General features: G+C 37.9%; 2 protein-coding genes across 2 annotated transcripts in view; both read left to right on the top strand.

The window, feature by feature from the left end:
- The first annotated feature begins 47,983 nt into the window (after nt 1-47,983).
- On the top strand, nt 47,984-129,292 carry LOC150088372 (phospholipid-transporting ATPase ABCA3-like). The gene is made up of 5 exons (XM_090370139.1): nt 47,984-48,200; nt 72,198-72,298; nt 91,396-91,554; nt 100,960-101,197; nt 129,243-129,292. Exons 1-5 carry the CDS (start codon nt 47,984-47,986, stop codon nt 129,290-129,292), a joined length of 765 nt encoding a protein of 254 aa, XP_090226265.1.
- Nucleotides 129,293-133,212: 3,920 nt separating this feature from the next.
- LOC150088371 (phospholipid-transporting ATPase ABCA3-like) overlaps nt 133,213-144,179 on the top strand; it is a 335,787-nt gene continuing 324,820 nt past the window's right edge. The window contains exons 1-2 of the mRNA XM_090370138.1: nt 133,213-133,222; nt 133,960-134,148. Of these exons, the coding sequence (XP_090226264.1) occupies nt 133,213-133,222; nt 133,960-134,148 (199 nt within the window). The remainder of the gene's footprint in view (nt 133,223-133,959; nt 134,149-144,179) is intronic.

Raw genomic sequence — 144,179 nt, 5'->3', positions numbered from 1 at the left:
GGCGGAGTACGCAAACGTCAGGTCCCATCAGGGGCCTGGCGGCTAACAAGCCAGATGAACAAGGGGCATAACATATTACAAAACACATGACCCACACACTTTTAAACCTTTGGCCTTGACAGCGTACTGTCCTCGACACAAAGAACATACGCGGAGATGTGGTAAATCCCTAGTGCCGTTAGACCCGAAAACACTCTGTACTCTACATATAACAGAAAAGTATTTGGCAACTTGGACTTCATTCACTGTCAGTTTTGTGAGCTCAGCTGCCAGAGCGAGTATCCAATCATTTTGTATATTGGACTCAAATATGTTTCGTTTCGTTCACTTTGTAACATATACTGACTACGTGATGTGTCATGTTTAGCAAGTAGCTTGATTAGAAATTCCCCTTGTTTGCACTCGGGCCACCTAAGCCTCTGTATTCGCGATGACCACGAAATGCTTAGCCTTGTTATCCCAGAAACAGAACTACATTAATGATACTTGTTAAAATCAGTCTGTTTTTTCTCATTTCTTTCTTCTCTGCTGTTACGAGATTGGCGAAGACAGCTTGATCACGGAATAAGCGAAATTTTGTTAGAAAGAAATCCTTTTCTGCTTTCTGTGTGTTTCATTTTGTTCATGTTTTTTAATTTTGTGTACAAAATATTGTCTTGGCAATATTTTAACAACCTACTTTTGAATTACCCCAAGGATCCAACCCATTTGAGGAGTTTGTAAACAACCATCAATAAAAGCAAAACGTAGCATTGGCTCTTGATGAATAGATAAGTCACTGCCTGACACTTCGACGGCCACTTTTCTATTGCTTTTTTTGATATCAGTGTTTTACGAAATGGCGACCAGCTGCATCCTTTGAAAAATTTGAAAATTGTCCTTGAGACCTCGCTTTCAAGGACCTGCATTCAAAAGTACTCGCGCAAGGGACATATGATTGGTTTATCACAAAACAAATGAGGGTCTGTCGGATAACTTCAATATTAATAAGTTCAGAAAAGACTGAAGTTTCTGCTTGATGCTCTGCATGAGAAATGTCAATGTCGGCTATTGATAGTGGTACATCTCTTTCATTTTTTTCCATCACTTCTTACCAGTGTATGACCCTGAATGTCGACACTGTTATTGTCATTTTTATCACTATAATTTGTTAAAATGCTTTCATCAATGTGATTGGTTTCTTCTGCAGTTTGTATATTTCTCTCCTCTTCATTCCTATTGATTTCTTCTTCCGTGACTTTAGCAGGACGAAAAAAGGTGTCTAAGCGCATTTAGCTGCTTCGTTATAAATTTTTTCCTATCCTTTAGCTTTATTCTATCCCATCCAGATAGCTTTTTTTTTATTACTCATCTTGTAAATTCTTGTTTAAAATATTATCCCATAAAAATTAAAATTTCGATAGCTGAAAAACTTTATTTGGACAGTCTCACACGAGATGCAATTGCAACGGCTCCCTGCCGACAACTAATTTTTTAACAACATTCAAGCTCAAGTTTGTTTCGAAAAAACTTTCACCGATTTTCGAAGTTAAATCAGTGCCATCTATTTGAATATTTTTAAACAAAAGTTTAAATCAATTTTTGTGTGAATTTCGAAGAGTAGTGTTTATAAATTAGAGGAATGCACGGACCTAAATTTTTTATTTTTTCTGGGCTGGGCTCGAATTCTAGACGACCCGACTCGACCCGATCCTAAGTCTAGACCGCCCGGCCCAACTCGAATTTTTTTTTCAAAGAACCGATTTTTATCCCACCCCGATTGAAACTTTTTATATAAATAAAATCGCTAGCATTACTTTGAAGTTTCATAATAATAAAAAAAATAAACTTTCAGATTCAAAATTCAATATTAATAATTATATAACAATATTAATTATCCAAAATAATTATCAATATTAATGATATAAAAAAGAAAATGTAATAAATTTTCAATTTACCATATTTAATATAATTCCAAAAGGAATATCATATCCTCTACTTAAATTAAAAAATTAGAAGTGACTGTCACTTCAGTCACTGGCAATTCTCACTGTATGTAAGTATTTCCCTTACATATACTGTATTTCTAAATTATTGGTCAGTATTGGATACAGCAAGGAAGCGGTTAGAAAGTGTTACAAGTGAATGATATCAGTGTTTCTTAGAATTGAAAGTAGGTCTCGGATGAAGTAGAACTAGGGATTAATGGTATAGCACTTTTAATAAATACTGTACACATACAGCTAAAAAGGAACCCATTGCCGGGGGATATAATAACTCATATACCCTTGATGTAATATAAATTGTAACTATCAGGGCCGTGCCGTGCTATGATACAGAGAGGTGGCCGCATCAGGCGGCACCGTAAGGGGGCGGCATAAGCAGCGAAATCAAAATACGGGAAATCAAAATAGGGGCGGCATTTCGAAGACTTCCATCATACTGAGAAAATCTACCGCACGGCCCTGGTAACTATTATTATTATTATTATTAGCCATACAGTGGCAAGGAAGCCTGAGGCTTATGCCGCACAAGCCAAAAAAAAAAAAATTTCCAAGTTACCCAGAGAGAGAGAGAGAGAGAGAGAGAGAGAGGAATCACAAAGAAAGAGAAGAATAATGATATCCAGCTCAGGACCCTGGGTGTGCCAAGCCCATACTAACCAGATCTGAACCCCCGAGGTTATGCCCACTTAAGGGTAAAGGCTACTTTACTGAGCAAAAATACAGACCATGCCATTTCCACGAAAGAGTACAAATTTCGGTGAATTTTGGAGATGTTGGCGAAGTGCGCCTTATTGGTCAATTAAAAGTATCAACAGACATCTAATACACATTTTTTTCTGAAAAACCTTTAAGAATTTAAACGTATAACAAAATAATAAAAAATATATATATGTAGGAAATAGTCCGAAATGTTTGGAAATAATAATTCATTACGATTATTTGTACTTGAGCCGAGCCCGAACATCGTTCGTGTTACTCGGTCCGAGCCCGAACATCCTTCTTGTTACCCAGCCCGAGGGCCAAACCCGGGCCAGTGCAGCCCACTATTATAAATACAGGCAGTGGAGGATCCAGAAAAAAAATTGACGGGGTCACTATTTGTGACGGTGGTCATTATTTTGCGCCTTGTTTGTGCACAAACAAGGCGCAAAATAATGCACAGAACAAAAGTAATTTTCAAAGTATTTTATTAAATGTTTGCGGGCTCCAGGGTTTCCCCTATCCGCCTGCACAGAACAAAAGAAATACGACACTCAAACGTAACGTGACTGGCAGACAAAGGCACACAGCTAAACACTGAATTACTTTGAAGAAAACATTACGCACGTCAAACTGCGTGACGCCTCGAACTAGAATGGCGATCACGTTTGCACCAGTGTTGCCAACTGTAGTCAGTTGAAAATAGCTGAGCCACAATGCAAAAATAGGTAAAATCCTATGTTAACAATGAAAAAAAAAATTTTTTTTTTGTAGCTAAAGGGAATTAAAGATTGGTGATTAATTATTCTCCGAAAAATGACAGGGGGCACGTTCCCCGGTGCCCCTACTGAATCCGCCACTGAATACAGACAGTCCTCTCCTTACGAACTTTCGAGTTACCAACTTTAATAGATACTAACTTTTTAGGGTTCAATTCAAAGCTCGTGAAGGGACCTTCCTAGTTGTTTGTTATTTGGTTTTTAGGAGCATTAGCAACTAAGGCCATATTGCTCCGGAATATGCGGTGGTCATTCCCTGACCTTTCCGCATCCTCCGTATTTGGTGGTCACGGGCTTGAACCCCGGTTTAATCAAGAAGCGTGTGCTACGCACTGCTGCTTCTGCTCACCTGGCTACGGAGGCGTGGACCTTCCTGGACTGCTGCCCTAGGCGAACAGTGAAATCGACGCACTAGTGTTCCCCCGAACCCCAGGGTGAGATGTAGGTTAAGGATTTTTATAAACTTCTAAACATTTTTGCTCTGTGGTTGAGTTGTTGATGATCAAAATTGGGAGTAGGTCACTTTGACTTCCCGTTGCAAATTACAAAAGAATTTCTAAAATATTACTTATCAATAAATAAGTTTGAAACATAGTGACGCGTTCGATTATGAAATGAAGGCGCGCACAAGAGAGATGGGTCCTGAAGAATATTCTAAATTCTAAAAAGCCCTAAATTTTGAAAATGATAGGAGCTGTGAATAATGTGGAATCCTAGAATAAGGTGTAAGGTGTATTTAGTGTCAGACGGCACCAGGGGTTTCCCCCATTTCCGCATAGTTTTCATTGTGGGTGTACCAGTTCACTGGAAATGCCAGAGATTTAAAAGTGTATGGATATTGTATATGTGTAGTGCCGTGTACCGTTGTTCATCTGGTCGTTTAGCCGCTGGACCCCTGCTGAGGCCCAACGTTGCCCCACCTTTGCCCCGTGGAGGCAGACCAGGAACTCAGTAGGCTTAAGTTACTCTAGCAGGTCCTGCCACCTAATTTCCTAAGATTTCAGTGGCTAGGACCTAAAAAAAAAAAAATTTTTATTGTATTTATATTGCATGCATATATGCGTCCATACAGGCACATATATACACACATGCACATATGTACAGCATACATGTGCCAACGTCAATCGTGGGGTTGACGTCACTTGAGTTGGGTGCATATATGCGTGCATACACATACCAACGTCAATCGTGGGGTTGACGTCGATTGAGTTGGGCCAGAACGTGGGTGAAGATATTTTGGATGTATTTAAAATTTAGGTGTGTGGGGCTTCGCTAGCGTGAAGATAGAGAGGGGGGGAGGCTGAAGACTGGGAGGAGAAAGACAGAAGTATGGAGCCAATAGGGAAGACAGCCCCAAGTTTCAGTGTGGCATGCCCATGCCCCACCAGAGTAGAAATGAGGGGGGGGCGACGAGAGAATCGTCTCCCCGGGGGAATAGGGTTTAAAGGTGAAGGGGGCTAGGGTGCCCTCTTCAGGCTGCCGTGAGGCTTTGGGAGCTAGGCTGCAGTTTGTTGTTTGTTGTCTCTATTCTTGTCCACTTGATTCAGATTGGGACACTCATGAGGCAGTCCCTGTCCTTTTTTTTTTTTCCCCGTTGATTCTCTTTTCTTCTTCTTTTCTTTATTCCTTTCTTTTCCATTCATTTTCTTTTCTTCCACAGTTTTCTTTTCTTCCACAGTTTTCTTTTCCAGGAGTTGTCTCTGTCTTATGCGATTTATGTTACTGTACTATCAGTCTCGGTGTATGGCAATTAACACCCTTCTCCTTGTGAAGAGGTCCTGTGCATACTGGGAGAGTGCGTGGTACTCCTCTTCCTAGAATAATGTGGAATACTTTTATAGGCCCTAAAAATAAAGTCGCTGGGAACCCGTGACTAAGAGTAACTGCCCTGGTTCGGCCATCCCCTCGCCATTTTGAGGCCCAGGAGAACAGCGCCATTCGGGGTTGGATCTACCAGGAATGAAAAGTATCTAGAATCTACGAGCACCGCTTCTGGTTTCCTATAACGTAACGCTCATTACGTTATAGGAAATCTATTAAAATACTCTTTGCGTTAAATGTTATTTTTTGGTTTTTAGAGAAATTCGAAAGCGTTCCTATTAATTAATTTTCATGACACTTATTCCAGCTCTAACTTTACTCACAATACAACTTTCTCGTTTGGTAGGATCACCGTCCTACCCACACCTTGTAGAAAACACTAGAGTTCGAATCCCGTCGATGACGTGAGCAGTGGCGGCTCGTGACTCTGATGTACACGTATTATGAGGGTGCTGCTTCTTAAAGTTATTATTATCATTAGCCATATGGTGCAAGGAAGCCTGAGGCTTTTGCTGCACCAGCCAAAAAAAAAAAAAAAAAAAAAATTGAGTTTCCCTGAGAGAGAGAAGGGAATCACCAAGGCAGAGAAGAATGATGATATCCAACTCAGGACCAGTACCAAGCCCATGCTTACCAGATGTGAGCCCCTGGGGTTTACATTAAATTGCCTTCGTTATAAGACATGTAGACATAGATATTGTATTCTGTCTATCTTGTGAACTCCTCTGACCGTTTGGTCGTCTCGGAGTATAAACAGAAAATTTATTTATTTATTTATTTATTTATAATAATAATAAGCAAGTTAAAAATACTACAAAACATTAACTGGACACTTACCATTAACAGATTTGGGTAATCTCGAAATTTTATTTAAAAATAAAATTCATTCTTTGGTTTTTATTTGTTGAAAATAGATTAATAACTTTTTCATTCAAGTTTGGTGCACTGTTCAAATCGGCAACGCTCGCTCCGCAGTTCCTTTGACTCGTTTTATCACCTCTAAAAAATGCGTATTGGCAATCTGCCAACTTGGCATTGACTCAATCACTGGGGCCAAAATGTGAAACTGTGTAGTTAGTCATTTGGTTTTTAGGAGCATTAGCAACTAAGGCCATGTTGCTCCGGGATATGCGGTGGTCATTCCCTGAACTTTCCATATCCTCCGTATTTGGTGGTGACGGGCTCGAACCCCTGTCTAATCAAAAAGCGTGTGCTACGCACTGCTGCTCCTTCCTACCTAAGGTTAAACTTCAAAGTTAAAAAAGATTACGTGTTTTTATTCGTTTATTATTGAAATGATTATTGGAAATAGAGGATGAGTATACTATATGCGGGACCTGTTAATAAAAATATTCATTGCATTGCATTGTTATTCACAACATCTCATATTACTCTGTTGACTGTATATTTAGATTTAAAAAGCTGGGGTGCTGTAGTTCCGCAATGCCTACCAACGAGCCGCCCCTGGACGTGGGGAATTTTTATGGGCCTCTTTCACACCGTGGTTGAGTTAGTCTCATACGAGGGTAGCATGTTTTTATCTCCCAGGAACTCCGATTTTTCGTTCAGCAAACAGGCAGATCGCTACAAAACACATAATTTACAGATATAATATACAGTGGTGTACAAAAAAACTGCATCACCTTAAAAAAAGTAGCGAAACTTTTTTTAAGAAAAAACGTATAAGATATTGTTTGATTTCAGTCGTTTTGTTTGCCGCAAAGCAAAGGTATTGCGTCAGATAAAGCTTCTGTTGCATCAGACAGTAATTGCAAGGTATTCGATCAGCCGTTTCTATAAATACAGCGTTGGATGGGTATACACGCTCCTCATTAGTATCCTGTTTTGCGGAGGTGTAAGCATGGCTCCATTTGTTCAATTGACACCAAGAAAAAAAAAAAAAGTGTAGCTGTTGCTCTGTCCAGGGCTGCTGCAACCCTAAGCGAAATCAAATTTGCCGCCACAAAATATTTCGATTAAAAACTAAAATAAATAAATAATTATTAATACTTATTTATCAATCATGATTGATATTGTCAATCGTAAATGATTAATTTTAATTTTGAAAAATTCTGTTCACCTGAGGCATCTGAAACTGATAAAGTTAGAAAAAGTGGCATTAGCATTAGCAGCGGCATATGGTGCAAGAAAGCAAGGTTATACAGCATCAGCCAAAAAAAAAAAAAAAAAAGGAAAAAATTCATTTCCCATTAACCTCTCCATCCTGTCCAATAGTTTGTCCAGTTCTTCCTTGAATTTATTTAAGCCATCAACTTCCACAACGACAGATGGAAGTTTGTTCCAGCATACAACAACTCGCTAGCTAATTGCAAATTTCTGAACATGTATTCTACAACTGTCTTTCCGCAATTTGAATGTACGTTCCCCTCAGGTTGCAGGAGAGCATTGTAAGGGTGTGGTACCACGAAACTGGGTAACCGTATATCCAGAAGTTGATTAACTCTATGCCAGATCGTTGCAAGGCTGGAACTGCTATCGAGGTAGTGTTAGGTGGGTCGGAAAACTGATAGCTTGGGGGATACAAGGACTAATAGTTTAACAGTAGCCGTAGGCAGAGGTGAAGGTGATTCTTGCACAACTTCTATTAGAATAAGTAGCGACCTGGAGCGTGGGGTGTTGGGGGTTTCAGGGACGGATGTCAGTCATCGTGAAACAGGTGGGTATATGGGATGTGTTAGAGTGGCTGGGAATAGGAATAGGTGCATGTATACTTGCATGTATACCAATGCTAGAAGTATAGTAAATAAATTTGATGAATTTGAAGTGTTGGTCAAGACATCAAAGGCGGATATTGTTGGGATATCAGAGACGTGGTGTCACCAGATATAAGGAATGCCGAACTGGAATTTGGGGAGTACAATGTGTACAGAAAGGATAGACAGGATAGGAAGGGAGGAGGTGTTATGTGTTAATAAAGAAAAACATAAAATCAAAAGAAGTGCATCCAGTTGATATAGATGAACAGTGCACTGTTGAGTCAGTTTGGTGTGACATAAGCACTGCGAAAGCAAAAATTAGAGTAGGAGTGTGTTATAGGCCTCATGACTCGAATGAGTACAATGAACAATTGTACAGAGAAATAGAGTGGGCTAGTAAATCGGAATGTCTTATAATGGGGGATTTTAACTTCCCAGATATTGACTGGAACTTGTGGGTTGGGCACTCACACACTAGTCAGACTTTTGTGGATTTATTGGATGATTGTTTTCTGCAGCAGCATGTTCGAGAGGCAACCAGAGAAAGTAATACTCTTGATCTGGTTATCAGCAGTGATCATTCATGTATTAGGAATTTGCAGATAAAAGAACCACTAGGTGGCAGTGATCACAGTGTACTGACGTGGGATTTACTTAAAGATTTAATTACCATCAGGGGTAAAGGAAAGGGTTTTTGCTTCCGTAAAAGGGAGTACAGTGGTCTCCGACAGTTTTTAAATTCTGTACAGTGGGATCAACTGACGATGTTACCAACAGTAAATTCTAAGTGGGAAGCATTCAAGGAATTAATCGTGGAAGCTACTAAAAGTTTCATACCTATTAAGAAATATTGTTCAAGGTTTAGGCCTAAATGGTTGTCAAATGAACTAATGAGACTCGTAACAGAGAAGAAAAATGCATGGGATGCATATAAATTATCAAGCGACTCAGAAGCCCATGGCAGATATAAGTTAATCTGTAATCAGGTCACAAAGGAGGTTTGGCAGGCGAAGGCAGATTACGAGAAATCCTTGGCAAAAGATGCTAAGAAAAACAGCAAGGATTTCTTTACTTATATAAACTCTAAAAGGAAGGGGATGAATCTGATTGGTCCACTTGACATCGATGGTTCGACTGTTGATGATCCTGCTCAGATAGCAAACAAACTGAATGAGTATTTTGCATCTACATTCACACGCGAGGAATTATTAAGGTTTGAAAATGGCAGAAGGTTATCAAATTGTAGCAGGGTGCTTAATGATCTTGTAATAACTGAGATCAAAGTGGAAGAGAAATTGTTGAAGTTAAACGTAAGAAAAGCACCTGGGGTGGATGGGATCTATCCAGTTATATTAAAGGAGGCGGCAAAGCAACTAAGCAAACCCTTAGCCATAATTATGAGAGCATCCTTGGACTCAGGGGAGGTTCCCACGGACTGGAGATGTGCAAATGTATCCCCAATTCACAAAGGGGGATCGAAGTGTGACACGAGTAATTACAGACCAGTTAGTTTAACTTCTGTTCCGGGTAAAATAATGGAGTCGCTGGTTAAAGATGCATTGCAAGATCATCTAGACTAGACTGCAGCAATAATTCGGACACAGCATGGGTTTGTTAAGGGAAAGTCTTGTCTGACAAATTTGATAGGATATTATGATGTGGTTACAAAGGAACTGGATGCAAAAAACAATTTTGATATCATATATTTGGATTTCAGGAAAGCTTTTGACACTGTTCCGCATGGAAGACTATTGTACAAATTGGAGCAGAATGGTATTAAGGGTAAGTTGCTACAATGGATAAAAGGATGGTTAAGTGCGAGAAGACAGAGGGTGGTAATCAATGGGTGCTGCTCTTCTTGGACTAATGTTATTAGTGGAGTCTCACAGGGTTCGGTGTTAGGTCCACTGTTGTTTTGTATATTTATCAATGATATTGATGAAGGTATATCAGGCTTAATGTCGAAGTTTGCAGATGATACAAAAGTTGGCAGGGTTGTTAATGACAGTAATCGCAGTCTGCTACTGCAACAGGATCTAGATAATTTGGGCAGATGGGCTAAGAAGTGGCAACTGAAGTTTAACCTTGACAAATGCAAAGTACTGCATATGGGTAGAAATAACCCCAGAGAAACGTACCAACTGTGTGGTACTACACTTAAGGTGGTAGAAAATGAAAAAGACCTGGGAGTAATTGTGCAGTCAGATATGAAGTTCTCTGAGCAATGCAGACAGGCTGCCAGGGCAGGTCATGGGGTTTTGTCAATGATATATAGGAATTTTGCTAGCAGGGAAAAGATGATTATCCCTCTGTATAAGGCAATGGTCAGGCCACGCCTTGAGTACTGCGTACAGGTCTGGAGACCTCATTTTAGGAAGGACGTAGATTTACTTGAGCGGGTACAGAGAAGGGCAACAAGATTGGTGAGGGGAATGAAGGGATCCTCTTACCAAGAGAGGCTTAAGTTCTGCAAATTGCAGTGGCTGGAGACTAGGCACCTGCGGTGATCTGATTGAGGTATATGAGGCCTTGAATGGATTGAGCACGCTGAATTCTGATCGGATCCTTCCACTTGTTCAGATTACGAACCTAAGGGGGCATAAATTCAAATTAAGAAAAGACAGATGTAGAATAGATGTGCGGAAATTTGCCTTTAGCCAGCGAGTGGTTAATTGCTGGAACAAACTTCCATCTGTCGTTGTGGAAGTTGATAGGTTGAATAAATTTAAGGAGGAACTGGACAGGCATTTGGAGGGAATGGTGTGATTTTTTTTTTTGGTTGATGCTGCATAAGCTCATACATTTGCTTTCTTGCATCACATGCCACTACTACTACTACTACTACTACTGGAGCTCGAGGAGGAAAACATAATATTGAGGACTTATTTTGCTGATTTACAGTACATAATACTGTTACGTTAACTTGTCATTTCAGATTGTACACGTAAATGCAATAAAATTATGTTTGGTTGTCATGATTGCCATTTGCACGATTTTTCATATTTCCATTAATTTTGCATTTTACCCTTTGGGAAGATATTTGTGGCAATTAGGTATATCAAGTGGAGTCTTTTTTATTGGATTTCATTCAGAGAGATATCCCATCTCACAAATGCATTTCGAACATTTCTGCAACCCACAATGCAGCGCAAAAGACATTTGAAAAATTCACAAGTGATGCAGTTTTTTTTGTCCGCGCTGTATATGTGGTGCAATATAACTAAAGCCGATGATGGCTAACGCCGCTAAAGTTGAAACTCTACAACAGACAAACAAACAAACAAAGAGTACTCGAAATGCAGTCTTTACGTTGAATTTGTTAACAGAAAAGCCGAATGAAGAATTTATCTTCGAAATTTGTAATTAAAGTTAACTCTTTACATGGATACTTACAGAGAGGGGATTTCGATTTCTTTATTATTGCAAGCTTTACAGTGTGTGTGTGTGTGTGTGTGTGTATATTGTGTATATATACAGTATATATATATATATATATATATATATATATATATATATATATATATATATATATATATATATATAAGCCTCCTTTTTGAGTACGCGTGTGCGTGAGTACAGTATATAGAAAGGTAGGTTAAGCCCTATCGTGTGCCTGTATATAACGTTTTTTCGCGTGTATACTATTTGTGCACGCGTCTATATAACCTTTTTGTTCTCGAGTGTGTATATAATCACTATTTTAGCGTGAGTATATGTGTTTTTAACTGTTTGCTCTCTTTTATGTTTATCCATTTAAAACTGGATTTGCCACCTTTCCCGACCTTCATTATGTGTACTCACTTAAAACTGGATACACATAAGGAACGTTATGCACTGCAAGAAAAGTTACACTGGTGTAACTGTTCTTGCAGTATGACACTACCCCCCCCCCCTCCCCCAAGTTGCAGGAAATGTAGCAGAAGACAGGCAGCTTTACCAGGAGTAATAAGGCAGTTGCCCTGTGAATGTCGCATGGCCACTTTTCCAGGAAATCTCAACATTTCCTGGAAAAGTGGTAGGAGATATTTATATATTGTAATTACATATACAGTATTTATACATTGTATATACAGTATTTATATACAGTATTTTTACAGTATTTATATACAGTATTTTTACAGTATTTATATACTTACGTGACGTTTTACACGAAAGTCGCTCGTTGTAACTATTGGCTTCAGCTTGTTCTCATATTAATATTTTATAAATGACAATCTGGGTCGAGGTGGTGCACTTCTTCCTTGAGCAAATTTTAATTACATGTTTTAACAATTCAGTATTTATTTTAACTTATTTTAAACTTCATTTTCACTTCAATACCATGTAACTAAGCAGATCAATTGAGGTGAGTACCGTCAATTAAGCTCTTATTGCTATTTTCATTATTAAATCGATTAAGGCCTTGAATGGGTTGAGCACGCTGAATTCTGATGGGATCTTTCCACTTGTTCAGATTACGAACCTAAGGGGGCATAAATTGAAATTAAGAAAGGACAGATGTAGAATAGATGTGCGGAAATTTGCCTTTAGCCAGCGGGTGGTTAATTGCTGAAACAAACTTCCATCTGTCGTTGTGGAAGTTGATAGGTTGAATAAATTTAAGGAGGAACTGGACAGGCATTTGGAGGGCTTGGTGTGATTTTTTTTTTTTTTTTTTTTGGCTGATGCTGCATAAGCTCATACACTTGCTTTCTTGCATGGACATGGTAGTCCCAACGCAGTGTCAATTATTAAGGTAAAAATAAGGATCAAGTTTGAATAAAATATAGTTAGGTGTTTTCAGAATGGGAAAAGGTGTTCTTAATAAAAATATGTAGGATTTAAATGTAGTAATTATGTGGAAATTAGATAATTTGGAACAAGCACATGGTCAGGAGCGGATTAAGGTCGGTTGAGGCTCCGGGCGCAGAAGAAAATATTGGGCCCCTTAAAAAAAAGAGAGAGACAGGGAAAATAAAAATACATGTTAACCATTTTTTTAAATAAATAAAAAATATTATGTACTATTAATGTTTTATTTCCAATAAAATTTGAATATAATATATGTATAATATAATTAATAATAGCATAATAATAATCACAAAGTTTTGAACTAATATGTTCAACTAATCTGTTGGGGTTTGCGTGGGCCCTTCAGAAGTCGGGGCCCAGGGCGCGCGCCCGGTGTGCCCGCCGTTAAATCCGCCTCTGCACATGGTATAAGGTGAGGTATTAGATTGAGGATAGGGAAGGGAAAAAGGAATAGTTAAGTAAATAAAGACGAAAATAGCGATAGAAGCAGGATAGTAGGAATGTTCGTATCACCCTCGTACACACTAATAGTTTTACGAACGGGAAGAAAGGGAAAAATAGATAATTGAAAGATAAAAAGCAAAGAAAAAGTTGTTAAATTGCACTGAGCTAGCTGGTTGGGGTTACGAAGCCCAACCGTATAGTAAAGTTGGGCTTCAAAACAGTAAGGGCTCTGACTTTATAAGCGTTTGTATAAAATGGAGCTAATACCAAATGCTTGTATAGCGAGGGGTGCCTCGTACCAGGTTGGCAGGAGCAGCAGTGTGTAGCGGACGCTTCTCGATTAGACCGGGGTTCGAGCCTGTGACCACCAAATACGGAGGATGCGGAAGGGTCAGGGAATTACCATCGCATACCCCCCCCCCCCCCCAGGAGCAATATGGCCTTAGTTGCTAATGCTCCTAAAAAACAAAATAATAATTGCGAGGAAAAGGCAGGCACAAAAAATATGTTGAAACGTACCAAGAAACGAAACCGAAAATGTAATAAGAAAGTGAACGATGCTTGGAGTTTTCAAGTAATGCGTGGCAGAAGTATAATAATACGGCGGGAAAATAATACGTAGCTGAAGGGGGAAAAAATATAAAATATAATGTAAAATATATTATAAATAATATAAAATATAATGTAAAATGTAATATAAAAATATATAGATAATAATAATATAGACTATGAGTATGGGGTAAAGTATAGTCTAAGGAATCATCTGTGGAACCCATAGTAAAAATGCATGTAAGTACCTGTAATGAAAAGTAGTATCATATAAGCATATCTTAAAGAAAAGTAAAAAGTTAAAAAAAGAAGAGCTTATATAGCATCAGCCAAAAAAAAAAAAAACTACCCACCTCACCTGTCCATTTCATCTGATATGTCTAATTCTTCCTTAAATTTATTCAAAGAATCTCTTCCACAACTTTACCCCATACTCATAGTCTATATTATTATCTACATTCCTTATAGTTGCTGGGTTCTTTTTACTATTAATGTAGTAACCTAGAGCTATAATCCTTTATATATTTCATTCTCTTTACCATTTCTTTAATTTCTTCAGTATATATATATATATATATATATATATATATATATATAATGTATATATAATGTATATAGTTTATTTTTATATATAGTTTATATATATATAGGTTATAGTATAATTTATTTGTTATATATAGTTTATACATATATATCTTTAGTTCATTATTTATATATTTATTTCTGTTATAACTAGTCATTTTGTGTTTGAGTTAGATTTTATCATTTTACTGAGTTTATTTTATAAATCAGTTTAAAGTCAGTGTAATATTTCTTTTGTTATTATTAAAAATTTATTATTTAGGAACTTTTAAAATGGAGTGAGGTACTAGTTAACTTTAAAATTTACTGGAGTTTGTTGCCAGTACCAAGAATATGGCAAAATACCATACAAAATTAGGCAATGAAAGTGGTGCTTTAAACCATGGGTTTAAATGAAGAATAACCAGTAACCCTCCCCCCATGCAACCTGCTCCTTGCAGCCATGTAGGCATCACTAAATGTTATTGTCCCCCTTCCCAATCTTAGAACTAGCACAAAATATGTCACGAAATATCATTTCACATTGCCTTTTGAAAATATCCCTTTTAGTAATATTTAGTTTTTCTCTGTTGATTTCTTATCATGTTTTATATATTTATCTCAGTATTCAACTCTCTTATTACAACCATGTAATATGTTTTATATATTTATCTCAGTATTCAACTCTCTTATTACAACCATGTAATATGAACTTTATTAGTGTCATGTAATCATACGTATTGGATTTCCATATTTAATTACACAACCCGACAAAATTTTTTTTTCTTCATACCTCTGTAACAAAAGTTAGTTATTCTGAACAAAATTAATGTCCTGATTATGAAAATATCAATCTTTTACTTCTGTCACGTTTTCATCAAAAGATATATGCATTTTTTAAATTTCCTTGTTTTTATACAATATCAGCATACATGGTTGTAAATATTACACACAATATATGTTACTTGGACATGTTTCCCCCTCAATGATTTCCTTTTATACACCAGATCGCTTTCCTGTTTAAGGAACCATCAGTAATCTCCCATCATGGCAGAGTCCCAGCGACCTTGGTATCGTTTTTACATTGCAGAGTCCCAGTGACCTTGGTATCATTTTTCCATTGTAGATACGTCCTGGTGGAAGTGCTCTCCTTGTTCATTGCTGACAACTGCTAAGTTTTCAGGAAAGAAATCCAGATGGGAATGAAAGAAATGCATTTTCAATGACATTCAGCACCCCATGTTCTTGTAACATTTCAGCAAGTTTGTCACCAGTTGCTCATAGTTCTCTTCTTTTCTTTTTCCAAGGAATCCGTGAGGAATTCGATCCTTTCTATTTAAGTGTACCCATCCCTGTAGAAGCAGTCTCTCCTGTCAACAAGCACAGACCAGGTTGAAAAAAATTCTATCCCCATGAAACTTTAACAATCTCCCCAGGGTCGAATTGATCGACAAGGCCCTCATCATATACTCCCTCCTATCATATCTGGGCAGAATTGCGGACTCTTTCTCATTCAACCCTAACGCAACGTTTTTTCTTCATTGACCTGTACTTGTTGAGTAAATCTGCAGATCTCTTACTCTTAATGAGTATGAGCTTATGTAGCATCAGCCAAATAGAAAAAAAAAAAAAACAATTTCACACATCCATTCCCTCTAAAAGTTTGTCCACTTCTTCCTTGAATTTATTTAAGTGATCAACTTCCACAACGACAGATGGGAGTGTGTTTCAGCAATCAAATACCTGCAGTCTAAAGGCAAATTTCTGCACATCTGTTTGACAACTGTCTTTCCTCAGTTTCAGTTTATGCCCCCGTATTCAGGTTCGTAATCTGAGCAAGAGGAAGAATCCCATCAGCATTGAGCCTGCTCAATCCATTCAAGGCCTTATACACCTCAATCAGATCACCTTGCAGGTGCCTAGTCTCCAGATGCTGCAGTTTGCAGAACTTAAGCCTTTCTTTGTAAGAGCACCTCTTTGTTCCCCTCACCAGTCGCACCTCTTTGTTCCCCTCACCAGTCTTGTTGCCTTTCCCTGTACTCGTTCTAGCAACTTGACATCCTTCCTAAAATGAGGCTTCCATACATGTATGTAGTACTGAAGGATGGCCTAACCATTGCCTTATACAAGGGGATAATCACCTCCTTATCCCTGCTAGCAAAATTCCTGTATATCATTGACAATGCCCCATGACCTGTTCTGGCAGCCTGTCTGCACAGCTCAGAAAACTTCATATCTGACTGCACAATAACCCCCAGTTCTCTTTCATTCTCCACTACCCTGAGTGTAGTACCACCCAGTTTGTATATTTCTCTGGAGTTACTGCTACCCATATGCAGTACTTTGCATTTGTCAATGTTAAACTTCAGTTGCCACTTCTCAATCCATTTGCCTAACTTTTCTAGATCTTGTTGCAGCAGAATACTGTAATTACTGTTATTAATATAACCCTATTAACCTTTGTATCACTGAAAACTTTGACATTAAGCTTGATATACCTTCATCAATATCATTGATAAATACAGAAAACAACAATGGTCCCAACACAGACCCCTGGAAACTCCAATAATAACATTAGTTCACGAAGAGCAGTGTCCATTGATTACCACTCTGTCTTCTCCCACTCAACCATCCCTTTATCCATTGTAGCAACTTGCTCTTAATGCTATACTGCTCCAATTTGTACAGTAGTCTTCCCTGTGCAACAGTGTCAAAAGCTTTCCTGAAATCCAAGTATATGATATTAAAATTATTTTTTGCACCCAGTTCCTTTGTGTCCATATCATAGTATCCAATCAAATTTGTCAGACAAGACTTTCCCTTAACAAACCCACACTGTGCCTGCACATTAAGCTTGATATTCCTGCAGATGATCCTTGTTTGGATTATCCTGCAATGCATCTTTAACCAGTGACTTCATTATTTTCCCAGAACAGAAGTTAAACTAACAGGTCTGTAATTATTCTTGTCACCCTTAGATCCCCCCCCCCTTTGTGAATTGGGTATACATTTGCACATCTCCAGTCCGTGAGGACTTCCCTAAGTCCAAGGATGCTCTCATAATTATGGCTAAGGGTTTGCTTACTTCCTTTGCCACCTCCTTTAATATAACTGGATAGATTGCATCCACCCCATGTCCTTTCTTATGTTTAATATCAACATTTTCTTCTCCACTTTGCTCTCAGTTATTACAAAATCATTAAGCACTCTACATGTGGCCTTCTCCTCCTTGATAACTCCTCATATGTGAATGTAGATGCAAAATACAGTGGCGTCCCAACATCTGATGGTAATTCGTTCCACAAAACCCATTGTATGTTGAAAATATTGTAAGTCGAAACCAATAATATATTGATTTCCTGTAATTCGTTCCCCAACAACACATAAAATAGATATTTCTTACATGTTATACTTCATTTTTATAAATATTATTTATTAAATAATTTTTAGAAAACACTCATCATTAAAAATGAGTGTTTTTTAAAGATTATTTAATAAATAGTCTTAAAACATTTTAAAATAAAAAACAAACAATAAATTAGCATTTACCTTAGACTTGAAGTGCAGAGCTGATGAAATCAATGGTGCCGTAGTGGTGGTTGGACTATATCAAGCATCAGGTGTCTTTTCAGTCTTTTGTCTTTTGCTGCTACTGGCAAAGAAACTGTCCAAAGTGGACTGACTGTTTTTGATAACTTTTTTTGTAGCTTCCTGAAGTCTAGAAATGACTTTGTTTTCTGTTTTGCCCATCATGAGTTCAGTGTTTTCAGTGTCAAGGTGTTTTTTACCACTTCTGTGAAACGCTCCCAACAAGAAATGACAGTCTTCAGCTGACACTTTTTGGGCGTCTTTTTCTTCCTCTTTCTCTCCCTCTCCAGTGTCACTCTCCATAATTTGCTCCAACTCTTGTAACTCCTCTGTTGTTAGATTCATGCCGATGAACATCAATAAGGTCCTCAACATCCTCTTTACCAACCTCCAGACCCATTAATTTACCAAGAGTGACAATATCATTTGTCAAAGCACCATCATCTTCAAATCCATCAATGTTATGGATAATTAAAGGCCAGATGTTTTTTCAGGCTGAATTTAAGCACCTGGTAGAAACATCATTCCAAGAATTTACAATCAGCTTCACACAGTCCAGCATGTTGAACTTCAACCTCCAAAAATCTTTGAGGTCAACATCATTTTCAGCAGAGGTCGCTGCAAAGCAACTTGCGAACATTTTCGTGGTGTAGATGTTCTTGAAGTTTGCAATCACTTGCTGGTACAATCAGGCACAATTTGAACAAAGTCAAATTGTGCCTGAAGAGATAACCCAGACCTTCTTGTTACTGCACCAAAACACTCCTAGCATGCCTTTGTCGACCTTTTGTTGTTTAAATACTCTGGGAGTGTTAGAATGATGCACAAGCAAAGGCTTCAGCTTAAAATTTCAAGAGGCATTGGCACCTAACAGGAGAGTGAACCTATCTTTCATAGGCTTATGCCCAGGTAAATTAGGGTCATCCCTAATTTACCTGGGCATAAGTTCTGCTGGGCATTCAGTGATATAAGTGATATAGTGATATAAGTTCTGCTGGGCATTCACTTCCTGCTTGGGAAGATAATCCTACTAATCAACAAACTCTTGGAATTTAATTTTAAAAGTCTCAGCTGCTTTTTTACCAGCACTGGATGCCTCCCCATGCCTTTCAACACTTTTGATATTCGCCCTATTTTTGCAGCGCTCGAACCAGCCTCTGCTGGCTTTAAAGTCTTCAGAGTGCACAGCACTACCACTGATTAATGGAGCTTTAAGTTTCAAATCGTCGTAGATCTGAAACAATCATATGAGTGATGTTCCACACACCACACATTGAACAATAACAAAGACACTAGTTGGTTGAGAACAATTGTTCGAGTGATGTTCCGTGCACCACATGCCTGAAAATTTCCACCCACATATCTTTCCAGCTAAATTGGAAAGCCATCAGTACCCACAAATATCATCGGTCATTAAAATAAGAGATCATATGGAAGGTATGTCGGTTCCTGAGAATATCGGCTGTCGATGTCATCGTAAGTCAAGGCTTCACTGTACTCATTTAGTTTAGCAGGTATCTGAGCATGATCATCTATACTCAAACCAATTGATATCAAGTGGACCAATCTGATTCATTCCCTTCCTTTTAGAGTTTATATAAGTAAAGTAGTCTTTGCATCCTTTGCCAAAGATTTCTCATAATCTGCCTTCACTTGCCTAACCTCCTTTGTGACTTGATTACAGACTAGCTTATATCTACCATAGACTTCTGTGTTGCCTGATAATTTACATGCATTCTGTGCATTTTTCTTCTCTGCCATGAGTCTCATTAATTCATCTGACATCCATTTGGGCCTAAACCTAGAACAGTATTTCTTAGTTGGAACAAAAAGCCTAGTAGCTTCCAGGATTATTTCCTTGAATGCTTCCTATTTAGAATTTTCTGTTGGTAACATCATCAGTTGGTTCCACCGTATAGAATTTAAATACTGTCTCAGACCATCGTAGTCACCGTTACGAAAGCAAAACCCTTCCCTTTACCCATGATGGTAGTTAACTCTTTGAGTAAATCCCACTTCAGCACGCTGTGATCACTGCCACCTAGTGGTTCCTTTATCATGCAGATTCTTAATGCATGAAGAATCACTACTGATAATCAGATCAAGAGTATTGCTCCCTCTAGTTGCCTCCCGAACATGCTGCTGTAGAAAACAATCATCCAATAAATACACAAAAGCTTTGCTAGTGTGTGAGTGACCAATCCACAAATTCCAGTCAATTTCTGCGAAATTAAAATCCCCCCATTATAAGACACTCTGATTTACTGGCCCACTCTATTTTTTTGCACAATTGCTCATAATACTCATCAGATTCATTAGGCGTATAACACACACCTACTCTCATTTTTCGTTACCCAGTACTTATGTCACACTAAACAGACTCAGCGTTGCATTGTCCACCAACATCACTTGGATGCACTTCCTTAGATTTTATGTGTTTCTTAACGTAACTAAATTTAAAAGAGCTTTATGGTAAGAAGACTGAGATGAGAAAATACAAATATTGCCCATTGTCACAGTGAGTGAACTGTTGGATAGTTGGACTCTGTCCATTGGCAGTTTCCTTGGATGAAAAGCCCAGTCAAACACGGCTTCCCTCTTGTTAAATTCTAATTAGGATTACTTGTAGAGATGATGTTGAGCTCCCAAACAAACAAAGTAAGCAAACAACTGCACATCATCCAGAACCATCTTATGAAAAACATAACTTAGACATTCAAGTTTTTCATATGAGTTTAAGAAATATTTCATTTCTGATTAACAAAACCTCTGTTTATCCAGAGGTGTTTTTAAATAGAAATTTTCATTTTGCAGTTGTCATTCTGTTACAGCATGAATTTTATAACTAATTTATTAACCACTCAATGATATCTAGTTATTTGGATGTGGCTACAAATAATTCCTTTGCCTAATTCCAGGACCTCTGAAAATTTAAAAGATGTGTGATCCACTTAATACTAACCATAGAACACACACATGCACGTGCACGCACACACACACAAAGAAAACTTTATGTTTCCATCCTCATGGAGGTAAGTACCCAACTGATTTTGAATTTACCTACACTGTTGGCATCAGTGACCTGGAGAGGCAACTTATTCCATGCATTAGCATTAGTTGAGGCATATGTTGCAAGAAAGCAAGCTTATACAGCATCATCCAAAAAGAAAAAAAAAAAACACTCCCCATTTCACCCATCCGATCACTCCAAATGTTTGTCTTCAATTTATTTAAGTTATCAACTTCCACAACAACAGATGGAAGTCTGTTCCAGCAATCAAATACCTGCTGTCTAAAGACAAACTTCCACACATCTATTCTACAACTGTCTTTCCTCAATTTGAATCTATGCCCCCTCAAGTTCTTAGTCTGAGCAAGCAGAAGTTTCCCGTCAGCATTGAGCCTGCTCAAACCATTCAAAGACTTATACACCTCAATCAGACCACCTTGCAGGTGTCTAGGCTCCAGATGCTGCAAATTGCAGAACTTGAACCTTTCTTCATAAGCACACCCCTTTGTTCCTCTCACCAATCTTGTTGCCCTTCTGTGTACTCATTCTAGGAACTCTATATCTTTCCTAAAATGAGGCCGCCAGATCTGTATACAGTACTCAAGATGTGGGCTGACCATTGCCTTATACAAAGGGATAATCACCTCCTTGTCTTTGCTAGCAAAATTCCTATATATCATTGACAAAACTCCATGACCTGCTCTGGCACCCATTTGCACTGCCCAGAGAACTTCATATTTGACTGCACAATTACCCCCAGGTCTCTTTCATTCTCCACCTCTCTGAGTGTATTAGCACAGAGCCGGTACATTTTTCTTGGGTTACTACTACCCATATGCAGTACTTTGCATTTGTCAATGTTAAACTTCAGTTGCCACTTATCTATCCATCTGAATAACTTTTCTAGATCCTGTTGCAGTAGCATACTATCTTTACTGTCATTAACAACCCTGCCAACCTTTGTATCATCTGAAACCTTAGACATTAAGCCTGATATACCTTCATCAGTAATTTCAACACACATTCATAAATACACATAACAACAATGGGCCCCAGCACCGAACCCTGGGGGACTCCGCTTATAACATTAGTCCACGTAGAGCAGTGTCCATTTATTACCACTATCTGCCATCTCCCACTCAACCATCCCTTTATCTATTGCAGTAACTTGCCCTTCATGCCATACCACTCCAATATGTATAGCAGTCTTATATGTGCAACAGTATCAAAAGCTTTCCTGAAATCCAAGTGTATGATATCAAAATTATTTTTTGCATCCAGTTCCTTTGTGACCACATCGTAGTATCCAATCAAATTGGTCAGACAAGACTTCCCCTTAACAAACCCATGCAGTGTCTGAACTATTGCTGCTGTCTTGTCTATGTGATCCTGTATCATCTCTTTAACCAGTGACTCCATTATTTTCCCTGGAACAAAAGTTAAACTAACAGGTCTATAATTATGTATGTCACCCTTTGAACCCACCTTTGTGAATTGAGGGATACATTTGCACATCTTCAGTCCATGGGGATCTCCTCTGACTCTAAGGATGCTCTCATAATTATGGCTAAGGGTTTGCTTACTTCCCTTCCTGCCTCCTTCATTATAACTGGATAGATTCCGTCTGCCCCAGGTGCCTTTTTTATGTTTAACTTCAACAATTTCTCCTCCACTTTGCTCTCAGTTATCACAAAATCACTTAGCTCCCGGTTAGAGTTTGATAAACTTCTGGCATTCTCCTTCTTGAATAACTCCTCATGTCTCATGTGTGAATATAGATGCAAAATACCCATTCAGTTTATTAGCTACTTGAGCAAGATCATCAATAGTCGAATCATCTATGTTAAGTGGACAAATCTGATTCATCTCCTTCCTTCTAGAGTTTACATAAATAAAGAATTCTTTGCTGGTTTTCTTTGCCTCCTTTGCCAAAAATTTCTCATAATCTGCCCCTGCCTGCCTAATCTCCTTTGTGACTTGATTACAGACTAGCTTATATCTGTTGTAGGCCTCTGTGTCGCCTGATAATTTAATGTATCCCATGCATTTTTCTTCTCTGCCACGAGCCTCGTTAATTCATGCTACATCCATTTAGGGTTGAACAGTATTTCTTAGTTGGTATGAAAAGCCTAGTAGCCTCCATGTTTAAGTCCCTGAAGGCTTCCCATTTAGAATTCACCATTGGTAGCATCATCAGTTGATCCCACTCTATAGAATTTAAAAATTCTCTGAAACCTCTGTAGTCACCTTCATGAAAACAAAAACCCTTCCCTTTACCCTTGATCGCAGTTACATCTTTAAGTAAATCCCACATCAGTACACTGTGATCATTGTCACCTAGTGGTTCCTTTATCTGCAAATTCCTATTGTGTGCATCATCACTACTGATAATCAGATCAAGGGTATTACTCCCTCTGGTTGCCCCTTGAACATGTTGCTGTAGAAAACAATCCTCCAATAAATCCACAAAAGTCTTGTTAGCATGCAAGTGACCAAACCTCAAGTTCCAGTCAATGTCTAGAAAGTTAAAATCCCCGTTACAAAACATTCTGATTTACTAGCCCATTCTATTTCTCTGCACAACTGTTCATTGTACTCATCAGCGTCATTAGACCTATAACATACTCCTCTCATTTTCCCTTTCCTAGTGTTTATGTCACACCAAACACACTCAACGTTGCACTGTCCACCCCATGTCAACTGGATGCACTTCCTTAGATTTTATGTGTTTCTCAACTAACAGTATAACCCCTCCTCTCATCCTACCCTGTGTGTCCTTTCTGTACACATTGTACTCCCCAAATTCCAATTCTGCATTTCTTATATCTGTGCGACACCATGTCACATTACTTGCTGCCTAAAAGAAAATTTCTGCAATCTGGCCTAAACGTCTTTTCCTATAATTTGAATTTATGGCCTGTTGTCCTGAAATCATTTATAAGAGTGAAAATTTTGCCTACATTCATTTTACTATTCCCTCTCAGAGCCCTATAGGCCTCAATCAGCCGCCCCTTAATTTCCAACCCACACATTTGAAGTATTTCTTCAATAGGTGCCTTTTTGCAGATTTCACCAAGCAGATTGCCCATCTTTGGACAATTTCAAGAAACTTTGTCTTTTTTTAGGTGTTTCACACAGTGAAACACCTAAAAAACCTTTCCAAGTGCAGTTCTTAAAATTGCCTTATGCAGTGGGAATATGACTCCTCATCTCTAGAAACAAATGTTCGATAAATTGTCACTAGGATACCATAGTCCTCTCTTGCTTGGAGAACTTCATGTTCCTCTGTATTGTAACTCCCAAATCCTTTTCTTCCTCTACTATTTTTAATTCAACTCCACCAAGTGTCTAAGTTATTTTGGGATTGTTATTCCCAAATGTAAGACTGCATTTTCCTGCAAACATAGCTGCCACTTTTCTGACCATCTTTGAAGCCTATCCAAGTTATCTTGAATAAGTACTGCTTAGTACTGATCATTAATCAGCACTAAGCAGTGGAACATTAGACATGACTTCCTTTGGGTGGAGGGACACTGCTTCTTGCCCTGCAGCTATCCTATGATTCATCTTGGAATCTTATCCATGATACTAACCTGTATTGCTTATATAGTAACCTCTCACTAGGGATTGAATTAAATGCTTTGCTAAAATGTTTATTTCTTATTTTTTGAAATATTTTATTTCTTATATCCTGCTCATGAGTGACTATGTCACAATAGATAACCAGGTTAGTTAGCCCCGAGCCTGACACATGGGGTTTCAAGACCTGATGCATCCTTCAGCAATTTATCTTCATTAGCACTATCAGCTGGGTTATCTAAGGCTCATATCCATTACAAGGGTCTGGTCTCATTTGTTCTCTTCTTTGTATTCACATACATAAAAATCTCTTCTCCAATTCTATAATCTCCTAACCATTTCTAGTTACTTCCCATATTCAGCCTTTGCCTGTATAAACTTTTTGCTTTTATACTAGTATAATCAATTTTTTGTAGCTGTTATAGGCTTAAGTACTTTTCATAGCTTGGTATATTTCCTATGTCATATTTTCTGTTCTGTTAGACTGACCAGCTCTGTATTCATCCATATCAGCATCCTACTCATGTTATATTTTCTTAATGGGATATATGCATTCAAGACCTCACTGATTATTGGCTTAAAGATATTCTGTAATTCCAATGTATTCAACCTCCTGTGCTAACCAGCCAGTTGATAGAGAGATTGTGTGGCATCTTAAACTATCATAGCAACCTTTTCTTAAATTAAAACTCATGCCTTTACCCTTAACAGTTTCAACCACTTTCTTCATCTTTCAAGTTAGAACTGTGTGAACACTTCCTGCTAATGGTTTCTGTATAATCAGCCCTTTGATGTTATTCTTGTTCATAGTGATGATCAGGTATAGAATATTCTACCCTAAGTATCTTTAGCATGCTGATACAAATAATAATCACCTAGTGGAGCAGTTCTCAAACTACTGAGATTTACGGACCCCTTCAAAAATCAAAACATGTTTGCGGACCCCTACATATATATATACATAAAATAATAACTTTATTTATTATCAGTTTCCTATACATATAACGAATAATTTGAAATATGTATATAATTATATGTACTAATCATATTGAAAATAAGTAATGTTTTATAATGAAATTCGTGCCAACCGGGTTAGCCTGGTGGGTAAAGTGCCTGCCTGGCAACCCAAAGGTCGCGGGTTTGAATCTCACCTCGGGCTTGGATCAGAGTAGAAAATGCAAAAACCTTGGGAGGTGTAATATGGTCATAGAAGCTGATGTGCCAACAACTAACAAAAAAAAAAAAATAATGAAACTCGCCGTGATTCTATCAGTATATTTTTTAAGAAAATAAACATATATTACTTGATACCTTCTGAAAGTTTCACGGACCCCTGGAACTGGTCTTACAGGCCCCAGTTTGGGAAACGCTGACCTAGTGTATTATGCCTCCTACTTGCCCCAGTTAGTGAGGGGCAAATTGAAATAACCCATATTAAGACATTTACATTTGCTTGTAGAAGCACCTATCATACTCTTCACTGTCTTCTGGTCTGCAGCATATCCCCTCCCCACTCTTGTTTTACTTTTGCATATACCTGCTTCACACCAAACAGATTCTGTGCTGGCTTGTGTAAGCTCCAAATCTGGAAAAGCCTTTGTTGCAGTTGGGCTGCTTTTGATAAGCATTATCACCCCCCCCCTCCTATTTTGTCTTGCCTATTCTGACCAAATATATTATACATACTGCAATGAAACTCATAATTCTGTATTTCTGGGTTGATGCTGATATAACGGCTAATAGAAATGGTGACACCATTTCCATTTCCATAAAAAATGTTTGAGTGGGAGAAGTGAAGAACTGGTTATGAGTGGGCACTTCTTGTAGTCTAATGTTATTAGTGGGGGGGGGCCTTGTTTTCTGTGTTTATTAATGATATTGATGATGGCATAAGTTTGCAGATGATGTAAAGGTTGGCAGGGTTGTTAATGACATTTGCTGCAACAAGATTTAGAAAAATTAGGCAGATGGGCTGAGAAGTGGTAATTGAAGTTTAACCTTGACAAATGCAAGTTACTGCATATGTGTAGCAGTAATCTCAGATTAATGTATCAACTAGGTGGAACCATAGTCAGTGTTGTGGAGAATGAAAGATCTGGAGGTAATTGTGATAATCATCCTGAAGTTTTCTGAGCAGTGGAGACAAGCTGCCAGGACAGCTCATGGTGTTTTGTTAATGCCATCAGAGATAAGGAGGTCATTATTCTGTTGTATAAGGCAATGGTTAAGCAACATCTAGAGGTCTGAAAGCTTCATTTTAGGAAGGATGTGGATCGGTTGGAACAGGTGCAGAGAATAGCAACAAAATTAGTGAAGGGAACAAAAGGGTGCTCTTATCAAGAAAGGCTTCAATTTTGCAAATTGCAATGCCTGGAGATTAGGAACCTGTGAGATCTGATTGAAGTGTTTAAAGCTTTGAATAGAATGAGTAAGCTTGGTATTGATGGAATCCTTCATCTTGCTCACACATGATTACACACATGAATGGGAATAAATTTAAATTGAGGAAGGAATCTTGTAGGATAGATGTGCAGAAATTTGTCTTCAGCCAGTGGGTAATTGTTTTGTTGGAACAAACTTCCATCTGGTGCTTTAGTGGTGTGTAGTTTTAATAAGTTTAGGGAAGAATTAGATGTATTATTAGAGGGGATAGCCAGACAAAATGGGTAGTTTTTCCTCCTTTTTTGGCTGATGCTATATAAGCTTGCTTCCTTGCATCATTTGCTACTACTAATGCTAATACCAAGTGGCAGGGCGTGAACCTGTTCTTTGTATAAGTGTTAATAGGTGTTTATAATGAAATTTGTGAAATTTTAATAAAAATTTAGCTTTTAATATTTTATAATTTTATTATTTATTTTTTAAATAGTATCAGTTAATGATTTTTATTGTTGTTTGCACATATTTTTTATGGCTAAGGTAAAGAAAGCCAACATGGGAACCACGGGAAACTTTTGCCAGTCAAAAGCATTTTCTGGTACCACAGCTTTTTCCTGCATTCTCGGTAACCAGATGGTGCGTGTTATTGGTAGTGGCAGTAGAAGTTGATAATGATGTATTAATTAGTTTTTTCTTATTATTAAAAGCAGATTATCGGAATTCATGAGTGGACTGAAATTTACTTACGGGTACACCCTCCAGACTGCCTCAGTCTTAGGGTGTTTATCCCCCCCTTCCCGCTGTTTTAACCCAATACAAAAATGACTTCTACAGACGGTGCATGTTATTGGTATTTGCATTAAAAGTTGTTTTCTTATCGGGATTTTTAAATCTTGGTGACTTTCTAAATAAAGATGACTGGCTTTATTTAAGAAGCTCCTGCTATTTTGAATGTACATAGTAATGAATTCTTTATTTTGAGTTATAGATTCATTAATCCCTAACAGTAATTAGAATATTTATAGTTGAATTGCAGTTCTTCCAGTACCAGTTTTATTTTAAAATGTTTTTTGAGTGATATGTTTTCTGTCTGTTGAATCTAAAAGTTTGTATGTATAATTCACTGGGAGAGGGGGGAAACTATGTTGAAATTTTATTATATCTAGGTGGTTTTGATCAAAACAGATTTTGAAGGAAGAGTACACTTCTTGATGTAAGGAATTCATTTTTTTGCTTTAATATCAATGTCTATTTTATTTTTGAAAGATTGTACAAAATCAACCTCCTCTATGCTGGGTGCCAGCCTAGAAACAAACCAATAAATCTTTTTGGGTATCACAATTAAATTTACTCTTTCACCCTTTCTAATAAAATTAATATAATTTTTATAGGGCAGATTCTGAGATTCATAATCTGGTTTATCTCCCTCAGGTTTTATTTTCATTTGATAATTCCTGTTACCATTATAGTTAGAATGGGGATTAGGATTACAGGAACCAGTTATTAATCTGTCATACTGAGTACAACCTTTTTTTTTTTAACAATTTCAGCATGTCCCTTGATTTTTAATAGAGGAAATATGCTTTGTGTTCTGCATTGTGATATTATGAGGGTTCTAGCTCTAGAGTTGGAAGTGTTGAATCAGTCAGAGATTTATCATACATGAAATCTTTATCAACAATTCCAACATAAGTCTCTTGGTTTTTACTTGAAGAAATATGCTTTGTATTCTGTGTTAAGATATGAGAATATAAGTCCAGATTTGAGAGTGTTGAGTCAGTCTATCAAACTGAATAGAAGATTTTTTTAAAATATCAGAATAGGATTCTTGGTTTTTTATTTAAAGAAATATGCTTTTCATTCTGTGATGAATTGTTATGAGAGTCTAAACCCAAATCATGCAGTGTAAAATCCTTAATTTTGTAGTTGACTGTTGAGTCAATCTTCTTTTTAAGTTTAGGAATGTCTCCAAAGGTCAGTTCCACTGAGGTGTGGGTTCCTTTGTTAATATGATGACGGAAGGATTGTCTTGGTTGAGATTGAAAGTATATCTATAGGGCTAATCATCATTATTAGTGCTTTGATGATGATGATATTACATCTGATTTATGGAAAGTTCTCCGATTCCAGTACTAGAGTGAGGCATATTCAAGTAATCATTATGAAAAATTGTTAACATTTTTGTTAACAATTTGAGAGATTGCTTCTACAGGGATGGGATACATTTAAATGGTGCAAGAATATTTGCTGAAGCTATCAAGACAGTGTTGGGGGGGTCAGAAAACTGCAAGCTTGGGGAGTCATAGACTAATAGATTAACAGAAGCCGCAGGCAGAGAAGAAAGTGATTTTTGCACTGCTTCTATTGGTAGGAGCAACAGCCTGGAAACAAGGTGCTGGAGATTTTCAGAACTGCTGAGAATCATCATTAGCATTAGTAGAGGCATATGATGCAAGAAAGTAAGCTTATGCAGCATCAGCCAAAAAAAAAAAACCACTCCCATTTCACCCCTCGTTCGTTCGAAATACCTGTCCAGCTGAGCCTTAAATTTATTTAGGCTATAAACTGGCACAACAAGGATAGAAGTCTGTTCCATCAACCAACTACCCACTGGCTAAAGGCAAATTTCCACATATCGATCCTACATCTGCCTTTCCTCAATTTATGCCTCTCAGGTGATTATTCTGAGCAAGAGGAAGAATCCCATCGGCACTGAGCATGCTCAACCATTCAAGGCTTTATACACCTCTATCAGATCACCTCACTGGTGCCTAGTCTCCAGACACTGTAATTTGCAAAACTTAAGCCTTTCTTCGTAAGAGCACCCTTTGTTCCATTCACTAATCTTGTTGCCCTTCTCTGTACTTGTTCCAGCAGCTCTACATCCTTCTTAAAATGAGGCCTTCAGACCTGTATACAGTACTCAAGGTGTGGCATGACCATTGACTTATACAAGGGAATAATCACCTTATCCCTGCTAGAAAAATTCCTGTATATCATTGACAAGACACTATTGAGCTACTCTTGCAGCCCGTCTGCATTGCTCAGAAAACTTCATATCTGCCTGCAAAATATCCCCAGGTCCTTTTCATTCTCTACCACTTTCAGTGTAGTACCACAGAGTTGATATGTTGCTCTGGGGTTACTGTTTTTCCATATGTAGTACTTTACGTTTGTCAATGTTAAACTTCATTTGCCACCTGTCAGCCGATCTGCTCAACCTTTCCAGATCCTGTTGCAGCAGCAGCATAGCGTCAGTAGTGTCCTTAAAAACCCTGCCAACCTTTGTGTCATCTGCAAACTTGGACATTAAGCTTGATATACCATCATCAATATCATTTATAAGTACAGAAAACAATAATGGACGCAACACTGAACCCTGGAAACTCCAATAATAAGATTAGTCCACGAAGAGCAGTGTCCATTGATTACCACTCTGTCTTCTCCCCTTCAACCATCCCTTTATCCATAGCAGCAATTTGCCTCCAATGCCACACTGCTCCAATTTGTGCAGCAGTCTTCCATGTGCAACAGTATCAAAAGCCTTTCTAAGATCCAAATATATAATATCAAAGTTATTCCCCGCATCCAGTTCTTTTGTGACTGCATCATAGTATCCAGTCAAATTGGTCAGGCAAGACTTTCCCTTAACAAAACCATGCTGTGACCGAGCTATAATTGAAGTCTTGTCTAGATGATCTTGCAGTGCTTCTTAACCAGTGCCTCCATTAATTTTCCTGGAACAAGACGTTAAAACTCACAGGTCTATAATTACTTGTCAGTGGGCGCCTCCGTAGCCAGGTGGGCAGGAGCAACAGTGCGTAGCACACGCTTCTTGATTAGACCGGGGTTCGAGCCCGTGACCACCAAATACGGAGGATGCGGAAAGGTCAGGGAATGAGCACTGCATATCCCCGGAGCATTATGGCCTTAGTTGCTAATGCTCCTAAAAACCAAATAACAAACAAACAAACTTGTGTCAGCCTTTGATCCTCCTTTGTGAATTGGGGTCACATTTGCACTTCTCCGCTCTATGGGTACCTCCCCTGAGTCCAAAGAAGCTCTCATAATTATGACTAAGGGTTTGCTTACTTCCTTTGCTGCCTCCTTTAATATAACTGGATAGATCCCATCCACCCCGGAGGCCTTTTTTATGTTTATCCTCAACAATTTCTCCTCCACTTTCCTCTCAGTTATTACAAAATCATCTAGCTCACTGCCAGAGTTTACTTCACCTCTGGCATTCCCCTTCATGAATAAATGAATAATTCCTCATGTGTGAATGTAGATGCAAAATACTTGTTTAGTTTGTTAGCCACCTGAGCAGGATCCTCAACTGTTGAACCATCAATATCAGTGGACCAATCTGATTCATCCTTTCCTTCTGGAGTTTACATAGGTAAAGAACTCTTTCTGTTTTTTCTTTGCATCCCTTGCTAAAGATTTCTCGTAATCTGCCTTTGCCTGCCTATCATGGAACAAGTAAATACATGGGCTGTGTAGGATAACTAAGAGTAAGAACAAGTCCATGTATACTTGCATGTACAGTAATACTAGGAGTTTAGTAAATAAATTTGATGAATTTGAGGTGCTGGTGCATCAGAGTCAGATATTGTTGAATTTTTAGAGACATGGTTTCACTCAGATATAAGGAATGCAGAATTGGAATTTGGAAAGTACAATGTGTGCAGGGAAGGAAGGGAGGAGGGATTATGCTGTTAGTTAAGAAACACATAAATTTGAGGAAGTGCATCCAGTTGACATTAGGGGACAGTGCAATGTCGAGTCAGTTTGGAGTTACATAAGCACAAGGAAAGCAAAATTGAGAGTAGAGGGGTGTTATAGGCCTAATGATTCTGATGAGTACAATGAAAAACTGTACAGAGAAGTAGAGTGGGCCAGTAAATCAGATTGTCTGATAATGGAAATTTTAACTTCCCAGATATTGACTGGAAACCTTGTGGATTGGTTACTCACACACTAGCAAGGCCTTTATGGATTTATTGGATGATACTCTTTATCTGATTATCAATCAGTGATTATTCATGCATTAAGAATCTGCAGATTAAGGAACTATTAGGTTGAAGAGATCACAGTGTGGTCATGTGGAATTTACTTAAAGATGTAATTACAATCAGAGGTAAAAGGAAGGGTTTTTGCTTTTGAAAAGGTGACTAAAGTGGTCTCAGTCAGTTTTTAAATTTCTATACAATGGGACCAACTGATAATGTTATCACCAGCAATTCTAAATGGGAAGCATTTAAGGAAGTAATCTTGGAAGCTACTAGGCTTTTTTTCCAACTAAGAAATGGTGTTCATGATTTAGGCCTAAATGGATGGCAGATGACCTAATGAGACACGTGACAGAGAACAAAAATGCATGGGATACATATAAATTATCAGGTGACACAGAAGCCTGTGGTAGATATAAGCTGGTCTGTAATCAAGTCACAAAGAAGAAAGCAAGTGTATGAGCTTATGCAGCATCAGCCAAAAAAAAAAAAAATCACACCATTCCCTCCATATGCCTGTTCAGTTCCTCCTTAACTTTTTCAACCTATCAACTTTCACAATGACAGATGGAAGTTTGTTCCAGCAATTAACCACCTGCTGGCTAAAGGCAAATTTCCATACATCTATTCTACATCTGTCTTTTCTTAATTTGAATTTATGCCCACTTAGGTTCATAATCTGAACAAGTAGAAGGATCCCCATCAGAATTCAGCGTGCTCAACCCATTCAAGGCCTTATATACCTCAATCAGATCACTGCGCTGGTGCCTAGTCTCCAGCCACGGTAATTTGCAGAACTTAAGCCTCTCTTGGTAAGAGGATTCTTCATTCCCCTCACCAATCTTATTGCCCTTCTAGGTACACGCTCAAGCAAATCAACATCCTTCGTAAAATGAGGCCTCCAGACCTGTACGCAGTACTCAAGGCATGGCCTGCCCATTGCCTTATACAGAGGACAATCACCTCCTTTTCCCTGCTAGCAAAATCCTATATCATTGACAAAACCTCATGACCTGCCCTGGCAGCCTGTCTGCATTGCTCAGAAAACTTCATATCTGACTGCACAATTACTTCCAGGTCTTTTTCATTTTCTACCACCTTAAGTGTAGTACCACACAGTTGGTACTTTTCTCTCGGTTACTTCTACCCATATGCAGTACTTTGCATTTGTCAAGGTTAAACTTCCATTTCCACTTCTTAGCCCATCTGCCCAAATTCTCTAGATCCTGTTTGCAGTAGCACACTGCCATTTCTGTCATTAACAACCCTGCCAACCTTTGTATCATCTGCAAACTTTGACACTAAGCCTGATATACCTTCATCAATATCATTGATAAATATACAAAAGAACAGTGGACCCAACACCGAACCCTGTGGGACCTCCACTAATAACATTAGTCTACGAAGAGCAGCACCCATTAATTACCACCTTCTGTCTTCTCTCACTTAACCATCCTTTTATCCATTGTAGCAACTTACCCATAATACCATTCTGCTCCAATTTGTACAATAGTCTTCAATGCGCAACAGTGTCAAAAGCTTTCCTGAAATCCAAATATATGATATCAAAATATTTTTTGCATCCAGTTCCTTTGTAACCACATCATAATAACCAATCAATTTGTCAGACAAGACTTTCCCTTAACAAACCCATGCTGTGTCCGAATTATTGCTGCAGTCTTGTCTAGATAATCCTCAATGCATCTTTTTACCAGTGACTCCATTATTTTACCCGGAACAGAAGTTAAACTAACTGGTCTGTAATTACTCGTGTCACCCTTCGATCCCCCTTTGTGAATTGGGGATACATTTGCACATCTCCAGCCGTGGGAACCTCCCCTGAGTCCAAGTCCTAGGTTAAAGATGCATAATTATGGCTAAGGGTTTGCTTAGTTGCTTTGCCGCCTCCTTTAATATAACTAGATAGATCCCAACCCCCCAGGTGCTTTTCTTATGTTTAACTTCACAATTTCTCCTCTAATTTGCTCTCAGTTATTACAAAATCATTAATTACCCTGCTACAATTTGATACCTTCTGCATTTTCAAACCTTAATAATTCCTCATGTGTGAATGTAGATGCAAAATAATCATTCAGTTGTTTGCTATCTGAGCAGGATCATCAACAGTCGAACCATCGATGTCAAGTGGGCCAATCAGATTCATCCCCTTCCTTTTAGAGTTTATATAGTAAAGAAATCCTTGCTGTTTTTCTTAGCATCTTTTGCCAAGGATTTCTCGTAATCTACCTTCGCTTGCCTAACTTCCTTTGTGACCTGATTACAGACTAGCTTATATCTGCCATAGGCTTCTGAGTCGCTTGATAATTTATATGCATCCCATGCATTTTTCTTCTCTGTTACGAGTCTCAATAGTTCATTTGATAATCCATTTAGGCCTAAACCTTGAACAATATTTCTTAATAGGTATGAAACTTTTAGTAGCATCCACGATTAATTCCTTGAATGCTTCCCACTTAGAATTTACTGTTGGTAACATCATCAATTGATCCCATTGTACAGAATTTAAAAATTGTCTGAGACCACTGTACTCACCTTTACGGAAGCAAAAGCCCTTTCCTTTATCCCTGATGGTATTTAAACCTTTAACCCCGATGGTAATTAAATCTTTAAGTAAATCCCACATCAGTACACTGTGATCACTGCCACCTAGTGGTTCCTTTATCTGCAAATTCTTAATACATGAATGATCACTTCTGATAACCAGATCAAGAGTATTACCCCTTCTGGTTGCCTTTCGAACATGCTGCTGCAGAAAACAATCATCCAATAAATCCACAAAACTCTGACTAGTGTGTGAGTGACCAACCCACAAGTCCCAGTCAATATCTGGGAAGTTAAAAATCCCCCATTATAAGACATTCTGATTTACTAGTCCACTCTATTTCTCTGTACAATTGTTCATTATACTCATTCGAGTCATTAGGCCTATAACACACTCCTACTCTTATTTTTGCTTTAGCAGTGCTTATGTCACACCAAACTGACTCAACAGTGAACTGTTCATCTATATCAACTGAGTGCACTTCTTTTGATTTTATGTTTTTCTTAATTAACAGCATAACACCTCCCTTTCTATCCTGTCTATCCTTTCTGTACACATTGTACTCCCCAAATTCCAGTTCTGCATTTCTTATATCTGGGTGACACCACGTTTCTGCTATCCCAACAATATCCGCCTTTGATGTCTTTACCAACACTTCAAATTCATCAAATTTATTTACTATAATTCTAGCATTGGTATACATGCACCTATTCCTATTCCTAGTTACCCTAACACATCCCATATACCCACCTATTTCACGATGACTGCCATCCGTCCCCGAAACCCCCAATACCCCTTGCTCCAGGTCTCTACTTATTCTAATAGAAGTTGTGTAAGAATCACCTTCACTTCTGCCTGCGGCTACTGTGAAACTATTAGTCCTTGTATCCCCCCCCAAGCTAGCTGTTTTCCGACCCACCTAACACTGCCTCGATAGCATGAACAAATATTCTTGCACCCTTTCAATTTAAGGGTATCCCATTCCTGTAGAAGTAGTCTCTCCTGTTAACAAGTATAGACCAGGCTGAAAAAAATTCTACCCCTTGAGCCTTGCACAATCTTTCCAGGGCCGAATTGATTGACAAGGCTCTTATCATATACTCCCTCCTATCGTGTCTGGGTAGAATTGCAGACACTTTCAAATTCAACCCTAATTCACGGTTTTTGTTCAACAGTGAGCTGTACTTGTTAAGTAATTCTGCCGGTCTCCTACTCTTAATATCATTAGTGCCAACTGTACAACTATATCACCTTTTGTGCCTTTAAAAGATGATATCCGCTCTACAACGTCATCAACCTTTGCCCCTGGTAGACATACCCTGGTCCTGTTCCACCTATCCTTTTTACAAAGCATGTTCCCCATTTCCCTGACAATAGAGTCACCAACAACTACTAGTTTCTGTGGGACCAGTGCATTCCGCCTTGGGGGTTGCCGTTGTGTTGCGCGATGACCAAGTGCAAGCTCTGGTGTTGATGTGGGCAGCTCAGAGCTTGATGGGCCCCTCAATTTAGAACCATTCGAGGGCATCCACCCTGTCCTTCAAGCTCTCATATAGGCCCATAACAACACTGAGTTGTCACCTGATTTCCTTACACTCCTTACATCGTGCACACACACAAAGACATCCCCCATGGCAATATCATGTTCTGTTCCAGAGAGTTCGGCAAACATTTCACAAGTTGCACATTTTTTTAGGCTGTGATGTGTTGAAGAATCGCCCCCCTCCTCAGTTCTCCTCCGAGTCACAGCACTCCTACCACTTTGTGCCCATTGCTTTGCTGCTCTAGTCTGGGGCATGATATTTTAAATTAATAAGATCAATAAATTTAATTAATTAAATGTCAATACTCCGCTATCTAATAGAAACAATAATGCGTATTACGCTATATAACTATACGTTAGAGCTACCTAGTTAACACAATTAAAAATTTGAATTCCCTTCCACTCTATAAAAAAACAATGGCTGCAAGATTTGAATGAAATAAGTTTTACGTATATTAAGTAGTAATCTACAAAAACTCTTTATCTAAATTAAAAATAAACATAACCAGCGTAACTATAACTATAAGACTACGTATAAAGTACAATATAAAATAACAATTAGGTAAATAAAAAGGCAACACATCACTTTTTCGGAGCCTGTAATTCACAGCTGTAATTTTTAAAGAGAGTCAGCGCCCTCGTATATAGGTATATAGGTTAGGCAGGCAAAGGCAGAGTATGAGAAATCTTTGGCATAGGATGCAAAGAAAAACAGCAAAGAGTTCTTTTCTTATGTAAACTCTAGAAGGAAGGGGATGAATCAGATTGGTTCACTTGACATCAATGGTTTGATTGCTGATGATCCTGCTGAGGTAACTGAGAAACTGAATGAGTATTTTGCATCTACATTCACATGAGGGTCTGTAGACAAGTGGAGGCCAGAAGCTTATCAAATTATAGCAGCGAGCTAAATAATTTTGTAATTACTGAGAGCAAAGTGGAGGAGAAATAGTTGAAGTTGAACATAAGAAAGGCACTTAGGGTTAATGGGATCTATCCAGTTTTTAGGAGGCAGCAAAGGAAGTAAGCAAACCCTTAGCCATAATTATGAAAGTTTCTTTAGACTCAGGGAAGGTCCTTATGGACTGAAGATGTGCAAACTGAAGATGATATTGATGAAGGTATATAAGGGTCAATGTCCAAGTTTTCAGACTATACGAAGGTTGGTAGGATTGTTAATGGAAGTGATGACAATACACCAACAGGATCTAGAAAAGTTGAGTAGATGGGATGAGAGGTGGCAACTGAAGTTTAACATTGACAAATGTAAAGTACTGCATATGGGTAGCAGTAACCCCAGAGCAACATACCAACTGTGCTGTACTAAGCTCAGGTTAGTGGAGAATGAAAAAGACCTGGGGATATTTGTGCAGTCAGATATGAAGTTTTCTGGACACTGCAGACAGGCTGAAAGAGTAGCTCAAGGTGTCTTGTCAATGATATACAGGAATTTTGCTAGCAGGGATAAGGACGTGATTATCCCCTTGTAGAAGGGGAATGGTCAGGCTACACGTTGAGTACTGCATACACGTCTTAGGCCTCATTTTAGGAAGAATGTAAAGTTGCTGGAACGAGTACAGATAAGGGCAACGAGAATGGTGAATGGAACAAAGGGTTGCTGCTACCAAGAAAGGCTTAAGTTCTGCAAATTGCAGTCTCTGGAGATTAGGCACCTGCGAGATGATCTAATTGAGGTGTATAACGTTTTGAATGGTTTGAGCAAGCTCAGTGCTGTTGGGATTCCTCCTCCTGCTCAGAGATGCGAAAATTTGTCTTTAGCCAATGGGTGGTTGATAGTTGGAACAAATTTCCATCTGTTGTAGTGGAGGTCAACAATTGAAATAAGTTCAAGGCAGAACTAGACAAGCAGAATTGGAAGTGAAAGGTTGGGTAAAATGGGAAGGTTTTTTTTTTAGCTAATGCTATATAAGCTTGCTTTCTTGCATCATATGCCTCTGCTAATGCTAAAAAGAGGAAACTGATTCACTTTTGTTAGCCAAAAGGTTATGATTACGTAAAAGAAAATTTTGTTTTTTATGTAGAGCTTCACGTAACAAATCTTTCATTGTATGAATTTGTATACACTGATTATGTAGATTTCTTGGTTCTTCAGTAACATACTTTAACTTATCATCCAGTAATTCTTTAATTTGTTGTAGTTCGAAGTGAAAGTTAGCAAAGGTAGAATTAACTTTCTCAATGTTTGCAAATACAAAATCTTAGTTTGCAAAGAATTTTTCTGGCTTCTCAAAGCAAGAAAAAAGTTGGTTTTTGAGAAAGTCCTTATCAATAAACCTTTTCATGAGAGTAACGAGAGTAATGGCTCGCTTTGTTAAAAAGCAATTTCAAGTGGAGCCAATTTTTTATCCACATCAATCTTTGATTTCTAGGCTTTAGATACAAAATAACTGGTCTAAGTTAAAATTAAACTTTCAAAACAAGAAGTTTGTCATTTTCTTTTATTATGATTTTCTTAGGATAGTCTTTCATCCTCAAGGCCAAAGGATAATGAAGAGGAAATATTTTTACTTCTTGCATTCAGTAATGGCTCCATTTGCCTGAAATTACCATCGATGGAAGTAAAATTGTGACCATCAAGAATATTAGTACCATCACAAGCTACAGAAATGGTTATTATTTTTTATGCATTATACACAAAAATTATTGTTACAAACCAACCAACAATTAAATTGATTTTAGAATTTAAACAGTAAAAACATGTACCTGTCATAGGAAGAAACATAGGGTTATTATAACATTCCTCGTTAGTGTTAACACTTCCACATGTACTGCCTAGAACTTTCATCAAGGAAAAAAAATTTAATCAGGAACAAAGAAAAGAATCATCTGTTGAGCTATGATTAAGCAGAACGCCCTTTGAATACATGCCACAGGCTATATAGGAATAGCATGCAGCCATTTTTTTTGTCATGATATGCTCTGATAAAGTATTTGACGTGGATGCTGTGACAACCATTATTAAGGTAAGAATTTGCCTAACAAACTATTACAAAATTAACTTTACAGGATTTAAATCAACAGAATATACTAGTAATTAAGCAGGACCAAACCATTATCAAGTACTGAACTTAATTTTAAGTTCAGTAGTTGATATAAGCTTACAAGTTACCAACCAAAAAGAATGTAATGCAACTTTAAGTAGCTTTAGAAAAGGTAAGAATTAAATTAATAAAAATTAAAGAAATTGAATTTACAAGATATTTAAGCAAATTAAGGAGAAACAAAATGTCTACCAGATTCTTAATGGATTTTTCCTTTAATATTCTTGAACTAATGCCGACCGGGCTAGCCGGGTGGGTAAAGCGCCTGCCTGGCAACCCAAAGGTCGCGGGTTCGAATCCCGCCTCGGGCTTGGATCAAAGTACTGCAAAAAACCTTGGGAGGTGCACTATGGCCACAGAAGCCGATGCGCCAATAACTACCAAAAAAAAAAAAAAAAAAAAAAAATCTTGAACTAACTGATATACATCTGCCCTTTGTAATTGCCAAGTGCACAACTATATTCAAACATTTATAATTTGCTTTAAAGTATTTGTCACCAAGGTAAGCTATTAATATTTCTGAGTTTAGAAAACATGTGATTTTTCAATTTAATCAGTTATTCCTGAAATTTACTCTGTGTTAATGCATTATCTCCAATGGATAGGTTTAAATTACTGTGTAATTTAAACATAACCATGTGTAATGCTCCAGCAATTAACAAGCATTACAATAACTAATTATTGTTAGTAATACTTTTTAATTAATTTTTTTCATCTTTAAGATGATTATAATCTTTGGTATATCCAAGTGGATTACAAAATTTAACTATGTATTACGTTCTGTCCTCAGATAAATGTTTTGGGAGTTGACATTGGCCTTAGTTCCAGACGGAGTGTAGGGATGTTTTTCTATAATACTAGGGAAGCTACTCATAATTAGAGCAGATGGCTTAACTTTAGTAAATCTTTGTTTGATTTTCCAGATATAGTCACAGTAATCATCCATCTGTAATGCAAAAGAGGCATGCAGGGATCCTTGAGTACCCTTAAACCTTAACCAGCTAAGAAATCTTTGGCATATATTTCCAGCAAATTGCATTTGTTATTTTACACGTTTGTTATAAACTGTGATTTGTTGTGCTCCAACAGAGCACACTGAAGTTGCATTTTCACACGAAACGTAGAAAATACACTCTGCTTTTTAAACTTTGAAAGGAGCTATTTACAAATTATGTAACACTATTGTTAACATTTTGAATTGTCTCTAACAATAATTTTGACCTTTCTATTATTACTTAGTATTAGTAGTGGTGAATGAAGTAAGCTTATACAGCATCATAAATAAACAAAAAAAAAAATAATAATAATAATAAAAAAAGAAAAGTCCACATCACTGTCCATTGGCTCTAATAATTTGTCTACTTCTTTCTTAAATTTATTCAAACTACCCACTACCACAACACCAGATGGAAGTTTGTTTCAACAATAAAACTACCTGCTGGTTGATAGCAAATTTCTCCGCATCTGTTCTGCAATCATCCTCCATTTAAATTTATGCTCCCTTGTGTATTGTCTGACCAAAAATAAGGATGCCATCAGCATTTACTGTATTCAGTCTATTCAAAGGCTTAAACACCTCAGTCAGGTATCATCATAGGTACCTGGTTTCCAGATGCTGCAATTTATTATTATTATTATTATTATTATTATTATTAGCCAAATTTGTTGAGCTGAAGTCTTCCTTGGTAAGAATAACCTTTTGTTCCCCCTCCCCACTAATCTTGTTGCTGTTCTCTGCACCTATTTCAACAGATCCACATTCTTCTTAAAACGAGGCTTCCAAACCTTATGCAGTATTCAAGATGTGACCTAATCATCACCTTATACAATGGGATAATCACCTTTTTATTACTACTGGCAAAATTCCTGTATATCATTGACAAACCGCAATGAGCTGTCCTAGCAGCCAATTTGCACTGCTCGGACAACTGCTTGTCTGACCGTACAATTATCACTAGGTCTTTTTTGTTCCCCTTATCCTCAGGGTAATACTGCAAAGCTGATATGTTATTATGGGATTGCTGCTACCATATGTATTACTTTGCATTTATCAGTGTTAAACATTAATTGCCTTTGTCAGTGTTAAACATTAATTGCCTTTGTCAGTGTTTAAACTCCTCAGCCCATCTCCCTAAATTTTATAGATCTTGTTACAATAGCTTACCCTGATTACTGTCATTATCCACCCTGCCAGGTCTTTTTACCATCTGCAAACTTAGATATTAAGCCTGATATGCTTTCATCACTAACATTAGTAAACATTAAAAACAACAATAGGCTCAGCACTCAAGCTTGGTGACTCCACTAATAACATTAATCCAAGAAGAGCATTGATAACCCCCTCTCTGTCTGTAGCAGTAACTTGCCCCCTGACACCACACTGTTCCAATTTGCACAATAGTTTTTTGTATGGAATAGTATCAAAAGCTTTTCTGAAATTTAAGTATATGATGTCAGAATTATTTTTTGCATCCAATTATTTTCTTACTACATCACAGTATCCAATGAAGCTCACTACCCCTTAATGAATCCATATTATGATTGTCATATAACTTCATTCCTTTCTAGATTTGCCTGCATTACTTCATTAACCAATGGCTCCATTATTTTCCTTGGAACATAAGTCAAGATTACAGGTCTGTAATTACTCTCTTCACCCTTTGATTACACTTTTTGAATTATCTCCAATTACTTCATTTGGGGAAAATTTTGTAATTATCCCCAATTCCTTATGGACTGCCGATGTGTGAATGCATCTCCAATTGGGTTTACATTCACATTTTTTCAGTCCATAGGGACCTTCCCTGAATTCAAGGGTGCTCTCATCATTGTGGATAAAGGTTTGTTCTTACCTCTTTTGCTGCCTCTCTTAATATAATTGGATAGATCCCATCTGCTCTGGGTGCCTTATTCATGTTTAGCCTCAATAACTTTCCTTCTGTTTGCTTCTAAGTTTTCACAAAATCATTTAATCCTCCATTAGAATATTATATAATTTTGATATCCCCACCACTAAAAAAATTCTCATATGTGAACATAGATGCAAAATATCTATTCAGTTTGTCAGAAACTTGAGCAGGATTATCAACAGTTGCTCCATTCATATCTAGCAGACCCTGTGATTCGTCCTTTTCCTTTCAGTGTTTACATAAATAAAGCAGTCTTTGCTACTTTTCTCTGTATCTTTTGCCAAAAAGTTCTTGTAACTGCCTTTTTTTTACATGGTCCTCTTTGTGATTTGATTGCGGATTAGTTATACATCTTGCAGGTTTCTGTATCCCCTGATAATTTTTATGCATTCCATGTATTTTTCTTCTGTATAACTAGTGTTATCGGTTCATTTGACATCTGTTTGGGTCTCAGCCTTGAATAGCATCTCTTCTTACTTTTATGTAGCTTTTATGATTACTTCCCTGAATGCTTCCCATTTAGAATTTGCTGTTGGTAACATCATCAGTTGGGCCCATTGCATAGAATTTAAAAACTATCTGAGACTCCTGTTGTCACCTTTATGAAAGTGAAAGCCCTTCCCTTTGCCCTTGACAGTAGTTACATCTTTAAGTATATCCCATATCAGCAGTGATCATACACTACGATCACTGCCACCTAGTGGTTCTTTCATTTGCAGATTCTTAATGCAGGAAGAGCCACTGCTGATAATCAGATCAAGAGTATTTGTCTTTCATTGCCTCTCTAAACCTGATGTAGAAAACAGTCATCCAATAAATCCAGTAAAGCCCATTAATTCTTGTGTGAGTGCTATGCTAATTCATTCAGTGTCAGAGTCCCATGCCATGCTAACTCACTTTGAGGGCATGGCATGGGATTCTGACACTGGTGCCAGCTGGTCTGGTCAGCGTTGGTCTATTCACTGATAGCCTAATTGTGACCACTCCCCCACATAGGGCACCCTGGCCCTATGACTTATATTCTCCCATTCTCTCATTCAAGTTACTTAATGTTAAGTCTCCCCTGTGGAGGGTGAGTTGCATCTGCAGCGGTGTCCCCTCTATCCCCTATTCTTCTATTTCCTGGTGGAAAGCTCCCTATCATCTGCCCCTTAATGTCCTCCTTTTCCTCCAAAACTTAAACTGCCACCCCCATGTTTGTTTCCAATAAAAGATTCTTCCCTTTTCTTCTTTTTTTTCCCTCTTTTTTTACTTTCTTTTCTTCTTTTTTGGCAATGTGGCCAAATGAACAACAGACCAACACATCCCAACACTTATACTATGAAAGACCATTAAAATCTACACTTTTCTGGTCTTCACTGAGTCTGTATTGCATCACAAAAGATCATCACGGAGTTGGGGGAAAAGACTTATGCTGCAGAACCTATATCACTGTGCACTATACACTATCTGTTCTGTATGCATATACTCCCTATATTCAAATTTTGCCTCTGAGTGTCTGATCTGTTATTGTCCCATATCTCTGATATTCCTACAATTTCTGTGTTTGATAACTCAACCAGTACTTCAAATTCATCAAATTTATTTTCTGTACTACTAGTATTAGTGTACATATGCAAGCATATATGCACTTATTTTTACTCTTAGTAAACCTAATACAGCCCATGTAATTGCTTGTTCCACGAGGATTTCCCAGCAAGGCTTGTAATCCCTGACATCTTGCTTAACAGACTGCTTCATGTTCCTGTAGAAGCATTGCAAGAATCACTTACACCTCTGCCTGTGGCTACTATTAATCCATTAATTTGGCATTAATCTATTAATCTGGCATTTATCCTGTATTCCTAGAATTGCCTATGATGGAACATGCCGAAATTACTGTATAATTCTCTACTGTGCCTTTTAAAAAAACCATACTTACAAATTAAGTAGTGCTGGCATTAAAATTTTGAATTCTCTATAATAACATAGTTCATAATGCCTTTTTTCATCTTTAAGTTGGCTGTAATACTTCGGATACAAGTAGATCACAGAATCGAACTATGGAACATGTACTGTTCTTAGATAAACATCCTTTTTTTCTGGTTTGACACTGGCCTCAGTTGCAGCCTGAATATAGGGGTGTTTATCTATAATAGTTGGAAGCTAATTATAATTAGAGTGGATGGCTTAACTTTGGTAAAACATAGCATGATTTGCCAGACAAAGTCACAGTCATCATCCATCTGCAAAGCAAATGAGGCATGCAGGGATTGTTGATCGTACTACTTAGTTTTATATCTTAATTAGCAAAAAATCTTAGTTATGTGTTTCTAACAAGTTGGATTTGTTATAAATTCTGTTCTGCTGACTGTGCTCTGACAAACATACTGGAGTAGCATTTTCCATGTGACTTAAGAAATACACTCTGCCTTTAAAAGGAAGAAATTTACAAATTATGTAGCACTGGTTTTAAAATTCTTAATTCTCTATAATAACAGACTTGACTCACCCATTATTTCTTTAGCAGAATACTAATTTATGTTATTTTATTTTTAATGAAGAAGTCTGTAGCATAACATTTTTGTGACCTTCTCTGCCACTTGTAATGAATTATAATTATACCTGGCTACCTTTGTCTTTGAATTATGTAATTTGTGGATGGCTCTTAAATTCATACTTTTGTAAATTACCAATTGAATGAATAAAAAATAAAATTCATAATAGTTATATTTTTGCAGTTGAATGTTAATGCTTTTTTTATTATTTGACAATAATTATCCATATTTATACTTTGGTAATAAAATAACTAAAAAGTCAGTTATATATTGGTAAATATTGAGATTAATACTATATTATACACTGAGTGGACAGAAATCATGGGATTCTTATCTAGTAACTGGTAGGCCCACCTTTCACCTGGATAAGGCAGTCACACGGCAAGGCATTGAGTCCACTAGTTCATGAAAGCTTTCCACAGGTATTTCCATCCATGCTTGCTGCACAGCTGTCCATAATTCCATTGCATTCCTGGGTGGAAGATCCAAAACTCAAATGGACCTTTCCATAGCATCCCAAAGATGCTCCACAGGTTTCATGTCCGGTGAATGGGGAGGCCATGCCATGGTGGTAAAATCTGTGGAATGCTCTTCGAACCATGTTAACCCCAGGGGCTCACATCTGGTGAGTATGGGCTTGGCACACCTAGAGTCCTGAGCTGGATATTATCATTCTTCTCCTTTTTGGTGATTCCCTTCTACTTTTGAGTCTCTCTCAGGGTAACCCGGGGAATTTTTTTTTTTTTTTTTTGGCTGGTGCAGCATAAGCCTCAGCTTCCTTGCACCATGTAGCTAATAATAATAATAGTCACCACAGCTCTGTGGGGAGGTGCACTGTCCTATTGGATTGCCCTGTGGGTGCATGAAGACAATGAAGGGATGCAGATGGTCTGCAAGGATGGTATGTGTAACCTGGACTATTCAGAGATATGTCTAGATGTACCAGAGGTCTCAACGTATGCCAGTTGAACACGCCTCAGAACATTACCGACCATCCACCTGCCTGAACAGTTCCTTGTTGATATGACGGATGCATAGTTTCATGTGGTTTCTGCACCCTTCTGTCCGCTTGAAATAACTGGAAATGGGACTCATCAGACCGGGTGACTTATCTCCAATCATCCAAGGTCCAGTGCTGATGTTCTTTAACCCAGTTTAGGTGTAGAGTCCTGTGTTGTGGTGGTAGCAATGGGATTCTGGTGGGTCGGTGGCTCCCATAACCTATTACGGCTAATGATTGCCTGATGGCCTTGGTGTAGATGTTTCTGGCACCTCCCTTGTTGATGTTGGTGGTAATTTGTGCTGCTGTCACTCTCGTTTGCTGAAACAATGCGAGACAGATGTCGACGGCCCCGTTCATCTACCACCTTTCTCTGCCCACAGTGCTGTCCAAATGGTGTATTCCCGATACACTCTTGATACTGTTGAATGGGGATAGTGCAATTTCTGTACCAACTCAGTGATAGAGTGACCCATGCGTCGGGCACCCACTATCATCCCTCTTTCAAAGTCTGTTAAACAACGTTTATCCATACTGACATCAAATTACCATCTATATGAATGCAGTGTACCTATATACCTGCCAAGTGGTAGGTTTGTCCACTAGTAAGAGGAGTGACAGCGTCGCATTGCCCAGGAACCAGGTATCCAATGAATTCTGTCCTTTCAGTGTTTGTTCTTTGACATGCATATGCAAGATTTGAGTCCTCTGTCTGACTTGACTGTAACACTGGCATATGGGGTAGTGCAGTTTTATATGTAGCAAACTACCAAAGTAGCTAAATTGGCATTGTTTTAATTATATCTCATATTGCGAAACCTTCACAATGAGTTACCATGATATTGCACTACCTCGAATAAGTAACGCTTCACCAATGGAGAAGACTAATGTTGCTTATTCTCGGGTATCCTGGTGTTGCAATATTGACAACCCAGTTATGAAGTATAAATCCACAATATGAGAGATGCCTGATGATGTGCAATAGATTAGACTAAAAGCATTATTGAGCTAGAGCCTCAAGCTACATTGGAGTTTACTGACGTATAGTGGCTAGTGCAATCGCATCATTTTTATGTGTAGAAAACTACCAAAGTAGGTAAATTGGCATCGTTTTAATTATATCTTATATTGTGAAAACCTTCACAATTAGTTACCATGATATTGCACTACCTCGAATAAGTAATGCTTCACCAATAGAAAAGACTAATGATTACTTATTCTTGGCAGTAGTTTAAACTATACCATCAGGCATCTCTTATATTATGGAGTTATACTTCATAACTAGGTTGTCATTATTGCAACACCACTGTACCTGCCCACTCATTGAAGAGAGGCCAATTAGCCTTAAAATGGTGCCATCTGGGTGGCTAACTTAACTTAACTCACAAAGCCAACTTTTCTTCTTCCTCATTTATCCCTTCTGTTTTCTGGAACAAACCTTCACATGTATTTTCTGAAAATTACAATGTACAGAAATTCAAGTCTAATGTCAATAGGTATCGTCTCAATCTCCAACAGATGCATGGTACTAAGTACTACAGGTTTTTTACCTTTCATGTTTTGGGTTTTCATTAAAAAAACCTTGGTATACTTTTTTAATCCCACATTTGTCTTTACTGATGTTATTAATAGTTCTGTCGTCTTCAGATAAACACTGAAATGAGTTTTTGTCAGTGGCTCTTTTGTTCCTTATTGATGTTCCCATGTATGCATGCATTCCAGACTTCTCTATGATTTTCATACTTCCAGAACTACTTTAAAATATTCTTATTCTGCTCAAATGTTGCTTGCTTATTCTCCATCTTGATTAGACATTGGTTTACTAGAAGCACATAGGGATATGTTTCAGATAAACCCGTACATCTTTTAGCTATATGTAGAAAGAAAACATTTTTATACAAATTGAGGTCTGTTGTAGTTGAGTGGTCAGTGCCCAAGTACAATAGTAGGCATGTTTGAATTTGTGATGATTAAAATCCATATGACTATAGAATATAGTTAATGATAATATTTTTGTCAGATGACTGGTTATATGCTCCTCTGCTCTGTGCGGTCATGCCAGAGTATAAACACTGATATATTTTTTTTTCTTTTTTAAACACAGCATCTAAAGATTTTAAGTATCTGACCATACAACTACATTCTCAGACTCTCCTGTCACCTTTTTTTTATGACAGTACAACTTGGAGAATTGTGTATGTTGACCTAGATCATCATCATGAAGTGAATGCTTGGTGTCAGATGGGGGAGGACAAAGGACATGCAACAGCCAGTGTTATGTAGCCACTTTATTGCCTTTTAAAATTCTATGTTTTTGTATAATTTTGAATTACTCTGTATGTTAAAATTTAATATATAACCATGTGTGCGTGTGTGAATGTTACGAAATTACCATACAGAATTGATTTTGTTTGTAATGCAGATATTTTTTGTTTTCAATAAAGAAATAATGGAAATGAGAGCAGAAGAAGAGATGGAAGCATATTCAGTGAAGTCTTTTATACATCATTTTGAAGCTCCTGTAGTTGGAATTGTATTTAAAAATTTTGATAACCATGACTCAGAACTCCCAGAAAATTTTGAATATAAGCTGCGATGTGCTTCATACCATAGTTTTGGTACCAGATACAGATACTATTTCAAAATCATCGTAGGACCTCGATCTTATGATAGTAAGTGCTAATAATTTTTAGTACAATGCTATTTATCAACAAGTCAGTTTTTAGTATTATGATAGTAACTAAAATGAAAAAGAAAAAAAAAAAAGGCTTTGATTATTGGTACCTGATTTTTGGAATTTACATTTGAGTTTATCACATACAGTGTCATCAAGGAAAGATGCCTCAGCTTGAATGATTTTATTTTTTAATGCTTTTGAGCTGGCATTGGTAAGTTTGGTGTCATTAAATGAAAGACAATAAGTTTTACTTTACCAGTTAGTAATGCACCCGAAAATTCTGCAAGCAGGATGGCGTGCACAACTGAGCAGTGTGTTTTCTTTTGTGTGAAAAGGTTTTATAAACTAACAGTTTTGTTGCAATGCCATGTTAGTTTAAAGTGAGATTTTGTTCGAGAAGAGTTCAAAAATACCAACAATTTTGAGTTTAGTAAAGAAGTTTGAAGAACTCTGATTCTGTGTTAGACAATAAGAAGTGTGTGGCTCACATCTGGTGAGTATGGGCTTGGCACACTCAAGGTCTTGAGCTGGATATCATCATTCTTCTCTTTCTTGGTGATTCCCTTCTACTTCTCTCTCTCTCTCTCTCTCTCTCTCTCTCTCTCTCTCTCTCTCTCTCAGGGTATCTCGGAAAATTTTTTTTTAGCTGGTGTAGCATAAGCCTCAGGCTTCCTTTCACTCTATGGCTAGTAATAATAAAAAATAATAATAATAAAGAAGTCCAAGGATGCTAGAAAATATTGCCCATGTACAGTAAGTAATTATTCATAGCCCAAGAAAATCTGTGAAATGATTGTTGCAACAGCTGAGTTTAAGATAAACATCCACTTTAAGCATTGTTTGACAAGACTTTGAACTGTTTCCCTATAAAATGCATTTGTAACTATCCCCAACTAATTTCCCTTTTTTGATTCATTTGTCAGTATTTGGAAATTAGTGCAACAGCTGTTCTTCATGTGTGGCTCACTGACGAAACATTACACTTTAGGGGCTGCATTAATAAAAAGATCAATGAAGGTGTATAGAGCAGTGAGAATTCTCACACGCCTTTACATCCTGAAAATTGTACATTATGGTTCACAATTTCATTAACTGGAATCATTAATTGGAACTTTCATTAATTGGATCTGTTAATTGGAACTTTCATTAATTGGATCTGTTAATTGGAACTTTCATTAATTGGATCTGTTAATTGGAACTTTCATTAATTGAATCTGTCTTTCTGTAGGATGCACTTTATGGTAAATGCTGCCTTAAACTCCTTCAAGACCACTTTATTCTAGTTCTTCAGGTCATGGGAGTGAAAACGAAAGAAATATTTTCCCAGCCAGATGGGACAAGCGTGCAAACACAACATTGTGGTATAAGTAAATGCAAATCTTTTAATTGCTGAAGGAACATTTAATGATAGGGTTATCTCTAATTGATATCATGAACCATATGGGATCAGATGGTATTAACTACCGTATTCACTGTATCTGAATCCCTGTGATTATTTTGTGTTGAGATTCTTAACTTCAATTGATATCTGTAAATGGCCTTGGTTACACGAGGATCACACAGAATTTTACTATTCAAGAAAAAATATTAGTATTTGCAATGTTATGAAAGGAAACAGTCTTGTATAGCATCAGCTAACACACACACACACACACACACACACACACACACACACACACACACACACACACACACACACACACACACACACACACACACACACACACACACAAGCAAATTTCTAGCTATCCTTTTCCAATTTAAATTTGTATCTCCTTGTGTGTTTCATCTAAGAAAGTAAAGATGCCATCAGCTTTTATTCTCCTCAACCTAATTTAAGACTTTGATTGGATTGTTGTCACCTTGCAGATGCATAGTTTCCAGACACTATCATAAATAAAAAAATATATATAATAAAAAAATTTAATCTTTCTTGGTAAGACTATCCTTTTGCACCCCTGACTAATCTTGTTTTTGCTTGAATGATGAAGTCTTATGGATTTAATGGCACCAGTGACAGTGCAATATATATAAAATAAATAGGCATTCAAAACTTGCATCTTTTCTTGATCTCTCTGTCACTGTATATGACAGTGCTTTTTCTTATTGACTAATGTAGGGTAGATTTGGTGCTCTCATCTTCTTTCATTTGATCATCATCATCAGCCATTTTCAATCCACTGCAGGATGAAGGCCTCTCCAGCAACTTTCCAGTTTCCTTCTGTTTTGTGCAATGGCCATCCAATTACTACCCACAAACTCATGAATTTCATCTGTCCATCTCTGTTGTTGTCTTCCAGGTTTTCTCTTAGCTCCTCTTGGGTACCATTCTGTTATTTTCTTAGTCCATCTGTCATCATGTCTTCAAGCTATGTGTCCTGCCCATGACTATTTTAGTTCTTTAGTTTTGATAAGAATGTCCTTTACTTGAGTTTGCTGCCTAATCCACGTGTTTCTCTTCTTATTACATTGGCACATTGTAATAAAAAGTACATTGTAAGAATACATTGGTTCATTATTTTATGTTTCAGACAAATTGGGATATTACTCCTCAGTATGTGACTATATTTCCCGAATTCTATCAATCCAAAATTTATTCTTCTCTTGACTTCCATCCATTTATTACAGCATTATTACAGCTAATGGCGTGTCCCAGATAAGTATATGACTCCACCTTTTCAATTACTGCTCCTTCAATCATTATATCCCTTTCTATGGCATACTTGTTCATTATTACTTTTATTTTAGCCATATTCATCTTTAGTCCAAAATCCTTACTAACTCTGCATAACTGATACAGATTTTCCTCTAATTCTTTGGGATTGTGGCTTATGACCACAATGTCATCTGCAAATCATAAATGGTTTAGGTACTCTCCATTCGCATTGACTCCTTTCTGCGACCAGTCTAATCTGAAAGATTCCTCAAGGGAAGCAGTAAACAACTTCGGAGTTATTGTGTCTCCTTGTCAAACTCCTTCCTCAATTTTAAATTTATTACTATGTTTCTCTAGTCTAATAAAGGAGGTAGCATTCTCATATATTTTCTTCAAAATCATAATATATGGGGTATCTATGCCTTGTCTTTCCAGTGCCCAAAACATTGTCTTATGCTGTATGTCAAATGCCTTTTCATAATCCACAAATGCCAGACATAATGGTGTTTTATATTCGTTTGCCTTCTCCATTAGCTGTGACATTACGTGAAGGTGATCCATAGTTGAGAATCCTGTCCTAAAGCCAGCTTGCTCTTTCGGTTGATTCTCATCAAGTAATCTTTCTAATCTGTTAGTAATGACCCTTGTGAACAACTTGTAGATATGGGATAACAAGCTAATTGGTCTATAATTTCCAATTTCTGATTTATCTCCTTTCTTATGCAGCAAAACTATGATTGCATTATTCCACTCCTTAGGTGCTTGATTGCATTATTCCACTCCTTATACCTTTTCTAATGTATTTTGTGAAGAGTCTTGCCAATTTTTGTGTCATGTCTCTTCCTCCCAATTTTAACAACTCTATAGTAACTTCATTTTTCCCCGGAGCTTTCTGATTCTTCATTTTCTTCAACGCATGTTCTACCTAGGAAGGATATCAGGTATGTCATATGTGTTACTAATTTGCGATCCATCTTCCCCACTGCTGGCATCATTCCCTCTCTCCTTGTATAACTCTTTATAGTAGTCTTCTGCTGTTTGAATTATGTCTTCTCTGCTATTCATAAGTACACCATCGCTATTCTTCAGTTTCAGTATCATTTGTCTTTTTGTATTACTGCTCATTACTGCTGAATTAAATCCTTTGTTTTCCCTTAATGCTTGTTCTACTTTTCTTGTGTTAAATTTTCTTATATCCTCTCTGAGTCTCTTTCTAATGGCTTTGCATAACTCAGTATACTCAGTTTTCTCCCTGTCATTGTTTTTTTTGTTCTTCATTTGTCATCTACGGTTCATCATGACAAGTGTTCCTTGACTGATTTTTTTCTTCTTTGGATTTATTTTTACCTATAGGTTTCTTGGGCTACTTTCAGAAAATTGTAATATTCCTCATCAATATCTTGGTCCTGAACAGTCTGCAGAAGCTCAAACCTGTTCTTAAGTTCCAGTACATACTGCTTTTTCTCCTCTTCTATTATCTCAAAGACCTTTTGTATTATTTACTCGAGTCAGTTTTTTCCTTTCTTTTCTTACATCTATATCATTTTGTGATCACTTCAAACATTTACCTTGTTCAGGATAGTAACATCATTCACGATATACCTTCTGTTAGTGAGGATGAAGTCGATTTCATTAGTTGTTAATCCATTTGGGCTCTTCCATATCCATGTTCTGTTCACCCTTTTCTTGAAAAAAGTGTTTATTACTGACATTTCTGTAGATTCTGCAAATTCCACAAGTCTTTCACCTCTTTCATTTCTTTCACCAATTCCAAAATTTCCTATAATTCCAATTTCTGCACTGTTTTGTCTCTTTCCAACCTTAACCTTGAAGTCCCCCATAATGATAGTATAGTGAGTTTTCTGTTCATCTAGAAGACTCAATTTCGGTGTACATTTCTTCAACCTCTTCATCATCGTGGCTCGATGTTGGTGCATAAATCATCATAGCCTTTAGCTTATACCTCTTAGAAATCCTGAGTAGTAGTCTTGACACCCTTGGTGATGTACTTTTGAATTCCAAAATGTTATTTTTTTATCTTTATGGACCAGAAAGCCAACTCCACCTTCACTCCTTTCACTGTTTCCATTGGTGTACAGCAGATTTCCACTTGATAAACTTATAAGTGATTCATTTCTTCTTGTTTCAGCCAAACCGATGATATTCCTATTTACATTTTCTAATTCCTTTTCCAGCTCTAATATCCTGCTGTCACCGATGAGGGCTCTTACGTTTTAATAGGCCAAGTTCAGTTTCCGTGCATGGCAGCCTGGTCGTACCCAGAGATTCTTAGCACCCTCTGCTTCCACTCTGATCCTCTCGCTGCCGTAAGAGGGGGAGTGAAAGCTGCTGTGGACTGAGGGCCATTTGTTTTGTTGTGCTGTCATGTGTTGGAGGGTTTGGTCTTTTCCTCTTCACGCTGACCAGGCTTCTTGAAGAGAACCACTCTATGCGTTCGTTGCCACCTAAGTGACGTAATAGGGCTTACCATTGAGAAGGTGTACATGAGTGGATTTTAGGGAGGCAGGCCAACCGGACTTCTCCTAAATGTTCTGAAATAGAAAGATATTGGATCTATCAGTGTTTTAGATTGAGTGTCTGATAACACACAGAATGCCTGTGTGACACAAAATTTCATTTGATATGTGCTTATAAACCTGAAAAAAAGTGATCTAAATAATAGATTTTTTTTAAACTCATTTTAATGATGAATAACATTAAAATTATAAATTTGAATAGACTTTAAGGCAAGGTAAGCACAGTTCAGCCATTGCATGTCAAAACACCACAGTGAAAATGCTGTAGACCAAAATGCCAACACACCGAAGCATCACAGACCAAAATGCTGGTGAGCAGTATTGAATCCAGGGGGAGGTTACTGTGGTGAGTTCACCCCCGATGCCCCGGTGGAAAAAAAAATTCCCCCGCTGAAAAATAGTAATTTTTATTTTATAAAACACGAATTCAATAAATTTATGTCAAATAAACAAAACAAAAAAAATTACATAAACTAAGTGTGATATTTATTAGGTGGTACATGGCGGAAAAAAATCACTAAAATTCAAAAGACACAAAATTTTCAAAATAATTAAATGGGCAATATTTCAGGCTGCACAAATTGTAACTAAAAGCCACTATTTCAAGTGTCCACATTTTCGATTTATGGTTTTCAGGTTCCTTTTATTTTCACATAAACCATCTCTTGATAGTGTTTCACACAAATGGTCTACTTGCGACTAATTCTTCGTTTGTATATCGCAAACAAGATCGCAGGCCACGAATAAGTTTGCCTGAATTGGTTCCTTACAGATGCTATTGTAATTATAAAGTGTCCCACGGCTTTCTACTGCAGCCATTAATTCAGTTGTTGGCAGTTTTGCTTTATGGTGGCGCCTCCGTAGCCAGATGGGAAGGAGCAGTAGTGCGTAGCACACGCTTCTTGATTAGACTGGGGTTCGAGCCCGTCACCACCAAATACGGAGGATGCGGAAAGATCAGGGAATGACCACCGCATATCCCGGAGCAATATGGCCTTTGTTGCTAATGCTCCTAAAAACCAAACAACAAGCTTTATGGTTTTCATATTCCCTTTATTTGTTTTTTTTTCACAACAAGAGTCTGCTTGTGGCTAATTCTTCCTTTGTATGACGCAAACAAGACTGTTTGTTCGCAGCCTATAAACAATACATTTTATAGCCTTTTTATTATACAGTGGATTCCGGTTATTTGGGCCACCAGTTAATCGGGGCACCGTTCATTTGGGGCAAATCTTAAAAATCAGAACCCAATCAAGAAAATAGCCATGGTTTACTTCGCTTAATTGGGGAAGGAGACCTCAGCACTGGAGATTACCCTACGATTGTCTCCGACCATACCACGTGGTTTGGTCGGATTTCTGGAGGTCACAACCATAAAATAGTAAAAACAATTAGCATTCACCTGTTTTTTGTGCTTTTCTGTTAGTGCAGTCTATCATAAACGTATAGTAAACTCAATCTTATTGAATTTTCGATAATACCAACAGCTGAAATTCTGTGAGTTATTATGGTGAAATGTGTTTACACTTCCATGAAATCTTTAGGCATATAAAAAAAATTAATTTTCAGAATCTTCTCTTCATTCCTATTTTTAAAGCCTTGTAACTTGTTACTCTATTCTCACTTGCGTGTATCATGTTACTTGCAATTTGAGTGTGCCTTGTTCTTTGTTATTGATTGCTTATCCTTTTACTGTTTTAAATTTTAACCCTCACCCACAAATGTCAGTGAACAGAAATGCCAACTAGTTAGTATGTACATATTACAGTACATATTAATTATTCTGATTATCACGTATATTCTTCCGATTTTCACGTATCATTTAATTTTTTAATTGGTAAGGTAATAAAGGGTAAATTTGTGCTTAATATATCTTTACTTTTATAGCCTGTGATGGATAATATTCCTCCTATTTTCACTAATTAGAATCGCTGTGTAATAGAATTAAAATTTAATTCACAAACGTGATCACAATGACCGGCGCTTACTACACATTGTATAGTGAATGGTACTTTACTATGGTGAGACCATCGTAATGTGATTTGGTTGTGCAGAGAACCAATTGTAAAGCGGGGGTCCATTGTATTTTTAACTATTTATGTGAAACTTCAGATAATTGAGGCAGCCGCTTAATCGGGCGAAAATGCAATAGTCCCGATGTGTACCAAATAACCGGAATCGACTGTATATGCATCTATAGTGTAATATTGCAAGATTGCATGAAGATAAGCTTAAACGGCCCATTATTGGAAAAATTAATAGATTAAGTGATTGATACACATGCAAAGAAGAATAAGATTATTACAATACAGTACTTGCAAGTTTGATTATGATTTGTATGATTTTTTTTCAAATTTTAAATGGCGATTTTCATGTTATTAAACTGTGATTATTGTCAGTAATGTGGTTTTTTGAACTGACTATTAGTATTTAGATGTTAAATAATAAATATTTCCTTTTGTTTCCTATTTTGTTTTCTCATATTCTCTTATTATAACATTCATAAATATGCATAATCTGTATATTTATATTTATGCATAAATATAAATATACAGATTAAAAAATAATAATACATATACAAATTTGTTTGTAACATATACATATCTTGTAAATATTAAATAATAATAAAAAATATACACATATACTACAGGTACCTCAACAAAGTTTACATTCTTCCCCCAGTTGCATGTACCCCCGAAGTTTACATCCCCTCTGGTGCAAACGCTCTGGATTTAACACTGCTGGTGAGAAAGGGTTTAGAGTTAATATATAGTTATACAGTAAAGATGAAAAAGTTCAGGGATATGAGTTTTAAAAAAAAGAATAAGAAAAACATTTGTAGTAATAAGTTTAGCAGCAGAGTTAGGGGGAAAGATTAGAAATTATTTATTTTATTTCATTTAGAAAAAACTTAGAGTTTATACATGTACAGACATAAATTAAGAGTACATTTTTTGAATTTAACAAAATAAGTAATAAATATTTAAGATAATAAGGCAGAATGCTCTGGTCCAAACTAGTTATTGTTGGTGACTCTATTGTCAGGGAGATGGGGAATATACTATGCAAGTAGGATAGGTGGAACAGGACCAGGGTATGTCTGCCAGTGGCAAAAGTTGATGATGTTATAGAGCAGATATCATCTTTTAAGGGCACAAAAGGTGATGTGGTACACGTTGAAACTAATGGCATTAAGAGTAAGAGATCTGCATATTTACTCAACAAGTACAGGTCAATGTTGAAAAAAAGTCTTGAGTTAGGGTTGAATGTGAAAGTGTCTGCAATTCTGCCCAGACATGATAGGAGGGAGTATATGATGAGAGCCTTGTTGATCAATTCAGCCCTGGAGAGATTGTGCAAGGCTCAAGGGGTAGAATTTTTTTCAGCCTGGTCTGTGCTTGTTGACAGGAGAGACTGCTTCTACAGGAATGGGATACACTTAATTAGAAAGGGGGTAAGAATATTTGCTGATGCTATCGAGGCAGTGTTAGGTGAGTCAGAAAACTGCTAACTTGTGGGGGTAACACAGACTAAAAGGTTAACAGTGGCCACAGGCAGAGGCAAACGTGATTCTTTGCACTGCTTCTATTAGAATGATCAGTAGCCTGAAAAGCAAGGTAATGGAGATTTACAGGACTGCTGGGAGTCATAGTGGAACAATTAAATACATGGGCTGTGTTAGGGTAACTAAGAGTAGGAACAGGTGCATGTATACTTGCATGTACACCAACGCTAGGAGTATAGTTAATAAAATTCATGAGCTTGAAGTGCTAGTCAAGACATCAAAAGCAGATATTGTTGGGATATCAGAGACGTGGTGTCACACAGATATAAGCAGTGGAGGATTGGCATTTGGAGAGTACAATGTGTACAGGAAGGAAGGAGGGGTTATGCTGTTAGTTAAAAAACACATAAAATCTGAAGAAGTGCATCCAATTTATGTTGGTGGACAATGCAGGGTTGAGTCTGTTTGGTGTGAAATAAGCACTGGGAAAGGAAAAATGAGATTAGGTGTGTGTTATATAGGCCTAATGAATCTGACGAGTATAATGAACAACTGTGCAGAGAAATAGAGTGGGCCAGTAAATCAGAGTCTTATAATGGTGGATTATAATTTTCCAGATTTTGACTGGAACTTTTGGATTGGTCACTCGCACACTAGCAAGACTTTTATGGATTTATTGGATGACTGTTTTCTACAGCAACATGTTCGAGAGGCAACCAGAGGGAGTAATACTCTTGATCTGATTATCAACAGTGATTATTCATGCATTAAGAATTTTCAGATAAAGGAACCGTGGGCGAGAGTGATCACAATGTACTGATGTGGGAATTACTTAAAGATGTAACTACCATCAAGGCTAACGGGAAGGGCTTTTACTTTCGTAAAGGTGACTACAGTGGTCTCAGACAGTTTTTTAATTCTGTACAGTGGGATCAACTGATGATGTTACCAACATTGAATTCTAAATGTGAAGCCTTCAGGGACTTAATTTTGGAGGCTACTAGGCTTTTCATTCCAACTAAAAAATACTGTTCAAGGTTTAGGCCTAAATAGATGTCAGATGAATTAATGAGGCTTGTGGCAGAGAAGAAGAATGTATGGGATGCATATAAAGTATCAGGTGACACAGAGGCCTATGGCAGATATAAACTAGTCTGTAATCAAGTCACAAAGGAGGTTAGTCAAGCAAAGGCAGATTATGAGAAATCTTTGGCAAAGGATTCAGAGAAAAACAGCAAAGAGTTCTTTACTTATATAAACTCTAGAAGGAAAGGGATGAATCAGATTGGATCACTTAACATAGATGGGTTGACTATTGATGATCATGCTCAGGTAGCTGATAAACTGAATGAGTATTTTGCATCTATTCAATGAGGGGAGAGCCAGAAGTTTGTCAAACTCCAACAGGGAGCTAAGTGATTTTGTAATTGAGAGCAAAGTGAAGGAGAAATTGTTGAAGTTAAACATAAGGAAGACACCTGGGGTGGATGGGGTCTATCCAGTTATATTAAAAGAGGCAGCAAAGGAAGTAAGCAAAACCTTAGCCTTAATTATCAGAGCTTCCTTGGACTCAGGGGAGTTCCCCATGAACTGGTGTGCAAGTGTATCACCAATTCACAAAGGGGGTTCAAAAGGTGACACAAGTAACTACAGACCTGTAAGTTTAACTTGTGTTCTGGGGAAAATAATGGAATAACTGGTTAAAGAAGCATTGTAGGATCTTTTTTTTTTTTTTTTTTTTTTTTTTTTGATAGTTATTGGCGCATCAGCTTCTGTGGCCATAATGCACCTCCCAAGGTTTTTGCAGTACTTTGATCCAAGCCCGAGGCAGGATTCGAACCCGCGACCTTTGGGTTGCCAGGCAGGCACTTTATCCACCCGGCTAGCCCGGTCGGCATTGTAGGATCATCTGGACAAGATGGAAGTAATGGTTAAGACACAGCATAGGTTTGTTAAAGCGAAGTCTTGTGTGACCAATTTGATTGGATACTCTGATGTGGTCACAAAGGAACTCAATGCCAAAAATAATTTTGATATCATATACTTGGATTTCAGAAAAGCTTTTGATACTGTTGCACATGAAAGACTGCTATGCAAATTGGAGAGGTATGGCATTAAGGTTAAGTTGCTACAATGGATAAAGGGATGGTTGAGTGGAATACGACAGAGAGTGGTAATCAATGGATTACCACTCTATGTGGACAAAACTGCTCTTCGTGGACAAATCTTTAGCATTAGCATTATTAGAGGCATTTGATGCAAGAAAGAAAGCTTATGCAGCATCAGCCAAAAAAAAAAATAAATAAATAAATAAAAAATAACCACTTCCACTTCACCCCTCTGTTCGTTCGAAATACCTGTCCAGCTGAGCCTTAAACTTATTTAGGCTATCAACTTCCACGACAAGGGATGGAAGTCTGTTCCACCAACCAACCACCCGTTGGCTAAAGGCAAATTTCCTCACGTCTATCCTACATCTGTCCTTCCTCAATTTGAATTTATGCCCTCTCAGGTGATTATTCTGAGCAAGAGGAAGAATCCCATCAGCACTGAGCATGCTCAAACCATTCAAGGCTTTATACACCTCTATCAGATCACCTCACTGGTGCCTAGTCTCCAGACACTGTAATTTGCAAAACTTAAGCCTTTGTTCATAAGAGCACCCCTTTGTTCCATTCACTAATCTTGTTGCCCTTTTCTGTACTCATTCCAGCATCTCTGCATCCTTCTTGAAATGAGGCCTCCAGACATGTATACAGTACTCTAGGTGTGGCCTGACCATTGCCTTATACAAGGGAATAATCACCTCCTTATCCCTGCTAGAAAAATTCCTATATATCATCGACAATACACCATGAGCTGCGGCGCCTCCGTAGCCAGGTGGGAAGGAGCAGCAGTGCGTAGCACACGCTTCTTGATTAGACCGGGGTTCGAGCCCGTCACCACCAAATACGGAGGATGCGGAAAGGTCAGGGAATGACCACCGCACCGGAGCAATATGGCCTTAGTTGCTAATGCTCCTAAAAAAAAAACCAAACCATGAGCTACTCTTGCAGCCTGTCTGCACTGCTCAAAAAACTTCATATCTGCCTGCACAATCACCCCCAGGTCCCTTTCATTCTCTGCCACTGTCAGTGTAGTACCACAGAGTTGATACGTTGCTCTGGGGTTGCTGTTTCCCATATGTAGTACTTTTCATTTGTCAATGTTAAACTTCATTTGCCACCTCTCAGCCCATCTGCTCAACCTTTCCAGATCCTGTTGCAGTAGCATAGTGTCAGTAGTGTCCTTGACAACCCTGCCAACCTTCGTATCGTCTGCAAACTTGGACATTAAGCTTGATATACCATCATCAATATCATTTATAAATACAGAAAACAACAATGGACCCAATACTGAACCCTGAGGGACTCCACTAATAACATTAGTCCATGATGAGCAGTGTCCATTGATTACCACTCTCTGTCTTCTCCCCCTCAACCACCCCTTTATCCATAGCAGCAATTTTCCTCCAATGCCACACTGCTCCAATTTGTGCAGCAGTCTTCCATGTGCAACAGTATCAAAAGCCTTTCTAAGATCCAAGTATGTAATATCAAAGTTATTCCCTGCATCCAATTCTTTTGTGATTGCATCATAGTATCCAATCAAATTGTTCAGGCAAGACTTCCCCTTAACAAAACCATGCTGTGATTGAGCTATAACTGAAGTCTTGTCTAGATAATCCTGCAGTGCTTCTTTAACCAATGCCTCCATTAATTTTCTGGGAACAGAAGTTAAACTAACAGGTCTATAATTACTTGTCGCCTTTTGTGAATTGGGGTCACATTTGCACATCTCCAGTCCATGGGTACTTCCCCTGAGTGAAGGAAGCTCTCATAATTATGGCTAAGGGTTTGCTTACTTCCTTTGCTGCCTCCTTTAATATAACTGGATAGATCCCATTCACCCCAGGTGCCTTTCTTGTATTTATCTTCAACAATTTCTCCTCCACTTTACTCTCAGTTATTACAAGATTCTCTAGCTTACTGCCAGAGTTGAATACACCTCTGGCATTCCCCTCGCTGAATCCTCATGTGTGAATGTCAATGCAAAATATTCATTTAGTTTGTTAGCTACCTGAGCAGGATCATCAACAGTTGACCCATCGATATCAAGTGGACCAATCTGATTCATCCCCTTTTTTCTAGAGTTTACATAAGTAAAGAACTCTTTGCTGTTTTTCTTTGCATCCCTTGCCAAAGATTTCTCGTAATCTGCCTTCGCCTGCCTAACCTCTTTTGTAACTTGGTTACAGATCAACTTGTATCTATCATAGGCTTCTGTGTCACGTGTTAATTTGTATGTATCCCATGCATTTTTCTTCTCTGCCATATGTCTCATTAGTTCATCTGACATCCACTTAGGCCTAAACCCTTGAACAATATTTCTTAGTTGGTATGTAAAGCCTAGTAGCTTCCAAGATAAGTTCTTTGAATGCTTCACATTTTGAGTTTGCTGTTTATAACATCATCAGTTGGTCTCACTGTATAGAATTTAAATACTGTCTCAGTCCATTGTAGTCGCCTTTACGAAAGCAATAACCCTTCCCTTTACCCCTAATGGTAGTTACCGCTTTGAGTAAATCCCACTTCAGCACACTGTGATCACTGCTACCTAGTGGTTCATTTACCTGCAGATTCTTAATGCATGAAGAATCACTACTGATAATCAAATCAAGAGTATTACTCCCTCTAGTTGCTTCCCGAACATGCTGATGTAGAAAACAATTATCCAATAAATCCACAAAAGCCTTGCTAGTGTGTGAGTGACCAACCCACAAATTCCAGTCAATATCTGGGAAATTAAAATCCTCCATTATAAGACTCTCTGATTTACTGGCCCACTCTATTTCCCTGTACAGTTTCTTATTATACTCATCAGAGTCATTAGGACTATAGCACACTCCTACTCTCAATTTTGATCTCGCAATGCTTATGTCACACCAAACTGACTCGACACATACTGTCCAGCAATGTCGACTGGCTTCACTTCCTTGGATTTTATGTATTTCTTAACTAATAGCATAACCCCTCCTCCCTTCCTATCCTGTCTATCCTTTCTGTAGACATTGTACTCCCCAAATTCCAGTTCTTCATTCCTTATATCTGTGTGACACCACGTCTCTGAAATCCCCATAATATCTGCCTTTGATGTTTTGAGCAAAACCTCAACTTCATCAAATTTATTTACTAAACTCCTAGCATTGGTGTACACGCAAGTATACATGCACCTGTTCTTTTTCTTAGCTTTCCTAACACAACCCATGTGTTTATTTGTACCCCAATGATTCCCAGCAGTCTCTGAAATATCCTGCATCTTATTTTCCAGGCTGTGGCTCATTCCAATAGAAGCAGTGCAAGAATCACTTTCACCTCTGCCAGTGGCTACTGTTAATCTATTAGTCCTTGTATCCACCCCAATCTAGCAGTTTTCCGACCCACCTAACACTGCCTCGATAGCATCAGCAAACATTCTTGCATCCTTTCTATTTAAGTGTATCCCATCCCTGTAGAAGCAGTCTTTCCTGTTGACAAGTACAGACCAGGCTGAAAAAAATTCTACCCCTTGAGCCTTGCACAATCTTTCCAGGGCCGAATTGATCGACAGGGCTCTCATCATATACTCCCTTCTATCGTGTCTGGGCAGAATTGCAGACACTTTCAAATTCAACCGTAATTCATGGCTCTTTTTCAACAGTGACCTGTACTTATTAGTGAAGTTCCCCAGGGTTCGGTGTTGGGCCCATTGTTGTTTTGTATATTTATCAGTGATATTGATGAAGGTATATATCAAGCTTAATGTCAAATTAAGCTTGATATATACCTTCAAGTTTGCCAGATGGGCTGAGATGTTTGCAGATGGTACAAAGGTTGGCAGGATTATTAATAACAGTAATGAGAGTATGCTGCTGCAACAGGATCTGGAAACGTTTGCCAGATGGGCTGAGAAGTGGTAACCGAAGTTTAGCATTGACAAATGCAAAGTAACACATATGGGTAGCAGTAACCCCAGAAAAATGTACCAACCTGGTGTGTTAACCTCAGGGTAGTGGAGAATGAAAGAGACCTGGGGGTAATTGTGCAGTCAGATATGAAGTTTTCTGAGCAGTGTAGACAGGAGGCCAGAGTAGGTCATGGGATCTTGTCAATGATATACAGGAATTTTGCTAGCAGGGATATGGAGATGATTATTCCCTTGTATAAGACAAAGGTCAGGACACTGAGTACTGCATACAGGTCTGGAGGCCTCATTTTAGGAAGGATATAGAGGTGCTGGAACGAGTGCAGAGAAGGGCATCTAGATTGGTGGATGGAACAAAGTGTTCCTCTTGTGAAGGAAGGCTAAAGTTCTGCAAATTGTAGTGTCTGGAGACCAGGCATCTGCGAGGTGATCTGTTTGAGGTGTATAAAGCCTTGAATGGTGTGAGCAAGCTCAATGCTGATGCGATTCTGCCTCTTGCCCAGGTTACTCCCCTGAGGGGACATAAATTCAAATTGAGGAAAGACAGTTGTAGAATGATGTGTATAAATTTGCCTTTACCGAGCCGGTGGTTGACTGCTGGATCAAACTTCCATCTGTCATCGTGGAAGTTGACAGCTTAAATAACTTCAAAGCAGAATTAGACAAACATTTGGATTAAATGGATGGGGGAAATGGGAAGGGTTTTTTTTTTTTTTTGATTACGTTGATTACTGAATGATGCTGAATTTGCTGTATATGTTTTCTTTCTTGAATCTTATACCTCTTCTAATGCTAATGCTAATAATAAATTATAAAAATAGGTTATATTGAAAGCTTAATGTCCTATAAAATAACATGAAAAAAATATGTCAATATTTTATGTAGTTTCTAAAATTTAAAATTTTTGTGTTGGTAGATTGAAGAAGAATCCAGGAAATTGAGCATCATTCAGTAATCAAAGTTTTGACCAAATAGGGCAGAATTGCTAAAGAAATCTGTGAATGGGTGACTGGAGTATTTTGGAAAATATAATGGTTATGCTACTGTTGAAAGATGGTTAGCAGAGTTTAAAGAGGATGGGAGTCAATTGAGGATGATCCAAGGTGTGGTTGGCCATCTGAAACAGCTAATTCTTAAATATTTGTGATTGTTGAAATAAAAATTTTAGTAAACAGATAAATTAAAGTGTCTGAACTTGAAAAAGTTCAGACACTTTAAAGTAACTTAACATTTCCTATGAATCTTTCCTTAGAAATCCTTCCATTCATGACAAACATCTGCAGGTGGAGTCATTAAAAGAGAATTTAAAATGAATTCTTGCTAATCCAGTTAGATTTATATCCCATTTGGTGACTGGTAACGAAATCTGACTACATTTTTAAGACTCTGACTCTAAATTGTAGTGGAAGCATAAAGGTTTTTCTCCAACCATGAAAAGGTTTAGATCCAACCATCAGCTGGAAAAGTATTAGCCTCAGTTTTCGGGAGCACAAAAGGACTGTTGTTAATTGATTACCTTGCACCTAAAACCACAATAACAGGGGAATAGTATGCCAGCCTTATGCCAAAATTAAAAGTTGCAATTTGGGAAAAAGACAAGGAAAACTGGTTCATTGGGTTTTGCTTTTCAACCCCAATGCATCTATGTACAACCCCCAGGTTGCCTAGGCTAAAATTCATAATGTGCACTTTAAAAATTGATCATAGTTCAGATCTGGCTACAAGTGACTATTTATTTGTTCAGAAATGTCATCTCGTTTTTACAGAACTCATTTTAAAGATCATGAAGAACTAAAAGCAGCAGTGGAAACCTGGTTTGATGCCCAACCTAAATTTTTTTTGAAGGATTAAACTCTGCAGATTAAATACAATAAGTATATTGAACTTTAGGGTGAATACATTGAAAAATATATAATTTTGTACCTATGTCTGTTATATTCCATTCTCAGAAAGTTGTGACAATCCCTTGCTGATCATCTTTTTGATTGGAAATTAGCATTAGCATTAGTAGAGGCAGATGATGCAAGAAAGCAAGCTTATGCAGCATCAGCCAAAAAAAAACCCCCACTTCCATTTCAACCCTCCGTTCGTTCGAAATACCTGTCCAGCTGAGCCTTAAATTTATTTAGGCTATCAACTTCCACAAAAAGGGATGGAAGTCTGTTCCACCAACCAACTACCCGCTGGCTAAAGGCAAATTTCCGCACATCTATCCTACATCTGTCTTTCCTCAATCTGAATTTATGCCCTCTCAGGTAATTATTCTGAGCAAGAGGAAGAATCCCATCGGCATTGAGCATGCTCAAACTATTCAAGGCTTTATACACCTCTATCAGATCACCTCGCCGGTTCCTAGTCTCCAGACACTGTAATTTGCAAAACTTAAGCCTTTCTTTGTAAGAGCAGCCCTTTGTTCTATTCACTAATCTTGTCCTTCTCTGTACTCATTCCAGCAGCTCTGCATCCTTCTTGAAATGAGGCCTCCAGACCTGTATACAGTACTCAAGGTGTGGCCTGACCATTGCCTTATACAAGGGAATAATCACCTCCTTATCCCTGCTAGAAAAATTCCTGTATATCATTGACAAGACACCATGAGCTACTCTTGCAGCCCGTCTGCATTGCTCAGAGAACTTCATATCTGCCTGCACAATTACCCCCAGGTCCTTTTCGTTCTCTACCACTGTCAGTGTAGTACCACAGAGTTGATACATCACTCTGGGGTTGCTGCTTCCCATATGTAGTTCTTTACATTTGTCAATGTTAAACTTCATTTGCCACCTCTCAGCCCATCTGCTCAACCTTTCCAGATCCTGTTGCAGCAGCATAGCATCAGTAGTGTCCTTAACAACCCTGCCAACCTTTGTATCATCTGCAAACTCAGACATAAGCTTAATATACCATCATCAATATCATTTATAAATTCAGAAAACAATAATGGACCCAACACTGAACCCTGAGGGACTCCACTAATAACATTAGTCCACGATGAACAGTGTCCATTGATTACCACTCTCTGTCTTCAGCTCAACCATCAACCATCCCTTTATCCATAGCAGCAATTTGCCTCCAATGCCACACTGCTCCAATTTATGCAGCGGTCTTCGATGTGCAACATTATCAAAAGCTTTTCTAAGATCCAAATATATAATATCAAAGTTATTCCCTGCATCCAGTTCTTTTGTGCCTGCATCACAGTATCCAATAAAATTGGTCAGGCAAGACTTCCCCTTAACAAAACCATGTTGTGTCCGAGCTATATCTGAAGTCTTGTCTAGATGATCCTGCAGTGCTTCTTTAACCAGTGCTTCCATTAATTTTCCTGGAACAGAAGTTAAACTCACAGGTCTATAATTACCATATTTCCCCCTGTATAAGATGCACCTTTTTTCGAAAAATTTGGGGTCTTAAAAACTGGGTGCGTCTTATACAGTGGTTGTAGATTTTTTTTTACTCGCATTTCCCGCTTTTTCGCACTAATTGTTTCGCACTTGTTACCGGTATATTAGGTTACGTTTTGCCACGTTCTGCTCAGAAATGGCTCAGAAAATATTTTTGTACAGTGCTGAATTCAAGTTAAAAGTGATCCAGTTTGCAAAAGTGAATGGAAAATCGTGCTGCTGAACGTAAGTTTGGTCCTCCTCCAACTGAGAAAACAATCCGAGACTGGCTACGGGAAGAAGAAACCCTACTGAAAACGCCACGGCAGTAGAAAGCCCACGGCAGTAGAAAGTAGTAGAGGCAAGTCAGCAAATGGCCTGATTTAGAGAGGGAATTGAAGATGTGGATTGAGTAGCAAAGGGCAATTGGAATTCTTGTGTCCACAAAGATGGTTCAGCATGAGGCAAGAAGAATTGCTGATGAAAAAGAAGTTACTGATTTCAAAGGAGGACACAATTAGTGCTTCAGTTTCATCAAACGGAATGGGCTAAGCATGCGTACATGCACCAGACTTACCCAAAAGATGCCTGAAAGCTATGAGCAGAAGGTCCTTGAATTTCATTGTTTTGTCATTCAATGTCGGAAGACACATCAGTTTGAGTTGGGACAGATTGCAAATATGGACAAAGTTCCCCTTCAATTTGATGTCCCAAGTAACAGAACTGTTGATAAGAAGGGGGTGAAAACTGTAACTGTGAAGACAAGTGGACATGAAAAGAGCCATTATACAATTGTTCTAGCTTGTTGTGCCGACGGAACCAAGCTGCCTCCTATGCTGATTTTCAAACACAAAACAATGCCAAAAGAAGACATTCCTCGAGGAGTGATTGTCCACGTTCATGACAAGGGTTGGATGGATCAGGATGGGATGAAGATCTGGTTTGAGAGTGTTTGGAGCAGGAGACCAGGTGGGCCCTTACGCAAACCTGCCCTATTGGTGCTTGATCAGTTCAGGGCACACATAACAAAAAATACAAAGAAGATTGCTGCAAAGCAAAAAACAAAACTTGCCGTCCTACCTGGAGGCTTGACATCCCAGCTCCAACCACTTGATGTCAGCATTAACAAACCCTTCAAAGCTGCCATGAGAGACGAATGGAACCAATGGATGAAGTCTTCTGGGGACAATTTGACACCATCAGGAAGAGTGAAGAAACCAAATATAGGAGAAGTTTGTACCTGAGTGAAAAGATCCTGGGATAATATCAAGTTTGAGTTCGTTGTCAAGTCATTTAAGAACTGTGGCATTTCAAATGCCATAGATGGAACTGAGGAAGAGGCAATATATGAAGACAGTGATTCGTCATTCAACACAGATGAGGACAAGCTAATGGATGAGAGTTTTGACAGTGATGAGTTGTGTGAATTTTATGATGAATAAAACTTGAGTTCAATAACTTTATGTAATACGTTTTTTTTTCAAATTTCGGGCACCAAAATTAAGGTGTGTATTATACATGGGAGCTTCTTATACATGGGGAAATACAGTACTTGTGTCAGCCTTTGATCGTCCTTTGTGAATTGGGGTCACATTTGCACATCTCCGGTCTATGGGTACCTCCCCTGAGTCCAAAGAAGCTCTCATAATTATGGCTAAGGGTTTGCTTACTTCCTTTGCTGCTTCCTTTAATATAACATGGATAGATCCCATGCACCCCGGTGCCTTTTTTATGTTTATCCTCAACAATTTCTCCTCCACTTTCCTCTCAGTTATTACAAAATCATCTAGCTCACTGCCAGAGTTTACTTCACCTCTGGCATTCCTCTTCCTGAATAACTCCTTGTGTGTGAATGTAGATGCAAAATACTCATTTAGTTTGTTAGCCACCTGAGCAGGATCCTCAACTGTTGAACCATCAATATCCAGTGGACAAATGATTCATCCCTTTCCTTCTAGAGTTTACATAGGTAAAGAACGCTTTTCTATTTTTCTTTGCATCCTTTGCCAAAGATTTCACATAATCTGCCTTTGCTTGCCTAGTCTCCTTTTTGACTTGATCAGCTTATATCTATCATAGGCTTCCATGTCACCCATTAATTTATATGTATCCCATGCATTTTTCTTCTCTGCCACATGTCTCATTAGTTCATCTGACATCCATTTAGGCCTAAACCTTGAACAATATTTCTTAGTTGGTATGTAAAGCCTAGTAGCTTCCAAGATAAGTTCTTTGAATGCTTCCCATTTTGAATTTGCTGTTGGTAACATCATCAGTTGGTCCCACTGTATAGAATTTAAATACTGTCTCAGACCATCATAGTCGCCTTTACGAAAGCAAAAACCCTTCCCTTTACCCCTGATGGTAGTTACCTCTTTGAGTAAATCCCACTTCAGCACACTGTGATCACTGCCATTTAGTGGTTCTCTTATCTGCAGATTCTTAATGCACGAAGAATCACTACTGATAATCAGATCAAGAGTATTACTCCCTCTAGTTGCCTCCCGAACATGCTGATGTAGAAAATAATCATCCCACGAATCCACAAAAGCCTTGCTAGTGTGCGAGTGACCAACCCACAAATTCCAGTCAATATCTGGGAAATGAAAATCCCCATTATAAGACTCTGATTTACTGGCCCACTCTATTTCCCTGTAAAGTTTCTTATTATACTCATCAGAGTCATTAGGGCTATAGATCACTCCTACTCTCAATTTTGATCTCCCAATGCTTATGTCACACCAAACTGACTCGACACATACTGTCCAGCAATGTCGACTGGCATCGCTTCCTTGGATTTTATGTGTTTCTTAACTAATAGCATTACCCCTCCTCCCTTATTCTCCTGTCTATCCTTTCTGTACACATTGTACTCCCCAAATTCCAGTTCTGCATTCCTTATATCTGTGTGACACCACATCCCTGATATCCCAACAATGTCTGCCTTTGATGTTTTGAACAATACATCAAATTCATCAAATTTATTTACCAAACTCCTAGCATTGGTGTAGACACAAGTATACATGCACCTGTTACTATTCTTAGCTACCCTAACACAACCCATGTGTTTACTTGTACTGCAATGACTCCCAGCAGTCTCTGAAATATCCTGCATCTTGTTTTCCAAGCTGCAGAGAAAGCAGAGTTTTTTGACTCTAAGAAAAGAAGTCAAAAAGTTTTGACTGATTTGTAGAGTTGAGGTATGTAAAGCCTAGAGCAGATGGATTGGAGAAAGCAGAGTAACAAAATTTTAAGCCAGCGTGGTTGTATGTACAAATACCACCTTTGAAGTGAAAGGAATTATAGAGTGAATAATTAGGGTAACAGATGAGTGGTGGTTGAAGCAACTGATAATTGACATTCTGTAAAAGTAATTAAGGCTTGGACAATTTTTGGCCAAAATGGACTCATTGAGATTGTAACTAGAACAGTTTCTTGGAGGTTTAGATCTTTTTGGTTTGTTTGATTATTTGTGATTTCTGTTATTTGTGAACAGCTAAGGTAAAAATGGGAGGGGGAGGATTCCAGAGATTTTCTCTGGAAATTAAACTTAGATTTCACTACTTAAAGCCCTGACAGTGCCCCCTCTCCTCAGATTGCTCCCTGTAGTCATAAGCTACCAGAGTGGCAGTGAGAACCAAAGGGATTTAGCCTGATGAACTATAGTGGCCTTTGAAAACCTTTTCAAAGCTACATCCTCAAAATTTAAAGAATATTAACCCTTGCCATGATGACCATCATAACTTCAAAATATATGACTCGTACTGCATGATTGAAGAGATGGTGGGGGGGGGTGCCAGAGCTTTCCTCTGGAGACTGAACTTGGATTTCACCACTTCATCTTCAATAAACAAAGTAGCAGTATTTCAGTGTGTGATGAGCGATCTGGTACTTGGTATTTCTTTTTGACACAGAGGGTTGGTATTCTTCTGTGTGATGCAGATACCAAATCATAATCCCTGCTTACAGGGGACAAGGTGTGGTATCTTGACTCCTGTTCACATTTGAGTTTTCTAAAATACCAACCCAGAATACTTAGTTCAGTGTTCCTACCTTGTAAATGGTGATATATTCAGGGTTAGTACCACTATTGTGAAGATGCAAGAAGAGGATTTAGTTGTTGCATAACACCTGGACTTTGCTGAAATTTGGCCCACTTGACTCATGAGCAGGCACTAAATATCTGCTCCATCAGTATTTTAGATTCTCAGGTAGCAGCCCCAGCTGTGATACCAGTATTAAATATGGTTTGTGTGTGTGTGTGTGTGTGTGTGAAAACGCACACACAGACCATTTTTTAACTTTTAAGTGATTGCAGAAGGATTTTTATTAGTCCATTATATTTCAGAACAATTTTTTATGTGGAAATAATGATCTTGGCTATTGAAGATCACCAAATACCTTTAAGTCAGTTAATTACCTTATTTTTGGTAACAATCCAATATTTTTTACCTAATGTCACAGATACAAATGATACTAAAGGAAATGGCATTATTTGTTTAGCAAAGGTCATAAACCAATAATTTCCACAAGTAATACATAAGTACTGATAGCCGAGTCAGGAGCTGGAGTGCAGTAGCACACTCTTTGAGTAGACCGGGGTTCAAGCCCTTGACTGCTAAATACGGTCGACCTGCCAACCTGCATTGGGCTAGCGTCGCAGATTATGGTCCATTTCCCTCAGCATGAATTGTTGAGGAGGCTTCCATCCTGCAGTGGGTTGATAATAGCTGCAGTTTACCTTTTTTTTTTTTACTGATGTTTAAAAACATTAAAAACCATGTGCCAAAAAAGCATAGTCCCATTATTTGCCTATAAGTAGCTAGTGGACACTGTGTTTTTAAATGCTTTGGTTTAACTTCTCTTATTTATAGCTTTCACTTAGCACAGGGACACAGATGTTTTAATACGCAGTGGATTTCATTGTTGTCATCAGGCAAGGCCAAGGAGGAAGTGATGTTATAGTGTAGTAAATATATTTTTCTAAAAAATAAAAATGGGGTGATTTCACAAAATTAATTCTTAAAAAAAAAAATAACTAATAGTTATGAACCTGAAACATCAGAATTTCAGTGCCAGAAGTCAGGGCTGGCACTAGATTAGCTGCCAGCAACTGACTCTCTAGGCATATCATGAAGTCAGCACCTCCAGACTCCAAGGGAAGTGTAGGCTGAGGTCAGTACTGCACCCATCTGAGGTCTGTGCCTTAGGTGGCTGCCTAGTTGGCCTAATGATAGCACCGGTCCTGCCAGAAGTACTTCAGATTGTTTTTGGAAAAAAAAAAAGGAATAAAAATATATGGCTATGTTCGAAAATTTTAATTTTAACCTTTTAAGTGGTTGCAGAAGAATTTGTTTTGGTAGCCCTAGTATTTCAAAACAATTTTTAACATAGACATAATATAATTCTTAAAAAATACCACTATAGTTATAAACAATATTTTTGAATGACGATGCTTACATTATTGTTCATTAATAAACAAAATATCGATGAGAAATATTTACTTTCAGTTGCACTATACTTGGTTTCGAATGCACTATAGTGATTCGAAACCAACTAAAAACCCTCCAAAACAGTCACTTAGGTATTAACAAAGAAACCTTTTATTAATATTCTTCTAATTTGTATGTCAAATAGCCAATACTTGTGTTTGCTGTGTAAGATTTTATTATTTGTAAGCTATGTTTAGCCTAGCCTAATTATTTAACACTGTGCCACCAAGGAGAGCCAGAGGAATAACCTGAAATGTTTAGCTATATTTAAATTTGTTTTTTTTATCTAAATTTTCTCTAATAATTTTTTTTTTATCTGAAGAACATAGGGGAGGAAACTCTCTTCATTTCTTAGTCACCTGCATTAGCATTATGTTCTTTAATAATCATATCTGTGATAGTTTTTCTTCTTTGTTTAGCTTATAAGCACACTGGATTTTGGGCTATGCAGTTGGCATTGGATCACTCTTTTATTGAAATGAATCTAGAAGGGAAAAATATTTCGCTCAGATCATATGAAGTAAGTTTTATATGTATTTTAACAGTTTTTCATTTTCAATAATTATTCTCAGTGAATTTTAAATTATTGTGCATTTCCTATTTTCTAAGAAATTAAAAAAAAAAAAATAGGTTAGACTCACTTTTCCTTATGACTAAATTTGAATAGTAATGAATAATAAATGTCAATTTATAATCTGGATGGCTGAGGCCAGAGGAGTTTACAACATTGTAATTGTTTTATTGCAGCAGCTAACAATGGGCTGTGCACTTTTTTGTGGCAGCATATGGGCTCGATCTTACAAAGTAAGAACTTGCATCTGCACATGTTATCGCAGGACCACAGCCAGCCTCAAAAAAATGAACTCCCAATCTGTTTTGGTTAACAGCTGAATGCATTAATGTTTGCACCATGGAAGCTTCATATTTTAAGTAGTAATGATAAGACCCATGGCTGTCCTAAGTAGTTAGGATTAGAATGATAATTTTAGAAAAATTGTACTTGAAGGGCTCCAATAAGAGTTAGATTGTGTAATGAAAATATTATATGAATACACATATTTCTACTCTAACATTTCTAAAACTTTTTTTTTTCTTTTTATGCTAGGAGAATGAATGAATTTGCAAACATTTTTTGTTTATTACTGCATGCTTGCTAGAGGTCAGCATTTTTATCTAAAAATGCTGACCTCCAGCAGGCATTTTTAAAAGGTAAGAAATAATTGAAAATGTGCACTTTATTATTTAATTTTTTATTCTGATGCTATAATAGATAATGATAGCAAAAAATATTGTTAGTAACAGCATTTTTATTATCAACTTGGTTTTTATGCTGGCTCATCTTTTAACTCTAATGTTGAACCACCGAGATCCAGAACATTCATGTTTGAATGCCTAGATTAGATGGAATTTCATGTTTCCATTATAATGAATAGTTTAATCTTTCTTATTGAAATCTATAATTTGGATGTAGGTTGCCCAGAGCTGTGGACCATCATAGGATGGCAAGTAAATTAGATTTAAATTCTCCTTAATCCTCATCATTATTTTGGATGTTACTTTAGACACAAGAATCCCACTTTCCATTTAAAATTATCAAAAATGTAAATACACTTAACATAACCCCAAGGGCTCACATCTAGTGAGTATGGGCTTGGCACACCCAGGGTCCTGAGCTGGATATCACCATTCTTCTCTTTCTTGGTGATTCCTTTCTACCCCCCCCCCCCCTCTCTCTCTCTCAGGGTAACTCAGGAATTTTTTTTTGGCTGGTGCAGCATAAGCCTCAGGCTTCCTTGCACCATATAGCTAATAATAATAATAATGACTTAACTAGGCCAATTACTAATATGTATGCATGCTCTATAAGCTTGCTTTCTTGCATCATTTTCCATTACTACTACTAATAATAATACTAATAAGAAACAACGTGCTTTGTTATGCCAAGGAAATCTTTTTTTTCAAAGGCAGAAATAGCTTTCAGTAAACTGACAGTAAAATCTGTTCACCATCTGCATATAATTAGGTTATATTATAGTTAACCTTAGTTATCAGTATATACTCTTCTCTTTATTTAGTTGTTCATTCACAAATTTAGTTTAGTGTTTATAGTGTTTGTTCCTCTTGTCATTGATTGTGGCTTTAACAGAGCCAAGAATAGCTCTTCGCGTTGTCATTTAGACTTTGTACTATTGTGTATGTGGGATTTTTAATTACATATTTAGATAAGATATTTCCTGCTCAGATTTTGTAACTTTTGCTGCAGTTAGTTGCTTAAGCAATGTTTGTTGACTTATGCAATAAATGGATATTGAAAAAAATATATATTTATATATGTATATTTTCTATCCACTTTACTTTGCTTTGTTTGCATCCTTGGAAGTGATGCAGACTGAGTGAAACTGAAGTCAAAATTATAATAACACAGGAGCCAGCATGTGTTAGCCCTTGTACTAATGAAAGAAACTGTATAGATTTTTAGCTAAGAATAATTATGATACAGATTGAATGAGAATATGATACTTGAGGAGAGGAATACAAAAATTTACAACGACATTATAAAATAAATAATATAATAATAAAATCTTTTACGTAAAAGTGAGTACAGGCGATCTCAAACAGGTTCAAATTCTATGCAGTGGGACCAAGTGGTGAAGTTACCAACAGCAAATTCTAAATGGGAAGCATTCGGTGATGTTATTGTAGAACCAATTGGCTTTTTATACAAATTAAAAAATACAGTTACATAGACCTAAATAGATCTCAGAAGAACTAATGAGACTTATGGCAGCGAACGAAAATGCATAGTGTGCATATAAATTACAGGAAATACAGATGCCTACAATATACACTGATGAGCTAAAACATTATGACCATCTACCTAATATGATGTTGGTCCTCCACGTGCAGCCAAAACAGCTCATACCCGGCAAGGCATGGATGCTACAAGATTTCTAAATGTGTCTTGTGGTATCTGGTACCAACACGTAACCAGCAGATCCTTTAACTCCTGTAAGGTCCATGGTTGAGACTCCACAGATTGGAGTTGCTGTTACAACACAGGCCACAGATGCTTGATAGGATTAATGTCTGGGGAATTTGGAGGCCAGGGCAATATCTGGAAGTCTTCCTCATGTTCCGCGAACCAGTCTCGAACGATCCAGGCGGTGTGGCATAGCACATTATCCTGCTGAAAGATGGCACTGCCAGAGGCGGGGAAGACCGTTGCCATGAAAGGGTGCACCTGTCCACAATAATGTTTAGGTAGGTGGTAGACGTCAGAGTGCCCGGCACATGGATGACTAGACCCGGGGTATCCCAGCAGAACATCACCCAAAGCATGACACCGTTGCTACCGGCTTGTTTTTGTCCCACGGTGCATCCAGGTGCCATCACTTCCCCAGGTAAATGACGCACACATACCCAGCCGTCCACATTGTGCAACAGGAAACATGATTCATTGGACCAGACGACCTTCTTCCAATCACTCAAGGTCCAGTTTCGACGCTCGTGTGCCCGTGTGTACGCACTATTGCCGGTGTACCGTGGTTAGCAGGGGCACTTGTAGCGGCCTGCAACTACGCAGCCCCATTTTCAGCAGGGTTCAATATACCGTGTTTTGTGACACATTACTCCCATCACCACATTCCAATTACTGGTGAGCTGCACCACAGTCACCCTTCTGTTACCACGTACCATCCGGGAGAACCTTTGCTTAACTTGAGCATCGATGAGCCGTGGTCATCCAACACCTCACTGGCAGTTCGTGGGTTTCCCCTCCTCGGACCACTTTTGGTAGGTACTAACCGCGGCTGACTGTGAGCACCCCACCAGCCGTGCTGTTTCGGATATGCTCTGACCCAGTTGTCTGGCCATTACAGTTTGGCCTTTGTCAAACTTGCTTAAGTTCGCTGCCTTTCCCATCTGAAGAACAAGAGTAACACTGATTAACGGAGCTCAGTATCAGGTGTTTTTTATACCGTGTCCTGACCTGCGCACTTGCTGTAGTTCACCTGCAGTTGCTTCGATTTACATAACGACTCGCTGCTCAAAATACACCAATGAGCCAAGCAATGTTTTGGCTCATCGGTGTATATCAACTGAATGCAATCAACCGACAAACAAACAATGCAAAGAAAAGTAGCAAAGACTTCTTACTTATGTAAATAATAAAAGGAAGGGCTGAATCACATTGGTCCACTAAATATGAAGGGATTAACTGTCAATGAACCTACTCAGGTGCGGACAAACTGAATGGGTATTTTGCATCTAAATTCGCATGTGAGGAATTTTTGGGGGATAGGGATGTCAGAAGCGAGTCAAATCCAGGCAGGGAGATGAATGATTTTCTGATAACTGAGAGGAAAGTGGAAGAGAAACTGTTGAAGTTAAACATAAAAAAAGGCTCCTGGGGTAGATGAGGTCTATCCAATTATATTAAGGGAGGCAGCAAAAGAAGTAAGCAAACATTTAGCCATGATTATAAGAGCATCCTTGGATTCAGGATGGTCCCTGTGGACTGGAGATGTGCAAATGTATCCCCAGTTCATAAAGTGGGTACAAAGGGATAGGAGGGAGTATATGATAAGAGCCTTGTCGATCAATTCGGCCCTGGAAAGATTGTGCAAGGCTCAAGGGGTAGAATTTTTTTCAGCCTGGACTGTACTTGTTAACAGGAGAGATTGCTTCTACAGGGACGGGATACACTTAAATAGAAAGGGTGCAAGAATATTTGCTGATGCTATCGAGGCAGTGTTAGGTGGGTCGGAAAACTGCTAGCTTGGGGGGAGACAAAGACTAATAGATTAACAGTAGCCACTGGCAGAGGTGAAAGTGATTCTTGCACTGCTTCTATTGGAATGAGCAGAAGCCTGAAAAACAAGTTGCAAGATATTTCAGAGACTGCTGAAAGTCATTGCGGTACAAGTAAACACATGGGTTGTGTTAGGGTAGCTAAGAATAGAAACAGGTGCATGTATACTTGTGTGTACACCAATTCTAGGAGTTTAGTAAATAAATTTGATGAATTTGAGGTATCAAAGGCAGATATTGTTGGGATATCAGAGACGTGGTGTCACACAGATATAAGGAATGCAGAACTGGAATTTGGGGAGTACAACGTCTACAGAATGAATAGACAGGATAGGAAGGGAGGAGGGGTTATGCTATTAGTTAAGAAACACATAAAATCCAAGGAAGTGAAGCCAGTCGACATCGATGGACAGGGCAGTGTCGAGTCAGTTTGGTGTGACATAAGCATAGGTAAATCAAAATTGAGAGTAGGAGTGTGCTATAGGCCTAATGACTCTGATGAGTATAATAAGATACTGTACAGGGAAATAGAATGGGCCAGTAAATCAGAGAGTCTTATAATGGGGGATTTTAATTTCCCAGATATTGACTGGAATTTGTGGGTTGGTCACTCACACACTAGCAAGGCTTTTGTGGATTTATTGGATGATTGTTTTCTACACCAGCATGTTCGGGAGGCAACTAGAGGGAGTAATACTCTTGATCTGATTATCAGTAGTGATTCTTCATGCATTAAGAATCTGCAGATAAAGGAACCACTAGGTGGCAGTGATCACAGTGTGCTGAAGTGGGATTTACTCAAGGAGGTAACTACCATCAGAGGTAAAGGGAAGGGTTTTTGCTTTCGTAAAGGCGACTATGATGGTCTGAGACAGTATTTAAATTCTATACAGTGGGACGAACTGATGATGTTACCAACAGCAAATTCAAAATGGGAAGCATTCAAGGAACTAATCTTGGAAGCTACCAGGCTTTACATACCAACCAAGAAATATTGTTCAAGGTTCAGGCCTAAATGGTTGTCAGATGAACTAATGAGACATATGGCAGAGAAGAAAAATGCATGGGATACATACAAATTAATGGGTGACATGGAAGCCTATGATAGATATAAGTTGGTCTGTAACCAAGTCACAAAGGAGATTAGGCAGGCAAAGGAAGATTATGAGAAATCCTTGGCAAAGGATGCAAAGAAAAACAGAAAAGAGTTCTTTACCTATTTAAACTCGAGAAGGAAAGGGATGAATCAGATTGGTCCGCTGGATGTTGATGGTTCAACAGTTGAGGATCCTGCTCAGGTGGCTAACAATCTAAACAAGTATTTTGCATCTACATTCACACATGAGGAGTTATTCAGGAAGGGGAATGTTGTAGGTGAAGTAAACATTGGCAGTGAGCTAGATGATTTTCTAATAACTGAGAGGAAAGTGGAGGAGAAATTGTTGAGGATAAACTTAAAAAAGGCACCCGGGGTGGATGGGATCTATCCAGTTATATTAAAGGAGGCAGCAAAGGAAGTAAGCAAACCCCTAGCCATAATTATGAGAACTTCTTTGGACTCAGGGGAGGTACCCCATAGACTGGAGATGTGCAAATGTGACCCCAATTCACAAAGGAGGATCAAAGGCTGACACAAGTAATTATAGACCTGTTAGTTTAACTTCGGTTCCAGGAAAATTAATGGAGGCACTGGTTAAAGAAGCACTGCAGGATCATCTAGACAAGAATTCAGTTATAGCTCAGACACAGCATGGTTTTGTTAAGGGCAGGTCTTGTCTGACCAATTTGATTGGATACTATGATGTAGTCACAAAAGAACTGGATGCAGGGAATAACTTTGATATTATATATTTGGATCTTAGAAAGGCTTTTGTTACTGTTGCACATGGAAGACTGCTGCACAAATTGGAGCAGTGTGGCATTGGAGGCAAATTGCTGCTATGGATAAAGGGGTGGTTGAGTGGCAGAAGACAGAGAGTGGTAATCAATGGACACTGCTCAACGTGGACTAATGTTATTAGTGGAGTTTCTCAGGGTTCATTGTTGTTTTCTGTATTTATAAATGATATTGATGATGGTATATCAAGCTTAATGTCCAAGTTTGCAGACGATACAAAGGTTGGCAGGGTTGTTAAGGACATTACTGATGCTATGCTGCTGCAACAGGATCTGGAAAGGTTGAGCAGATGGGCTGAGAGGTGGCAAATGAAGTTTAACATTGACAAATGTAAAGTACTACATATGGGAAACAGTAACCCCATATCAACGTATCAACTCTGTGGTACTACGCTGACAGTGGTAGAGAATGAAAAGGACCTGGGGGTAATTGTGCAGGCAGATATGAAGTTCTCTGAGCAGTGCAGACAAGCTGCAAGAGTAGCTCATGGTTTCTTGTCAACTATATACAGGAATTTTTCTAGCAGGGATAGGGATGTGATTATTCCATTGTATAAGGCATTGGTCAGGCCACACCTTGAGTACTGTATACAGGTCTGGAGGCCTCATTTCAAGAAGGATGTAGAGCTGCTGGAACGAGTACAGAGAAGGGCAACAAGATTAGTGAATGGAACAAAGGGTTGCTCTTATGAAGAAAGGCTTAAGTTTTGCAAATTACAGAGTCTGGAGACTAGGCATCGGCGAGGTGATCTAATAGAGGTGTATAAGGCTTTGAATGACTTGAGTATGCTCAATGCCGATGGGATTCTTCCTCTTGCTCAGAATAATCGCCTGAGAGGGCATAAATTCAAATTGAGGAAGGACGGATGTCGGATAGATGTGCGGAAATTTGCCTTTAGCCAGCGGGCAGTTGGTTTGTGGAATAGACTTCCATCACTTGTTGTTGAAGTTGATAGCCTAAACAAATTTAAGGCTCAGCTGGACAGGTATTTGAAACGAACGGAGGGATGAAATGGGAGTAGTGGTTGTGTGTGTGTGTTTTTTTTTTTTTTTTGGCTGATGCTGAATAAGCTTGCTTTTTTGCGTCATATGCCTCTACTAATGCTAATGCTAAGGGAGACATGAATAATTATAATTACAGACCTGTTGGCTAGACTTCTGTTTCAGGAAACATAATGGAGTTATATGTGAATGTAGATGAAGAATATTTATTTAGTTTGTCAGCAACCTGAACAGGATCATCAATAGTTATGCCATCCATACGTAGTGGGCCATTGTTGTTGTTCATTCATTTCCTTCTAGTGTTTCATATTTGTCAGAACTATTCAATTGAATAACTGAGTATGAAAAATTTTGCAAATTTGAAAGATTCTTGTGACAATTGAGTCTCACTTAAGGCAACAAAATCATATTTAAACTACATAAAATATCAAACAGACTAATCATTCTGTTAACTAAACTGTGGCTATTCTAATAAAAAGCTAAAATATACTCATATTTGATAGGACGTTTTGAAATAACAAAAGAAATATAATGAGAAAACGTTTTGTGTTAAACCCTACCACATTTACCTCTCCTATTTGAACATAATAAAGTTGCTTACTCCTCAAGTACATTGGATTTTACGCAAATGAAGGGAACTGAACATCAACGTCATCTACAACAGATTCTGTTTTGAAGACTGCAACAGTTGTACTGTAATGTATATCTTCCTTTCCCAATCTTTGTTGCATTATTTTTACCTTATTCTGTTATTATATTTTTACCTAATTTTAATAGCTTCTGTTAATTTTAAACATCTAAGTACTTGTTTACTGGCCATATTTTGCTACTGGATATTCTTCCAACAATGGTAGCCATTGCTCAATAAACATGTCAAATATTGCTTCCTCTGTAATATCTGTCATATTAAACCCAGCATGGAAAAAAGTAGCATGGATCTTTCATTAAAATAATCACTGCCACTTTCCAGTGCAGTGTCAGAGCAGAATATTATGGTGATATTGTAAAAAAAAAAAATGCTGGATGCCTTTTAAAAAATAGACCACAATATGGCCACAATAGACCACAATAAGTTGTATTTCATGTGTTTGCATTTAGATTTTTCTCCATCAAATCTGGGTATCTGGTGAAAGGTTTCATCAAGAGATATTTGGAAAAGCAGTACCAGGAAAGATGAAAACCAAATAGAGGAATTCCTGCAAGATCCAGCATATTTTACAGTTCATAAAAATTAACCCTTAACTGGGTGCATTATTAGTGTTTTTTTTGAGGATCACAGGTTAAGAAATAATTCAAAATTGTTAACCTTTTGATGGCACCATTATTTTCAATATATTATGAACACAACTGTGGAAAATCCATTTTTTATATATTAATTTATTAATAAATTAAAGAATTAATTTATTCTGGGCAAGTAGCTTTCAAGGCAAAGAGCCTCTTTGTTAACTGACTGAAGCCTATGAGAGCAAGTCAACGATAAAACAGAAAGTTGCACATGCTTATAGATACCCAGCTGCACTTGATGAAGAAAAGAAAGAAAGAAGGAAGGGAACCAATAACAGAAGAGGACATTAAATGTCAGACTTAGTGTTGTTGTTGCGACATATATCAGGCAAGTTATGTCACCACCTCTCATCATGCACTATCAAATGACGAAGCACCACCTCTGCACTGTCAAATGACGGCTTCCATAATAGCAGTGGTCCCCAAACTACTGAGATTTACGGACCCTTTCAGATATCAAAACAAGTTTGCGGACCCCATTCAAAAAAAAAAAAAAAAAAACCAGTATGAACACTGGGTTTTCTGAAAAGACTCAAAGTTTAATGTGTGAAACAACTCAACATTATTCTTATTTTTATACAAATATATATACAGTGAAACTTCCCTTTAACGGACAGCCATGGGGAACGAGAATGTGTCTGTTAGAGAGAAGTGTCCACTAACAAGAAGTCTGAGGGAGAAAAAAAAAAGAAAGAAAAATCGTTAAACGTTTAATGTAAAATTAAATTAAAATATATACAGATTTTGAACAATATTTTTGTAAATAATATACAATTACATACACAAGAGATAAGGAAAAATTGTTAAACGTTTAATGTAAAATTAAATTAAATTAAATTATATACAGATTTTGCACAATATTTTTGTAAATAATATACATACAATTGTGCTATGCATATTATGACTTTATCTTAAGAAAAATACATACAGTAATCACTTATTTTCTTCTGCACCTTCTTCCGGCTGATAATTTTGTTTTCAACATTTGTTTGGAGTGAAGAAACCATCGAAAGTCCTTCAGTATCTTCTTCAGCGGCAAAAAACATTTTTAAACGATTGATTTGTATGAGTGCTTCTTCTATTTTCATCGGTGGTTCGTCGTTAATATGTTCTTCGACAGAATGACCTCCTTCCATTTCTTCATCCTCACGAGGAACTTCTTGAAAAATATCGATGATAATTTCGTTGATATCTAGAGCACCATCTTCTGTAGTGAGGTTCGAGTCTATATCTTTGTAACCAGGGTCACTTGTAGCGGAAGTATCATACATTATCAATAGATATTGAAGTTCTTGTTCTTCTTGATGCTCCACATTGCTGTTCACAACTTCAATTTTTGCGTTTGAGAAGCCAGACTTTACAAAATAGTTCACGATAGTTTGTTTTCTAATTGTTTCTAAATTCATTGAATCGCATCTAGGATGCTGAGTTTCTTTGCAAGGTCACTCGCACATGTTACATCATTCATGTTTGCAATGAGATGTCTTAAAACACGTTTTCTGTAGTGAAGTTTAAAATTTTTTATTATCCCTTGATCCAAGGGCTGACACTCTGCAGATGTGTTTGGTGGCAGAAAAACGATTTGAACGATACAATTCAATGTGCAGGTGAGATGCAGCATTATCCATGAAAAGAATAATTTTTCTGTTTTGACGAATCATGTTTTGGTTAAAGTGACTTATCCATTCGCTCATGATATCTCATGTCATCCACGCTTTTTTATTAGACTTCCAGTCAACATTCAAAAGATTCAACTTTATGCCCTTGAAACAACAAGGATTTTGTGGTTTTCCTATAATAAGAGGTTGTTCAAAGTCTCCCAGCATATTTGTACACAATAGTACAGTCAAGCGTTCCTTAGAAATTTTTCCACCCTGGCACTTTTCGTTTTTTAGACTCATTGTTTTTTCAGGAAGAGCTTTAAAAAACAACCCTGTTTCATCACAGTTGTAAATATCCTTAGCTTCAAAATCACGACATAAATCTTCCAATTTGATGGTGACCTCTGTTACAACCTCAGTATCGACAGATCCACCTTCACCACTTACGGTTTTCCAAGAAATTTTATGCTGAGTTTTGAACTTGTCTAGCCATCCCACAGAAGCTTTGAACTCATTTACTCCCATAGATTTCACAACCTCCAAAGCCGACCGGCTAGCCGGGTCGGTAAAGTGCCTGCCTGGCAACCCAAAGGTCGCGGGTTCGATTCCCGCCTCAGGCATGGATCAAAGTACTGCAAAAACCTTGGGAGGTGCATTATGGCCACAGAAGCCTATGCGCCAACAACTTCCAAAAAAAAAAAAAAGGCAACCTCCAAAGCCTTTTCTCTAATAATAGGCCCATTAATGGGAATTTTTTTAGCACATGCACGACAAAACCACTCATACGTAACATTGTCAATTTGAAGTCCAACAGTTTTCGGGAATGATTTTTGAACCTGATCATTTACGTGTTGCCAAAATTGTTTAAGCAGTTCATTTTTTTTCTTTATAATGTCGCTTACCTGCGTCTTCCTGATTTTGAATTTTGCAGTGAGATTGCGAATACTATTTTTTTGCTGATCATTCGCATTAATGAGTTCGACTTTATCTTTTAAAGTTAAATGTTTACGAGAAGACATTGTGCACTTCACACGACACTGAACAAAACTGAAAACGGAAACTCAAAAGACGAAAGGCCGCTAAAATCCCCCCCCCCCCTGCACACACCGAATTCATCAGAAGTTTTACACGTGCTTAAAATTCTTGAAAAAGGGTTTAGAACCACGACGTAAACCTTGATAAAATTCAGAGAATCGGAAATAGAAAATAAACACACGATTGAGGCAATACGTGGAAGAAATGTTTCTAGAAAAAGGGCCGTGAGCTCGCCTGCTGTCCATTATGGGGAGATCAAATTAAGTGCTAATCTAAACAAAACAGTGCAGATTGCCTGTCCGCGTCCGTTACAGAGAATGTCCGCTAGACAGAAGCTGAAAACGCGTTAAAACCAATAGAGGAGGGTTGGGGAATTTGAAAATGTCCGTTGTAGAGAGATGTCCGTTAAAAAGAGGTGTCCGTTAGGAGAAGTTTTACTGTATATTGTTTCAATAAACCTTTTTTATTTTAAAATTTTTATCAGTTGTCTGTTGAGACGATATTATTTTAGTACGTTTAACCCCGAAGCTCGAGGCCTTTTCTTTAATACTATTTTATTATCTTGCTTCATGGCAAATGAAATGTCAATCAAAACACTTTTGTACTTCAACAATTGTATACCAGCGAGACTTCAACAACAAGAAGTCAGAGAGGGCAATATTTGGAGATACTGCCATAAAACGCAATGCCACTGCTTCAGTACTCGGATGCAAGAAATGCCATTAATTTTAAATTCTTGTTTTTCAGCGACATGTGCATAAAGTTATCAAGATAATCTTTACTTGTTGCAGTTTGCTGTTATTGTGATAACTAACAGAAATTTCTGAACTTTAAGCAATGTGGCCGGTCATAAGTGCCTGCTTGAGCTGAAAATCAGTTTTAACATCATTTTAGAACAGCTGAGAGTAAAGAGAGATAGAAAACAGTAGTAGTGGCAAATGATGCAAGGTATCAGCAAAAAAAGAGAACACACACACACACTTCACCCAGTCCTGCAACCATCCTTCCTCAGCTTCAATTTATGTGTAAGCAAGAGGAAGAATGCCATAAACATTTAGTTTACTCAGTCTATTCAAGGCCTTGAACATCTCAGTCAGATCACCCTGCAGGTGCCTAGTCTTTAGATGCTGCAATTTTCAGAACTGAAGAAGTCTTTCTAGGTAAGAGCACTGTTCCTTTCATCAGTCTGGTTGCCCTTTTCCAGATGTCCAGTGCGGGTACAGTTGGATTTTGATTTTTTTTTTTTTTTCATGAAAACCCCAAACATGAGAGCTATTAGAACCTATAGTATTTAGTACCGTACTTAGTGGGTTGGAGGTTGAGAGGTTGGAGCTTGGAGATTTACAGAAGGTTGAGAGGATGAAAGAAGATATTTGTTGACATTAGACTTGAACTTCTGTAAACTGTAATATTCAGGAAATATGTATGAAGGAAGGTTGTTCCAGAAAACAGCAGTTGAATGAATAAACAAGGAAGATGAAAAAAATTGGACAGTAAACGGATGTTGGCTGGTAGCAGCACGTGTTTGGACTGTTTTGGAAGAGAGAGAGCAGTAATTATAGAAGCCAATTCAGAAAAACAGTGCCCATAGAAGTATCTGTAGAAAATGCATGCAGCAGAAACAGTACGTCTATGAGACAGCGAGTGGAGAGACTGTTAGAGAGGAGTTATTAATTAACCAAACTGCCCTCTTCTGAATGGAATCTAGAAGCCTGAGAGAGGTTTTGGAGGCACCGGCCCAGATGTGGGAATAATATTCCATGGCAGGGCGGATTTGCAATTTATACAGAGTGAGCAGCTGTTTGAAAGAAAAGTAACGCCGAGAGTGAAAGAGAAAACCAAGTTTTTTAGATGCAGAGGAAGCAATATTTGTAATGTGCTTGTGCCAAGAGAGATTAGAAGTCAGGGTAAACTCCAAAAGAGATATATCATTTTGCCTAGAAATCAGAGTGTCACCAAAGATAAGCATAGGAGCAGAAGAATCCTTTTTGTGAGATATGAGAGAAGACTGAGTTTTAGAAGGATTGAAATCAACTAAATTGTCTTTGCTCCACTGGAGAATTACCTGGATATCGGCATTTAAGGAATTGGTAGCGGATATTCGAGAAGTTGAAGCCGATTGAGAAGGGCAAGGTTTCTCAAAATGTAAAGTGGAATGCAATGTGCTATCATTGGCAAAACTGTGGATAGGATTTCCAGTCAACGGAAGAAGATCATCAATATACAAGAGGAAAATAGTGGGGGAAAGAACTGAACCTTGGGGGACACCAGCATTAATGGAGAAGTTAGAAGACAGAGAGCCATCTACCATCACCCTCAGTGAGCGATCAGAGAGAAAACTGGATAACCAATTACAAAAAATATTTGGCAAACCATAAAATGGAAGCTTGTTTACAAGAGCTTTATTATTATTATTATTATTATTATTATTATTAGCCATATGGTGCAAGGAAGCCTGAAGCTTTTGCTGCACCAGCCAAAAAAAAAAAAAAAAATTTCTAAGTTACCCTGAGAGAGAGAGAGAGAGAGAGAGAGAGAGAGAGAGAGAGAGAGAGAGCAAACAAGAGTAAGAAGGGAATCACCAAGGAAAGAGAAGAATGATGATATCCAGCTAAGGACCCTGGGTGTGCCAAGCCCATACTCACCAGATGTGAACCCCTGGGTATATGCCAAACATGATCGAAAGCCTTTGAGATGTCAAGGGCAACTGCTTGTGTTTCACCGAACTTTTCTATTGAAATTGTCCATAAATGGGTAACATAAGCCAGAATATCACCAGTGGATCAACACTGACAGAATCCATACTGGCGATCGTTGACAGACAGAAGGTTTCTAGGTATTTTAAGAGTTGGTGGTTAATTGATTTCTCCATTACTTTAGAAAGAGTAGAAGTAATTGCAATGGGACGATAATTGGATGGGAAGGATTTGTCACCCTTTTTAGAAACTGGCTGGTTGGTTTTGGTGTTTTTTTTTTATTTTTTTTAGGAGCATTAGCAACTAAGGCCATATTGCTCCGGGATATGCGGTGGTCATTCCCTGACCTTTACGCATCCTCTGTATTTGGTGGTGACGGGTTCGAACCCCAGTCTAATCAAGAAGCGTGTGCTACGCACTGCTGCTCCTTCCCACCTGGCTACGGAGGCGCCAAACTGGCTCGATATGAGCAAATTTCCAAGCAGAAGGAAAAACACCTTTGGAATAAGAAAGTGAAAAAAGGCGGCAAAAATAGGAGTAAGTTCGGGAGCACAGGCTTTGAGAACAAGTGGAGAAATACCATCGGGACCTGGAGCTTTCTTAGCATCAAGATTTGTCAAAATCCTTCTGACATCCTTTTGACGGAAGACCGCAGGAGGCATTGAATGGAGTGTGTTGGGCATGGTGGGAGGTGTTTTACCAAGATCATTAATATATGAGTTGGAAGAAAAATGGGATGCTAGCAGGTCAGCTTTATCCTTGGCTGAAGTGACAACAGAACCATCTGGTTTGGACAGAGGTGGGAGCAGAGATGGGCAAAAGTTGCGGCCAATAGCTTTGGCAAGGGACCAGAATGCTCGGCTACCATTAGGGCAAGAAGCAAGTTTTCTACCCTTAGCCTGTTCAAAATCTAGTTTGGACTGATTAATAACTGCTTTACAATTGTTGCGAGCTTTGGTGTAAGCGGAAAATGAAACTGAAGAATTAGAAACAAGCCAATTATGATATGCAACATTTTTCTCTTGAACAGCCTTAGCACATTTATTGGAAAACCAAGGTTTAGATAAATTACGAGATTTTAAAGTGGAGTGTGGAATAAAGGATTCCATTCCTAGAAGAATAATTTCACTTACATGATCTGAGCAAACGAGATCAGAAGTTTTTAAACAGTAATCCGACCAAGGAAAAGAAGAAAAGAAATCTCGCTGGTCATCCCACTTTGCATTCTTGTAATGATAAACAATACGAGGTTGGGAATAGCCATGAGATAAAGGCTCCATTGAAGAAGAGACAATCACCAAGTTGTGATCTGAGGTACCTAACAGACCATTCACTTTGACCATGTACTTAGAAGGTTTGTTTGTGAGAAAAAGATCAAGCGTGTTGACTGTATGGTTAGGCTTGTCCAGTATCCTTGTAGGTAAATGAACAATCTGTGCAAGGTCATTAGAAATTGCAAAAGCCTCAGCATCTCGACCAGCTGGGTCAGTGTGACTAGAAAATGGAAGCCAGCTGGAGTTGTGAACATTAAACTCACCAAGGAAAATTACCTCACTGTTAAGAAAGTTGGACTGGAGTAAGTCAAGTTGCAAAGAGGGGACGTCAAAGCACTCCAAATGATTTATGAAGTTGGGAAAATGGTAGAGACAACAGATGAATTTGACAGAATTAGGTAGAGAGATTTTAAGCCAGAGAAGATCGAAAAGAGGAGATTCCAAATTACCAAGTCTTTGACAGGGAATATGGGAACTGACATATGCAAACATACCCACCTTGAGGTGAAAGGAATCATACAGCTAATAATTTGGACAACTGAGATGAGCAGTAGTTGAATCAACCGATAACTGAGATTCTGTCAGAAAAAGTACATGGGGTTTGGCAGACTGCAAGTGGAAATGGACATCGTTGAGATTAGAATTGAGACCACATATATTTTTGAAATGAACTAGGAAGTGTGTGGGAGGTTTAGATCTTTTCGCAGATAAGCTTACTCTATTAGTTTGACAATTAAAGAGGATTAATGTATGCTTAATCTTTTCTATAAACAATGACTTATTGCTATAGATAAACAATAGGGTGATAGGGCTGATCCCAGATTTCAGGGTGCGAGAATTAGTTTTATCTGTCTGGTGCTCTTTTTCTGAATGTAGTGGGGAGCTCCTCTTTGTTTTAGTCTCTATTGACTTCTTGGCCAGATTGTGTTGCACCTATTGCATCCCCTAAGGGTTGGCCTTGAATTATGTACGAGATGGATTTCTCCACAATAAATTATTAAAATCAAAATGCCATGTATATTGATAAAGATTGTATACCTAATTATAATTATTCCTTCAAAGAATAGTTTTTTAATTCTTCACTATGAAAGTATTTTTTCTATGAAGAAAAGAAAGGGAAAAAAAAAAGAAAAGTGTTTTTCTAAAAAAAGAAAAAGAAAGGAAAAAAAAAGAAAAGTGTTTTTCTAAAAAAAGAAAAAGAAAGGAAAGGATATGTAAGAAAAGAAAGGAAAAAACTGACTCGAGTAAATTGTTCGAAGGTCTTTGAGATAACAAAAGAGGAGAAAAAAAGCAGTATGTACTGGAACTTAAGAACAAGTTATCGACGAGGTATCAACGAGCAGTATTACAACTTTCTGAAATTGATAAAGCCCAAGAAACCTATAAGTAAAAAGAAATCCAAAGAAGAAAAAATTAGTCAAGAAACACTTGTTATGATTAACCGAAGGCAACAAATGAAGAGCAAGATAAACACTGATAAGGAGAAAATTGAGTATACTGAGTTATGCAAAGCCATTAGAAAGAGATTCAGAGAGGACATAAGAAGATTTAACACAAGAAAAGTAGAACAAGCATTAAGGGAAAACAAAGGACTTAATTCAGCAGCCATGAGCAGTAATACAGAAAGACAAATGATACTGAAACTGGAGAATAGCAATTATGTACTTATAAATAGCAGAGAAGGCATAATTCAAATAGCAGAAGACTACTATAGAGAATTATACAAGGAGAGAGGGAATGATGTGTTTTTCCTTCTGCTTGGAAATTTGCTCATATCGAGCCAGTTTGGTGCCTCCGTAGCCAGGTGGGAAGGAGCAGCAGTGCGTAGCACACGCTTCTTGATTAGACTGGGGTTCGAACCCGTCACCACCAAATAGGGAAGATGGATCGCAATGGGGAAGATGGATCGCAAATTAGTAACACGTATGACATACCCAATTTTCTTTCTGATGAGATAGAACATGCGTTGAAGAAAATGAAGAATCAGAAAGCCCCGGGGGGAAGATAAGTTACTGTAGAGTTGTTAAAATTCTCTGTAGCTGAGTGGTCAGTGGCACACGCTCTTTGAGTAGACCAGGGTTCAAGCCCCTGACTACTAAATACGGTCGACCTGCCAACCTGCACTGGACCAGCGTGGCAGATTATGGTCCATTTCCCTCAGCATGGATTGTTGAGGAGGCTTCCATCCTGGGTTGATAATGGCTGCAATTTACTTTTGTTAAAATTGGGAGGAAGAGACATGATACAAAAACTGGCAAGACTCTTCAAAAAATGCATTAGAAAAGATGTGATGCCTAAGGAGTGGAATAATGCAATCATAGTTTTGCTGCATAAGAAAGGAGATAAATTGGAAATTATAGACCAATTAGCTTGTTATCCCACATCTACAAGTTGTCCACAAGGGTGTAATGACCCCACAAGGGTCATTACAAACAGATTAGAAAGAATACTTGATGAGAATCAACCAAAAGAGCAAGCTGGTTTTAGGACAGGATTCTCAACTATGGATCACCTTCACGTAATATCACAGCTAATGGAGAAAGCAAATGAATATAAAACACCATTATGCCTGGCATTTGTGGATTATGAAAGGCCATTTGACTCCACACAGCATAAGGCAATGTTTCGGGTACTGGAAAGACAAGGCATAGATACCCCATATATTATGATTTTGAAGAAAATATATGAGAATGCTACCTCCTTTATTAGACTAGACCAAGACAGTAGCAAATTTAAAATTGAGAAAGGAGTTCGACAAGGAGACACAATATCTCTGAAGTTGTTTACTGCTGCCCTTGAGGAAGCTTTCAGAAGATTAGACTGGTCGATTTAAGATTTGCAGATGACATTGTGGTCATAGGCCATGATGGAAGAGAAGCTGAAAACTACACACCGAAGAATGGAACAAATTATATTGGGAATCAGACTGTTAGATAAGAAGAGAAACACATGGATTAGGCATTGAACTCAAGTAAAGGAATTCTTATCAAAAGGGCGCCTCTGTAGCCAGGTGGGAAGGAGCAGCAGTGCGTAGCACACGCTTCTTGATTAGACCGGGGTTCGAGCCCGTCACCACCAAATACGGAGGATGCGGAAAGGTCAGGGAATGACCACCGCACCGGAGCAATATGGCCTTAGTTGCTAATGCTCCTAAAATCCAAACAACAACAACAACAACATCTTATCAAAAGTAAAGAACTAAAATGGTCTTGGGCAGGACACATAGCTTGAAGACATGATGACAGATGGACTAAGAAAAGAACAGAATTGTACCCAAGAGGAGCTAGAAGACAACGGCGGAGATGGAATGATGAAATTCTATGAAGCATACTCATTGGTATTCTTTGTGATACTGTACTAGACATTCATTTAAAATTGACATTACAGTATACGAGTATGTCAACATTTGCTGTGACTTTGTTTATTTATTGTTATTTGTTTACATTTTACAACTTGAACTGTTATTTACATTTTTAACCATATTTGGCATTATTATTTACATTTTTAAATAAAATATTATTTAATTATTATATATAATAAGAAAAATAATGTACTGTTTAATTTTGTTTACTGTGGTTAATTAAATTCAAATTAATAAATAAATTAAAATAATGAAATAATATCGTAAAAAATTGAAATGTTAAATGTCCTGTATTTTATTGCTCTTAAATGGTGGTTGATACAACATTTTCAAGCTTAGATTTAAATTCAGCACATTCAGGTTTACTAGAATTACTTATTTCTCTTTAAAGGAGAAAGTTTTTCATTTTGTTGTCCAGTTTATTAGTAATGTTAGCCATAGTGAATTAATAATTGATAATTTTTTGGGATCTTTTTATTTACCCCCCACAGTACTACTGTAATTGGAGTTTATTTTGTTCTCAACAACTGCTCGCTGCAGCATAATCTCTGAGGCCCTTGCAAAATGATTAAAAAAAAAAAAAGTCATACATTCAAATTATGTAGCCATATGTGTATATTTTTAAAAATATTTCTAAACTATCAAAATATGATTCCTAGGTGGAACTCCAGCGTTTTCCTTTCCCTCCATATGATATCAATGAGAGCAATCGATATGATATTTTGGATGCAGTTCCACAAATGATAGTATATGGATTTATTGTCCTGTGCCCAGTCATAGTCAAAGGAATAGTAGATGAAAAAGTTAATAGACTAAAAGTAAGTTAAAAAAAAACTTCAATGTTAAATAAGTGCCCAGGTTTATCATTAGCAACTTGTACATGATAAATTAAAAAGTGTAAGTTAGTTAGTTACAGAATAAACTACTAAATCTGTCAGTTTTAAGCCATGTTTAAGATTTTTTTGCTATAAAACAACAAAAGTAGAGAAGCTTTATGTTTTGTAATTTATGATTAATCTTGCTGTCTCTGAAATAGGCTTTTGTGACATCTACCCACTACTTGTATCCCTTTTGGTCCTCATGTAATCCCAACTGAATCCTTGAGCACTCATTTTTTATTTTTAGCCGTTGAATATGCTCCTTTATTTGTTCTGTGAAACTCTGAAGCACCCTGTATTTTTCTTACGGCCGATTTTTAGTACACAGCCTGGTAAAAGGTTTACCCTCACTTCACTAAGATATAATTTAATGAAACAGTGCTGTCGAGGAGAAGGCAGGATCCAGCCATTGTGGGTTAATCCCTGTAACTGATATGTATAAAACATTCTACTACAGCTTCAAAACAAGATGATAATATTGGGTATATAAAGATTTTAATAATACAGGTGACCCCCGCTTAACGCTGATAATTCGTTCCATAAAAACAGAGCGCTAAGTGAATCCACACTAAGCGAGCACCGCATTCCCATAAGGTAACATATGTATTTGTGAGTTGCGGTCGGTGCCATAGGATATTTCCTAATCAATAATAAACGGTAGTGAAAAGATGCACAAATGTCGGTCAAAATATTTAATATTCAAATATTTGTACATATAAAATATTCTGCATTACATACGTATATAATTATGTGGTAACTACTTAAATATCAAAATTAAACTTAAAATTCCAATTAAAATCATGAATTTAATTGATCTAAATTGATTTAATTTAATTGATGAATTTAATCATGAAAAATGTGTTGATTTTGGGTTGAACTTTGGCGCCCTCTTCCAAATAAACTAAAAGGGGTATTAATTTTAAATCCCCTGCAGCGTTTACCACCCAACAATAAAGTCAACCGATCTTTTGCCGCTTTGAAACCTGGCATGTTTTTTTCTTCTTTCAATATGAAACTTCTTTTAGGCATTCGTTTCCACAAAAGTCCTGCTTCATCTATGTTAAAAACTTGTTGAGAAGTATAACACATAATATCCCTCTTCAATAATTTTAACAAGTTCTTTTTTGAAAGTTTCGGCTCCTTCTGCACTTGCGGCTTCTCCCTGGATTTTAAATCTATTCAACCAGCCCTTACTAGTTTTAAATGGTTCTACATTTTTTTTTTTTTTTTTTTTTAGGTGCGTTTTCTTCAGATCATCATATTGGCTAATCGCTCTCTCTCTCTCTCTCTCTCTCTCTCTCTCTCTCTCTCTCTCTCCCCCTCTCCCTCTCTTTTTTTTTTTTTTTTTAATAATATTTAACTTAACTGAATTCTGCATTGGATATTATCTTCAACACAGTTAGTTAGTCTTTCCATTTCAATCCTAATAGCCGGCCTAGCCCTAGTTGCTTGCAGTGGAATAGCTATCTTTTCCACTGCTAAAATTAATTCTTTATTTTTTTTTATAATTGTTCTTACAGTTAAACTTGCAAGTCCTAAATTATGGCACACATCTGCTTGTCTTTGACCAGAATTGATTCGCTTCAAAACGTCTAATTTAATTTTCAAATTCAATCTTTTTCTTACATTTATAGTCTTCGTACTGCGCTCAGACGTTGTTGCTTTTTCATTCTTATCAGCCATTATTAACTCTTCGAAAATATAACTGCATTGGTTGCATTAATTATGATACAATGTTCAAGTAAACTGTCCATTTTGCACGATGTCTAATACGGTACTGAGTGATGACTAGACTTCGTATAAATGCATATAATGCAAATATTACAAGCAATGTACTTGATCATTTTTTAAAATGTTGATCTCGGAACTACGTAACAAGTCACTGTACTGCAATTAAATTAGTGTGTGAGAAAATTTCACCGAGTGTGGGAAAATTTCTCAAGTCGGCGTGGGAAACGTTTTAATTCTGTTTTGCTATTCATTTTCAAGCTATCGACTCCATCAAATGAAACGATTTCGTTAAATATGCCAAAAATGCAATCTGTAAAAGAGCGTTATAGTGATCTATGACAGCGTTATAGTCAGATATGAGTTATAATATAAGAACAGTGTTATACCGAATCAGTGTAAAGCGAACCGCGTTATAACGGGGGCCTGCTGTACTCCTGAAATAGATTCATGTAAATTTGGAGTTGAATGAACTGTGATTTTGTTAATGCAATGTTTTTTTTTTTTTTTTATATGGTAGCCTAGGTTTAGGCATCCAAGGGCTCTAATAACCAACTAGGCCCCATACACTTTCATGTTTTGCATAATAGTTAATCCACCCCCGCATATGTATGGTTTTCATTTAATTTGCTGTTGCTTCCTATGATGTGCATAATTAGAGTGCATATATAATATATATAATATACTAAACCAATTAAGAAATAGCCTTATAAGGGTAACCTTGAACATGGATGTCTGGCCGGGTCCAGTGCCATATCATCAGTTGGCAAAGTCAGCAGTCTACCAGTCCATACAAAAATATAGCTAGAGGCATTTTGCTATGTGTATATATGTATATTTTTCCATTGGGTTGAAAAAGATGTCTGTGGATGGGGATCACCTGGGGAAAATTATACCACTTTGACACTATGAAATTTATTATAGGTTTTCACCCTATAATAATAATAATAAATGTTGGTTTATTGGGTGTCAGGCCCAAAGGTACAAATACACTTGCAGGGAAAGTGTAGACCCTTTCCCTATAACATAAGGCCAAAGTGGGGGGGGGGAGTATATGGATATAATATAAATTCAGTACAGAGATTTATATACAATTAAATAACATATTTGTACAATACACAAACAGTTTTGTGCAGCAAAAATAATAACTACATACACATTAGCTTGTTCAGCAGCATTAGAAGTGGGTGAACTGAAGGCACTATATGCTAGACATCAGTTAGATAAATAACCTACTCATGGAGGCCATCTCACTAATGCTTCCATAATTTGAGGCATCATTTTTATTGCCCTTCTTAAATATAGGAGTTACATATGATAAAGACCAGTCATCAATACTTGAGAGAATATCAGAAGTAATTGTTGCAGTAATCTTTGTTCTGTAGAAACAGGGAGAGATCAATATCATATTTGTTTACTAATTTGAATGATGGGAAAAAAAAAAATGTTGAGAGATTTTGTTATAGTATGCAAAGGGACCAAATCACACTTGGATCTAGTGTTTTTATTAAAGATTCTAAAGTCGATTTTATCCCACAGGAACATTACTGTAAAAACTGAAGAGCAACCATATTAAGAGTTTCAGTAATCAATGATCTTGAGATGGGAGTATATTGGACCAGATTTGTATATATCTCAGATCTTGATCAGGTAAAAGGGAAGCCAGATTTTATCTCAAAGGAGAGAAGACTAATTTGATTTAGCTGTGGCTGACCAAATAATGGAACCATATAACATTATAGAAATCAGAGTATTTATGTATTCGACTATGACAGAAGCATCAGAGATGTGGATTAGATTTTGCTGAAGTTTCCAAGCACATTTTTAAGAGATTTAATTTTTGAATGATAGAAATGAGTTCTGAATGAGTTCTCGGGATCTACCTTGAGTTTGGACTCAAAGTAGATCCTGAGATCTTTGTGGCTTGAACTTTTTGAACTGCAGAATTACTAATTAGATGAGTGAACCGAAAGGGAGATCTTCCCATAATTGTTCTTCTCATAATTTCCTGTTTGGGACTAAAAGAGTCCAGAACAGGAAATTGACCATAATTAGTTGAGGGATATCAGATACTAGCTGAAATTGTTTTTACATGAATTGACACTTTGCCCATCCATGGAGCATCAGTTTTCAGTTGTTGTTGTTGTTGTTTGGTTTTTAGGAGCATTAGCAACTAAGGCCATATTGCTCCGGAATATGCGGTGGTCATTCCCTGACCTTTCCGCATCCTCCATATTTGGTGGTGACGGGCTCGAACCCCGGTCTAATCAAGAAGCGTGTGGTACGCACTGCTGCTCCTTCCCACCTGGCTACGGAGGCGCCAGAGTTTTCAGTTAAAGATGAAGTTTTGCAGAAGTGCTAACAAGTGACGTGAGGTGCAGTAGAATTGCTCAAGAAAAGAGATTTAGAGTTGGCGGCATTGAATGCTGAGGACACATATAAGTAGATTAAATTAAGCTGAGAGTTTAAGTTAATAGCTTGGGTAGCTAGAAAGGAGGTAAAGATAAGATTTGTAATGGTCGAGATTCCTTTTTCCTGTAGTAAATCTGGTCAGAATAAACTGATAAAATTTGGATGTTAGAATGAGAAGAAAAGATTTTCGAAATAGTTTGAGAAGGGAAAAAGAGATTTGTCTCCAATCATTGAGTTGAATAGGATTTTAAATTTTATTTGTGGAAAAAATTCTCTCCCAGCTATCAGGAAAAAAATCAAAGCACGGACAATTATTGAAGATTTTTGCAAGAGATTCATATATAATGGGCATTCAAATTTAAGAATAAAAATAGGTGTTATGTGTGGACATGATGTGTGTTTCAGTAGAAAGCAGTTAATTACATTTCTGACCATTACAGGTGGTTGATTGCTGGAACGAACTTCCATTTGTCATAGTAGAAGTTGATAGCTTAAATAGATTCAAGGCAGAACTAGACAAACATTTAGAGGAAGTGGATGGGTGAAATGAGAAGGGTTTTTTTTTTTTTTTTTTTTTTTGGGCTGATAATGTTTAAGCTTGCTAATGCTAATTACAGTGTTGACAGAAACAGTGGATAGCAGAAGAAACAGGTTTAACATTATTTCAAGCTACAGACAAAATCAAACCATTTAATTAGGTTGTCTGGACATGGAAGTTTGTGGAATTTGCCCAAAATAAAAAGAATGTTGTTAGATGCAGAATATTTCATGTATTTAATTATCTTTTCTTTTTTAACTTAACAAAAGTTGCTTTTTTTTTTTTTTTTTGCATAATATGAAAGCCATGGGGAGTTTTAAGCATTTCTTTCAATCTGAAAAGCTTTTTAGGTGCATTAGCATATGTGCATAGGTGCTGTTATCTTCACCATGTCTGTTTGTCTGGCTGTCCATCCATATGTAACAGAAAAGACTTCCAGCAGATGGATATTCATGAAATTTTATATTTGGTTCATATAGAAAGATTTGTTGAGCCATAGACATTCCAAGTTTTCATTAAAAATGAATAAATAGAAATCTACCAATTATTATTTCTTTTTTCCATATGGTTTTTAAGGAAAAAAGAAGAATTGGTTGATTAAATATAGTTTAGTGCAGTATTGTTAGCTTACACAGTGTGGGCATGCTTTGCATGTATTGTTACGTGAGATTCATGAACATGGTGTCACTTGTGAAAAGATATATATATATATATATAGAGAGAGAGAGAGAGAGAGAGAAAAGAGATTTAAAAGTATATGGGAAAGAGCAATAAATATATAGTCATAATTAAACCTATTTGCTGAGTTTTGAGAATATAAAACTATAGAGGTTTGTTGACTGTTTCATAAAGTCATGATTTAGTAATTAATTGATAAAAAGATAACCATATTTACTTTTCACTTCAGTTAATCACAGAAAAAAAAAAAATCCAATTAATTTGAAAAAAAAAAAAAATCCAATTAATTTGAAAAAAAAAAAGAATGCCCCTGAAATGTAATGTGCTGCATACATTTCCTAACTTGTAATGGAAGTATATTTTCGGATATTATTTAATAAGACATTACTTAATAAGAAAAAGTTTAAACATACGTTTAGTTGGAAAACTGTAAGATCAATCATAGCCCTGGAAAACTGTAAGATCAATCATAGCCCTCCCTTCCTCCTCCCAAAAAAATGTGGATTGCTACAAAATTTTAAATATATATTCTTTAGGCCCCTAGGATGGTTCTAGGTTCAATTTTGATTTCATAGCATTCCCCCTTTGGTTTCCCATACAGAAATATTACTATAAATTTGGAACAGGAGCTTTGATCCATTTCAGAATTTCAACACTTACTTAGAATATGTAAAAAATTATGAATTTTTTACATATTCTAATCTTATTTATGAATCTTTGTAATAAATTTTCGTATAGATGGGTTGAGTTATTTTGTAATAAATTGTGAATTTTTATTCTTTGTTAATGCTCCTGAAATGTAATGATTTGTGTACATTAACTAAAAAGTAAGTAAAGTGCAGCCATTATCAACCCACTGCAGGATGGAAGCCTCCTCAACAATTCATGCTGAGGGAAAAATGGACCATAATCTGCCACGCTGGTCCAGTGCGGGTTGGCAGATCGACCGTATTCAGCAGTCAGGGGCTTGAACCCCGGTCTACTCAAAGAGCGTGTGCTACTGCACTCCCGCTCCTGCCCACTCGGCTACGGAGGCCTCGGCTACATTAACTAACTTGTTTTTTTTCCCTAAAGGCATAAAAATCTGTAAAAAATAATTCATATTGTTCACTTTTTTGATGCCCACCTTTGTTTTCAAAACAATATGAACAACTGTGAAAAATTCATTTTTTTTATATCAAAAATATTTATTTTCAATTCATTTTTTTAAAGCAAAATCCCCTTTGATGTGCTTTAGTCATATTTTTAATGCCCACATTTTGGTGTTATCTTCACCGTTGGTGAGCAACATTTAAATGAAACAGCAATCTAAAAACACAATGATTTATTGTGATTGTAATGATTCAATGATTCATTGCCAGCTAGATGCATAAACAGCATCTAAAGCAAATGATGCCAAGCATTGAGGAACACTGTGATCAAACATGAAGCCAGCATTCTCAATAATTGGACATGAGAGATGCTGCTAATTTTATAATCTCATTTTGTAACACTTGATAATTATATGCAATAATAGGCTTAAAAAAGCTTAAAAAACAGTTTCTTTTATTTTTTTTATGGTTAAACTTCCTCATTAGCAGAGAAATTAACAATAGAGATCAAAGGTCAAACCAGTAATGAAGGGAAACTAAAATTCCCATTGGTGGTTGGCATCACTTTAATAGATTTTTTAAATTTAAGTTATTTCGGCAGACATTTGCCCAGTAGAGGGTTACAATGATGTTAACACTTGAACAACTGCTGAACTTAGTATAATACTGCTTTCTGTCAAGTAGCATTATACTAAATATTATCCTACTTGTTATCAGTCTTGTCTAGATGGTCCTGCATTAACTCCAGGGGCTCACACCTGCTGAGTATGAGCTTGGCAAACCCAGGGTCCTGAGCCAGATATCATCATTCTTCTCTTCCTTGGTGATTCCTTTCTACTTCTCTCTCTCTCTCTGGGGATTTTTTTTTTTTGGATGGTGCAGCATAAGCCTCAGGCTTTCTTGTACCATATGGCTAATAATAATAATAATAACAGCAGAAAGAATGCAAGGAGCAATTAACTATAGATGCCGCAGTTATGGAGCAAGCCTACAAGAAACACTGCAACCTGTACACGGCCTACATCGATTACTGCAAGGCCTTCGACTCCGTACCTCATAGCTGGCTAATAGAGACCCTTAGGATCTACAAGGTCAATCCGATAGTGAAAAACTTCATAGGAGTAACAATGGTGAAATGGAGTACCACCATTAAGGTTGAGAAGATTACAACCAGACCAATCCCCATAAAAAGTGGAATCTTTCAGGGAGATGCTCTGAGCCCACTATGGTTCTGTCTAGCATTCAACCTGCTATCCACCATGCTTAACGGCAGCAAGTATGGATATAACCTCAAAGAAGGAAGAAAGAACTTGTACACCCTCACCCACCTGATGTACATGGATGATATCAAGCTCTGTGTGGCAACTGAGAAGTAATTCCAGCAACTACTCCGAATCACCAAAGAATTCAGCAAGGACATCAGGATGGAATTTGGTATAGACAAATGTAAGACCCACACACTGCACCAGGGAAAATTAGTCGGCTGAAACTACAGGCTGCTGACTGGTAAAGAGATCGAAGCTGTGACAGAAGGAGAGACCTACAAATACCTAGAGGTGATGCAGGCTCAGCAGTTAGAGCACAAGGAAACCAAGAAGTGCCTGACCGAAAATTATCATCAGAGACTCAGAAGGCTGCTGAAAGCAAAATTGAATGGAGGGAACACAATTAAAGCCATAAACACCTATGCAGCTCCAGTACTAACATACTCTTTTGGGGTCATAGATTGGACTAACACTAAGCTAGAGGATATCATGCGAGAGACAAGGACAATGATGACCAAGAGCCGCTAACACCACCCGAAGTCAGCAGAGGAGAGACTAACAATAGCTTGGAAAGAGGAAGGAAGGGTCCTGATAGACCTGATAGAGCAACAGAAAACAGCAATAGTTAACCTGAAGGATTACTTCGAGAACAACACAGCACCACTCCACCAGGCCATAAAGAAGATAGATAAGTGGTATATCCCACTCAACCTAAGCGAGGAGTCCCCTCCCACCCAGACGGCACAAGAAACAAAGCTAGAAAGATGGGCAAAGAAGACACTCCATGGCAGACACTATAATGACCTCCATCATGATCACATCGATAACATTGCTTCCAATGCATGTCTCACAAGTGGGATGCTCTTCTTCGAGACTGAATGATTCATGCTGGCCATTCAAGACCAGGTAATTAACACCAGAAACTATAGAAAATACATCTCAGAGGAGCCAGAAATGTCAGATGACACATGTCAACGATGCCACCTGGACTCAGAAATGATCCAACACATCACAGGGGGATGCAAGGTGATCACCCAGACAGAGTATACTCATAGACACGACCAGATGGCCAGGATAATACATCAGAAGCTAGCGAGGAAATACCAGTTGACCAAAGATTTTTATTTATCTGTTATTATTTTTATTTTTAATTAATTATTTTTAGCCAAATAAATCATGGTTTAATTTTTTCCAATTGTAAGGTAATTATTTTTATATATTATTATTTTTTATTTTCTTTTATTTATTTATTTTTTATTTTTGGAAAGTGCAGTGAAAGCTTTGAGTTTCCTTGCACCTATAACTAATACTAAAATGCCATATGGATTCAGTAGCCTACATTTGAAATTTAATAAACTCAAACCAGTTATTTGTGAGATATTTTGATATAATGTGAATAATTTTTTTATAGTCCTGTGTATACTGGTAGGAACAGTTATTTAGCTAGAGGAACATTTTTAATGTTGGTAGATTAAATCATCGGAATCTGTGAAATCACAGTTGAATATGCTGTTTATGCAGTTCCTAGACTAATTTTTATATATTTAATTGAAAAAATCTATCTACTATTAATAACAATAGAGACTGTAATTTTTGTGGTTTTTTTTTTTTTTTTTTGTCTTTTTTACCTTAGGAAATGATGAAGATAATGGGAATGAGCAACTGCATATTTTGGGGAAGCACCTTTCTGAACAATTTCTTTATAATGACAATAATTTGCATTATTATCACAATTCTTTATAAAATACAATTTACATCTGGAGTAGCTGTACTTCAGTTTACTGATGGAGGGTTATTTTTCTTTACACTTTTTCTGTACAGTGCAGCATCAGTCCTTTTTTGCATGGCAATAGCTGCTTTTTTCAATAAAAGTAAGTAAAAGTTTCCATATTTTTTTTTATTATTATTATTATTGGTTGCCCTATACACTATTAATAATTGTATTTGAAAAAAGACTTGGTTTTTTTTTTATAAAACAGATGTTGGTATTTTGGCCTTTTTAGCATTAGCATCAGTAGAGGCATATGATATAAGAAAACAAGCTTATACAGCATCAGCCAAAAAAAAAAAAAAACTCCCCTTTTCATCCATTCGCTCCAAAAGTTGGTGCAGTTCTTCCTTGAATTTATTTAAGCCATCAACTACCACAAAAACAGATGGAGGTTTGTTCCAGCAATCAACCACCCGCTGACTAGAAGCAAATTTCCACACATCTAATCTACAACAGTCTTTGCTTAGTTTGAATTTATGCCCCTCAGGTGTGTAATCTGAGCAAGAGGAAGAATTCTATCAGTGAGCTTACTCAAACCATTCAAGGCTTTATACACCTCACAGGTGCCTTTCTTGGCAAGAGCAACCCTTTTTTCTCCTCGCCAGTCTCGTTGCTCTTCTCTGAACTCATTCTAGCAGTTCTGTATCCTTCCTAAACTGGGGCCTCCAGACCTGTATGCAATACTCGTGGCCTGGCCATTACCTTATACAAGGGGATAATAACCTCCTTATCCCTGCTAGCAAAATTCCTGTATATCATTGACAATACCCCATGAGTTACTCTGGCAGCCTGTCTGCACCGCTCAGAAAACTTCATATCTGACTGCACAATTATCCCCAGGTCTTTTTTATTCTCCACTACCCTGGGTGTAGTACTACTAGTTGATACAGTCTGGGTTTTGCTACCCATATGCAATGCTTTGACAAATACAATACTTTGTATTTGTCAATTTAAACTTCAGTTGCCATCTCTCAGACCATCTGCCCAACTTTTCTAGATCTTGTTGCAGTAGCGTGCTATCATTTCTGTTATTAACAACGCTGCCAACCTTTGTATCATCTGCAAACTTGAACAGTAAGCCTGATATACCTTCATCAGTATTATTGATAAATATGGAAAACAACAATGGGCACAACCCTGGGGTACTCCACTAACATTAGTCCACAAAGAGCAGTGTCTGTTGATTACCACTTATCCATAGCAGCAACTTGCACTTAATGCCATATTGCTCCAATTTGTAGAGCAGTTTTCCATGTCCAACGGTATCAAAAGCTTTCCTGAAATCCAAGTATATGATATAAAAATTATTTTTTTTGTATCTAATTCCTTTTTGACTACATCATAGTATCCAATCAAATCGGCGAGACAAAAATTCCCCTTAAAAAACCCATGCTTTGTCTGAACTATAACTGAAGTCTTGTCTAGATGATCCTGCATGATGATGAACCCATGCTTTGTCTGAACTCTAACTGAAGTCTTGTCTAGATGATCCTGCAATGCTTCTTTAAAAAGTGACTCCATTATTTTTCCCATAACAGAAATTAAATGAACAGGTCAGGTCTGTAATTATTTGTGTCACCCTTTGATCCTCCTTTGTAAACTTTTGCACATCTACAGTCTGTGGGGATCTCCTCTGAACCCAAGGATGCTCTCATAATTATGGCTAAGAGTTTGCTTACTTACTTTGCTGCCTCTTTTAATATAACTGGATAGATCCCATCAACCCCAGGTGCCTTTCTTACGTTTAATTTCAACAATTTCTCCTCCATTCTTCTCTCAGTTATGACAAAATCATTTAGTTCCCTGTTAGAGTTTGATAAACCTTGAACCTCCCTTTCTCCACAGAATCCCTCTTGTGAATGTAGATGCAAAATACTCATTCAGTTTGTCAGCTACCCAAGCAGAATTCTTAACAGTTGAACCATCGATATTAACTGGACCAATCTGATTCATCTCCATCCTTCTATAGTTTACATAAATAAAGAAGTCTTTGCTGTTTTTCTTTGCATCCTTTGCCAAATAGTTCTCATTTCTGCATTTGTTTGCCTAACCTCCTTTGTAACTTGATTACAAATTAGCTTCTATCTACCATAGACTTCTGTGTCACCTGATAATTTATATGCATTCCATGCATTTTTCTTCTCTGCCACGGTCTCATCAGTTCATCTGACATAATTTTGGGCCTGAACCTTGAACTATGAAAAGCCTAGTAGCATTCAAGATTAATTCCATGAATGCTTCCCATTTAGAATTTGCTGTTGGTAACATCATCAGTTAGCCCACTGTATAGAATTTAAAAATGTCTAAAGCCACTGTAATCACCTTTATGAAAGCGAAAACTCTTCCCTTTACCCCTGATTTCAGTTGCATCTTTAAGTAAATCCTACATCAGTACACTGATCACTGCCACCTAGTGGTTCCTTTATCTGCAGATTCGTACTGTTGATGTATCAGGTTAGTGTATCAGCACTGTTGATACACTAACCAACAATTTTAAATTTTTTTTCAATAACATGATCAAAATCAACTGATTTTGACCAAATCGCATGTGCTGAAAACAAAAATGAAAGTATTAGTAATGGCCGCATGGTGCAAGAAAGCCTATAGCTTATGCTGCACCAGCCAAAAAAAAAAAAACCGAACAAAGCAATGATAAAAAAATAATAATAAATAAATAATAATAATTAATAAAAAAAAGGAAATTAAACCTATCATCCTATGCACTTCCCTGACCCAAAGGTAATATCCAGATTATCTTTGAATTTCCCTAAACTGTCAGCCTTTACCACCCATGTAGGCAACTTATTCCATTAATTTATAACTCGCTGGCTAAAATAAAACTTCCTGCAGTCCAATCTAAACATTTCCACCCTTAACTTGAATTTATGTCCCCTAGTTCTAGCATCATTTATAATCTTGAAAATTTCGTCCTCATTCATTTTACTGATGCCTCTCAGAGCCTAAAACACCTCAATCAAATCTCCTCTAAGGTGTCTAGTTTCCAAACTCTGCAACCCACATATTCGAAGTCTTTCTTCATAAGGACGCCCTTTTGCCGATCTCACCAGGCGAGTGACTTTGCACCCTTTCAAGAAGCTCGATATCTTTCTTTAGGTGTGGTCTCCATACTTGAACACAGTATTCCAAGTGTGGTCTAACAAAAGCCTTATATAATGGGATTATCACGTCCTTATCTCTACTTGCAAAAGTTCGATAGATCATCGATAGGACATCATGGGCCTTCCTTGCAACCTGTTTACAATGCTCAGAGAATTTCATGTCTGACCGTATCGTAACACCCAAGTCCCTTTCCTCCAGTACTGGGTTTAGTTGAACTCCACCAAGTGAAAAAATTATTTTGGGATTACTGTTTCCCAGGTGTAATACCTTACACTTTGTTGGATTAAAGCATAGCTGCCATTTTTCTGACCATTCCTGAAGTCTATCTAGGTCTCTCTGAAGAAGCTCAGCTTGACAGCGATCATTAACCACTCTACCAATTTTAACATCATCTGCAAATTTCACGCCCTCTATCCCTTCATCAATGTCGTTTATGAAAATTAAAAACAACAGTGCTCCTAATACTGATCCTTGGCGAATCCCAATTCTTATATCAACCCAATCTGAGGAATAGCCATTTATCACAACCCTCTGCCTCCTGCCCTGAAGCCATCCTTCTATCCATCTAAGGATTTTCCCAGTGATTCCAGCCTGTTCCAGCTTATAAAGCAACCGCTCATGTTGGACTGAGTCAAAAGCTTTGCTGCAATCTAATTAAACAATGTCGAAATTATTCCCTAAATCCAGCTCGTGAGTGACCCTTTCGAAATTGCGTACCAGATTTGTTAAACATGATTTTCCCTTTAACAAACCATGCTGAATATCCTTGAGAATTTCAATTCGATCGAAATGATCCTGAATTCCACCCTTGATCATTGCCTCCATGATTTTTCTTACCACTGAAGTCAGACTGACAGGTCGATAATTTCCCACTTCACTTTTAGAGCCACCCTTATGTATGGGAGACACATTGGCACTTTTCCAATCCAAGGGAATCTCCGCAGAGTCTAGTGATGTTCGCATAATTAGCCTCAATGGTTCAGTGCATTCACTTGCTGCCTCCCTTAAGATTATAGTAGTAGTAGTAGTAGTGGCATGTGATGCAAGAAAGCATGTGTATGAACTTATACAGCATCAGCCAAAAAAAAAAAAAATCACACCATTCCCTCCAAATGACTGTCCAGTTCCTCCTTAAATTAATTCAAGCTACCAACTTCCACAACGACAGATGGAAGTTTGTTCCAGCAATTAACCACCCGCTGGCTAAAAGCAAATTTCCGCACAAATATTCTACATCTGTCTTTTCTTAATTTGAATTAATGCCCCCTTAGGTTCGTAATCTGAACAAGTGGAAGGATCCCATCAGAATTCAGCGTGCTCAACGCATTCAAGGCCTTATACACCTCAATCAGATCACTGTGCAGGTGCCTAGTCTCCAGCCACTGCAATTTGCAGAACTTAAGCCTCTCTTGGTAAGAGGATCCCTTCATTCCCCTCACCAATCTTGTTGCCCTTCTCTGTACACCCTCAAGTAAATCTACATCGTTCCTAAAATGAGGCCTCCAGACCTGTACGCAGTACTCAAGGCGTGGCCTGACCATTGCCTTATACAGAGGGACAATTACCTCCTTCTCCCTGCTAGCAAAATTCCTATATATCATTGACAAAACCCCATGATCTGCCCTGGCAGCCTGTCTGCATTGCTCAGAAAATTTCATATCTGCCTGCACAATTACTCCCAGGTGTTTTTCATTTTCTATCACTTTAAGTGTAGTATCACACAGTTGGTACATTTCTCTGGGGTTACTTCTACCCATATGCAGTACTTTGCATTTGTCAAGGTTAAACTTCAGTTGCCACTTCTTAGCCCATCTGCCCAAATTATCTAGATCCTGTTGCAGTAGCACACTGCCATTACTGTCATTAGCATTAGCATTAGCATTAGTAGAGGCATATGATGCAAGAAAGCAAGCTTATGCAGCATCAGCCAAAAAAAAAAAAAAAACTACCCGCTGGCTAAAGGCAAATTTCCGCACATCTATCCTACATCTGTCTTTCCTCAATTTGAATTTATGCCCTCTCAGGTGATTATTGTGAGCAAGAGGCAGTATCCCATCAGCATTGAGCATGCTCAAACCATTCAAGGCTTTGTACACCTCTATCAGATCACCTCGCCTGTGCCTAGTCTCCAGACACTGTAATTTGCAAAACTTAAGCCTTTCTTTGTAAGAGCAAATCTTCGTTCCGTTCACTAACCTTGTTGCCTTTCTCTGTTCTCGTTCCAGCAGCTCTACATCCTTCTTGAAATGAGGCCTCCAGACCTGTATACAGTACTCAAGGTGTGGCCTGACCATTGCCTTATACAAGGGAATAATTACCTCCGTATCCCTGCTAGAAAAATTCCTGTATATCATTGATAAGACACCATGAGCTACTCTTGCAGTCCGTCTGCACTGTAAGAGAACTTCATATCTGCCTGCACAATTACCCCCAGGTCCTTTTCATTCTCTACCACTGTCAGTGTAGTACCACAGAGTTGATATGTTGCTCTGGGGTTACTGTTTTCCATATGTAGTACTTTACGTTTGTCAATGTTAAGCTTCATTTGCCACCTCTCAGCCCATCTGCTAAACCTTTCCAGATCGTGTTGCAGTAGCATAGTGTCAGTAGCATCCTTAACAACCCTGCCAACCTTTGTATTGTCTGGAAACTTGGACATTAAGCTTGATATACCATCATCAATATTATTTATAAATACAGAAAACAACAATGGACCCAACACTGAATCCTGAGGGACTCCACTAATAACATTAGTCCGCGATGAGCAGTGTCCATTAATTACCACTCTTTGTCTTCTGCCACTCAACCATCCCTTTATCCATAGCAACAATTTGCCACCAATGCACACTGCTCCAATTTGTGCAGCAGTCTTCCGTGTGCAACAGTATCAAAAGCCTTTCTAAGATCCAAATATATAAGATCAAAGTTATTCCTTGCATCCAATTCTTTTGTGACTACATCATAGTATCCAATCAAATTGGTCAGGCAAGACCTTCCCTTAACAAAACCATGCTGTGTCTGAGATGTAACTGAATTTTTGTCAAGATTATCCTGCAGTGCTTCTTTAACCAGTGCTTCCATTAATTTTCCTGGAATACAAGTTAAACTCACAGGTCTATAATTACTTGTGTCAACCTTTGATTCTCCTTTGTGAATTGGGATTACATTTGCACATCTCCAGTCTGTGGGTACCTCCCCTGAGTCCAAGGAAGGTATCATAATTATGGCTAACGGATTGCTTACTTCCTTTGCTGCCTCCTTTAATATAATTGGATAGATCCCATCCACCCCAGGTGCCTTTCTTGTATTTATTTTTAACAATTTCTCCTCCACTTTACTCTCAATCATTACAACATCATCTAGCTCACTGCCAGTGTTTACTTCATCTAGCATTCCCCTTCCTACTTTGTTAATGTTACTTCTTTACTGATATTTGTCTTTTACCGTTTTTACTTGTTTTTATACTTTGATTTGGTGACCTAATTCGTTAGGCCACTAAACATTTTATTTTTTAATGACCAGGTTTTGGCGCATTATTGCCTTAGTTGCTAATGCGTCAATAAAACCCAACAACAACAAACAAACAAACAAGCATTCCCCTTCCAGAATAACTCCTCATGTGTGAATGTAGATGCAAAATATTGATTTAGTTTGTTAGCTACCTGAGCAGGATCTACAGTTGAACCATCGATATCAAGTGGACCAATCTGATTCATCCCCTTCCTTCTAGAGTTTACATAAGTAAAGAACTCCTTGCTGTTTTTCTTTTCGTAACTCCTTGCTGTTTTTCTTTCGTAATCTGCCTTCGCCTGCCTAACCTCCTTTGTAAGATGGTTACAGATCAACTTATATCTATCATAGGCTTCTGTGTCACATGTTAATTTATATGTATCCCATGCATTTTTCTTCTCTGCCATATGTCTCATTAGTTCATCTAAAGAGAGGGCGCTGACTCTCTTTAGAAAATACAGCTGCGAGTTACAGGCTCCGAAAAAACGACAAGTGTTTGCTTTTTATTTACATAATTGTTATTTTATATTGTACTTAATACGTAGTCTTATAGTTATAATTACGCTGGTTATTTTTATTTTTATTTATATAAACAGTTTTTGTAGATATACGTAATACTTTATAAAACCGTTATTTCGTTCGAATATTGCCGGCATTGTTTTTGTATATAGTGATAGGGAATTCAAATTTTTAATTGAGGTAGCTAGGTAGCTCTAACGTATAATTATAGAAACAGTAATACGCTTCACTGTTTCTATTAGATAGCGTAGTATTGACATTTCGTTAATTTAATTTATTGATCTTATTAATTTAAAATATCATGCCCCAAACTAGAGCAGCAAAGCAATGGGCACAAAGTGGCAGGAGTGCTGTGACTCGGGGGAGAACTGAGGGGGGCGATTCTCCAACGCAGCACAGCCTAAAAAATTGTACAGCTTGTGAAATGTTTGCCGAACTATCTGGAAAGGAACATGATATTGCCATGGGGGATGTCTTTGTGTGTGCGCGATGTAAGGAGTGTAAGGAAATCAGGCGACAACTCAGCGTTGTTTTGGGCCTATATGAGAGTTTGAAGGACAGGGTGGATGCCCTCGAAAGATCTAAATTGAGGGGCCCATCAGGCTCTCAGCTGCCCACATCAACGCCAGAGCTTGCACTTGGTCATCACGCAACACAGCGGCAACCCCCAAGGTAGAATGCGCTGGTCCGACAGGAACTAGTAGTTGTTGGTGACTCTATTGTCAGGGAAATGGAAAACATGCTTTGTAAAAAGGATAGGTGGAACAGGACCAGGGTATGTCTGCCAGGGGCAAAGGTTGATGATGTTGTAGAGCAGATATCATCTTTTAGGGGCACAAAAGGTGATATAGTTGTACACGGCACTAATGATATTAAGATTGGAGACCGGCAGAATTACTTAACAAGTACAGGTCACTGATGAAAAAAAGCCGTGAATTAGGGTTGAATTTGAAAGTGTCTGCAATTCTGCCCAGACACGATAGGAGGGAGTATATGATGAGAGCCTTGTCGATCAATTCGGCCCTGGAAAGATTGTGCAAGGCTCAAAGGATAGAATTTTTTTCAGCCTGGACTGTACTTGTTAACAGGAGAGACTGCTTCTACAGGGATGGGATACACTTAAATAGAAAGGGTGCAAGAATATTTGCTGATGCTATTGAGGCAGTGTTGGGTGGGTCAGAAAACTGATAGCTTGGGGGGATACAAAGACTAATAGTTTAACAGTAGCCGTAGGCAGAGGTGAAGGTGATTCTTGCACAACTTCTATTAGAATAAGTAGCGACCTGGAGTGAGGGGTGTTGGGGGTTTCATGGACGGATGGCAGTCATCGTGAAACAGGCGGGTATATGGGATGTGTTAGAGTAACTAAGAATAAGAATAGGTGCATGTATACCAATGCTAGAAGTATAGTAAATAAATTTGATGAATTTGAAGTGTTGGTAAAGACATCAAAGGCGGATATTGTTGGGATAGCAGAGACGTGGTGTCACCCAGATATAAGAAATGCAGAACTGGAATTTGGGGAGTACAATGTATACAGAAAGGATAGACAGGATAGAAAGGGAGGTGTTATGCTGTTAATTAAGAAAAACATAAAATCAAAAGAAGTGCACTCAGTTGATATAGATGAACAGTTCACTGTTGAGTCAGTTTGGTGTGACATAAGCACTGCTAAAGCAAAAATAAGAGTAGGAGTGTGTTATAGGCCTAATGACTCGAATGAGTATAATGAACAATTGTACAGAGAAATAGAGTGGGCTAGTAAATCAGAATGTCTTATAATGGGGGATTTTTAACTTCCCAGATATTGACTGGGACTTGTGGGTTGGTCACTCACACACTAGTCAGAGTTTTGTGGATTTATTGGATGATTGTTTTCTGCAGCAGCATGTTCGAAAGGCAACCAGAAGGGGTAATACTCTTGATCTGGTTATCAGAAGTGATCATTCATGTATTAAGAATTTGCAGATAAAGGAACCACTAGGTGGCAGTGACCACAGTGTACTGACGTGGGATTTACTTAAAGATTTAATTACCATCAGGGGTAAAGGAAAGGGTTTTTGCTTCCGTAAAGGCGAGTACAGTGGTCTCCGACAGTTTTTAAATTCTGTACAGTGGGATCAACTGACGAGATTTCCAACAGTAAATTTTAAGTGGGAAGCATTCAAGGAATTAATCGTGGAAGCTACTAAAAGTTTCATACCGATTAAGAAATATTGTTCAAGGTTTAGGCCTAAATGGTTGTCAAATGAACTAATGAGACTCGTAACAGAGAAGAAAAATGCATGGGATGCATATAAATTATCAAGCATCTCAGAAGCGTATGGCAGATATAAGTTAATCTGTAATCAGGTCACAAAGGAGGTTCGGCAGGCGAAGGCAGATTACGAGAAATTCTTGGCAAAAGATGCTAAGAAAAACCGCAAGGATTTCTTTACTTATATAAACTCTAAAAGGAAGGGGATGAATCTGATTGGTCCACTTGACATCGATGGTTCGACTGTTGATGATCCTCCTCAGATAGCAAACAAACTGAATGAGTATTTTGCATCTACATTCACACGTGAGGAATTATTAAGGTTTGAAAATGGCGGAAGGTTATCAAATTGTGGCAGGATACTTAATGATTTTGTAATAACTGAGATCGAAGTGGAAGAGAAATTGTTGAAGTTAAACGTAAGAAAAGCACCTGGGGTGGATGGGATCTATCCAGTTATATTAAAGGAGGTGGCAAAGCAACTAAGCAAACCCTTAGCCATAATTATGAGAGCATCCTTGGACTCAGGGGAGGTTTCCATGGATTGGAGTTGTGCAAATGTATCCCCAATTCACAAAGGGGGATCGAAGAGTGACACGAGTAATTACAAACTAGTTAGTTTAACTTCTGTTCCGGGTAAAATAATGGAGTCGCTGGTTAAAGATGCATAGCAGGATCATCTAGACAGGACTGCAGCAATAATTCAGACACAGCATGGCTTTGTTAACGGAAAGTCTTGTCTGACAAATTTGATAGGATATTATGATGTGGTGACAAAGCAACTGGAAGCAAAAAATAATTTTGATATCATATATTTGGATTTCAGGAAAGCTTTTGACACTGTTGCGCATGGAAGACTATTGTACAAATTGGAGCAGAATGGTATTAAGGGTAAGTTGCTACAATGGATAAAAGGATGGTTAAGTGCGAGAAGACAGAGGGTGGTAATCAATGGGTGCTGCTCTTCTTGGACTAATGTTATTAGTGGAGTCCCACAGGGTTCGGTGTTAGGTCCGCTGTTGTTTTGTATATTTATCAATGATATTGATGAAGGTATATCAGGCTTAATGTCGAAGTTTGCAAATGATACAAAGGTTGGCATGGTTGTCAATGACAGTAATGGCAGTGTGCTACTGCAACAGGATCTAGATAATTTGGGCAGATGGGCTAAGAAGTGGCAACTGAAGTTTAACCTTGACAAATGCAAAGTACTGCATATGGGTAGAAGTAACCCCAGAGAAACGTACCAACTGTGTGGTACTACACTTAAGGTGGTAGAAAATGAAAAAGACCTGGGAGTAATTGTGCAGGCAGATATGAAGTTTTCTGAGCAATGCAGACAGGCTGCCAGGGCAGGTCATGGGGTTTTGTCAATGATATATAGGAATTTTGCTAGCAGGGAAAAGGAGGTGATTATCCCTCTGTATAAGGCAATGGTCAGGCCACGCCTTGAGTACTGCGTACAGGTCTGGAGGCCTCATTTTAGGAAGGATGTAGATTTACTTGAGCGTGTACAGAGAAGGGCAACAAGATTGGTGAGGGGAATGAAGGGATCCTCTTATCAAGAGAGGCTTAAGTTCTGCAAATTGCAGTGGCTGGAGACTAGGCACCTGCGTGGTGATCTGATTGAGGTGTATAAGGCCTTGAATGGGTTGAGCACGCTGAATTCTGATGGGATCCTTCCACTTGTTCAGATTACGAACCTAAGGGGGCATAAATTCAAATTACGAAAGGACAGATGTAGAATAGATGTGCGGAAATTTGCCTTTAGTCAGTGGGTGGTGAATTGCTGGAACAAACTTCCATCTGTCGTTGTGGAAGTTGATAGGTTGAATAAATTTAAGGAGGAACTGGACAGGCATTTTGGAGGGAATGGTGTGATTTTTTTTTTTTTTTTTTTTGGCTGATGCTGCATAAGCTCATACATTTGCTTTCTTGCATCACATGCCACTACTACTACTACTACTACATCCATTTAGGCCTGAACCTTGAACAATATTTCTTAGTTGGTATGTAAAGCCTAGTAGCTTCCAAGATAAGTTCTTTGAATGCTTCCCATTTTGAGTGTGTTGTTGGTAACATCATCAGTTGGTCCCACTGTATAGAATTTAAATACTGTCAAGCCCATCATAGTCGCCTTTACGAAAGCAAAAACCCTTCCCTTTACCTCTGATGGTAGTTACCTCTTTGAGTAAATCCCACTTCAGCACACTGTGATCACTGCCACCTAGTGGTTCCTTTATCTGCAGATTCTTAATGCATGAAGAATCACTACTGATAATCAGATCAAGAGTATTACTCCCTCTAGTTGCCTCCCAAACATGCTGGTGTAGAGAACAATCATCCAATAAATCCACAAAAGCCTTGCTAGTGTGTGAGTGACCAACCCACAAATTCCAATCAATATCTGGGAAATTAAAATTCCCCCATTATAAGACTCTGATTTACTGGCCCACTCTATTTCCCTGTACAGTATCTTATTATACTCATCAGAGTCATTAGGCCTATAGCACACTCCTACTCTCAATTTTGATTTACCCATGCTTATGTCACACCAAACTGACTCGACACTGCTCTGTCCATCGATGTCGACTGGCTTCACTTCCTTGGATTTTATGTGTTTTTTAACTAATAGCATAACCCCTCCTCCTTTCCTATCCTGTCTATCCTTTCTGTAGATGTTGTACCCCCCAAATTCCAGTTCTGCATTCCTTATATCTGTGTGACACCATGTCTCTGATATCCCAACAATATATGCCTTTGATGTTTTGAGCAAAACCTCAAATTCATCAAATTTATTTACTAAACTCCTAGCATTGGTGTGCACGCAAGTATACATGCACCTGTTTCTATTCTTAGCTACCCTAACACAACCCATGTGTTTACTTGTACCGCAATGACTTCCAGAAGTCTCTGAAATATCCTGAATATTGTTTTTCAGGCTTCTGCTCATTCCAATAGAAGCAGTGCAAGAATCTCTTTCACCTCTGCCAGTGGCTACTGTTAATCTATTTGTCTTTGTCTCCCCCCAAGCTAGCAGTTTTCCGACCCACCTAACACTGCCTCGATAGCCTCAGCAAATATTCTTGCACCCTTTCTATTTAAGTGTATCCCATCCCTGTAGAAGCAGTCTCTCCTGTTAACAAGTACAGTCCAGGCTGAAAAAAATTGTACCCCTTGAACCTTGCACAATCTTTCCAGGGCCGAATTGATCGATAAGGCTCTCATCATATACTCCCTCCTATCGTGTCTGGGCAGAATTGCAGACACTTTCAAATTCAACCCTACTTCACGGCTTTTTTTCAACAGTGACCTGTACTTGTTAAGTAATTCTGCTGGTCTCCTACTCTTAATATCATTAGTGCCAACGTGTACAACTATATCACCTTTTGTGCCCTTAAAAGATGATATCCGCTCTACAACGTCATCAACCTTTGCCCCTGGCAGACATACCCTGGTCCTGTTCCACCTATCCTTTTTACAAAGCATGTTACCCGTTTCCCTGACAATAGAGTCACCAACAACTACTAGTTCCTGTGGGACCAGCGCATTCTGCCTTGGGGGCTGCCTCTGTGTTGCAAGGGGACCAAGTGCAAGCTCTGGCGTTGATGTGGGCAGCTGAGAACTTGATGGGCCCCTCAATTTATTTCCTTCGAGGGCCCTGTCCTTCAAGGTCTCATATAGGCCCATAACAACGCTGAGTTGTCGCCTAATTTCCTTGCACTCCTTGCATCGTGCACACACAAAGACATCCCCCATGGCAGTATCATGTCCCGTACCCGATTGCTCCGCAAACATCAAGCAAACAGTGCATCTTAAAAGGCTGTGATTCAGAGGGCAACTGCCCCCCTCAGTTCTCCCCTGAGCCACAGCACTCCCATTAGCTTGAGCCTTTTGCTTTGCTGCTCTGGTTTGAGTCATGATTTCGATTTAATGTCAATAAAATTACAATTTCAGAACAAAATTAAAACCTTAAACTTCTATCCTAACACAGTTATAACGCTATATTTATTTTTCAGTATCGAGTGTTATCTACGAGTTCCCTTTATATAACTTCCGTATCAAGTTATGTATTAATTATTTGTTACGTTTGTACTCTAAGTCGTTATATATATATATATATAGTTAAAAGTACAATTTAATTGACAATGAAGTTTAACAAGATTAATAGATTTACTGATTAATTGACAATATTATATTATGCACTATACTATACAAAGCTAATGCTATCGAATTCCTGATATGCTGTATCATGTTACAATGGCGGTAATTACGAACGGTACTTCTACGGACTCTTAAGTATTGATTAACTTCCAAATCTCGCTGTCTCAATTTAGAATAAACTAAGGATCATGACTAGGTCTATAGCTACTTATAGATAATAATTTGATATAACAGTTGGTTAATAAATCGGCTAAATACGGTTAAAAACCTCTCATTCAACGGAGCTGCAATTTGTAACACGTGGATTTGATACCGTTACCGATACTAAGTAATATCCACAAAATCTCTATCAAGTTAAACTTTAAACTAAGTATCGTAACTATGAATATAAAACTACTCTAGAAAATAAGTAAATATGCCAATTTAAGCTAATAAAACAGAAAATAAATCAGAAAAAACTTCACTTCTCCAGGAGCTGCAAAATAGCTGTGGCCGCACCCAATTTTGTCCCAATTAAGCGAAGTAAACCCTGGCAGTTTTCTCGATTGGGTTCTGTTTTTTAAGATTTACCCCAAATAAACGGGCTACCCGTTTATTTGGAGTAAATCTTAAAACGGTTACTACCCAAATAAACGGGTAGTAACCGGTGGCCCAAATAACCGACATCCACTGTACATGATATCAAAATTATTTTTTGCTTCCAGTTCCTTTGTAACCACATCATAATATCCTATCAAATTTGTCAGACAAGACTTTCCCCTAACAAACCCATGCTGTGTCTGAATTATTGCTGCAGTCTTGTCTAGATGATCCTGCAATGCATCTTTAACCAGTGACTCCATTATTTTACCTGGAATAGCAGTTAAACTAACTGGTCTGTAATTACTCGTGTCACCCTTCGATCCCCCCTTTGTGAATTGGGGATACATTTGCACAACTCCAGTCTGTGGGAACATCCCCTGAGTCCTAGGATGCTCTCATAATTATGGCTAAGGGTTTGCTTAGTTGCTTTGCCACCTCCTTTAATATAACTGGATAGATCCCATCCACCCCAGGTGCTTTTCTTACGTTTAACTTCAACAATTTCTCCTCCACTTTGCTCCACAATTTCTCCTCCACTTAAGTATCCTGCTACAATTTGATAACCTTCTGCCATTTTCAAACCTTAATAATTCCTCATGTGTGAATGTAGATGCAAAATACTCATTCAGTTTGTTTGCTATCTGAGCAGGATCATCAACAGTCGAACCATCGATGTCAAGTGAACCAATCAGATTCATCCCCTTCCTTTTAGAGTTTATATAATTAAAGAAATCCTTGCTGTTTTTCTTAGCATCTTTTGCCAGGGATTTCTCATAATCTGCCTTCGCCTGCCTAACCTCCTTTGTGACCTGATTACAGACTAGCTTATATCTGCCATAGGCTTCTGAGTCGCTTGATAATTTATATGCATCCCATGCATTTTTCTTCCCTGTTAAGAGTTTCATTAGATAACCATTTAGGCCTAAACCTTGAACAGTATTTCTTAATAGGTATGAAACTTTTAGTAGCATCCACGATTAATTCCTTGAATGCTTCCCTCTTAGAATTTACTGTTGGTAACTTCGTCAGTTTATCCCACTGTACAGAATTTAAAACCTTTCTGAGACCACTATTGATGGAATAGGGTATATTCCATCAACTCCAGGAGCCTTACCGGCTTGTAGGCTCGAAAGTTTTTTCATTAAATAATCTTGCGAAATTTCAATATCATTAATTACATATTTTTCAACTTCGCTCCCACAATTTCCCATTGCCACAAAAGGTTTTTCATTTGTAAATATCGATGCAAAATAACTGTTGAGTTCATCTGCAACAGCAGCTGGTGTATTTAATAATATCGCCTTTCCCTTAGGTGCCTCCGTAGCCAGGTGGGCAGGAGCAGCAGTGAATAGCACACGCTTCTTAATTAGACCCTGGTTCGAGCCCGTGAGCCACCAAATATGGAGGATGTGGAAAGGTCAGGGAATGACCACAGCATATCCCCGGAGCAATATGGCCTTAGTTGCTAATGCTCCTAAAAACCAAATAACAACAACAACCTTTCTCTTACATAAAGGTCCGATCTGGTTTGTCCTGCTCTTCTTGGCATTTATATATGTGAAGAATTCCTTATCTCCCCCCTCTTTGCTCTGTTTGCTAGTGATTTCTCATAAACTGCCTTTGCCTGTTGAACCTTTTCTGTGGCTCTATTACAGATCATCTTGTAGCTGTTATAAGCTTCAGTACTTTTTATTGCTCTGTAACCTTTCCATGCCACCTTTTTCTGCTTAAGTAGTGTGGCAACTTCACTATTCATCCAACTTGGAACCCTCTTCGTGGAGTATTTTTTTAATGGTATATAGTTAATCACAAACATTAATCACAGATTCAAGGCATCTGTGATTAATGTTTTAAAAGCATACCACAGTTAAAATGTGTTCATTCTCTGCTCGATATCTACCCAGTTAACAGAGGCCATGTAGTACCTTAAGGCATCTTAATTTCCTTTTCTGAAATTAAAACCCATTCCTTTGCCTTTTACTGCTGCTACCTCTCTCATCATCATCCACCATAGAACTCCGTGATCACTTCCTGTTACTGGTTCCTCTATTGTCAGCCCTGTTATGTCATCTGATTCATGGGTGATGATGAGGTCTAGGATATTCTTTTCTCTAGTACTTTCCCTGACATGTTGATACAAATGAGTCATCTAGTTGATTTAAAAATTTTGTTCCCCATGTCGAGTTTCCTTCCCATTTTCTCCAGTCAGTTAGAGGCAAATTGAAATCACCCATAATAAGACATTGATGCTTACTTGCCCATTCCATTTGAATGTAGAGGCGTTTGTCATAATCTTCACAATCACCTGGTCTGTAGATTACTCCTACTCGCATTATACCTTTGTTTCCAACTATCCCACACCATACAGATTCTATACTAGCATGTGAAACGTCTGAATCCTGGTGCCTAGTCGCACTCAGGCTGCTTCTGATAAGACGCATTATGCCACCACCCTTTCTATCTACCCTATTCTTCCTAAATACATTATAAAATCCGTACTGAAACTCATCATCCCCAATTTCCGGGTGGCACCATGTCTCCGTAAGCCCTATTATGTCCGTTTTACTTGTTTTAACCAGCAGTTCGAATTCGCTCATTTTATTGACGACACTTCTAACATTACTGTATAAACAATTAAGACTTACTGTTCTTGTATATTTAACAACTCTAACAACCCTTGAAGTTTTTTAGGCTCTCTTCCCTGGCATTACCTACCCGCTCACGTGAAACGTTTCTGCCCCCCAGAACATCTAGATAATACGTCCAGTTGGGGTAACAGATATGTGCAAGAGTTACTTTGACCAATATTATCAGATAAACGCGTGTCAGTATTACCCACATCCCCCCTAACTAGCAATTTCCCTGAACCTTTAAGGTATCCTCAATAATACTGGCAAAAACTTTTGCACCACCTTTGTTTACGTGTATCCCGTCTCTACAAAACAAATTCCTGCTACCTACAAGTGTGGGCAATGCTGATAGAAATTTCCCCCCTAAAGCCTTGCAGAGTCCCTCAAGTCTTGAGTTAATCCATACGGCTTTTAACATATAATCCCTCCTATCGTGTCTGGGCAGAATTGCAGACACAGACATTGTGGCCTAGCTTGCGGCATTTCCTCAACATGGTCCTGTATTTTTCCAACAAATCGTCAGATCGTGTACGTTTAATATCATTAGTCCCCACATGAATAATAATATTCTCTTTACCCCCTTAAAATCTGACAATCTATTGGTGACATCATTAATAGTTGCTCCCGGCAGACATACCCTGGTTCTACTCCACCTATCCTTATTACAAAAAATATTCCCCATTTCCCTGACAATGGAGTCTCCTAAAAACAATGTCCTTTTTAACCAGAGTAGTTTGCACCCTTGGTTTTTCTTTTTTGAGGCCCGAATCAGGTGTGAATCACTTGGTAGATTGCTAGATTCTTGAGTCCCTGATGAGCTCCCAGATGCATTATTCTTGAGGGCAAGCACACGTTTTTTCAGGGACTCAAATTGTTCCATCAGTGCACCAAATTGTAATTTAAGATTGCACTCCTTACATCGATTAGAAAGAAAAGAATCCCCAGGTGAGCTAGGATTAGTCACCAGGTCGACCTTGGAAAACATTCCACAGGTTCCACAACGGATTAAATCATGACTCACCTGTAAATCGCCATTGGCTATTTCCGTGTGAGTCACGATACCCTGTAATGTGTTTAAGGCAGATCTCGTAACTACCATTATAAAATTAAATAAATATCAATGAAAGTTAACTTTAAAAAATGATATCTATAATATTATTAAAATCAAACTGTTACAGGAAAACCTATAACAAAATAATCCAACAAATCTAAATAAATCAAATATTTAAAAGCACTAACCAACAGTAATCCACTTAACTGAGGAGCCCTGACGAAGCGCATTCGCTCACCTCGAATGCCAACATTCCAGTGTTGACATTTGAGTAGTAGAAAGTAGAAAGTTCGTAGCATGTCATGTTTTCATGTTATGGTTTCATGCTCCTTTTTTCTAAAAATTGTGAATTTTTACTTATCTAAATGTACTTGACTATTTTTATTGTAAATTAGTTGCTTGAAATAGAAATGATGACCAGTAAACATTCCAAATGGATAAAAAATAGCATATTTAAATTTTATAAACACCTATTTGAATTTAAGTAAGCAATTAACCCCCAGAAGTGGAGGCAAAAATAGGAAATCGTACTACTTACAGTTATTTTTCCCTCTTATGGGCAGAATGGTCCTCCCTTATTAGAAACCAGCAACACAGTCACCCATCATTGCTGGGTCCCATCCCTTGATACCTCTGCTCCATAGTGTGGATATCTTGGTGGAATCATTCCCCCTGCTTGTCACTGAAAGATCCCAAGTTGTCTGGAAAGAAGTCAAGGTGCAAATGTAGGAAGTATATCTTCAGTGACATTTGGCATCCTAACTTTTGATAGTTATGCAACAATTCTTCTATCAACTCTTTATAATTCTCTACTTTTTTATTCCCTAAAATCCTGCCAACAACAGCTCTGAAGGATTTCCGCACAGCTAATTTAGTGGCGTTAAGTTTAGTTTCAAAGATTTTATCCTTTAAAAGCCATCTAATTTGTGGGCCTATGAATATACCCTCCTTCAACTTTGCATCACTAATTTTTGGAAACTGGCTTTTTAAGTACTTGAAACCTCACTATATTTGTCCAGAGCTTTTACAAAATTTTTCATGAGACCCAAATTAATGTGCAAAGGCAGGAGAAGCACCATTTCAGGTTTTGCTAAAGGCGTGCATTTGATGTTGAGTTTCTCGGGAATGTATTCCTCTCTATTGGGCCATTCCTTCACAATATAATGATGTTCTGCTAATTGACTATCCCATGAACACAGGAAATACTCCATAAATACTCCATAAATGACCAATAAGTTTTTTCATAGCCACTGGGACCAACAGTTTGATATTACCATTGTTTAGCAAAACTTCTTTTAAACTGAGTTTAGAAGAATTGATGAATAATCTCCATTCTTCAGTATTGTGTTCAAACCCCTAGTTTATCCATCAATCCATTTACATCTTTGCAGACACAAAGAGAAGCTTCCATTTGATAATAACCCGCAAACTTTTCATTTCGGTTTCTAAACACAGAAATCCTTGTGGTTTTTGCCAGCAAATTCTACTGTTGCAACTTAGATCTTAATAGCTCAGCCTGTTTCTTTGAAAGATTTAAATCCCTAACCAAATCATTAAGTTTACTTTGCTCATTTAAGTATGGGGTTTTGTCATTTACAGGGCCAACCGGGCTAGCCCAGTGGGTAAAGTACCTGCCCGGCAACCCAAAGGTCGCGGGTTCGATTCCCGCCTCGGGTTTGGATCAAAGTACTGCAAAAACCTTGGGAGGTGCAATATGGCCACAGAAGCCGATGCGCCAACAACTACCAAATCAAAAAAAAAAAAAAAAAAAATCATTTACAGGATTGTAACTAGGATCGGCAGACATTGAGAGGGCAGTTATGGACTCTAGTGACTCTTGCTCTTCCAGAATAGTGATTTCTTCACAACTAGGTGGAGGAATAGGGAGTTCCGTGTGTGTGTGTGTGTGTGTGTGTGTGTGTGTGTGTGTCACTGGTCTTATTGCAGACGGAAGGTTGGGGTATTTTATTTTAACTCTATTTTTCCTTGAAAACCCCTTAGTATTTGTGAGGCAGAAATAACAATCTTTGAGGTGACTTGTTGGTTCTTGCTAGATCATTGGAACAGCAAAAGGCATTTTAGAATTGATCCCCTTCAGTCAGATTTACATAGCACATTATACAGCACCTATGCAGTGCCCACCTTTTATCCTGATCACTCACATGACAACCGAAATAAAAATAATAAGCTTGTTTCACCTTGTCTGTGATTGAACGATGTTGCAACTTCACTGTAACAAAAACTGTTTGGTGAATTAATGCATGCACAGTGTTTTTGCTCCATTTCACGAGTTTTCACAAGACCGAAAAAGAACTTTAAAATACCACAACCTACCACTAGATCTTTTGAATTGAAACTAACCCCAAAAGTATACATTTAAGGGCTAAAGATAGCTTGTAGACAAGTCGTCTTTCACAGAGGTGCCTGGCTACCAGAAATATAGTAGGTTCCAAATGTGCTACTATATAATAAGGATTATAGCAATATAACTCAGAGCGACCACTCCTCAGGGCCATAAAACTAAAAAAAGGTATTAGTATACCATTAAACAACACAAATATGTCTCTTTTGTTACAATAAATTTGACTGGGAAAAGTACAGAATGTGTTGTTGGAAGATTTCATTGATTTTGAAGCTATTTTACATTTACTGTTTTTGCATTTTTCTAAAAAGTGTGACGAGATAGAAACGTTTTACTGTCATATTCATAATCAGCACATACAAATTAAATATGCTGCTGTAGAAAACAGTCATCCAAAAAATCCACAAAATTTTACTAGTGTGTGACTGACTAACCCACAAGTTCCTGTTAGTATCTGGGAAGTTAAAACCTCTATTATAAGACATTCTAATTTATCCACACTATTTCTCTGTACAGTTGTTTGTTGTATTCATCAGGGTCATTAGGCCTATAATACACTCCTACTCTCATTTTTACTTTCTCAGTGCTTACGTCATGCCAAATTGACTCAACATTGCACTACCCACCCATGTCAACTGGATGCACTGCCTTAAATTTTATGTGTTTTTTAACTAACAGTATAACCCCTCCTCCCTTCCTATTTTGTCTATTTTTTCTGTACACAATTGTACTCCCAAAATTCCAATTATGCATTGCTTATATCTGTGTGACACCATGTCTCCAATATCCCACCAGTATCTCTCTTTGATGTTTGACCAGCACTTCAAATTCATCAAATTTATTTACTATACTCCTAGCATTGGTGTACATGCAAGTATACATGCACCTGTTCTTACTCTTAGTTACTCTAGCACAGCCCATGTATTTAATTGTTCCATGATCTGCCTGTGGCTACTCTTCATCGATTATTTTATGAATCCTCCGAAGCTAAGGTTTTCCAACGTTTTCCGACCCACCTAACACTGCCTCAGTAGCGCTAGCAAATATTCTTATCCCTTTCTATTTAAGTGTATACTATCCCTGTAGAAGCAGTCTCTCCTGTTAACAAGCACAGACCATGCTGAGGAAAATTCTACCACATGAGCCTTATACAGTCTTTTCAAGGCTGATTTGATTTGATTGACAAGGCTCTCATCATAACTCCACCCTAGAAGGCCATCTGAGCAGAATTGCAGCTTTCAAATTTAACCCTAACTTGTGACTTTTTTCAGCATTGACCTGTACTTGTTAAGTAAGTTTGTAGGCCTCCTACTCTTAATGTCATTAGTGCCATCGCATACAACTGTATCACCTTTTGTGCCCTTAAAAGATGATATCTGCTCTACAACATAAATTTCTGCCCCTCACAGACATACCCTGGTTCTATTCCACCTATCCTTTTTGTCAGGGAAATTTTCTATTTCCCTGACAGTTGAGGCACCGACAATAACTAGCTCCTGTAGGACCAGCAAATTCTGTCTTGAAGATTGTCACTCTGTTGCTGGATGCACAAGAGTGAGCTCTGGTGTTGAGTTGGGCAGCTGAGAGCTTGACGGGCTCCCCATTTTAATTCCTTTGAGGGCATCTATCCTACTCTTCCAACTCTCATAGATACCCATCAGAACACTGAGTTGGTACCTAATTTGTACATTCTCTGCACTTAGCACACACACACACAAGAACATCCTTGGCTAGGCCATGTCCTGTTCTAGAAAGGTTTGCTAACATTTCACAAGTTGCACATATTTTTATACTGTGATGCATTGGAGAATCACTCCCTTTGGTTCTCCCCTGAGCCACAGCACTCCTGCCACTTTGTGCCCATTGCTTTGTTGATCTAGTTTTGGGTATGATTTCCGTTAAAATACAATTAATTGATTAACAATGAAAATTAATAAATTTAATTGATTAATTAGCAATACTATACTAAGCTAACAGATTCCTAAATGCAGTGATACATATTACAATATCTAGTTTTATGTTATACCTTATGCTATCAAGTTTGAGATATACGTTACACTATACCATAAGGATCACAATGTTAAATTAGTTATATCCCTAGCTAAACACAAAAAATATATAATGTATTTTTGTATATGTATTAGGCTGTACTGTTTTGCTTGAAATTTATAATTTAATTATAATATCTAAGAAAATTATCCTACTAACTCCAACCTATGTGATTCAAACTTTAGAGCTACATATTTACCACAATTAAGAAAATTAGAATTCCCCTTCCACTTACTCTACAATACTATAACAATGGTGGCAAGTTTCGAATGATACAAAGGTTCTATGTATATTAAGTAATAACCTACAAAATCTCTAGCTAAATTTAAAGTAAACTAAGGAGTGTGACTATTAAGGACTATAAAGCTACTTATAGAATATGATTTATTAGATATGACATGACAATTAGCCTAATGAAATGGCAAAGATTTATAAAAACTTATCTGATTTTGATGAAAAATCATAGTGGAAAATGAAAACAGCTCATGAGGTTTTATCAGTGATATACAGGAATTTTGCTAGCAGGGAGAAGGAGGTAATTATTCCATTGTATAACAATGGTTAGACCACATGTGTACTGCATACAGGTCTGGAAGCCTGATTTTAGGAATGATGTGGATCTGTTGGAATAGGCACAAATAAGTACAACGAGTAAGTAAGTTCATCTCTTACTTATTTTCAAATAAGTGCAAATAAGTAAGAGATGTACTAAAGGGTGCTCTTTACCAGGAATGGCTTCAGTTCTGAAAATTGCAGCATCTGGAGAGTAGACATCAGTAAGGAGTTCTGATTGAGAACTCTGTTTAAGACTGAATAAAAATGGGTATTCTCAGTGCTGATGGAATTATTCCTCCTCCTCACATGAAAGCACATAAATTAAAATTAAAGGTGATTACAGGATAGATGAGTGGAAGTGTGTCTTCAGTTGATTGTGGAACAAACTTTGACTGGTGTTGCAATACAGGTGATATGGAATGGGGTTTTTTTGCTGATGCTGTATAAGGTTGCTTTTTTGCATTGTTTGCCACTACTGATATTAATACTCATTTTGAAAAATCTGAATAGAATTAGCCATTTTATAATTTTCAAGTTCTTACTTAAGATATCTGGTGGCACCTCGTGTAGACCAACTTTTTTCCCCTAGTGACAATTCCTTGTTATATCAGAGAATTGTCATTAGGATCACCTTCTATCTGATATGAAATTATAACAGTCCCAGAACAGCTAGCATTGTCTCATCTTTGAAATGAATGGAGATTAATCTTATAATTATTTTAAAAAAGTATAATATCAAGGTATCTTGTGGTAACATGAAGTTTATTTTGCTGTGAGCTTAACTTGGCAGAGCACTGCCATTTATAACAGTAATGGTGTTGTAGGACAAGATAGATGAGATATTTGTTTTCTTATTTCTGGGAGTGAGTGGTGGGATTTTTTTTTATTTTTTTTATTCTTCCTGGAGCATGCAAGTGCTTGACCTTTCATTACTGTATTACAATAATTATTAAGGGAACTTGTTTATTTTTTTAAAATCCATGTTGTGCCTGAAGCAAAACTTTTATTAGTTCTGCCTCTAAAACCATTGTTTACAGAAGTATTAAAAGTGAAAACAAGCTTATACAGCATCAGCCAGAAAACAAAATCCTCCCTTATCATTTGTCTGTCCTCCCTCTAATAGTTTGTCTAGTTCTTCCTTCAATTTATTCAATCTACTCACTTCTGCAAAACCAGTTGCAGGTTTATTCAGACAGTCAGCTTACTGAAGGCAAACTTCTGCACATCTATGAAACAGACCTTGGGACTAACTGTGCAATCAGATATGAAGTACTCTGGGCAGTGCAGGCAGGCTGACAGAACAAAACAGCTCATGAGGTTTTATCAGTGATATACAGGAATACAATCATCCTTCCTCAGTTTGAATTTATGTCCTCTCATGTGTGAAGAGTGTATGAAGAGGCAGGATTCCATCAGCATTGAACTTACTGAATCCATTCAGAGCATTAAACACCTCAATCTGATCTTCTCACAGGTACCTACTCTTCAGACACTGCAGTTTACAGAAGTGAAGCCTTTCTTGGTAAGGGCACCCTTTTTTTTCTTCTGTTGTTCCTTTTGTTCCCTTCCTCTAATTTCATTGCTCTTCTCTGCACATTTCACATATTTATGTAGTGCTCACGATGTGGCTTAAAAATCCTTATACAATGGGATAATCATTTCCTTATTCCTACTGGAAATTCTCAATTCACATATATCATTGACGAAGCCCTATGAGCTCTCCTAGCAGCACATCTGCACTACTCAGAGAACTTTGTGTCTGTCTACATAATTACCCCCAGGTACCTCACAGGATTGTAGAGAATGTTATTTTGAGATTATTGCTACCCATATGCAGTACCTCACATTTGTTAATGTTAAATTTCAACTGCCACTCCTCAGCCCATCTGCTTAATTTTTCTGGATCTTGTTGTAGTAGCATACTCTGATTATTCATTGACCACCCTGCCAACTTTTATATCATCTGAAAACTTACATCAGCCTGATATGCCTTCATCAGTATATTTATTGATGATAACCTCAGTTATCATTAATAAGTATAGAAAGCAACAATAGGCCTAGTGCCGAACCCTGTGGCAATCCACTAATAACAGTAGCTCCACTCATGATCCACTAATAACAGTAGCTCCACTCATGATCCACTAATAACAGTAGCTCCACTAATAACAGTAGCTCCACTCATGATCCACTAATAACAGTAGCTCATGATCCACTAATAACAGTAGCTCATGATCCACTAATAACAGTAGCTCATGATCCACTAATAACAGTAGCTCATGATCCACTAATATTAGTAGCTCAAGATAACCACTCTGTTTTCTCCCACCCAACCGTTCCTTTATCCATAATAGTATCTTTCTGCTAATTCCACATTGGCCCAATTTGTAGCAGTCTTTATGTACAACAGTATCAAAAACTTTTCTGAAATCTAAATATATGATGTCAAAATTGTGATTTATATCAAGTTCCCTTATTACTGTAAGATTAGTCATATTACGATACTACTATAAGATTGGTCACACACAAGTCACCCTTTAACAAAGCCTTGAAACAGCAATCTGATCTTTTTACTGTGCCTAGAATCCAGATTTTGGAATTTGTGGACTGAAGCTTTTCTTGGTGAGTGCACGCTATTGTTCCCCTCATTAATTTCACTGCTTTTCTGGGCACTTTCACTCATTCCAATTGATCTACGTGCTTCCTAAAATGAGGCTTCCAGGCCTGTATGTACTCAAGATGTGGCTTAACTACTGCCTTATAAAATGGGATAATCACCACCTTATCCCAGCTAGCAAAATTCCTGTATATCATTGACAAAACACTATGATCTGTCCTTGCAGGCAGTCTGCATTGGTGAGAAAACTTCATATGTGATTAATTGCACATTTATCTCCAGGTCTTTTTCATTCTCCACTACCCTGAGTGTGGCACCCTATAGTGGGTGTGTGTTATTCTGGGATTACTATAACATATATAGTATGTTGCATTTTTCAATGTTAAACTTCATTTGCCACTTCTCAGCCCATCTACATTTTTTAGATTTTTCTAGATCTTTTTGCAGTAGCACACTCTGATTATTGTCATTAACCATCCTGCCAAACCTTGTATCATCTGCAAAGTTAGACATTAAGTCTCGTGTACCTTCATCCATATCATTAATAAATATAGAAAATAACACTGGGCAGATTACTGCCCAGTGTTATTTTCTATATTTTACTGAAGTTTATGATTCCAGATTACTGAAGCCTCTGGAATCCACCAATAACATTAGTTCAAGAAGAGAAGTGCTCATTAATAACCACTGTTTGTCTTCTCCCATTTCACCATCTCTTTATCTATAGCAGTAACTTGCCCATAATGACACACTGCTCTAATTTGTATAGCATTCTTTTATGTGGAACAGTGTCAAAAGCTTTTCTGAAATCTAAGTATATGATGTGAAAATTATTTTTTGCATCCAGTTCCTTTGTTACTGCATTATAGTATCTAATTAGATTTATCAGACAATACTGCCCCTTAACAAATCCTGTCTTGATGATCATGTATTACTTCTTTAACCAGTGACTTCATAATTTCCTCTGGAACAGAAGTCAAGCTAACAGGTATATGTTATTCATATCATCCTTAGATCTCCCTTTGTGAATTGAAGCTACATTAGCAGACTTCTTCTCAATAGGGATCAACCTTGAATCCAATATATAAACAAACTTTTTTTTTTCTTCTTCCTTTAATATAATTGGATAGATCTGATCCACTCCAGTTGCATGTTTTAAATTTAGTGTCAACAATTTCTCTTCCATTTTCCTCTCAGTTTTTGCAGTATCATTTTAGCTCCCTGTTAAAATTTGATACATGCCTGGCATCCAATCTCTAAAAAGTTCCTCATTTGTAAATATAGATGCAAAATTCAGCTTGTCAGCAACTTGGGCAGATTATCAACAGTTAAAACATTCATATTTGGTAAAGAAGTCTTTGCATCCTTTGCTAGAGACCTCTTGTAATCTGCTGTAACTTGCCTAACCTCCTTTGTGACTTGATTGCAGGTTAGTTTATACTATATATGTACTGTTGCCTTCTGTATCACCTGATTCCGTGTGGGGTTGTATATAAATTTAGCATTACTCTACTTATAGTCATTGTTTATGAATCTCAAATCCAGCCTTGCATACAGTGTTGTTGCGTTATCTGATGTGATGCCCTCAAAACCTCCCTCAAGCTTCTCGATTAGATTCAAAAGAGAACAACTACTGTATTTAATGACCTGTTTTTTAACACACACATTCTCTTTGCTCTTTGACTCAAAGATGTTCAGTTTTCTTTGCCTCGATTGCTTACCCCAAATTCTATTTGGAGAAGCAGTTGCAATTTAGAATTTGTTGTTCATAACATCATCGGTTGGTCTCATTGAATATAATTTAAAAACTGTCTGTGACCGTCGTAGTCACCTTTATGAAAGCAAAAACCCTTCCCTGTAGAACAACTAAGTGGTTCTTTTATCTATGTGCCTTTTTCTATAGATGTATCTATGGGCACTGTTCATCTGAATTGTCATCTTTGATTTGCTCACTTTCTTCCAAACCGGACCAAACGTGTCACAAACAGTGAATTGCAAACACTGTCCAATCCAAACTCACAAATCCAATTTTTCCTCTTCTTCGTTTATCTGTTCTACTTTTGTTCTGTGGAACAACCCTTCTTTCCTGTATGTTTTCCAAAAATTACTATGAACAGAAATTTATGTTTAACTACAAGTATTTTCTGTCTTCTTTGACTTCAGTCCACAGGTGGTATTAATTAATATAGGTTTTAATACTTTTTGTGTTTGAGATGTTTGCAAAAAAAAAGAAAAGAAAAAGAAAAAATTCTAGGCATTTTTTTTTTTAGGTAACAATGCACTTCTTTTATCTGCTGTCACAATGGAAAAAAATTAAGTTAAAAAAAAAACAGTGCCATTAGGTCTAGCACTTTTTATGGATACCATTATTTAATAATCACAAAATGTTATATGGAATTATTCAGAGGCTAATGTTATATGGAATTATTCAGAGGCTAATGTTATATGGAATTATTCAGAGGCTAATGTTATATGGAATTATTCAGAGGCTAATGTTATATGGAATTAAAGAAGCCCTGTACCAAATGGAGTCTTATTATTTATGTCTACTTAGTTCATGAGCTCCTTGGTTTCAGTTTCTTTGCATGTATTTCTAACACTGTGTCCACCATGTGAACTCCCTGACCAATGTTTGCTATAACTTTAATCTTCTATACTCAACCTCACAGAAAGAGTGGAATATGTAATATAAACAATTATGAGAAACCATTTTTATTTGTTTGTCTTAACAGCTTGGCTGTCAGAAGGAGCTCTGCTGGAGTGTGCATCAAGGAATTTTTAAAAAAATAAAATAAAATGATATGATTTTAACAAAACATAAAAAAAGTAATTGTTTTAGTTACGAACAGAATTTTATAGTTGTAGTGCTGACTGTACTTGGGGCGTATCTGACAAAACAAATTTAAAATATTGTGTGGCCATATTATAAATGTTGTGTTTTTAATAATTCATCATAAAACAATACTACTCTGACAGCCTTTGATATATGTCAGTTTATCTTATATTGATTCACACTTTACATTACTAAATTACTATCCATGTTGTTATTTATATGAATCTGACTCACACATTCAGTCTATCCCCCCCCCCAATTGGCATTAGTAGAGGCATACGATGGAAGAAAGCAAGCTTGTGCAGCATCAGGCAGAAAAAAAAAAAAAAAACCTCCCATTTCACCCCTCCATTCGTTCCAGATGCCTGTCCAGCTCAGCCTTAAATTTATTTAGGCTATCAACTTCCACAACAAAAGATGGAAGTCTGTTCCACCAATCAACTACCCACTGGCTAAAGGAAAATTTCCGCACATCTGTTAGCATTAGCATTAGTAGAGGCATTTGATGCAAGAAAGCAAGCTTATGCAATATCAGCCAAAAAAAAAAAAAAAAAAACCACTTCCACTTCACCCCTCTGTTCGTTCAAAATACTTGTCCAGCTGAGCCTTAAACTTATTTAGGCTATCAACCTCCACCACAAGGGATGGAAGTCTGTTCCACCAACCAACCACCCGCTGGCTAAAGGCAAAAATCCGCACGTCTATCCTACATCTGTCTTTCCTCAATTTGAATTTATGCCCTCTCAGGTGATTTTTCTGAGCTAGAGGAAGAATCCCATCAGCATTGAGCATGCTTAAACCATTAAAGGCTTTATACACCTCTATCAGATCACCTCGCTGGTGCCTAGTCTCAAGACACTGTAATTTGCAAAACTTAAGCCTTTCTTCGTAAGAGCACCCCTTTGATCCATTCACTAATCTTGTTGCCCTTCTCTGTACTCGTTCCAGCAGCTCTACATCCTTCTTGAAATGAGGCCTCCAGACCTGTATACAGTACTCTAGGTGTGGCCTGACCATCGCCTTATACAATGGAATAATCACCTCCTTATCCCTGCTGGAAAAATTCCTGTATATCATTGACAATACTCCATGAGCTACTCTTGCAGCCCGTCTGCACTGCTCAGAGAACTTCATATCTGCCTGCACAACCACCCCCAAGTCCCTTTCATTCTCTACCACTGTCAGTGTTGTACCACAGAGTTGATACGTTGCTCTGGGGTTGCTGTTTCCCATGTGTAGTACTTTACATTTGTCAATGTTAAACTTCATTTGCCACCTCTCAGCCCACCTGCTCAACCTTTCCAGATCCTGTTGCAGCAGCATATTGTCAGTAGTGTCCTTGACAACCCTGCCAACCTTTGTATCGTCTGCAAACTTGGACATTAAGCCCAATATACCATCATCAATATCATTTATAAATACAGAAAACAATAATGGACCCAACACTGAGCCCTGAGGGACTCCACTAATAACATCAGTCCACGATGAGCAGTGTCCATTGATTACCACTCTCTGTCTTCTCCCCCTCAACCACCCCTTTATCCATAGCAGCAATTTGCCTCCAATGTCACACTGCTCCAATTTGTGTAGCAGTCTTCCATGTGCAACAGTATCAAAAGCCTTTCTAAGATCCAAGTATATAATATCAAAGTTATTCCCTGCATCCAGTTCTTTTGTGACTGCATCATAGTATCCAATCAAGTTGGTCAGGCAAGACTTCCCCTTAACAAAACTATGCTGTGTCTGAGCTATAACTGAAGTCTTGTCTAAATGATCCTGCAGTGCTTTTGCCTCCATTAATTTTTCTGGAACAGAAGTTAAGCTCACAGGTCTATAATTACTTGTGTCAGCCTTTGATCCTCCTTTGTGAATTGGGGTCACATTTGCACATTTCCAGTCTATGGGTACCTCCCCTGAGTCCAAGGAAGCTCTCATAATTATGGCTAAGGGTTTGCTAACTTCCTTTGCTGCCTCCTTTAATATAACTGGATAGATCCCATCCACCCCGGGTGCCTTTCTTGTGTTTATCTTCAACAGTTTCTCCTCCACTTTACTCCCAGTTATTTCAAGATTCTGTAGCTTACTGCTAGAGTTGAATACACCTCTGGCATTCCCCTCGCTGAATAACTCCTCATGTGTGAATGTCGATGCAAAATATTCATTTAGTTTGTTAGCTACCTGAGCAGGATCATCAACACTTGACCCATCAATATCAAGTGGACCAATCTGATTCATCCCCTTCCTTCTAGAGTTTACATAAGTAAAGAACTCTTTGCTGTTTTTCTTTGCATCCCTTGCCAAGGATTTCTCGTAATCTGCCTTCGCCTGCCTAACCTCCTTTGTAACTTGGTTGCATATCAACTTGTATCTATCATAGGCTTCTGTGTCATGTGTTAATTTGTATGTATCCCATGCATTTTTCTTCTCTGCCATATGCCTCATTAGTTCATCTGACATCCATTTTGGCCTAAACCTTGAACAATATTTCTTAGTTGGTATGTAAAGCCTAGTAGCTTCCAAGATAAGTTCTTTGAATGCTTCCCATTTTGAATTTGCTGTTGGTAACATCATCAGTTGGTCCCACTGTATAGAATTTAAATACTGTCTCAGTCCATCGTAGTCGCCTTTACGGAAGCAATAACCTTTCCCTTTACCCCTAATGGTAGTTACCTCTTTGAGTAAATCCCACTTCAGCACACTGTAATCACTGCCACCTAGTGGTTCATTTATCTGCAGATTCTTAATGCATGAAGAATCACTGCTGATAATCAAATCAAGAGTATTACTCCCTCTAGTTGCCTCCCGAACATGCTGATGTAGAAAACAATCATCCAATAAATCCACAAAAGCCCTGCTAGTGTGTGAGTAACCAGCCCCCAAAATCCAGTCAATATCTGGGAAATTAAAATCTCCCATTATAAGACACTCTGATTTACTGGCCCACTCTGTTTCCCTGTACAGTTCCTTATTATACTCATCAGAGTCATTAGGCCTATAGCACACTCCTACTCTCAATTTTGATCTCCCAATGTTTATGTCACACCAAACTGACTCCACATTGCACTGTCCAGCGATGTCGACTGGCTTCACTTCCTTGGTTTTTATGTGTTTCTTAACTAATAGCATAACACCTCCCCCCTTCCTATCCTGTCTATCTGACTGTTTGTATCTGACTGTTTTACAACTGTCTTTCCTCAATTTGAATCCGTGCACCCTCAGGTTCTTAATCTGAGCAAGAGGAAGAATTCCATCAGCATTCAGCTTGCTCAACCCATTCAAGGCCTTATACACCTCAATCAGATCACCTCGCGGGTGCCTACTCTCCAGGCACTGCAGTTTGCAGAACTTCAGCCTTTCTTAGTAAGGGCACCCTTTTGTTCCCCTCACCAATCTCGTTGCCCTTCTTTGTACTCATTCTAGCAAATCTATATCCTTCCTAAAATGAGGCCTCGAGACCTGTACACAGTACTCTAGGTGTGGCCTGACCATTGCCTTGTATAATGGGATAATCACCTCCCTGTCCCTGCTAGCAAAATTCCTATATATCATTGACAAGTCTCCATAACCTGCCCTGGCAGTCCGTCTGCACTGCTCAGCGAACTTCATATTTGACTTCACAATTACCCCCAGGTCTTTTTCACTTTCCACTTCCCTGAGTGTAGTACCACACAGTTGGTACGTTTCTCTTCGGTTATTGCTACCCATATGCAGTACTTTGCATTTGTCAATGTTAATCTTCAATGTTATAGTTTATCAAACTTTGTAAAACTGCACTATCTTGTTAATAATCTGTGAACCATATTTGACTCCTATTATGTTGCTCGTTACCGTGTTGAATTTATGTTTATCCAGAGGCTGGAGTAAGAGAAATGATTCCTGGTAATACTGGCAGAACTTTGAACTTTTTTGTACAGTAGTTGTTAAGTCTGGATCAATCTGAATATATGTTGTACTTATATATATTTATCATTATTTTCCTTCCTCTAGTTTAACTAATGTAATCCAAAGATGCCTTGTTTTTAATATAATCTGCTGTTATATATGTTCAGATTTGTGGTTATATATGTTTATTTACTTGACACAGATATTCAGATTTGTGGTACTTTATTGCATACCACATGAAATGAGGAATCAACTGTTAATGAAAGAGTGAGAGAGAATTTTATTTTTAAAGGAAAGTTTTTTTTGACTTATGGCTGTGATAAATTTAATTCATTCACTTCTGTATTTCTATAGAGATTTGGATTTTTCTTAGGGAGTTTTTGCAGAATGACAGTAATTATCAATAGAGGAAAAATACTATTAATATTTGTAGAGTATGTCCATAAATTCTGCCTACAAGAGTGTCCAGAATTTAAAACTAGAATGGATTTAATGTTACACTGAAGCAAACTTATAATATGTGGATGTTTAAAATAACTTTATTCTAAATGTTCATTTAATAAGCTTTTAAAGATTAATTTTACAAAATCTTAATTCTTAAAGTTATAAATTTATTTGATGTGTATATTTTATCACTTAAGATCCCATCAAAGAAAATAGTGTGATATAATATGTCATAGCAGAAGATATTTTTGAAAGATTTATTAAATAATTGTTTATTTTATTTTTAAAAGCTGTATTCGCCATAATTGCTACAGTTTTACTATGGGCACTTAGTCACGCATTGATATATGCTTTCTACTTTGTGCCTTATGGTCACAACTTGGCTGGTCTTACTAAAGGACAAAAATTGGGACTTTGTCTTCTGCCAAATGGAGCTCTTCAGATGGCTGTTAGAATTATGTCAGTGTACGAAAGCTATGGTAGGTAACCGTTATTCTAAATTGATATTTATATTAAATGAATATTAAAGAGATGTGGCGGGGGGTAACTTTTTCTTTGTTCTCAGGGAGGTTTGATAATTACTCACTTACCCTTTGATTCTTCCCCCCACTCCCAAATAAAAAAGATATTTGCACTCTCTAATGTATAGGGGCATCTCTTGAATCTGTGGATACTCTCATAATCATCACCAAATTACGACTTTACCTCTTTTCTGCATTTTGTAATATAATTAGGTAGATCCCGTTAGTTCTAGGTGCCTCATTTACTTTTAGCATCAACAGTTGCTCTTCCACTGTCTTTTCAATTATTTATTTAGAATCGTTTAGCTTCTTATTAAGAATTTTATATACTTCTGGCATCTTCATCACAAAAAAATTCCTCATGTAGAAACAAAATATCTGTTCAGTTCGCTGGCAACCTCAGCAAAAGGCCGCCGTAGCCGAGTGGTCAGGTGTGAGGGTACATAAATACACGTTCCTTGAGTGAATGGGGTTCAAGCCTGTGACTTCTAAATACAGTGCTGTTTCTTGTATTCTCTCTATCTTGTGATCTCCTCTGACTATGTGGTCGTCCTGGAGTATAAACAGAGAGGAAAAAAAAAAAAAAAAAAACAGATAAACCATTTATATCTAGTGGGTCAGTGTGATTCATCTCTTTCCTAGTGTTTACATAACCAAAGAGGTTTTTGCTACTTATCTTTGCATTCTCTGCCAGAGACTTCTTGTAATCTGCCTTAGCCTGTCTAACCCCCTTATCCCCTGATAAGAATCCCATTTTTCTTCTCTGCCAGGAATCTCATCAGTTATTCTGGTATTCATTTGGGTTTAAACCTTGAACAGTATCTCTTAGTTGATATAAAAAGCATAGTAGCTTTTATGATTGCTTACCCCAAATTCTATTTGGTGAAGCAGTTGTAATTTAGAATTTGTTGTTCATAACATAATCGGTTGGTCTCATTGAATATAATTTAAAAACTGTTGTGACCGTCGTAGTCACCTTTATGAAAGCAAAAACCCTTCCCTGTAGAACAACTAAGTGGTTCGTTTATCTGCAAATTCTTAGTGCATGAAGAGTTACTGCAGTCCTACTATTGTGTGAATGATGAACCCACAAGTTCAGTCACCATAGAAAGTTAAACTCACCCATTACAAGACATTCTGAATTGCTTTCCCATCTGTATAGTTGATTTTTACTCATCACAGTCATTAGGCCTGTATCATACTCCTACTCTAGTTTGTTTTCCTGGTGATTACATCACACCAAAATGACTCAACATTACAGTGACTATCCCCATTGACTGGTAGCACTGCCTTAGAAGAAGAATGTGTTAAAAAGCTCACATTTTGTGTGCTTCTTAACTAAAAGAATAATTCCACCAGTCTGCCCATTTTGCACATTTTGTACTCTTCATATTTGAATTCTTCATTATTTATGTGTCTGAGTGACACAATGCCTCAGATATCCTTGAAGTGTCCGCATTTAATGATTTAAAAGGTGTCGTTATTCTGAAAGTAAACTTTCAGAATAACGACACCTTTGGGGATTCAAGGTGCCATTATTTAGATTTTTCCATTATCTAGAAAGTTTTTTATTTTTAATATATTTAATGCAGAAATAATGAGGCTAAATAAGAAATAAAGAGACTAAGAATGCAATTTTATTAACTGCATATAAAAAACAAAAACATGTTGAGTATCCAGTGTTATATTCTGCCATTACTCACCATTCTATTTTCTTTATTATATCAAGTTTAGTCTGTGTGGGTAGCACAGTGGTATTGTCACCGTCCTCCCCATACTGGTTGGAAAAGGCCCTGGGTTCGAATTGCACCGATGATGGAGGAACTTTTATGGGCTTTTTTTCCTCCGTGGCTGAGTTATTATTATTAGCTATATGGTGCAAGAAAGACTGAGGCTTATGCTGCAGCACCAGCCAAAAAAAAAAAATTCCTGCGTTACCCTGAGAGAGAGAGAGAGAGAGAGAGAGAAAAAAAAGTAGAAGGGAATCACCAAGAAAGAGAAGAATGATGATATCCAGCTCAGGACCCTGGGAGTGCCAAGCCCATACTCACCAGATGTGAGCCACTGGGGTTTAGTCGGTCTCAGGCATAGATAGCAAGGTTTTTCATCCAGAAAAACAGGCAAATCGACCAGGGAACACAATTTACAGACATAATACATATGGGTATATGAATTAGCTTTCCAAGTGACCTAATGTTAATAGTTTGGATTATATGAAGTTTGTCCCTAAGCTTTAATGTTGTTCTTCTTTTCTTTTCTCAGCCCATCTGCTCAACATTTCCAGATCCTGTTGCAGCAGGATGACATCACTACATAATTCACTTTTGAAATTATTATTATTATTATTATTATTATTATGAGCCATATGGTGCAAGGAAGCCTGCGGCTTATGCTGCAAAAGCCAAAAATAAAAAAAATTTCTGAGTCACCCTGAGAGAGAGAGAGAGAGAGAGAGAGAGAGAGAGAGAGAGAGAGAGAGAGAGAGTTAGCATTAATAGAGGCATATGATGCAAGAAAGCAAGCTTATGCAGTATCAGCCAAAAAGAAAAAAAAAACCACTCCCATTTCTCACCCCTCTGTCCTTTCGAAATACCTGTCCAGCTGAGCCTTAAATTTATTTAGGCTAACAACTTCCACAACAAGGGATGGAAGTCTGTTCCACCAACCAACTACCCACTGGCTAAAGGCAAATTTCCACATATCGATCCTACATCTGCCTTTCCTCAATTTATGCCCTCTCAGGTGATTATTCTGAGCAAGAGGAAGAATCCCATCGGCACTGAGCATGCTCAAACCATTCAAGGCTTTATACACCTCTATCAGATCACCTCACTGGTGCCTAGTCTCCAGACACTGTAATTTCAACACTTAAGCCTTTCTTTATAAGAGCAACCCTTTGTTCCATTCACTAATCTTGTTGCCCTTCTCTGTACTTGTACCAGCAGTTCTACATCCTTCTTGAAATGAGGCCTCCACACCTGTATACAGTACTCAAGGTGTGGCCTGACCATTGCCTTATACAAGAGAATAATCACCTCCTTATCCCTGCTAGAAAAATTCCTGTATATCATTGACAAGACACCATGAGCTACTCTTTCAGCCCGTCTGCACTGCTCAGAAAACTTCATATCTGCCTGCACAATTACCCCCAGGTCCTTTTCATTCTCTACCACTGTTAGTGTAGTACCCCCATTTGATCTACTTGGCGAAGAAAGTGCGAAATTATGCAGGTATGATTGCCAGGATCAGTCGAGCAGACTGGGGACTCAAAAGAAAGACCTTGGCAATCATATACCGTGCAATGTTCCTACCTGTTATCACCTATGGAGCCGGTGCGTGGTTCATCCGCTCGGCCATAGTAAGAAATAGGAATAAATTAGAATCGATACAAAGGACAATACTACTCACTATTACCAGAGCATGTCGCACAGTAAGCACACCTGCACTACAGTTGCTGGCCGGAACTCTCCCACTTTACCTGGAAGTAGCCAAAAGAGGCTTATATTATAGATTTAAAAAGGGCATACCCACAGAATTTCTGGGGATAGCCCTTGATACAACCAATACCTTCAATGATGAAAGAAAAAGAATAGCCACAAAGCTCCACGAGCTATGGCAAACAAAGTGGGAGCAGGAAACCAGAGGTCTGGTCACCAAACGGTGTCTGCCACTGGTGTCAATGGTCAGCCCAAAGCCACCTAAGTGGTATGCCCCTGGACTTTTTACATCATTTATATTGACAGGGCACGGCTCCCTAAAGGCGAAACTAACCTCCTTAGGCCTGACCGATGACCCAAACTGCACCTGTGGCGAAAGTGAAGACTGGGCACACATTCTCTATGAATGTATAATATATGACATCCCCAGAACAGAGCTAATAGCACAGATTGGTCCCCTTCCCAGGGGAGAAGAACATCTCTTCATCACAGAAGAGCAAAATTATAAAGCTTTTACATCTTTCACACAGAAAGTTTTCGAAATGCGCAGAGCAATGCAAAGAATGGCAATTCAGCCCCCCAGCAATTAAACAATAATCAATAGTAAAATTGCCCAAGTTTCCCACCACGCCCAGATGATGACTTAAAAACTGTTAGGGTAGCAGTATTCTGCACCCTGACAGAAACTTGACATAACAAAACTCCCCATGACTACCATGCCATGTGTAGGAACCTGGGGCCCCAATCCAGTGTAGGGGAGGGGGATGGGAATGCATGCAGAGAAAGTGAATGGGAATGAGCAGAAGAGCAAATGTAATTGGCCGAAAGAATACAAAGTTAAAAATAACTTACATTACTTTATATATACTGTACCAACAAACATTTATAAACCACATAAACACTATCACTGCATTCTCCCCTGGCCTGCAAAAAAAAAAAAAAAAAAACCTTGCAGCTAGGCCTGCACCACAACTGAAGAATAACAGTAAGTTGCGGTGCCCAGAGAGTGCAGTGCAGAAAGAAAGAGTCGAATAAATGAGATGAGAGCTAGAAGAATGAATAAAAGTGCAAGCGTGAGAGAAAAGAACACAAACCACAAATGCTAAGTTAAGTACACACTAACCCTGGTTTTAATTAGTATTTAAATTTACGCTACCCATCATTGCATCCCCTCCTGGTGTGTGAGAAAAAGATGAATGAGTTGAGTGAAATAATAAAAAAAAAAAAATTATAAAATAAGAAAAAAGTATAAAAAAAAAATTATAAAATAAGAAAAAAGTATAAAAAAAAAAAAAAAAAAAAAGAATGCAAGTAGAGTGAGAATGCACATTACGAATGAAGTAAATGTGTGTGTCCCCCCCCCCCTTCACCTGGTAGGTTCCCCACTGCCAGCTAACATATCCCACCCCCAGAGCGGGATGGGCAGCTGGACCTTCATACCGGATTCGACACTCCTTGGACATGACACCGACGAAGACATTCTGCGGCTTTGCTGCCAACACGCCATTGGCGATCCGAACTGGGTACTCTAACCTGGTTCCCTTTAAAACCCCATCCCCAGGCAGGGAATGGAGGAGACGGATCTCTGTCTCCTCTCCTCCCTGCCTACCCCCCATATTTCGCCTGGTGGGGCTCGACTCCACTGACCTCTTTGGGGATGCCTACTCTATCCGTCCCTATTCTTCTATCTGTTTCCTCCCCAGTCTTCAATCTCCCCCCCCCCTCTCTCTCTCTCTCTCTCTCTCTCTCTCTCTCACTAAATCGACCTAGTACACCCCCTAACAATGCCGCCAAATTATAACCAACGTCTAAATTCTACCGGTTTTGTGCAAATCTCTAAGATATCTAACACTATCAGCTTTTATCTAGCGTTACATGTCTAAATTTAATAACATCAAAATTTTGCCCGACCTATTTGGCCTTTAACACATCTCTTTAGTGTTCGACCCTAACCAGCGATTTCCTAACAGCAATCCCATTAAGCATTAATGTCAAATGCATAAAATTTTTTTTTTTTTTTTTTTTTAAATAGGCCCTAGCCACTGAAATCCCAGGAAACTAGGTGGCAGGACCTGCCAGAGCAAATTGTTGTGATACTGGATACACCCGGCTAGCCTCCACGTGGCAGGGTATGGGCAACGTCGGGCCCCACTAGGGGCCTGGCGGCCAATTAGCCGGATAAACAATGGGCACAACATATCACACTGCACAGACACGACCCACACACTTCAAGTCTCTGGCTTGACAGTGTACTGTCCTCGATACAGTGAAACACACGCGGAGATGGGAGAAATCCCAGGTGCCTTCTGACACGAACATACCTTATACCTTATACCTTGTTAGTGTAGTACCACAAAGTTGATACGTTGATCTGGGGTTACTGTTTCCCATATGTAGTACTTTACATTTGTCAATGTTAAACTTAATTTGCCACCTCTCAGCCCATCTGCTCAACCTTTCCAGATCCTGTTGCAGCAGCATAGCATCAGTAGTGTCCTTAACAACCCTGCCAACCTTTGTATCGTCTGCAAACTTGGACATTAAGCTTGATAAACCATCATCAATATCATTTATAAATACAGAAAACAACAATGGATGCAACCCTGAACCCTGAGGAACTCCACTAATAACATTAGTCCACGATGAGCAGTGTCCATTGATTACCACTCTCTGTCTTCTCCCCATCAACCATCCCTTTATCCATAGCAGCAATTTGCCTCCAATGCCACACTGCTCCAATTCCCTGCATCCAGTTCCTTTTTTGTGACTGCATCGTAGTATCCAATCAAATTGGTCAGGCAAGACTTGCTTTAACAAAACCATGCTGAGTCTGAGCTATAACTGAAGTCTTGTCTAGATGATCCTGCAGTGTTTCTTTAACCAGTACCTCCATTAATTTTCTTGGAATAGAAGTTAAACTCACAGGTTTATTACCTATAATTACTTGTGTCAGCCTTTGATCCTCCTTTGCGAATTGGGGTCACATTTTCCCATCTCCAGTCTATGGGTACCTCCCCTGAGTCCAAAGAAGCTCTCATAATTATGGCTAAGGGTTTGTTTACTAACTTTGCTGCCTCCTTTAATATAACATGGGATCTATCCATGTTTAATATAACATGGATAGATCCCATGCACCCCGGTGCCTTTTTTATGTTTATCCTCAACAATTTCTCCTCCACTTTCCTCTCAGTTATTACAAAATCATCTAGCTCACTGCCAGAGTTTACTTAACCTTTGGCATTCCCCTTCCTGAATAACTCCTCATGTGGTGAATGTAGATGCAAAATACTTGTTTAGTTTGTTAGCCACTTGAGCAGGATCATCAACTGTTGAACCATCAATATCCAGTGGACCAATCTGATTTATCCCTTTCCTTCTAGAATTTACATAGGTAAAGAACTCTTTTCTGTTTTTCTCTGCATCCTTTGCCAAGGATTTCTCATAATCTGCCTTTGCCTGCCTAATCTCCTTTGTGACTTGGTTACAGACCAGCTTATATCTATTATAGGCTTCCATGTCACCCATTAATTTATATGTATCCCATGCATTTTTCTTCTCTGCCATATGTCTCATTAGTTCATCTGACATCCATTTAGGCCTAAAACAATATTTCTTAGTTGGTATGTAAAGCCTAGTAGCTTCCAAGATAAGTTCTTTGAATGCTTCCCATTTTGAGTTTGCTGTTGGTGACATCATCAGTTGGTCCCACTGTATAGAATTTAAATACTGTCTCAGACCATCGTAGTCGCCTTTACAAAAGCAAAAACCTTTCCCTTTACCCCTGATGGTAGTTACCTCTTTGAGAAAACCCACTTCAGCACACTGTGATCACTGCCACCTAGTGATTCCTTTATCTGCAGATTCTTAATGCATGAAGAATCAGTACTGATAATCAAATTAAGAGTATTGCTCCCTCTAGTTGGCTCCCGAACATGCAGATTTAGAAAACAATCATCCAATAAATCCACAAAAGCCTTGCTAGTGTGTGAGTGACCAACCCACAAATTCCAATCAATATCTGGGAAATTAAAATCCCCCATTATAAGAACTCCCTGATTTACTGGCCCACTCTATTTCCCTGTACAGTTCCTTATTATACTCATCAGAGTCATTAGGCCTATAGCACACTCCTACTCTCAATTTTGATCTCCCAATGCTTATATCACACCAAACTGACTCGACACTGCACCTACTCCCTTTCTATCCTGTCTATCCTTTCTATACACATTGTACTCCCCAAATTCCAGTTCTGTATTCCTTATATCTGTGTGACACCACGTCTCTGATATCCCAACAATATCTGCCTTTGATGTTTTGAGCAATACCTCAAATTCATCAAATTTATTTACTAAACTCCTAGCATTGGTGTACACACAAGTATACATGCACCTGTTTCTATTCTTAGCTACCCTAACACAACCCATGTGTTTACTTGTAGCACAATGACTCCAAGCAGTCTCGGAAATACCCTGCATCTTGTTTTCCAGGCCGCTGCTCATTCCAATAGAAGCAGTGCAAGAATCACTTTCACCTCTGCCAGTGGCTACTGTTAATCTGTTAGTCCTTGTATCCCCCCAAACTATCAGTTTTCCGACCCACCTAACACTGCCTCGATAGCATCAGCAAATATTTTTGCACCCTTTCTATTTAAGTGTATCCCATCCCTGTAGAAGCAGTCTCTCCTGTTAACAAGTACAGACCAGGCTGAAAAAAATTCTACCCCTTGAGCCTTGCACAATCTTTCTAGGGCCGAATTGTCGAACATAAACAAAATGTCGAACCTAAACAAATACAGTAATCATGTGACTTGCCTTTTCTTTTTTCAGCATTTCAAGACAACTGAGCTGTATGAAACATCCAATCTCAATGTGCTGTTTAGTTAAAATGTGCCATTATTTAAGTTTCCATTATTTTGACAGTCTACTGCAATCTAATTTGTTTACTGTTCTAGCAGTAGTGTACACACAAGTATACATGAATTTGCTTACTTTTAATAACTCTATCACAGCCCACATATTGCCTGGTTTCGTATGGAATCCCAACAGGCTTTGTCATTCCTGACCCCTTCTTATCAGTGCAAGAATCACTTTCACCCTGCAGCAGCTATTAATTTGTTAGTCTCCATATCTGTCCCCTCCAAAAGCTGTCAGTTTCTGACTCAACTAACACTGCCTTGATATCATTAGTGAACATTAGTGTTTATTATTTGTAGTAGCAAATGATGCAAGAAAGCAAGCTTTCATAGCATCAGCCAATAAACTTCCCAAATCACCTGTCTGACCCCTCTTCCAATTTATTCAAACTACCTACTTCCATCACACTAGATGGAAGTGTGTTCCAACAATCAATTACCTGCTGCCTGAAAGCAAAGTTTTGCAAATCTCTTCTGTAACTATCCTCTCTAATTTTAAATTTATGCCCTCTCATGTGTGTGTTGTTTATTAAGATTAAGGAAGCCATCAGTATTTAGTTTACTCAATCTATTCAAAGCATTAAACACCGCAATCAGATTCCACATAGTTGGTTTCCAGATGCTGAAATTTGCTGAATTTGCAGAAAAGGGTACCCTTTCTCAGTAAGGGTACCCTTTTTTTTGTTCCCCTCACTAATCATGTTGTCCCTTCGCTCTGTCTGTCTGTCTGTTGTAACAGATCAACATCCATCCTAAAACGAGTTCTTCAGATATTTATGCAGTACTCAAGGTGTGGCCTAACCATTGCCTTCTATAATGGAATAATCATTCATCTATGATGCTATGAATCATCTATGAATTATAGAGTTCCTGACTCCAGAGGCGTCTTTAATGAATGGAATAATCACCTCCTCTTCTCTGTGCTGGCTAAATTCCTGTATATCATTGTCTCTATCACATGAACTTATATGCATCCTATCTATTTAAGTGTATCCTGTCCATATAAAAACAGTCTCTTCTGTTAACAAGCACTGTAAGCCATTCTGAGAAAAATTCTACCCCATGATCATTGCCCAGTATCTCTAGAGCCAAATTGATTGACAAGGCTCTGTACACCCTGCTATTGCATCAGCATAGCATTGTAGATACATTTTCATTTTTAATCCTAACTCATGGCTTTTTCTGAACATTGCCCTCTACTACCTCTGATCTCCTACTGTTAACATCATTAGTACCAAAATGAAAACAGTATCATCTTTATGCCCTTAAAAGATAATAGCTTCTCTACGATGTCATCTTCAACTTTTATTCTTCACAGACATATCTCAGTCATATTCTGCCTGTCCATTTTTACAAAATATGTTTCCCATTTTCCTGGCAGTAGAATCACTGACAAGAGGTACATCATTGTGGGACAAATGGATTTTGCCATGAAGGATCTCATTGTGACTTGTGTTGTGTAAGCGCATCTCTAGTGTTGGCTGAGTGCTCCAAGGAGCTGTCTTTTTAATTTTTTTGAAGGCAAGAACCCAGTGCTTCAAACCTTCATATAAACCCATCAGAATGATGCATTGATGATTATGCTCTTCACAGTCTCTGCTACAAATGAGCACAAAGACCTCCCTTTTGGCTATATTATA

This window comes from Mastigoproctus giganteus, chromosome 3 (genome assembly GCF_048544385.1).
Source record: "Mastigoproctus giganteus isolate SK-2022 chromosome 3, ASM4854438v1, whole genome shotgun sequence".
Lineage (NCBI taxonomy): Eukaryota > Metazoa > Arthropoda > Arachnida > Uropygi > Thelyphonidae > Mastigoproctus > Mastigoproctus giganteus.
Note: the sequence above shows the minus strand (reverse complement) of the source record. Positions and strands in the feature narration are given on the sequence as shown.

Excerpts from the sequence above, each read along its gene's own strand:
- LOC150088372 (XM_090370139.1), top strand. The coding sequence starts at position 47,984 with ATGAGAGCAGAAGAAGAGATGGAAGCATATTCAGTGAAGTCTTTTATA. Across the intron at positions 72,299-91,395 it reads TTTCGCTCAGATCATATGAA|GTGGAACTCCAGCGTTTTCC; the intron begins GTAAGTTTTATA and ends TATGATTCCTAG. Across the intron at positions 101,198-129,242 it reads AGCTGCTTTTTTCAATAAAA|CTTGGCTGTCAGAAGGAGCT; the intron begins GTAAGTAAAAGT and ends TTGTCTTAACAG.